Raw genomic sequence first — 102,416 nt, 5'->3', positions numbered from 1 at the left:
TGTAATTAGAACTTTTCATTTACAATGATTGCCTGGTACCCTTGATTTTATAAATACGGTTTCTTTGCAAACAGAATCAAGGTAAATTTAGGACTCTTGTGAACCATATGCTAGGTGAGAACCCTTACAAATACGAGGGTCATCCGGAAAGTAGTACCCGTTCGTGCCGCATGAAGTGCTGACGACGCGAGTAGCCGCTGGACGAGGTCAGATAGCTTCAGTGGCTTGTCTGCCTTCTCTGAGCCAAGTTGCGTGACGCTAGCATTGCCTGTGTTGTTTCTGTGATTGTTTACAATGTTTAAAAAAATTGAGAACGCCGCCAGTTGTGAAGTGAGGGCAGTGATTAAATTCCTCAATGCAAGAAACGTTCGCCCATGTGATATTCATCGCCAATTAAAGGAGGTGTATGGAGACAATGTAATGGACGAGTCGTCTGTTCGGCGGTGGTGTCGCAACTTCAACATGGGGAGGGGGAACACACACGACGATGAGCGTTCGGAGAGACCGTCTGTCATTACAGACCAACTGGTGAGCTCAGTTGACGAATTCGTGAGGAACGATCGGCGCGTCACAATTGATGACATCTGTGAGCATTTTCCCAATGTTTCTCGAACAATTGTTCATGAAATTGTTAAACACCATCTGCATTATGCAAAAATTTGTGCAAGATGGGTCCCTCGCGTATCTCAATGAGCTGGCGGCGAAGGACTATGCAGCAGGAATACAGAAACTTGTCACACGCTATGACAAATGCCTTAATTTGCTTGGAGATTATGTTGAGAAGTAGTTTAAAGTATCCTCTTTCAAATAAAATTTTTTATGTTTGTTAATATTTACTTTTGTGTCTTTATTTCACGAACGGGTACTACTTTCCGGATGACCCTCTTATATACCAGGATATAATATAAAAAAGGTACATCAGACACCATTTATTAATCCAAATCATTTAGCACAAACCTTTCTTAAAGATTACTTTCCTACTATAAATTAATTTTATTTTTATTGAAAAACCATTGAGAGTTACACTCTAAAAAAATTTCTAAGTCAAAGGCACCATATACATTTAATAAAAATGAGCTCCCTAAGGTTCAAATTTATTTCCATTAGTTTTTCACTTTTCAGTAGAAAAATTGAAGAATTTCTTCATGTTGAACCTTTAGTGTCCAACATTATGTATTTACTAGGCATCTTGATAAAATCAGTTGGATGAAATAAATTATATATATTTTATTATTGGTCACTCGAGACATGCAAATATATGGTAATTTATTCATATTTATTGCTATGAATACATTAACATAATTTGTTAGCCTCAGTGACACTGGACGTAGGTACTTCATCATTGGCCAATCTATTTATTATGGTTTTAATGCCACACATATGGGTTGTCTTCTAAAGTATGCATTTCATTAATTTTTATTTGATTATTGAAATGTTTTTAATGTACAAAATTGACCCTTAGTGCATTTAGAAACATATTATCAATTTTAATATTACAGTACATGATATGGATTTCAGAAAACATTCAATTTCTAATAATGATTCCTTCTTAATATTTATGGGATAATTTTGAGTATAAAGTAAATAAATAATTATATACATAATTACTCAAATAGGTTTCCCAGTGTACAATTTATTGCAATTCTTTAAAAAGTGATAATTTATACTGATTTGGTTTGCTATAGCAATTACAGAAAAAAATTCTAGGTAATGTTCCACAAGAATGATTGCTGTAATATGGAATCATTCCACAAAATTAAGCCTTTTTCCATCAATTATAGACTAATTGTCACTTATGCATAATTTTTTCATCAAATTACTATTTACATTACACATACAAGGTAAATCTAACAGTTCAATGATGGAAACAAGTAACTAGTTCATTAAACAGTAAAATTTTATTTTCAAGATTGTTGAGCCAGATACTTATGGAGATCAACCAAACAAAAATAACACATGCTACCCATTAACATATCCAATTTTATCCCTAGATGTGCTCCTGTTATATCCCAAAATAAAGTGGTCCTGTTTAAAAATTAGTACAGAAAACTTTAACGGACAATTACTTTTGCTCTGTTGGTATAGGAAGAAGTTATCATGATTACACGAATGTAAAAGTGTGAAGGATTTAACAGCACATACTGCTTCATATCCTTTCCTTAGGTATTCAAAGCTTTTCATACAAGAGTCCCTGATGGCAACATTGATTTATAGTTATGAATATATTAAGAAATAAAATAAATTATAGATGTATACTCATAGGCTTTTATTGCTTGCTGGACTGAATAATGTAGGACCCTCTGAGGGCATCAGCCAGTCAGCAGATGGGAATATCTATAATACAATGCGGATATGCAGGTGTAATGGCACAAATCATGTATAAATTGATCTCACTGGATAAAAGTATACACACAATACATTATTATACATTTTATGAAAATAATACATTATATACAAATTGCATGGTTATTTCAACTACAACAGGTAGAGCAATTACTTCACGCATTATAAATTTGCCATAAACATAATAACACAGAGTAAGAGCAAATCATTACAATAAAACTGCCTGCTTCATTTAAGACATTCATTAGCAACAAAAAATCTTTTTTGACTCCCAAGAACAATGTAACAGGCAGAAGAGACTAGCAATTTTTACAGAAACACTTTAATTTATACAAAACAACAACTCCTGTCAGCATTTAAAAAAAAAGATTGAATATCATCATCATGTGCTGCACCCCACACATTTTACCAATCTCAAATATTTGAAGAAAAAAAAACATTACCATTCCGAAAAAACCCAGTTTTTCCACATGTTTGCATTGGGAACAAATTAGGCCTTGAATGAAAATGTTTTAATGCAATAAAGCCCAATATTAGGGCTGAGAGGAACCCGATATCTTACAAGCAACAGCAGTTGATCAGTCTATTACTTTTTAATTATTCATTCAATATTAACTATTATACACTAGGTTATACATGACAATTTTTTTTCATTCCCTGAATGGGAATAAGGATATTTGGTACCATTGGAAGGAAAGTGGATGACAGCATTCTAAACAATAGACACATCTGCCCCGAGCAAACATCTTCCAAAGTTGAAAGCCGAAAAGTGTTGAAAGCCATTCAAAAGGCCACAAAAGAAGATTTTTTTTTAAAAAACACTCGAGAATTTTGTGCCATGCCAATAGCAATCACATTTTCATATTAAGGGAAAAATATGATTAGGGAATGTTTTGACCTCTCCCTTAATAGGTGCAAATTCATGAAATGCACAGCCTACCTTACTCCCACTTTCATATAAAGATACTGACAAAAATGCCTTAAATACCACAGTTAAATCCCCCGAGTAGTTTGGATATCTTGCCCCAAATGTATCTCGCACCAATGCCATTCAGACACAAAATAAAGAACAATTAAGGCATCAGTTATCACTAGTAAAGCTCATAGAAATATAAAATGCCACTCGCTGTAAAGCATTATAACAAACATAGAAATTCACAGGCATAAAAGTCTGTCCCACATAATATGTGGATCATATAATTTCATGACACACAGGTGCACTCAATCGTTGGCAATGTTCACAATTTAAAGATTTTTAACATGCATAACAACTTGAAGTCCTTGATCAGGAGTGAATGTCTCTCAGTACATGAAAGTGATGCTCACTTAATGCACAGAGGAGTAATATCAAACAAAGAATATGAGTATCTTTCAATTAAAAAAATTCTAAGCTAAGAGGTAATCTGCACTGGTAACATAATGACAAAAGAATATCTACAATTACATCAGGAACTACTGCAGATATGCACATATTATATTATTCTGAATTTATGTCAGGCTAATATTGCAACAAAAATATATAGTTATTTTTTATATATTAATAAACAAATCAATAACCATGCACATCTATGATCTTCATGTGATATTCCAAAACATAAATCTCAACAAATACATTATAAGGGCTTAGCAGTTGCTAAAATACAACATGAAATTTAAATTGAAATTTTCACTAAAAATTAACAAAGTGTAACATTAATCAACATGCTAGTTAACCTTCTGTGAATATAAAATGTCAAAATGGCCACAAATTATGCGAATCATGGAGCCAACAGGATTATATAGATCTGTCGAAATAACTGAGCTGGAAAAGATATGCAAAAAATGTTGTATTTAAAAATAATATTTCCCTGAAATTCATGACAGTATATTTTACAATAACTTTAGAAAAAAATTAGTTTCTCTTGACAAAATAACTTTCATATTTAGAGCTCTTGAGGTACCTTCAGAAATGTTTAGAAAACCTCTTTGTATTACCACAGTTCTACATCATCTTTCTGTGAAACTCTGGTATAACTCACAAAAAACAACTTCAATGATACAGTTTCCCACAATTATGATTGACCTACACAAAACATTGGTGTACTGTAAATGAAGTCATCATTACTCATTTCAACTGCATTTGAAATAAAGCCGTAAATAATCTGCCCAATGATCTGCATGAAACGTGCTTCAAAAAAAGACCTCATCCAAAACAGCCATTCAAATATTCACATACATCCATGTCATATAGGCCTGTTTTCCTCATTTAACCACAGCCATTCAAGCACATTCACATACATAACCTTTCAAACCTATGTACATTAACAAGCAGTATTATTTTCTACCAGCCTTAACTAATCGGCTTGATAGTATCTTTACACCAATATAGTCATTGATTACATCAACTGGCTGGAATTTCACTCTTATATTGACTATTTACATCACACAGCAGAGTTTTTTAAGATCTGAATCAAATTCTTCATCCAGGTCTCGAAAATCTGGTACCTTTCCCTCAATATTAGGCATATACCTTTGTTGACAAAGACCTTTCCGTTCATAGAACAGCATGTACGCTGAGCTTGTATCAATTTGGGTCTCGGTCACTTCCTGAAAAATATTAAATTAAAAACCCAAACACAATTAAAATTAATTTAATTTGAAAGTTCAGGATGTTCTTTAAAAAATTTACACGTATAAAATATGCACCACTTGCACCAACAAGTAATGCAAAAACATTTTCCAAAGTGACATGCTCACAGCAATAGGAAGAAAACCACAAATTAAAAATTTAGATGTGCATATATTTAACAAATATGTATACTTAAATTACACCAGACTAGCATAAGTCCTTGACAGTTTTGTCTCAATAGAGAATACAAAATTAAATGGAGATGATAAATTTTATTTTGAATACAAAATTCCATTACAAGAACAGAATTTGAATGATAGTGTTTCACACTCCAGGTGAGCAAAAAAATGCACTTAGCAATCATATTTCTTTCAGCATTAAGTTTTATCTGACTCTATCAATTAATTGAAACCTAATCATTCCCTATTTAGCTACCACAACCATATTGTTACTCTGTATGCCACAGGTCATCCAGGGAGCATCAGTGCCCTGGAAAGATGCATCAGCAGGGAAACCTCATTATAAGTACCAAAAATAAAATTGTCCATTTGAAGTGAATTTAAATTTTGTTGTTCATCACCATAATAAGAGTTATAAACAGCGAAGTATGAAAAATATGCATCGCATATTAACGGTTCTTCTGATGCTTCTGTTAAATGAGGGGTTTTCCTAATCAACCAAACTGAGAAACGCATACCAAACTGTCATGTTATTGCCATGAAAGTAACTTTTGTAATTTTCCATGATACGCTCAAACAGATGTAAGAGTGTTCCGTAGATCATTTACTTTGACTTACACCCCACCCAACTACTGATATGCCAATACTTGGCTAAGTGATTTAATCAGTTCAACAACCAAAGCCTCTTCTCACCGAAAATTTTTTTCGAAAGAAATCATTAATTGAGATTACGAAACAGAGCAACAAAAACACAATAGTTTTAATACGGAAAGAAGTAAAGTACTAAGTAGAAATTTCACATTTCTAATAAATTATGAAATTTCTACTTTGTATTTTATTTATTTACAAATTTAAACTTCTACAGTTACCTTCATTTCAAATTAAGAGCTCTACCTGTTCATATTTAACCAGTAAACAAAGTGTCATGATTTGAATTAGCTAATACTCATTGAAAAACATCAATTGTTACTCTAAATTAATCAAAAATAAAAATAAACCCAAAGAATGTGCATTAAAAATAAAATATATGCATAAGGTAAGACGTAAGTCATTAAGCTTTCAATGAATTTTTACTTTTAAGCTTTTTCATATTTAATTATTTATGATTATTTAAAAATATGAAATAAAGCTATTTAGCAATAGCTCCAATTAAAATGTTTAGGCTAACAGCTAAGAGGAGATATTCCTAATTATTTAAAAACATCGTGCATGAGAGAAAATGAAGTAATCCAAGATGAGATCCCCAGAGTCAGCATGAAATAAAATGGTAATATGGACTGAATTGAATTCATGGCTTGTTTTACAAAATAACATCCTTGATATATGATATTGACAAATCGATGATGACTTTCCATGACTTGCTGAAGCATAGAAATATTATAAAATTAGTGAGTCTCACAGAACCATTGAAGAAATCTAGTCTGGTTTCTCTACTTGGTTGCTATAGTTATAACAAAAAACTGCTGGAAATTTTCAAATGTTAAGCAAGCTGGGTAAATTCACGCTGAGGGGAAATGATCTAATTTATAGATGGGGACATTGTTACTTGATAGAACTGGGAATGCCATTCAATTTTCCTAATTATTGACATGATTGATTTGATCAAAATATAACCATTAACAAGAAATTCATTCATATTAGTTCATATCTAACATGCAACATAAAGGATAATTTTACTTTCTTATATAAGTGCACAAAATTTCACTAGAAATTGGCATAGTCTTCTTCTGAAGTATATATGCATCAGAGGGTTATACATTTACAATGTACATGATGCAGCAATACGTTATTCACTTTACTGTTTCAAATAACAATTAAACATGCTTGACATGCATGCCCAATGATGTACAAAATGGCATAAGAATTAATTCCGTAGAACTTGGGTCATAAAAATAGTGAAATCTCAAATTTATATTTGAAGGGCTCAGTGAAAGCATAAAGGGTATTTTGATGCTCACACATTTATGAATTACATCTCTCATTAATATAATAAAATAACAAGGATAATCATCATTGTTTAGTCGAGAATATACAATAAATAATTCAGTTATTTCAATAAAATATTTGTTCTAAACATGCCCTACTTTATCATAATGTTACAAGGATAACACAGTAGTTAGCATAATTATTATAATATATATTACTTACTTTGCAACTGCTATCATTGTAACAGTACCATTTTCCATTTGGGTTGCAGGCATATGAAACATAATGTCCACCACCTAATTTGCCTGAGTGACACTGTAAAAAAAAATTTAATCTAAAATGACTAAATATCATTCATTATAATCATGCACTTGAATTTAGTTTACATCAACTGTTACTGTTATTAGGAACTAATAATATTATATTTTAACTTCTGGATAATGACGTCAGGTGGAGGTTGACTGCATTAGGCTCAAGGGATTTAAATATTCTTTTTATTGGCTTCATGCACATGAAATTAAAGCAGAGTTATCATTACTAAAAGCTAATGTAATATACTTATTGTGTCATTGTTAAACAATTTATAACCCTGAAAGATAATTTATAACATACAACCATATTAAAGTCATATTGTGAAACTTGACTCATCATGGCTTAGGTAATTTTAAGTGTTTGTGATAAAATTTTCACAAACTAAAGATACACACACTTCTGAGGATGTTTAATTAGTTACCTAACTAAGGATTATATTCTTTACATTAAAACTTAAAAATACTGAGGAAATTATTATAGGAAATGAAAAATTGCATTTTCTATGACAATAATTGTTGTCTGTATTGATTTGTTCATGTCAAACTTAATATTATTTTCTGTAAATGATACGACTAATACATTACAGCATGCATACTCTCAAATTTGGGCATAGTTTGTCCTTGAAGCATTGATGAAATGGTTGATTTCGTCATTTGAACTATAAAATAATTATAATTCCAGGATTCATATTTACGTACTTAAGTTCATGCCTCAATCTTGTCCACTGACAATGACTGAATAATACCCTTTTAAGCGTAATCATTATTGAGACCTCCATTAACATCACTTTTTACATAATTGAGAAAGAATGTGGCATTTGGTATGCCTTGTGAAGTCAGAGCATTTTAAATATTCAATTGTTCCCGGCTAATCAGAGCATTTTATTTTGTGGACGGGCTGAATGCCTTCACCACCCCTGAGTGTCCCCAATGCCCTTCCTCACAGATCACGGGAGCATGCTGTCAAAGAGTGGCCATGTGTCCATGCTGTAGAAATTATATCAGGGTAGCCGTTTATTTTCTATATTCCAATTTCTGAATTTATCCTGATTTTCACAGCAGAAATGGTATTATTTTCCTGATACTTTTCATGAATAATACTGCCCCGCATCCAAATTATATTTAAATGTAGCCCAATCAATATTTAATTATACCTTTTGCTGAAAACATGGTACTGATTGTACAGCATTCATTATGGGTATTAAAACATCAGCAAAAATAAATTCATCCTATAGTTCTGGCTAGGTTAGATCTATTTTACCAAACATGTTTAATGGTTAAGATGATTCCAGAAGGATGTGACTTTTCTTGGCCGACACTGCCAATTATAGGAGGAGATAATTTTCCATAAAACCCCTCATTCAGAATAAATTTACAAGACATGACCTCTTCAAAATGCAGCGTATATTTCCTTATCTCATTTCACCGAGAGGGGTTATTCTCAATAAGATGTCTTAAGAGTCATAGGAAAATAAAATTCAATTTCTTGCCACTGTAATCCACGTTGCTATGATGCCAAAAAGCTGATGCTTACATAATAATAAATCTTCTTCATAAAAATAATCTCTGGATAGTTTGATCATCTTACTATGCCATAATACAAATTATACCCTTGTGCTCAAAAGTTAAAAAAAAATTTTTGTCCCATTTTTCTTATTCTGGCTCACTGTGCTTTGGTGAAGACAAAATGTCTCCCTCCCATAATCTGACAACTGTCATAAGATTTCTTATGTCAGTTGTGGTTATGGAAAGCATGGTGCCAGGCAAGCTGCATTAGTACTGAGACTTAGTTGAATAAGATTTTACACCATATCTCACATGGGAAAGTTTGTCCACACTTGCTTTTGCTCAAAAGCTAAAAATGAAAACCTATCACAACATTCAGCTTACTTTGATCCCCCACTGAATTTCCAATAAATAAATGCATTTTTGTTTCAGTATATCCCAAAGATTATAAAATAGAAATGCACTGTATTATGCTTTTTGAATATAATTACCACTATTCACACTTGGATAATAAAAAAGTATGTCTATATCTTTTTTTGCTACAAGCCACAATTATTTAAAATTTAAAAAAATCATATAAGTGTCAAGTAGTATCATGTTCATACCTAATTGTTGCACAATATTCTTTAAGGTTGGTACTATATGAAAAGGATAAATATTTTCAATAAGCTTAAAAATAACTTTTTTCAAAGGTTTCTGTGGTCTGGATTACCAGTCTGCGTGCTTCTTGGGTTTTCACCGCATTTGTTGACTTGGCCTGAGAACTGCTCTGACTGACTGATATCCACTACATAGCACATTGAAAAGAGACATCTGGCAACCGACCAAACAGAAGCTAGCAATGAGACAATGCAGTCAATATAAAGGTGCTGAGAATCGCAGCCATCGACCTTCAACCTGAAGATGCCAGCTGGAATGCTGACGAAACTGTTGTCAGTTCAAGTCAACAAACACAGTGAAAACCCAAGAAGCATGCAGAAATCATCTTAAAAATAACTTTTTCATGGCCCTTTAAAAATATCCTTGACTTTCTGTTCGATTCCCTGATTTTTTCAATTCATGATGATTTTCCTGACCTTTCCCGTATTTCCCCGTCACTGGTCACCCTGGAAACATTATCTAGTCACTAAAAAGCTAACACCACACACCTAAGGAAGTTTCACAATCATGGTGATTCTTGTAATTATACAGTTCCCTTGGAACCATAACTACCCTAAGAAACATTTTAATGATAGAATAAAAAAACCTCAAACAGCCAAATCTTTTCTCTGAAGAAGTACTTACTAAATATTTTCATGTTTGCAAATTCGACAAAATGATATTCATATATTACTTACCACAACAGCATAGAGGTTGTACTTTAGCTCAAATGGCTCAACACCTGGGAGAAGACTGTGCTGGTGGAAATCCTGCAGGGTGCCATCACCTACAGGGTGTGTTGCCAATGAAGTGGACCCTATCCTCCCTCTTGTCCCTCCCGCAAGACCGAGGCACCTCCCGAGGTCACCATTAGGTAACCGTTCAAGAACATCCACACCTTCTTCCTCCACATCCGGCTCACTACACTCCAAACCCTCATCCTCAACAGCCTCACCAATCAGTTCAACAGTGTCACTTAGCCTATCTCGGAACCTAGATGTCATGTCCCTGAGATCGTCAAATCCCAAACCATTGACTTTACCACTGATCCTACTGAAGGACGACCTAGACCGTATTACATTAGGGACACACTCTTGGTCCTCTACAGGAGAAGCAACACATGGGGATGAGGAAGAGGATGAAGAGTCCATGTCATTACGAGCCACTGCTTCAGACTTGGCCTTGTGAAGCTTCTGCTTTAACTCCTTCAAGCCCCTAAGCTCTAGGTACCGAATCACTGTCTGTCGAGGCACAGAAGCCAGATAAGCTGTTGGATCAAAGTTGGAGAAGGGGAAATTGACTACCTTCTGGGACTTAATCCACTTTCCATTTACAAACTGGAATCTTTTCAGGTGCACAATCTGAAATGAGAAAATAACTCTTGTTCAGGAGAGTACTTCTCTTCCCACATTGGCCTAAGATATTCTAAAAATGGATGGGAAAATTTTCAAAAAAAATGATTGCGATATAAATAAAAATTAGAATTAAAAAAATAATCAAAGTTTGATGGCAATCCAAAATACTGGTCGATTGCATACTGTTTTTCACATCTCATAATATAAGCTCTTCAACTACATTAAATAATTTTCCCTTCAAGCCTTAACAAAACTCTGAATAAAAAATGACACTACACATCATAATCTCCACGGTACAGTAATATTTATATTACAGAAGTTTTATCATTATTTTACAATAATCCTTGATTCAGAAACGCATATTCAAGGAATTTGCTAATGATTTAACTGGTTACCAATTCAAAGAACAAATGCAGAAATTGCAGCACTTTGTAAATTCAAAGTATGCAACTTCATTTAATGCAAACATTTTGGCAAAAATATATGCTAACAAATACTGATTACAATATGATATCACACATCTTGTAATTACCATGACTTCATGTTAAAGAGTTTCTCACAATTTTTTTCCACTGCTGAAATCAAAGGCAAATTTTTTGAGAGGGAAATGAAATAGAATTTTGAAGTACATCACTGAATGATATTTTTCTCACTGATGCTAAAAAAAATCTTTAATTTATCCAAAAATGGTTTTTTGAGCTGGTACCATGAATGTATGACTTGATGGGTTAACTTCACCATTAATTAAATAAGACAAACACATAAATCTTGGAAAGGTAAATGGTTGGAACGGGAACCTGCAAACAGTGTTAACCTACCCATTATGGAAGGGTACTATATATGGTTAAAAATTCAACATCCCATAAAAATAATAATTGGTCATATATTCTGCACTTCACAGCCTCAATGATTACCAAGTATGAAGGACAGAATACCACAGAAGAATTGAACATAGCTGCCAATTAAATGTATATCCAGGATGTAGAGAGTCATTACAGTCTGATCACAACATTTCAATAGGTATCACAATTTTTAAGGGATAAAAAAGCAAAAATATATAACACTTAAATTCTTACCAATATTGGAGGTAGCCTCCAAATCTGCAATGTTTTGCTAGCAAGCTGGTGGGTTCGGCACTGGGAGCAATAATATTTCTCATCCTCGCCAAGGTGTTCCTCTTTGGTAAATGCTTCTAAACAGAAATCAAGGTCGATAGGCTCCGACTGCTGTTGACGAGTCCTTGGCACACTTGAGTGCTCCATATACTCCTATAAGCAATACGTTGTATATTTAGCTTCCTCACAATGTCTTCACCTTAGAGTAATTTATACACCAAACAAAACTATAGCAAACATGACAAAAAAGGCCACAATGACTCCATCTATAACATTTCTATGAGTGATATGAATCATGCTGAGAAAAATATATTTCAACCAAAGGTTTTGCTACAGTAATGATGACCTTAAAGAAGTCTTATAAGGTAGTGAAAATAATAACATACTTTTATCAACACTGATTGGCATGCCCCTGTATAACAAGTAGCGCCAGAATTAAAATGACATATTGGGAAAGGAAGAATGAAACTAAAGAATTTAATTAATTGATGAAATGATTCATTACAATTCATTGAAAGTTACCCCAAAATTTAAAATTACAGGACTGTTAACAGCCAAAACTGGCAGGCATTTTTATTCTAATCAATTTATCATCACTGCAGAACAAAGAGAAGAAATTTGTATCATTTGTTCATGGAGGAAATAACATTTTTCAGATCTTCAACAAACTCAAGAGAGGCTCAAACCAGCAGCAAGGTATTTCATTACCCGCAGAAAGGTATCTGCAATCGAGATGCAACAAAACTGTGAAAAATGAAGCTAGACGAAGTCCTTGCACACAAATGACCACAAAAATTTCTAACCTTCTCAAGTGAGGTTTGATAGCGAAGATGAAGAGCTGTTGGATCCCAATCAATAGCCAAGTAATTGGTGCCGAAGTCAAGTATAGCATCAGAACACTGAATGCGGCAACCTCGGCAAAACCGATACCATGGACAAAGAGCACACAGCATCCCATTCTGTTGGACTGTTTTCAGCACAAATGGGAATTCATATCCCAGGCTGTCATCACTAATAAGGAAAAGATGTCAGGTGATTATAAGATATCTTGCAATATCATTTCCATAAACTCAATGGCTTAATTGACTCTTGAAATTTAAAATCTTAACTCAAAAACAGCACAGAATTTAGCCTTAATAATACACTTCAAAGACTTCTTATGACAGGATGAAAAAATTTTATCATTGAAAAATATGCTTAACCACTAATATTACAATCAAACATAACAGATACATAAAAGTTAGCATTGTTAGTACAAAGACATTATCCAGTAAAAGTAAAAAAAATTGATTCTTCTTTGATTTAATTTATACTTGAGATTGACACTAACTCTACCAAAGATATTTTACTGACCGTATTGTTACACGCTTAACTTTGTGGAAACTTTCCATATTGGAGAGAAATGGCAATTAACAATGAATATTTCCACTATAGTATTTTAATTCACATAATCCACGGTGTGTTGAAACCCAGGTCATAGTAGTAGTAGTAGTATTAAGGGAGGCGACCGACAGCTGAGGTCATTTGCGCCAAAGGGGATGGACAGGAAAGGATGAAGGGTGGAAAGAAACCCGGCATCGGCATTAGCCTACTCTTTATGAAAGGCACCAAGGGGTCCACAGCTTAACGTCCCATCCGACAGACAGAGTACTCACTCAAAGTGCCCTCCACAAAGCACCTCAAGTAGGGATCGAGATACTACTGAAAAATATTCAACACCGCTGGGATTTGAACCCGGGCTCTCAGGGTGGGAGAAGCCCCCGCACCATCTCGATCCCCACCCAGGTCGGGTAAATACAAATACTATCATGGAAGTTACAATTGCTAATTATCATTTCTCTCCAATATTTTACTAATTAGGAAATTGGAAGGCATTAAAAAATACTATGATTACTATCTATGAAACTAACTCCAACGACAAAAGAAACTCCTTTTTAGTGGTGCTAATGACTATCAAAACTTTTTGAGATCTTTTAAATAGATGACATAAGGCAATGATTACATCCTACAGTCAATACTCTGCATTGATGTATAATTTTGAAGGGGATACCTTATTTCAGCCATCCCCAAACAGCTATCATTTTCATATATTTGTAGAAATCCTATATTCAAAGATCAGAAATTTTATTTTGTAACTTATCAATTATTGCTGATACTTGGGAGTATAAGACACTATACTTTGGTTGCAAATTTTCAAACTCCCGAATATTGATGTTTTCAAAAACTAATGCTATGTGCGAATAATGTTAAAGAATATCATAATTTTTTTCAAACACACCACACTTATATTACAACATAATTAACTGGGTTTTAATGACAAATTTAAATTTCAGGAACTTGATGAAACTATCCCATGGGAAAAAATGGGATATAGGTCACGTATTACGGGATATGGGTCATTGAAAATGATGTGAAGTCATGAAATTACATGAAAAATTGTTATTAATACTTTTCTGGTTGATATCCTAATATCTATGCCATAAACTACCCACATAAATGGCTACACTACCCTGAATTTCATGGGAATGAGCTAATAATTGAGTATTTCACCCTCTTGAAATGAAATGAAATAATTTACTTTGTAATTTATTTCCTTTTTTGTATTTATTATTTAATTTATTTTATTTACTTTGTACTTTAATTTCATTTCAATATGTTATGCAAATTCCATAAAGTTACGCCTGAGACAACAAAAAAAAACATATTTTACCCTCAATGTTACTAAGAGAATTTAATATAGGATTCTTTTAGTGATTGATACCTATTGCTATCTTAAGATTCCACTGTAAAATATAAGATTTAGAAAATAATTTAAAAACTTAACTGAATAATTATAGCTTCTCATAGCATTTATTTTCCTAAATGGATAAATTTAATGAATAATATGAAAGTATTTAGAATAAATGAAACCACATTCATACTACCTTGATCAAAAATTTCCCGGAATTTATTCAGAAAATTAAAAATACAAGTTTATTCATCTAAATCTATATTGTCCCCTTCAAAGTAATCCCCATCGACTGCAACACACTTATGCCAGCGCTTGATCCAATCCTCGAAACATTTTTTATATTCGGTTTTCGGTATGTCCATCAGTGCTTCCTGCGATTTTTCCATTACTTCCTCTCGGCTGCTAAAACGCGTTCCCCGTAATGGTTTTTTAACTCGATTGAACAGAAAGAAGTCACAGGGAGCCAAATCAGGTGAATTCGGTGGCTGTTGGATGGTATTTGTTGCATTTTTCGTCAAAAAATTACGAATAATGATAGCACTGTGCGACGGTGCGTTATCATGGTGCAAAATCCACGAGTTTTCTGCCCACATTTCTGGTCTCTTTCGGCGAATTGCTTCACGCAAACGTCTCATAACGCCCAAATAATACTCTTTGTTTACTGTCTGGCCTTCTGGCAAAAATTCATGATGCACTACACCGTTGTAATCCATGAAAACCATCAGCATTGCCTTCTTTTTTGACTGAAAACGACGTGGTTTTTTTGGTCTCGGCTCATTTGGTGAACGCCATTCACTTGCCTGATGTCTGGATTGCGTGTCGTACTCATAAACCCACGTCTCGTCTCCAGTAATGATCCTTTTGATGAATGTGGGATCGGATTCAGCCTCGCAAATCATGTCTTTTGCGACGTCAACACGGTCTCTTTTTTGCATGAAATTGAGGTCTTTTGGAACCAACTTTGCTGCTACACGACGGAAACCCAAATCATTAACCACAATGTCTTGGGCGGATCCATAGGCAATGTTCAAGTCCTCCGCTATTTCTCTGATGGTTAATTTGCGGTTATTGACCAACATTTCTTTTACTTTATCAATTTTTTCACCGACTTTCGATGTCGATGGTCTGCCACTGCGTTCATCATCTTCGATTGACTCACGACCACTTCTGAACCGCTCGTGCCACTGGTAAACGACCGTTTTTTTTAGAGAATCGTTGCCGAAACACTTTTCCAACATTTCCAACGTCCGTGCGCCACTAAATCCGTTTTTTACGCAAAATTTAATACAAGTTCGTTGTTGCAAATTTAAATCCATTTCTGCAATTGTAAAAAATCGCCAACACACACAGAGATAGATGTACTCTTGGCTACGTAACTTTTGCAAATGTCAAGTTATGACACTAAGATTTAAAGGGAATATCAACAACAGATGTACCAATTTAACAAAAAAAACAGAACTCAAATCGGAACGATGGGAGCGCCACACGGTGGTTATTCCGGGAACTTTTTGATCAAGGTAGTATATATTCATTTTAAGCCATAATGTCAAGTTATATGATGTGCAATATATATAAAAGTTAAACCTTTATATTTGATGATAGTCTAAAGAACAGGCTTTACAGAAAGAACACTATTTACCAATCCTGAGCATGATTAGGGGCACCAGATGCTTCTGATGGTGGTAGTGGAGAGACGAGCCTTGCAACTTGAAGCCAAACAGCCTGATACAAATCTTGATGGGTGGTCATTTCCCCACATGGTACAATTAATGGGAGTCCAAACAGACTTGGCTTTGTTTTTTGTGAGGACAGAAAGTACACCTCTTGCCGAATCTGAAAAAATGAGGATTGAAAATAAAATTATTAAAACAGGTTAGTGCATGTAACAATAAAAAAATGTCTGATACACCGTGAAGAAAGCTTAGGTCGTAGATTCATTAATTTTCACTTCATGACCTCAGGAGACAACAGAGAATACCCTTGAAAATCTGCTGAAAAAAATGGATGAATGATTGATTAATAAATATCCAGACATTTGACCAGATATATGCAAAGCTTGCTTGGTAAAGGTACTTATCACAAAATCAATTGATAGTACTATCATAGTCACTGAGAGGAGAGCAATTACTTTCATTGAATAACATTTATTGAATTATTTTTATACAAAAGCCTAAAGCTATCACAAATCTGTTCAAGGAGTAAACGTTAAATCCCTACTGTGCATCACTACCCTTGAGTCTAGTTATAGAATCTTAAATTTTATTTAAAAAATCAACAACAATTAATACTCTAGGTGCAAAAACATAAATATTTACTACTATGCAGTTCTATGCAAAATTATATTTGAGTTTTACTTTCTTTTAAGGATTCAATCCAAAAAGTTTAAATTCGCTTGCATAGATGACTCCAAAAATTATGAATTAATTTAAGCAAGTACAGAAGTCATCCATAACTCTTTATTTGTGGACCCAAACACACCCACTTAATCACACAAATATTTTTGAAACATATATCTTGATCAAAGAGACTTTCCAATAAATGGAGGGGGGTGTATTTTTCTCCAAGATCAATAATATAAAAACACACTGTCAAGCAATCTTCAGCCAGCTTTCTGCCCTTACCCTGTTCTGTCTTCAGTACTTAGGATTTAGATGGCAAATTATGAAAAAATTCTTTTAATGTCTACTGAATATACATTGCCATGGAAAAAGCTAAATTAAGTAAAAGTATGGTCATTAATTCCCAATAAAGATATGTGAAATGCATTAGATTCCTTTCAAGTGTAAATTATTTCTTTGTGCATCAAGTGAAGGCTGTATAAACACCATGAAATAATCACCCATATGTTCTGCTGAAAAGTTAAGACATTTTTGCTGCACAAGTGATTTTCAAAATATTCTTCCCCACCAATTAACCCTTCACCTTGGGCCATCCTCCTGTGACATCCCTTGGTTACTCTAATAAAGCATGAACAATTTTTTTTAAAGAAAAAAAATTTCACCCAAAAAATAATCTTACCTCACAACCCTTATGAAGTGAAAAATAAATTGTTCTCACAACATTTCACATTCTGTTTTGATTCACTCGGGGAAAGGTGTGTGCTAAAATCATTGAATGGGGTAAATGACAAATGGAGAGAGGTTAACTGATGTAAAATGCCAAGTCATAGCGTTCTCTCACTCATTCTGGCCCAGGAAGGGTTTTGAAGGGAATACTTTTTCAGTGGAAAACATTGCGCATTAAGTCTATGTCACAAATAAGTACGACCATAATTTTGGTCAACTTTTAACTACAATTATCTCTCATTTTGATTGCCATTTGCAGAGAAAGCGAGAGAATAGAGAGAGGGAGCAACAGAGTGTACATCAAAGTAATACACATAGCTAAAATTCAAATGTAACACAGTCATATTCAGCTAGCCCTTGACTCAAAAAATTTTAATTTATGGAAATGAACAGGATTAATTATGCATACCAATAAGGGAGAGAATGCATTCAGGACGTGCATTGGTTGATTCTCTCTAAAGATGAAACTTAAAATATGTTCACCCAGCAGATCAGGGCAAATCTTTGATTTGGTCGACGACTACTTGGCTTGAAGATAATTTTTAGGAACTAAATATGTTTTAAATATAAGTAAAGTCTGTGATAACTACTGAATCCAGCAATACTTGGTGTTAAAAATTAAATTATGTGAAGCAGGTATTTACCATCTTACGATGCAAGGCAATGATGAAACCCTGACCACTCTCTGCCCCAGGTAAAACACCACCAGGGAGTGTGTTTCCGATTCCACCGATGACGCTAGCATCTGAGGGGCTGCTTCCCAGGCTACTTCCCAGAGCAGTTGTGCTTCCGCTAATGCTACTCGAGTTACTCCCACTGCGCTGCTGAGGGAAATGACTGGTAGCAGCCGCAGTGGATGAAGAGGCAGAAGATGTAGTCGAGGATGCTGATGAGCAGGTTGCAGATCCTACTCCAGATGATGACTCAGGTGAGTCAATAGGCAACGCTGGTGATGACTGATTATCCATGAGGGTCAGCATGGAGAGAATATTATGAAATTTTCCCTCAATATTTTGCAACATATATTCAATGGAAAGATAATATATTTCCAATGATAACTTTGGAATCAATGAATATTACAGGATCATATTAATTAAATATATTATCAATAAATTTATATGAACTAAAAGATACATATTAATGTATTTACACTACATTTTTTTTAAAACTAAGGTGCTGGTTAGGTAAATTTTTAATATATTCTTATCTGGATGTGATTAGTAGAAAAAGTCATACTATATATACTAAGTCTATTATGTGCCTATTTCAAATTTGAAGTGAATCGTTCAGAATGACAAAGTTTAGCATAATACTTTAAGAAGCATACTAATCATTTCGTTTATAAAAATAACCTCTCTTCTAATAGAAAATGTTGGTGGAAAATAACTTGGAAAGGAGCGGCATAAATCACTTATACAATTTTGAAAAAGGTGAATCTATGACCAATTACTAATTCCAACCAATTTCCCCTGTATACTACTTGAAGTTTAATGATATTTGTGCCTCCTTTTCCTGACACCTAATGTTAATTAATGTAAAATTGGGAATCACGCATAATTTAAAACTGAAAATCAAAATGTACAGAAACATAAAATGCCACCAAAATTGGACGTTACCCTATTGTGCTGCAGACATTACCAAATACAATGAGTGACCTGATGTACCAAAATACCATCAATTGGCTACGAACTCCCATATTAGGTAGTAAGTAAATTCCCAAGAATAGAAACATAAAACAGGAAAAAAAGAGAATTTTATATGCTAGGGAAACCAAATGAGCATTTGTCAAAACTTTTGACAAACATTTGTCAAAAATATTCACTAAGGCTCTGAGGACAAACACATATACCTTTTATATTAATTAGTTCTAGAGTATTGGCAGACAATGTGCCACAAAAATCGAAACTTGAAATTGAAAAAGAATAAATGATATATAATAAACAAGGGTGAAAACACTTAATCCGATTTATTACCAATAGCTAATGAAAGGCTTGAGCTATAGTCATTTATCTTAAGAATGGATGCAGCACATTTATGAATACATTATCAACATTAACCCAATATCTCAAGGAGAACTTTAAAAATAGAGATCAAAATTTAGGAATTTTTACGGGGTATTTTTATACAGGAATTCAAAACTTCTGTTAATAAAAGGTTGATTTTTTGAGCTTATTGTCAATATGATTTCAATTATAGGCAAATATTAACAGTAAAAATATTGATGAATAAACATTTCAACTGCAATGTCTTCAAATTTAGTTCACCAACTATGGCAAGACAGCTCCCTTTTACCTGGAACAGATTTGCACTTTGAGCTCTGCTTGAGTGGAAATGGTACTCTTATTGCACCATTTATTCATCAATTTCTCAATCATTTTCCTAACCATTAAATCAGAACCCACAAATATCTTCATTTTACTGAATAACTATATATTTTAAATATAAAATCTGAAATATTCAATTTTTCATATATCTGACAAACATTTTTCTAGGACATTAATTATTCAAGGAACATGATAGTCCAGGGATAGAGACTGGACTACTGACCAGAGGGCTCAAGTTCAATTCCCATGTCTCTCAGGGCACCCTCAGCTTAATCCGGGCTGTGTGATTTTTTGGGTTTCAGAACTTCCTGGGAAACTCTTGATGGCACAGGGAAAGAATCTGGCCCCCCTACCTTGAGGTGTTAATTTTACCTGCCATTGGGCTAAATATTTGGTGAACTCAACCATCGCCTATCAAACCAACCTTTGGATTGATAACAGTGCTTATGCTTTTTTATGTTATTTTAATATATGTAGCTACAATTTCAGAGCTACTTAGTCAATATGGAATAAGGCTGAAAAATATGAGTTACAGTCATATCAATTAGGGTCCCTTAGTGTGTCAAACTATTTCATCAAGATGGTTCTACTTTCTACAGGCATTGTGAATTTTTATTTAATGATGGGTAACTTTTACAAAACACATAAAAAGTCACATTGGCATCATTATCAGGTGATACAAAAGAAACAGCAACTCTTTTATATACTTTACAAGGATGGGAGGCGAAAATAGGGCGGAAGAGGGGATGAAACTAAAGAGAGAGTAGTGGGTCCACTACATACTGCAGCAAGGATGGGAGCAAACAGTGGGATACAAGTTATCATTCCAATTTATCGATTCTTTTATCAATGCGACAGATGACATTCCCTAATAGTAGTATTGAGCCCCTTTTTTTCTTTATCGTAGGGGTCTGATCACTAGAATAAATTTGGTAAACTGCAATTTAGTTTCTCATTTAGCCATGAGTGAATGTATTTAACTAGGTTGATAACCATTGCTATGTCGATGAGATGGATCTCCTGAGCAAAGGGTTAAAGAATACTTTACATTTTCCTTTTTCTCCTCTTGATATAGAACATTTGGCAGTTGACTGAGATGTTGGCTTCAAACAAAACGAGTTCCTATCTAAATCATTTGGTGGCTTATGAATTTAGGGACATATATCCTCTAGTAAATGACCCACCTTGCATAGATCCCATTACAGTGCCTAAGAAAATCAATTCTATCACGAGGCAAATTAAATCTGAGGGGCTCACTTTTCAAAAAGCAGACTAAAGGAACTGCATAGTCATTAGAAACCATAAGGATGATCTACATAAGTGCCAAGATTTCATTAATTACACTGATGTGATGGCCTTATTCAAATACCCAAGCACCAGATTACAGTATGCCAAAAAAGATGCACTCTGCATCTCTGAAAACTTACTCTCCTCCAACTATTTTTTGTTACCATTGCAGTTACTTCAGCCTAACCTAATGACGATGCTAATGCATTGCAACCTGGGTCAAGTGACTTTTTACTTGTGCTTTATAAAGTTACCTATCATTAAATTGAAATGGATAACCCCAAAATTTTGAAGGAGTGAGTTTTATCTACAGAGAATTTTAACTCATAATTTGTTTGATAAGTAAGCTTGACCAAATTGAGCCTTTGCTAGAGTGGTAAATAACTAATTCCTTGTAAAAGATTGAATGGGTGTTAGCAATAGGAAATTAATACAATGCTGGTAAGGTGCAACAAAAATTATGTACCCTAACAGAGTGAAGCTCTTTAACTTTTAAGTATTCCTTTTTATTTTACAACCACTGCTCATTAGGATAACTATGGTCATATCATTTAGCATGGGTCATAATACACGTAGAGTAAAATTCTAAATCATAATTAAGGTCTTTGACTTGAAAAAGTATCATTTGTTTCAAAATTGTCCCAAAGACATTGCATGCCATTAAGCACTTAGGTAATGAAAAGTTAAGTGCATATATTAAGAAGGCCTTGCATTTCTGCTTTTCATCTAACTAAAAACTTTCCTGTACCCCAAACACATAACTTCTATGTGCTAAAAAAAAAGCCAACAAAGAAATAATATCAAGTATATAACAGGAAAGCCTCTGTGCAGACACTCTCACTAGCTAACACAGCCACAAAAAGGGCAAGAAATACTTTCCATAAATTTCATCCAACAGTGATATCAATAGATACCTCTAAATAAGGATCACTTTCAATAATGGCTGCAGCCAGTCAGTTGTCACCTTCATTTCCCCCCAATAGATCCCATTACTGATCAGTCAGAGGGTAATGGGATCAATGAGGTATGAAGGGCTGTTAGCTTATTAATTTAAAAATTAACAGTCAGGGAGATCCCTATAATGGAGCTACAGCTCATGAACCAGTAAGTGGACTTGTGGATGACTGAAGTAATTCTCAAATCTAAATAAGATGTCCTCAAATTATTTTGCCAATTTTATGCGTTTGTAAAGAATGATAAAAATATTCACAGCCTTAAAATATTGAGGGAAAGAAAAATAAATTCAGAATTGTAGCCTCTAGAGGCAGCGGAGGCAGGAGATAAGGTTACAATACCCCACAGAAGAGGGATGAACACTGAAAACTGATTAGGATGTCAAGTGCCAAGTCTCCTCTCAAAGCAATTTCCAGGCACCACCCAAAATGCTTCCATGAGTTTTCAATGACTGTGCCAGTGATTTTTTTACCTAGGGTTCTCCTATATCTCTCCAGATGGTATGGCGTGAAACATAAAGAGAGCATTGCAATGAACTTTGTCTGAAGCTTGATGCCTACTCTTCTATAATGCCTGACAATGAATTGTAAAATGCATTTCCCCTCGAGAGAAAAACTTGTTGGGCAGATTCCAGACAGCAAAATAAATGCAGCACACCCAGTGTTTGCAGTAGATTTGTTTTTAAACTACTCAAATGGCAGAATCATTATTGCAATATGAACTTATTCTACAAAAATCTATAACACTTAAATGAAACTTCTCAAACCTAAATCAGATCCCTACCACTTAATAACTTGCAGTGAAATATATGTAAAAATTTACAAAATAGTAGAAGAACTTAGCCTGATATGACCACGATTGACAAATAAGCTTTTTATGGGCTTATAATTCCTTTACATTTTTATGACAACGATTTTTATTTGCCCATGCTTTAGGTTTAATTTTTGACAACTTTCTTCTTTTACAGGCACATTGCAATTGAGATAGACTTTACAACCGCCATTTTTCATGGAAAAAACATGGACGGAGGAAAATGTACTTCATTATCAAAATAGGGGGAGTTATGTTGGATTCGGAGAAATAAAGGACACTCATACAAAAATTGGCATAGAAAACAAGCTGTTATACATAAGTTTGGTGTCAATGGATGGTTCCCTTATATGAAAATGCAAAAATTTTCAAAAATTTCATCATTTTCAAACCCAAAACCAGTTTTCATTTAAATCTATTATCATTATCACACTGCCCAATCATGGGAAGCCTATCTTTTAATGGGTAGGTCCTGAAATGTCCTTGAAAATGACTTAGCCATGCCATGGACTTCTGAGTAATTCCTCCCAGCCTCAGCCTTGTCCTAAATTACATATTTCCTTCTTCAATTCTTTATACTTTTTGCCCTCATTCACGCATACCTTATAATGCCTTACCTCTACAATCATCAACCCTCCTCACCTAACAATCTCCCTTCTATCTACCTTCTATTCTTTTAATAGATTCCAAGATCTCCTCTGTTCCCTTTTTGTCCCTTCCTCTCATTTCCACAATGTAAAACTTCCATCAGTTATTCTCTCTATTCGATTTATATACTCCAAATTTCTCCTCAAACATGTGAACGGGTCTTTCCAATGGGTTAATCTAACTAAGATAAAAGCTGAAGTGACAGAAGTGAAGTGACAGTAACATATTAGTGGCATGGATACGTGTAGAGTCTTCAATGTCACAGTACATTCTCCACATAAACTTCTTGTGTGTAAGCCCACTTGGAAACTAATTTTAATACAAAAGCAAAAATGGTCAGTTGGTTGAATTTTAGCGGCAGAATCAAGAGATTTAGTGATGGCTTCAGAAATTTCAAGATAAAAATTAGTTTCCAAAATGCCAACCTTAATATGAACTAAACCTCAGAGAAATTACAATGGAAGTTCAGTCACTGGAACCAGAATACTCCAGAGGTGTACAGCAAAATACTCCAGGGTGGAAGACAGATAATGCCACATTACCATTTATCCTCCAACACAACATATTCATCTCTCTCCATAAAATGTGAATGCTCCGAATGAAAAATATGAGGAGGGTATTTCTAACAAGGAAAGGACATAAAAAATGCACCAGATTGGCTTCACTCGTCTCACCTAGTGCTATATCTGGACACCTAACTACTCCATCATATCAATTCACATTTTATTTTGGGTTTTGGGTTAAAGAGAATGAACCATGCTAGATGAGCGTTGTCCACTTGGAAGCAGTGATATAGAATTTTTATAGATTGAAATAATGTATGCTCTGAATAAAAGCAACACAAAAGAAGACAAAGCATTTCAAATCTGTTAGAAAACATGGCTTTGGGGCCTCTGAAGAACACAAACTCAATGATACAGACTATACTTTCTTTTTAGACATCAATTGATGAGTTTACTTGAGATATCAAAGATATAATCCCCATAACAAGCCCCACACCAGAAAGCCAAACCAAACAATTTCCACAAAATAAGATAAATGTAATTTTTGTCGTTTTCTTTTTGCATGATTCATGACCACAAGGAAAGCTGGAAGAAGCACAAAACAATTGCCCTTCTGCGGAGTTGTTAGTTCCTCTTTCTTTCATAGCCATTCTAAAAACCTCTGGCAGATTACCCTCAAGGGATTTTCATTATACAGTGAATTACAGATATCACACTGCCACAATAAACTAGCAAAACATTTGCAAGATTATTATGGCATTATTTTATTATGAATTACTGCTCGAGTATTCCATTCCAACTTTTCATTTTTTCTCATAAACTGAAACACTGTTTGGCAACCAAGATGGTTCAATGTACCAAGATGCGTCATATTTATAAATAAAAATGTTGTTTAATCACCACAGTTGTTTCTTAATATATTCATAAAATATATGATTTTACTATATTGTGAATGGAATGCTTTAGATACTGCAATAGGATTTTAAACATTAAAAAATTAATTGAAGTTTGTCTAAGCTTTGATCAACAAATAATGAAAATGCTAAAATGTAAACACAGGATAGATACAACAAGTCTTAGAGAATAGTGTAATGAGTTTTACTTACTTTAGGAATGTACAATTAAAAGATGAAACAAACATAAAAATAAGATTGTATGAATTACCAAATTCCGAATTTATGTACAGCCAAATATTAAAGAGTAGCATCTAGTGAGTGACCCACCATTAGTCAAGTTCTTAGAAAGCTTTTCCCCACTAATAATAAGACCTTCACCTCCCACTACATTGAAGTCTAATTACACATGAATTACAAGTGATTTCAAAATATGTAAGTTTACAGCTGTTATATTTACTCAAGAAGAGAATCTAAGGGAGCAATATGAAATGGAGCATGATAACAAAGACCACAGGCCAGACCACAAAACAGAGCGTCCAAACCAAGTTTCAAAAGGATTTTTTCACCAGAATATGAGTAAAATAATCTACAAACTGGTACTACTTGCACTACACTTACACAATATATTAAGCATAATTGTAAAAATATACATTAAAGTAATTGCAAACATATTAGTGATTATTATGAAATGTTAATAAACAAACCAAACTATTAAAAAAAACACTTAAATGTGAGAAAATAAACAACCCAAACACATTGAAACCAAATAAAGGTTTATTGAAGTAAAGCAAGTGATATGAAAATACATGTGCTACTCCATTCATGTGAGTGCAGCATAATTGAAGAAGTTGCTACACACTACTATCAATTACCTAAACCAGCAGCAAAGTGGACTTATGACTTACTTGTGCCAAATGGTATAGTAACACATTAAACTCAGAATAATTGCACATAATAATTTAGATAAGTAGTTTCCACCATTTACAGGGGTTTAGGTTGGCTAGTGATTTCACATTAATGATAGATGTGGAAAATGTGAATAAAGAGAAAGCTCATCACAATTACAAGTAGTGCCCAGTCAAACACTAACTTATGACAGGCTAACCTGAATTTTCTGAATGAGTTTCAAACCCATCTTCATTTACCAACCATTCTGAAGCAGAATGAGATAAGCGTACATACATATATTGAAACCTAGCTTCCGATTCATTTTTTTTCTACTCTTATTTTAAGTTCCCCAAATACCGGAGTAACAAGATCAATCTTTTTCCATTCAATGCAGGTCATAGTTTACCTGGCTAGATGGCTAATGAAAATAATTATGGTTATGACTTAACATAATAAATAGACTGCTAGAAGTGCCTCATTTACAGTTACTGCATTTTACTAAGTGTAGTCTTTCTTTTCATAACAGTGTAATAAAGAAAGCTGTTGGTGGACGAAGAGGTGTCAATTATGGAATGCTGAGAAAGGAAAATGTTTTATTTCATTGAATGTACGGTACACTGTTTAGAAGACTAGTAAACTGAGAAGTAAAACATGAGTGAATTGAAACAAGAAACAATGGAATTTGGTCGATGCCTCCCTAATAAAAATATGGATTTAGCAAATGTAACTCTATAATTTGGTATATACCCATATTATCATTGTAATTTGAATACATGCTATCAATAAACACAAACTAAGTGGGTATATAAAGATTGTAGCACACAACAACAGTGTTCTGCATTCAAAGAGATCTGAATATTGAAGATGCTTTTTTTTCTCTTTAGACTAAACAAACTTCAATGTGAATTAATTATTTTAATACTGTAGCACAAAGTATATCGACCAGTGCTGCAGAGCATAGAAGCTGTCTGAAGTGCATAGAAGCTGTGGAACAATCATGACAACAATTCAAATTCATTTCAAAAATAAATCCAGCTTTTAGGTTCATGAAACTTAGCAGTTCTGTGCAGGCCTTTGATTAAATCTCCAAATAGAACATAAAATAATGTAATGTGAAAAGAATTTGCGTTTTACCTTTACAGAACTTTGTACTCGCATATTGTAACAGAGTAAATCAAAATACAGGCGTTCCTTTTTAACAATGAGTACCATGAGATTAAAAATATGTGAGTGTGACTAGGCACTAATACTTGAAAATATCAACTTATGCTTTAAAGTTTTTCGGCAAAAAATTTTGTTCTTACTGGGACTGTTATACAAAGTGATATAAGAAAAAATATATCTATCTACAAAAGGTTAAGTTTATATAATGTCTCGTTGCTATTTGCATTATCTATCTTCATATACTGTAAAAACTCATGTAACTCCTGCATCATATCATTATTCATTGAATTGGATTCATTAAAATTCATCATTTACCATTCATCAGTCATTAAATTAAGGAAAAGGAAAATACTTTAGCATTGGCGCGTTTGTTACATTTTGATGAAAGCTAACATATTCATTTAAGCATAGGGGTAACAGGCTATGAATTTACTCCTTCATACTGATTGATATTCTTTTAAAAAGATTGAAAGATAAAAAAGCACATCAAGCAGAAGCTAAGAATGAGATTCATTTACCTCTTAATTCTATATAACTGATAATTTTTTCACTTTTAGTGCTTGGTAAATTCTATTCACTTCATCTATTAAATATTGACTGATGAATCGAGAAATCACATTGTGCCAGTCCTGTCCAGTTTTAAATTACCCAATGATATAGAATTAATGCGTGATTTTGGAATCAAACAAATTGTGATTCAGGCAAAATGGCACATTCTAACCAATTGCTATTGAGGGGGTCTTTTATCAGCAACTCATGCCATACCTCACTCGGATAAGACTAGCATTTTACATAAAAAATTAAATATAACGGCATGAAAACTATAATTTACTTTCTTGAGAAAGAGAGTGAAAAATACGTACACATGTGAAACAGATTTCGGATGCAAAAAATATTTTATAAGCATATTTTGATGCTTCATAAATTTCTTAATGGCCAAAATTATTACGTAATAAAATCTATAATCACTACGGATGATAATATGCAAACAAATGCAATAAATGTAATTAAATAAGTCCTCCAAATGAAAAACTTAAAAAAAAACCTTTTTAAAGAGAGGTATGAATTTTCTTCTAATAGAACAGTCAGCTTCTACTTGATATGCTTTTTTTACCTTTCAATCTATTTAAAACAATATAAATCAACATTAAAAAGCATTCATTTGCTAAACTCATGTCAGCCAACAGCTATGGTGTTTTTCCAGATGATTTCAAAATCATTACTCCCACCAGAAAACAAAACAACTTTTTTATATAGTGATTAAAATCTGCCATAATATCCAATTTACTTTAAAAATTAATTAATAAAACAATATAAATAAGAGAGATGTAAAAATATAGCAACAACAAAAACATGGAAAAAAGATGAAATAAAAATCACTTTATCATCTTGGAGAAGTAGGGAAATTTTTACATAAATTTGGGATTTAAAAATGTAACATATGGTTCTTGATGCCTCAACGACTGATCAAAATCATAAAAAATTCATAAAATTCAAGGGTCAAGTAAATTCTGGGTAGGTAAATTTGCAGTTACCCTATATTTATTTTCAGAAATAGCCACGGTCCTGGGAGTACACTATGCCACAAATGAAAAACGACAAGAGAAAGATGATACTCGCTGGATGTGAACAGAGATGCGTATTCTCCCCAATAACCTCATGCTACATCCCTTGGCCCAAGAGGCAAAATAATAGGGTGCCAGAAGAAGACTCACTGCATTCAACAGATTCAGGCAAGATGTAGTGGAAGATCATCATTATGAGAAAAAAAATTACACTTTTCCACGAGTTTATTAGTAATGTACTATGAGTTTCGGTTCAAAGTTCACTCATCTTCACTCTGTGAACTGAAATGCATAGTACGTTACTAATAAACTTGTGGAAAAGTGCAAATTTGTTTCCTCATAAGACTCATTTCCCCTGGTAACTACCAAAAAGGATAGAGATATAGATGAATTCATAGCTGACGGCACTAGCACAGTAGGCCTATTTTGGAAGGAATATCCTAAGATATTACAATAGGGGAAGGGGAAGATGGGGTATTCAAATCCCATCCAGGAAAGGGAATTTTTCCATACTTTTCATTCAAATGGGGGAAACTGACAGCAAGGAGCAAGTGTAACGGATAAGAACCAATCAAGTAAGAAGTGAATGGCCTCATGCCCCAGTGAGATATTCAAGGATGCCTAGTTGGTACACCTGCCAGTCACTTCTCCTTGTCCCCTATATCCCTCCTTTCTATCTTACACCCACTTTCTCCATTTCCATAAATATCAGCATGTCTCAATCATTGAAGCCATCTATCACTGAGAGACCTGAATTTGTGTAAGGTGTGCAACATTGTTCTCGGCAGAGAATTTATAGGAAAAAACCTGTGAGTGATACCTGGTTTTATATGGCATTAAGAATCAATTACTTAAATTAAAATAAGTTAATGGAACGTGAAAAGCTGTCATGCAACTGTTGAGTGCCTTTTGAGGTATGCTGACCATCAAAAACAATTAGCTACCTTCAATGATGCTATTTGTGTTTATTGGTGACCAATCAAATGACTACCAGGAATAAAATATTCCAAACAAAATATTTTTCAAACCTAATAATGTTTTTTATTACAAAACATCATTTTTCATAAGGATTTTTATTTTTTTCAATACAACTATTTTATGGACTAAAATACATGCCATTAAGAACAAATCAAGATGAACCCTCAATGTGAATGCAGTATAATTTCAGTGAGATAAGTGGGGATTTTTATTAAAAAAGGAGCCAGAAATTTCCTTTCTACTCTAAATTGTATTGCTAAGAGAAAATACTAATCAACCAAAGACATTTTTTATATTTTTAAAAGAATTTTTCTATTTTTGGTTATTACTCAAGATCACCCTGTCCATGTTTTCATTGATATTTGTCCCAAAATCCCATTAGGAGTTTCACAAAAAATTGTGTATTTTTACAAAATTTACAAAATAAAACCATAAGCATTACTCTAATCCCTCACTATTAAGTATGGGTGCCCCCAGTTAAAAAAATATCACAGCACCCAAATTAACATCACATTTTATCCCACAACAAGGAACTATCACCACACTAACTACAACTAATTCATGAACTATAATTATTAGGCCTGCACCTCAGAAAATAACAAAGTGAATTTAGATTTTTATGTAATCCATGCTATTCTAACTACAGAAGTACTTTACCTTAAAGCACAAGATTGCAGGCATGCAGAAACTGTGGTGCCATCTTACCTCAGGAGTAACACCATCAGATAATAGGGACTGGTCAATCTCCTGAACTCTTATGATTCCCTGTCCAGCATTCACAGCAGGTGCACCTGCAGTGAATGGCAAGTACTATTGCAATGTGTACACAGTCACGAGATAAAGATTAGCATTTAAATCAAAAATATAATACAAGTAGAGAAATAATCAAGGCATAATAATGTTTTTGTTTTATCCTATTGAAAGACTCATGTAGGACTGATTTCAACTCTCCTTAATTACTCTTCACTGAACTTGGGCATACTTTAAAGTGCTACACTAATTTTATAAAGGATAATACATTTTAAAGTAAAATACAATAAGTTCACAACAAGATATAGGTTCTCTATAAGTAACAATTCATTTGAAAATTTCCACCTGATAACTGTAACATTGAAACAAGAAGATACACACAGGGGTTTTTCAGTGACAAAATATAAAAAAAAAGAAAATTGAACAAGTACTAGGCTTTGTAAATCAAGATATAATGTTGTTAGGAGAAATTTACAGAAGGTAAGTAAGTGCATTTATTCAAGTGAGTATATTGAGAGGCAATGTAATGCTGAAGGTGGTGCTATGGGAGGAATAATGGGTAATTGAGGTAAGGGGAGGAAAGTAATAGACACATTGAATGAAATGAAGGTAGGTAGGAATAATGTGGAATTGAAAAATAATTTATTGTAGTGTAGGTTTAATGGTGGTTAGTGCAATATTAGGAGAAGCTTCAAAGTTTAACAGAGATTAGCCCCTGTGTCCATCAACAGAGCTACCTCAACCATTGGATTATGTGGGTTGTTCAATAAGTCTTTAGGAAAAAATAGAAAAGCAAATTATCTTGGGTAGATTTTTTTTATTCTTCAACATAATCTCCTTTAGCATGATGCACTTTTCCCAGCGTTTCTCAAACTTTTTTAAGCCACCCAAAATCGTGTTTTGGAAAGTCCTAAAAATAGGCATCTATGTCGGCAATGACTTCGTAGTTTGATATGAATCATTAACTGCTAACACATTTTTCTATGCTTGGAATGAAAATAAATAGGTTTCCAAATCTTGTTAGTAGGGTGGATGTTGTAATAATTCTAACTGCTCAATAATTTTTGGCATTGAAATCATGCAGGAGTGCACCCATGCATAGTCTTGATGGAAGAGAATTTCAATCTTTGCCAAACAAGTCTGGTTTTTCTTAATTTCCTCACTCAACCACTTCAATAATAATGAATAATACTCTCCATACATTGTTTGTCCTTTTGACAAGTAATCGATGCAGATGATTTGGCGGGCATCCCAAAGAACAGTAGCCATCACTTTATCGGCCGATTTCATTGTCTTCACCATGTTCAGAGGCGTATCATTTTTAGAAACCCGCTGTTTTGACTGTTCCTTTGTCTCCGAGTGTAGTAGTGTATCCATGTTTTGTCCACAGTTATGTATTGATGCAGAAACTCATCAGGATTGTGATGGAAAAGTGCTAAATCAACTTCCGAATAGCACTATTGCATTTATTCTCTACTGAGAACAAACACAGCACCAATCTTGCCAAGATTTTGTTCTCTCACAATTTTCCATGCAAAATTGAAAACAGTGTACCTTGTAATATGCCTGTGGCCTTAAATATTTCACAAACTTTGATTCAATGATCATTCAAAAAATGATCACACAATGTTCATTTGTGGACGTACGGCCCAGTTTAAACTAATTTACCGAACTGTAAACAGTTGCAAACGCAGGAGCTGATGTGCCATGAGCTTCATCCAAATTGGTTTTGATTTATTTTAGTATTAAGCCTTTTATACAGATGAATTTAATGATTGTACTAACCTCATTTATTTCCAATTTTCTAAATAAACAAAATTTTGTCGACATAATCAACTATGAAAATGAAATCACTTAATGGATATAGCTGAAACTAGAACGGCGGTCCAGCAAGAGATAAGGCTTACTAAAAGCAAACCTTTCCTGATACTATGAGGTGCCATCTCTTAGATTTTCCAAGGAATTATTGAATGACCCATGTACCATTAATAATAATAAACTGAAGTATAAAAATGAAAACTAAAGGATTACTTAGCACAAAATGTGCTTATCAAAAATACAGAAAGTATAAAATTATGCATTTCTCCTTCCTTCATGGTTGGTGGAACTTAATACAATACATAATTTGCTTTTTTATTTCGACCATTTAACATACCTAGTCTTCACTACCAATTAATGTAAAACAATGGGAATTTCATGCCAATCCTAACTACGTTGAGTTCTACCATGAAAAAGATTTTTACACTTTGAAATTGTTGCATTGTAATGAGGATCTTCAGGTTTAGGGTCCATAAAAAATTTTAAAATTGGACATAATTGGATATAATTTTTCAACTCTTTCCTATGAAAATGGCAAGCCAGTCTTTACATGAACATACCAAATTACTTGGGCTGGCACAAGATAGGTCAAGTTTATGAGAGACACAATCAATACCACAAGTGTTTTCATAGAGAGTGTAAAACAATGTTATGGATAAATTTAAGCATTACCTTGCTGCGACTGCTTCAACCGCTCATCATGCTCAGCTTGAAGCTGTGAATTCAACATATGACCTCCATTCTCCTGTTTAGAATTACAGAGTGATTCCATGACATCACTGCCAGAATTACTTCCAATGCTCTGTGGTTGAGCGACAGAGTTCATGCCCGTGGAACCCACCAGCTGTAAGTTGCGTGGCTGCACCGACCTCTGGATCTGGGTAAAAGTTTGAGCTTCTCTTGCTTGCGTGCGGTCCTCTTCAATTTGGCTCAGAGAGAGAGGCTGCTGCAGCTGAAGTGAGTTTAGTGCATGCAGAGGCAAAGAATTGGTTTGCGATGACTGTGACCCTGTACAATGAGGAAGTTCATAGGCATATAATGAACCTCCAACAAAAGTTTTGATCTTCTGGTCATCAGGTGGGGAACTCTGGAAATGTAAGCATGAAAGACATAAATTAGTCAGTTAAAATAATAAATATCACCATTCAAAGACTAAAATATGTTTACAATAAGTTGATGCCATTTTTTGGATAATATAAACAATTGCAATATAAACTTGCAATAAAAATTATATAGATCATGTAAGCAACCCTCAATTTATCTTCAGAGCAAAATTTATCACAAATTAATTACTCTCAGCCAAAGAAAATCTTTGGTAGAAAATGTATCCTTCTATGTACCTAGATAACTGATCCCTTTAAATAAATTTCTGCTTTATAAAAGGGACTAATTTTCTGTTCTTCAAATAATTTAAGACCAGTCAACAACAGATCATGAATTTACGGAGAATATTCCAGGATTATGGTGACCTTTTGAAGTGGGCCCTTCCTTAGCAAATAAAGCTGACCACCTCTTTTTAACAACTTTACCAAAGAAGACAATTAATGAAAAAAGAAGGAATTACATTGGTTTACCTATAGTTTTCATAAACAAAACACAAATTGGTTACAATCATACATATTAATGCATCTTGCTCTTGATAAAATGACATTTCACAAAGATGTACTTTCCATAAGGACAAATAAGATTTACTTCACCATTCATTTAATATGCACACAAGCCTTATAAAAAAACAAAACATTGAAAATAACACATACTTTAATCTGAGCACCAGCAACCTCAGCTAACTTCTGCCTGTGAGCTGGTATTCCGCATAATGGACTCAGGTGTTCTTTGATAGAGCTGTATTTTTCATCCATGTTTAACCTCAAACCATACATTATAGGCATTGAACCATCTAGCCTAACAACTGGAAAAAAGTGTAAGGAAAACATAATATTCAATTCCATTAGGATTCTCGCTAATATTTTCTATGTGCTGATTACATTAGGGTGACTATAAAATCCCCTATTTCAAAGTCAAGGATTTTTTTAGAGAAAAATTTAATTGTACACACTTTTGCCCAACAACCATCTTACTTGTCAATTTATTTAAACACCTCAGAGAAAAAAAATACCAGCTACTACTGTGTTTCAATATAATTCAACTAGGCAGGGATAATTTATCAATAAGCAATAACTGTTCAGGAAAAACCATTGTCCAGGAAATGCACATCACACGTTGTATAATAATCATGATTAAGCAAAAATACAAAGGATATCCAAATTTTCACCAATCGATCTACCTAACTATGTGATTCCTTGCAAACTTCTGCCCTTAGTATAGGAAAGCTGGCTGAAATATCTTGTGTAATTCCTTGGTGAATATTATCAGGGATTCAGTTAATAGCCATTAATGTTTAGAAACAAATAAGTACAATTTTTACTTGGAATACAAAGTATGCTAACCTAGTGAAAAAAAAGATTTAATTTTGCATTTTCAAACAAGTAGTGACAGTGCAGTGTCCAAGAATTTGAGCACTTTACCTCCTCTTTGATGCATACAGGCATTGTATGGTTTTAGCTCATGTATTTTTTCTACACAGTCCCCCCCTCACTTAGATATCTCTAGGTTTCATTAATTAATTTTTATTTTATCTCTTAAATCTAGGACCAATTTTATCCAAATACATTTTCAAGCTAATTGGATTTTAACTGAATACATTAGAGTTCAACCATCATCATGTTCTAAAATTTACTTAAATTAAAATATTGCTAAGTTTCTATAATGATTGAGCATAGATTGAAACAAGCAATGATTTTTTCAGCTTGAGAAGTGTAAATAAACACAGTAATTACAGATGAAAGAAAAACATACAGCCTTCGTAATAACGTCATTATCATAATGCCTATTCAAGCATTCAAGTAGTGCAGCCAGTGGGAAAACCATATTTGTTCTCCAATCAAATAATGGTATGATACCCGATGCTTTTCTCTTTTCTGCGCTATCAGCTCCTCCATCTCATGAGTCATCCTGTGCAATCTATCCTTTTCTGCCTCTCCTCCTATGAACTAAAGCATCTCTTCCTCTCTCTTTCATTGGTACTCATCATTTCACTAGGGCAACCTCTTTCATTTTCTAGTGCTTACTGTTAAGGCTAACCACTCTTATTTTCATTTATCCACCATTACGAATTTATTTCAATTCCCTCAAATAATGCAGCATTGTATTAGAGCGTGGAAATGCTTTGTACCATCAAAGAGATAGTGGAAATATGGCATTACATGTCTTTGTTCTGATAATATTGCTTTAGGGTAACAGAAATACAGATTTTGTTCACACATTTGATAGAAATCTAAAAATGTACTCATGTTTTCCAGGACATACAATAAAAACAAAATCATAAAAGTGACATGTTATTCAAAAATATGGCTTATTCAAAGGTATTTCAGCAAAATAATAAATAAATTATGAAAAATCCTTAAGTATAGACTATCACATGAAGTATATAAAGGAATCCATATTCTTTTTCTGACCCAAACTTAGGTTGCACCTTAATATAAGAATAAAAAGGTATTCTCTTTTTAGGAGATGCTGAATAAAATGCTTTTAATGCCTACCAAGATGTTTTATAAATATGAAATTATAAAATCATTTGATAATTCAAAAATAAGCAACATTACACAGTTGTTCAGGAGACAAATAATTCCTTCCACATAACCTATTAAAATATAGAGTTTTCGATTATGACAACCTAATTTATTTTTAAAGACATGAGAAAAACAAAAATGTATCTCACAGTTTTTCAATGACAACATTTGAAACTCCTACTGTGTGTGGTGCCTTTCCTAAACACCAAAATATTAATGCCTGGTAACTTGCAGAATAATTGGAAACAAAACCTATTACAAATTAAAGTAATGAAAGTTCTTTGAAATAAAAATATTTTCTCAAGTATGAGCGATGGTAGCAAATAAATATCTTCAAAGCATGATTTTTTAAATGGTGAAAATTCCACATAATTAACCTGATAAAAAAATTAAACCCCAAGAAACTAAAATTTTAAAAATTGGTGGCACAACAACCCCATTAAATGAATAATTAATAACACATTTTATAATTTCCCAGACAGTTTTGATTAAAACTTATAGGCCAAATTCAATGTTCTGCTCAACTCAAGTTAATGACACAGGCATGGCAGAAAGAGAGTAAGGAATAAGAGCAGTATTCAATTTGTATTGGTTCTCGTATTACAGCTGCACCAACATTATGTTGACTAGCTACGAAACCACAGAAGGTGAGACCTAGTATAACTTTAATAGATGCAACGTTTAAATTTGTAAGAAGTTTTTAGGAATTTACCTTTGCCAACTAACCATTACATATAAGTTTATGGGACTTTCTCTTTAGATGAAAATCAAAACTTTCAAGAATGTAATGCAGGCCTGGGTAATCTGGACTCCCAAATAATTGAGGCAAACTCTGGTGTGGTAATGCAGGTGGTTTATAAAGGTGTTGTGAGAGGCAAAACTACTATACCCCGCCAAAAAATGCTTTACTTGCAATTTTGTATGAATGTGGTTGAAATTAATTATAATACTTCAATAATGCATCAATATTCTAGGAGTACATATGAAATTATGAATCAACTGTCCCTATATGCAGCATAAATCATACATTCATTTAAATACAGCATGCTTTGCAAACATTTCATTTGAAATAAATAGTTAATTCTCTCCATAAAATTTCACAATCCTTAATCTACGTACATAATTAATTAAAATAGGATCTTCTGACAGAAACACTGAAAGAACCTTTGACTATAGTACCTGAGAAGGATGGTAGTAAAAGAAAACATGTAACTATGAGCATTAGGCAATGTGAAATTTTTGGAGAAATTAAGATGCCACATCATTGGCATTTGCTGAGAGTTTTGTATACCTTGACACTTTATCTGATCGGAAAAAAAGGCTAGGTTTAATCTGTATGCTCTTAGGTTTGAATTAAGTTCACAGAAAATAGACAGAAAATTATGAGGATACTGAAAGATGAGAGATAGGAAGTTGCCCTCAAGGGAAATGTGATCATGTGGGTACAAACGTGTGGCATTGACAAAACACTTGTCAAATACTTTAAAGCAAAGAATCTCACTGCAAGTAGTGGTTGGTTATGATGTTTTGACAAAGTTTGAGACAAAGATCTTTGTAATGGAAGTATAAAATGTCTTTCCAGAGATGGCATTGAACCTCATTTACAGAAAAATTGCCAGCACTAATGGCAGAATATTATTTACAGTGATCTCAAATATAAATGCAGATTAAATGGGGCAGTACTGAAGAGCTTTGACTGAATAATGCAAGCTTTACTAAACATATCTTAGTTCCTTCTATCTAGGTTCCTAGAAAAAGAATTGGTACAGAAAGTATGTCTACACTTCTTTGTGTTTATGCTAACCATAACCACAATGTGAAGATGTTAGCAAGGCAAAATATCAAAAACCTGGAAGTCTGAGGAGGATCGAGTACCTCTAAGTAGCCTAAAAAATTTTGGCAAATGTGGGGTATACCAGAGTTATGACATCACACTAGTTCCCCAATCATTTAATCACAAAAATGCAAAAAGAAAATCTCATTGTAATCTTCACCTGTCCACATCTTGTTTACTCCATTAACTATGTGGGTCATTCAATAACTCCTCAGAAAATCCAAGAGATGCCGCTTGTAGTATCAGAAAAGGTTAGCTTTTAGCAAGCCTCATCTCTCACTAGAATGCTCTTCAACTTTCAGCTATATCTATTAAGTGATTTCATTTTCATAGTCTATTGAAGTAACAAACTTCTGCTTATTTAGAAAAATGGATAAAAATGAGGTCAGTACCAGAAAAGGTTTGCTTTTAGCAAGCCTCATCTCTCACTAGAATGCTCTTCAACTTTCAGCTATATCTATTAAGTGATTTCATTTTCATAGTCTATTGAAGTAACAAACTTCTGCTTATTTAGAAAAATGGATAAAAATGAGGTCAGTACAATGATTTAACACATCTGTTTAAAAATCTGAATGCCAAAAGAAATTGAAGCTGATTTGGATGAAGTTGATGAGACAAGTGCTCCTGTGTTTGCTACAGTTTATAATGGGTAACGTGATTCAGTTTAAACATGGCCGTACATCAACTAATGATGAATATCATTTGGGATGTCCAGTGGAAGTGACTTCCCCAGAAATGAAAGACAAAATCCACCACATGAAAAAATGGTTCAGTGGAAAACAATCCACTGCGAATTAAGACGCCATCACCAACACAGATGCCTATATACAAAGCGAACGGTAACTACGGCCGTATAAATATAATGGGAAGAGTTCACCCCAGCCGTACTCTCTCAGCGTGATTATTTTGCCTTTATTATTATACGTGTGACTGACGGGCCACTGGCGCAGAGGGAACCTCTCCTAAGCCCTGATTGAAGGTGAGTGCCTGTGACTAGCAAGGATCAATGCTATATAGTACATCCGAGCTAGAGAGCGCGTGATCATTTTTCGTTTATTACATTTCTTAATTTTATTTCAATAAGTGTGATTGGTGGGCCCCTGACGCAGAGGGAAACCTCTCGTAAGCCCTGATAGAGTGAGAGTGTAAGCGACTAGCAAGGATCACTGCTGCATAGTACATCCAAGCTAGAGAATGCGTGATTAATTTTCACTTTTTTAGTATTCAAAAAATTAATTTTTTTTTTTTACTACGTGCGTTTGAGTGCTTGAGACTAGCATAGATCAATGCTGTATAGTATATCCAAGCTAGATAGTATGTGATTTATTTGCAGTCCTCCATTTCATTGTTCTAACCGTTTGCGGTATTTAAATATTTCAATTATTTTCAGTTTTCTGCTATATTTATTGTTAGTCTTATTTTCAGTTAATTATTTAATTTTATAATTTTTATCGATTTACTGTTTCTATTTTCTCCAATATCCCCCACCCATCCTTTGCCCATTTATAAGAGTACGGCTGGGGTGAACTCTTCCCATTACAGATGCCTATTTTGAGGACTTCCAAAATCCTACCTTATGGATGGCTTATAAAAGTTGGAGAAACTATGAGAAAGAGTGTATTGAACCAAAAGCCTTAATTATGTTAGAAAATAAAAATATCTGCCAATAATAATTTGTTTTTCTACATTTTCCTACGAATGTATTGAACAATCACATATATCCATCCATAGAAATATGAGTATCATGCACAGAAGTCTGCTAGTTTCACAAAAAAGTAGTGGAATTCAATAGCAATTCACCAAGTCAAGTTACTACACCAAAACAAATTAGCTGTAAGATTTGTTAATATTTTATGAACATCAACAAATTATAGTATGAGTAGGTACATTTCAGTGGCGCATAGTAACATTCAGGCATGCTAGAGTATATCAGCAACAGTGCACTGTATCATTATGACTCAAATTGCAAAATAAAACTAGCCCATTTTTTCTGAACTTAAGCTCTCATATATTCAAATAAAATTCTGATCAATTTGTAAGCTTAATGCATGACGATAGATAAAATATTTGAATAATACTATTTCCTACACAACACAACTGTTTTGTTCAAAGTTCTTAATGAATTATGAACAAATTTGTTTCAGGGGAAAATCAGTGACATATTAAGGTTTATTTCATATTTAAATAGATTGCTTTTAAACTAGGGGGTCTAATGGTTCATAGCAGGTAATTAGTATTCGTTGGCGATCAAATATGCAAAGTATAGCAAGAGAAAAAATTCCATGGGGTAGGGTGTGTCAAATTATGGTATCATATATGAATACAAAAAAAACGAAAGTATTACTATAATTTTTATTTAATTTGGGATAACCCATTAGATAACTCCATTTCCACCCTTGAGAATAAAATAAAACCAGATTGACATGTTCAACACGTAAAGAGTAAATTTCCTATGGAATTATGTCTTTGTGGTCTATGCAAAATGACTATCCAGAATATATTGAATGGATAAAAAAAAGATGATGCAGTGTAGGCAAATTTTAGTCTTTAATCATAATAATTATGGTGCAAAATTCCAACATTCCTATTTTAAAACTATTTTACCTCTCGAAAGAATCAAGACTTATGCAAACTGATGCACCTACATTTTGCAAGCTTTTGTAAGCAATCAAAATTACTTGTACATTCTCTGCTACTGAGAAGGTGGACAAAATTAAAAGCATATTCTTCTCAGCTATAGGACTAATTTCTAATATAAAAAAACACAAACATACCTATAACTTCCACGTGGATGTAACTCTCCATGGGTAATGGAAGAGAGAGGTAGTTGAATGGGTCAAACCTCACACTTTCATGACTACATACTTTACAAGTAACCTTAGACTTAAGTTGACCATGGAATAAGTCGACAATAATAGATTTATTCCTTAGTACATGATTTTCCCAGGCCTGCCAAGAGTAACAAAAATAATGTTAGTATTAGAGATAAAAGCATCACTCTTAAAAGGAAAAATTATTATTCATCAGGCCACAAAAATCCTTTCACAATTAAAGTCATTACATGGGTGAAAATATTTTCAAGGTATCATAAGCATTACTTCTTGAGCCACTACAACGTCTGGACGTCCTCCACTGTCCTTCAACTCAAGATAAGGTTTGTCATGAACTCTGTTAAGGTCCTCATGCAGTCCATCAAGTAAAAATGCTAGCAGTTCCTGAGAATCATGCTGCTGGAATCCATTAAACCTAGGAGCATATTTCCCAATAGTCCACTGAAAAAAAACCAAAGCTCTAAGACACATACAATTTGACTTATCAACATTGACATGGTAAGCCAAATTCTATTGTGAAATGTAAATGTGATAATTACATGATCAAGCTCATTGTGTAAACCAAGAGATACAAAAACTATTCCCCCTTGCAAAAGTTACTAAAAGATAAATCAAAGCAAATACTACCTTGATTCCCAGAGCGTATAAATGTTCACCAAAATTTCATCTTTCACATTTCACAAACCCTTGTCTCCAAACAATTTACTGTTTTGAGACAGAAGGGATATTTGCCTCCGTATACTGAGAAATTCATGAATTAAAACTGCATAAATTTGAATTAACCACTGGACTGAGCAAGACAGGAACTACCTATCACATTAGATTGCAGCAGAGATTTCAAGCATTTCTAATTTCACCTGGGATAATACATGAAACAAGGTTCAAGGGAGGGGGTCTAGCATTTTGCTACAGCTCGGCCCCAAGGAAAAATGGAGATGAAAACAAACAGTCTTTTTGCATAGTGTCACAACAGCTACCCATGAGGAGCCAAAACGTTGACCAACCATTTGCACTAAACAACCTCAAAGTCATTTAAACACTTCTCTTGATATTACAAATTCTAGCCATAAGTCCAAAGAAAATCTGATTTATCATTTTAAGTTTATCATCGGTTTTCACAAATACTGCCATTTTGAAAATGCTTAGTTAGTTTTTATCACAATTACTGTATTGACTGTATCATTGAAACTCACCCTCAGCTTTAATGGAGCAATTGTTTTCGCTGTACCACTCCAAATATCTCTTATTAAATCACCATACCTCTTTGCTATGTGCCCCTTCATGCCCAAAGGATTGGTCCTAATGAAAGAAAATAAATAATGATGAGACATCAAGAAAAACAACCAGTTCTACAATGGGATAAGAGAACACCAAAATCATTAAAATTAAAACCTACCTGTTCAATTCATAAAGATGCATATTTTCAGTAAAATACTGGGTTAGAGCTCTCGTGTTACTAACACACTGCAGTGCTGCATTCATAAAGCAAGTGTTCCCTAAATTATTAAGACCAGTAGCACCTTTTTCTGCAGGAGCTACAAATAGGAATCAGAACAGTTTGTCAAGGATTAAGAACTTATGCAAAATTACAAAAGTAAGAAATTGAACATAGTCAACAATTTAAAGCTGTTCCTCTTTTGTTAAGACAATAAATTCTTACCTTGTTTGCGCTTATCCTGTAGATTGGTAGCCAGAGATCCCATTTCTTCTGGCCATGTTAGATCTTTATTTCGAACCTCAATCAAAAGTTGATCCTCATCTTGGATGCCTAGTTCCTCCAATGTAGCTTCTTCTTCTTCAATTAGCAACATGTTGTTCTGCAATTCACAGGAAATAAAAATAAGATTAAAAACAAATATTAGCACCATAAGCTTGAAGGTAACTTAAGTCATGGAAAAAGGGTAACATCCAAGGTCCAAAGAGAGAAACCTTGTAAATGACTGACTATCTGGGGCACTAGTTAATCAATGGTTATCTCTAGCATGTCACAAAAATGCAAACAATCTATAAGGACATAGGAATGCTGGAAATTTTCATGGAAACGAAAAATTTGAAAAGTAAACAATCAGCATCAATGAGACTATTTTTACTTTTGACAGCAAACTATTTTGGACAAATACAGACTGCATTTACTACTACAGCTAAGACTATTTCATAACTCCTTAAGAATGACTGAAACATATCTCTATATATCACATTTTAATTTTTCTTTCTGATTTCAATATGAGCTTATTTTATTTTTAGCTCACTATAGGAGATCGACATGCAATTTGTGAATATTTTTTTATCATTTGAAATATTTCTACCAAGAATATTTTCATTGTTAAATACTTCATCCTTCCATTTATTGTCAGTAAGAAACTATGTGTGTCACACTATATCAACATGTTTACTGTAATATATCATGAAAGATCAACATGCTACCAATTGTTTGTATGATGAAATCTAATTATCGGCTATAAGTGAATTTTCTTTAACTCAAAAATTTCATAACTCATATCGTCTCTCAAACACTAAGTCACTTTGATCTACCATATTGAAGTTCAAATGTACCTAATGTCAGTATTGCTTTGAACAATGCTATGCAAAATGCATTTCTCAGCATGGAAAGTGCCAAATCACTTCATTAATTTTACAAAAAAGATATATTAGGCATCAATTGCTATCAAACATAGTTCAGTTTGCCAGTCACTTATTTACTTGTATTCCACTGCACCATCCTCTTAAAATTATTTATTCCAATTTTCAATATGCAAAAAAACTGTTTACTAGTTCAAGAAACATCGAATTTTACTTGCCTCATCTTTAAACAGCCATAATCTCATATCTTCTGGACGAATTTTTAGTCTGGAGCACAGGAAGTCATACACCTGTTTTATTGTGGACATGCAACTGAAAGCTGCAACATATGCCAAATACCGTTTTGGAGGTGTGGGCAAACCGGAGACATAAGCATACCCAGTTGTACCTATAATGTTGGAAATAATAAAGCAATTTTTAGCTGAGGAGATAATGTTATATATTTTCTACTATTAAAACAATAGAAGGTAACTTTGCAATTTTATATTTCCATTATAACTTTGCAAAATTTAATTCCTAGGTATATATAGAATGATATAAAAACAAATATCTCAATTTAAGGCACAGTCAACTCTTGAAAATCAGGGGAGATGATAAGAAGAGGGTGCAAAAATAATGAGAAAACATGGACAATCCAAATTTTCAATTAATTTTTTTTCGCATCAGAATTGATAAAATTATTATTATTTATTGTCTAATCTTTTATCCTTATATCCTATATTCCAGGTGTAGTTGAGTTTTCTTCCTTCTATTTGGATATCTATTCTTCACAGCTGGTCCAAATACTCACTGCATCTCCAAAGCTGCTTTCACTCATTGAAAGATATAAGTTTAAGTTTCAAGTCTAAGTTTGAAGGAGCACCGGAGATATATAAGGTCAGGATATTGTGAGAAAACAGAAAAAAGCCTCAATGGGACCACCTCTCTTTAAATGACACACAGCTGCTCAGTAGATGTAATAGCTATTGGGACTACCTAATGAAGGAGGTGATAGAAATCCATATGGAAGATAGAAAATTCAATCAGCCAACTGTGAAAACTGGTGCTCCACAAAATAAAAACAAAAGGAAAAAGAGCAAGAGAATTGGCAATGAATAATCAGAGAACACCTGGCACCAGCAAGGGCTGACAGTTCTTGACCTAGTCCTCTACATTCAGCGGGTGATGGCAGAATCAGCCATTACATCACATCACCCGATTAGCTAGCCTGAAGGAAGATGCACAAATACTTCACTAACAACTTAAAATTGTTTCTCCTTATTTTTTGACAATGAGAGCTGATAACAAGAGTGCTAATAATTGACAGTGTATTCTAAGGGTGAAAGGCACTAGACTAACTAAAGAGGCTGTAGACATGGCAAAAATCATATATTTCTGTAGTTAATCAATAAAAATATTCTTACTGAGAGCAGCAGCTCCATATCCTCCAACCATTCCAGACCATGCTGTTTGGGTGGCACGACCTTGGCTCTGCAATATAGTCTGTTGCTGTTGTTGCTGCTGATTTTGTGAGGCATGTTGCACTTGATGTCGTAACAAACGAACATTTAGTGGGTATAATTCTAAGTCCACTTGCTCACTATTCTTCCTCAGGATTACCTGTATAAATATTTTGAAAAATGTTTAACCACTTGGAAAGTTATTCAGGAGTACTTCAGTAAGAAGAAGAATAAAATTTCCATTAGGCGTCAATCAGCCTGTCAACCAACCTGTCTTGGGAGAGCAGGAGACCCATCATACCACTGATGAAGTGCTTTCCACAAGGAATCTGGAACCAGTTCAAAGTCTCGAGATCTCACCAGTATTGTATTCCTCTTCAATTTTCCTCCTTCTCCAGTCAATGTAATAACCTGAATTTAAAATCAAAAGCATTTAACTGGAATTATTACTCCATAAACAAATAAGGGAGCATTTATTCTCAATATTGATGCTGCCCACTAGTAAAATATGTTTTTCCATTACTATCTAGTAGTTTTATCTACCTGTTGTGAAAACAGAATAGATCGTGTTATTGCCTCGTTAAAAAATGCACACTCCTTTATGCATGGGCGATTACTCATTACTTTATTTTTAAACTGATAACATCTAATACATCCACTTTGGTTTATTGTTACTACTTTTGTGATTAGTTCTCACTGGCATCACCCTTCAAATATGCAACGATTTACATCTATATTTTTATACGTCATATATCACTTAGATCCGATAGAAATTCCACAACATGATACTCCACAGTGCCCTTAGAAGTATACTACAACAAATACTAGAAGTAATGTATTCATCTTGCAAAAGTTTTGTGTGGATGAGCCATTAAGACACTTTGGAGTGTGAGGGAAAAATCAGCTACGAGACAAAAGTAAGGACAAGGTATGTAATTACCTTGTAGGTGGGGCTCACAACAAGCACGCTGTTGTCAATGGGGCCTGGGCGAGGTGGGGGATAAGCTGGTGCGCCATAGGAACTACCAAGACCACCAAGTGCAACAGCAGAAGATGAAGATGACAGGCTATGGGTAGTTACAATTTTTCTAACAGGTCTAGGTGAATGGGTAGGGCTGGATGTTCCACTTGGAGGCCTGAAAAGCATGTGAAAATATACAAATAATCAATAAAACCTTAACTATTCATACCATGGCTATGTAGGCCATTGATCGAAATTTAAAGAATTTCATATTACTGCAGCAAAAAGATGGTATAAGTCATCACCACCTTTATGACTTCCTTTCAACAAAAAAGTAACTGAATAGTTATATAATTCACATCTTTGCTTGTATCATATGCTGAAAAGACATCAAGTTCTTTATGATCCATTGTGGCTCATAGTAAATTAAAAGTCCCCAATTATAAACAAAATTGGAAGAAGTTCCCACACAATTATTTTAACCTTGCATTGCTGCTACTCCTATGATGAACAAGCACTTGAAAACTACCATGGCTTCCTTACCTCATACTCATAAAATGCTATGTGCCTTTGCACTGGAATGGCCAAAAGGAATGCATTAAACAGAGAAATGGGTGAGACTTAGCCCAAGGTAACATGACTACTTCTAAACATGATTTGCTACTGTCTCTCAGAAACTAGGGTCTGTTCAAAAAGTATCGAGACTTTCATGTTTTTTCAATAATTATTTATTCATTCATGAATATCTATTTCATCCCCTTCAAATTAATCCCCATTAGATATTATACACCTGTGCCAGTGTTTTTTCCAATCCTCAAAGCACTTCAAAAATCCTTATTTGTGATCTTGTTCAGCTCCTCCTTCCATGCAGTCTTTATCTCGTCAATTGTAGCATAGCGTCGTCCTTTCATGGGCCTCTTTAGTTATGGGAACAAGAAAAAGTCACCGGGGGCCAGATCTGGGGAATACGGTGGCTGCGGCATTATTGGACTGAACTTGGCGTGCTTTTTTCGGTCTTGGCTCATGTTGCAGCTTCCATTGGGATGATTGAGCTTTAATTTCCATGTCATAACCATAAACCCATGATTCGACACCAGTTAGGACCCTGTAGAGCAAATTTGGGCTGTTGCAGACAGAGTCCCAACACCTCATTAGCAATGTTAATGCATTGCTGTTTTTGCTCGAAATTGAGCAATTTTGGTATGAATTTCACAGTGACCTGTGTCATGCCTAAATCATTGGTAAAAATTGAATGGCATGAGCCAACCAATATGTTTAGATCCTCAGTAACTTCTCTAACGATGACTCGACAATTGGCCAATACTATTTTCTTCACTTCATCAATGTTTTCATCCGTTGTTGACGTGCTCGGGCGTCTGTCATGCTCTTCATCATTGACATCTTCTCGGCCCTCTAAGAACATTTTGTACCACCAATTAGCGTTGCTTTGGTCCAAGGTAGCTTCTGCATATGCCACAGTCAACATTCAGAATGCGTCCGTGCACTTAATTTCGTTTTTCACACAAAATTTGATACAGATTCTTTGATCAATTTTTTGGAACAGGCAAAAATCGAAAACAAGCCAAAACACGTTTAAGCAAAACAGCTATCAACAATTAACTGAACATTCCAAATGGCCAAACTTTTCGGCATAGTGAGAGACATAAGTATCAACATAAAGCCACAAAAAAATCGAAAATCAAATATACTTGACCCGCAAAAATTCTAAATTCGCGATACTTAATGAACAGACCTTGTATATTTCATTAAGATAATTTGTGTAAGCTGAGTATGATGGGATTATGATATGATTGGAAAATTTGGGATGAATCAATATTATTACTGCTTTTATGAATCAATAGGGACTTAAATGATCAAGAAAACTGAAGAGTTTATCCATTGCTGATCATAACTGAAATATTCAATGGTGAAATCCTCAGTAGATGTCCCTTGGTAGCACGTTTTCCTTGTTAGCACATGTATCCCTTCAGGTCCTGGACACAACTCTTGTAAATATTCTGGTTAAGACATTTTGGTTCCCTCTTTTGTACATTCAAATGCAGTCAAAAATTAAAATTTGTGCATGTATGAGCAGTCAAACCCCTAAGGCAAAATCAATGAAAAACAAAACATACATAAAATGATAATTGCTTACTAAAAAGGATCGGAGTCAATTCAGATGATATTTTATCTGAGTAAGGAGTTTTACCTGGTGAGGAGTTTACATTGGTGCAAAGAAAATAGTCTGAAACTGAATAATGAGAAGTCCTAGGCCATTAATTCCACAGAATAAATGCATTCCTTATTGCCTATTCCACTTCCTAAGATGGCAGCAAAAAGTGTTACACTTCAAACAACCACTGACTAAAAACCACCTTTATCACAAGAAGATATAGCAGCTAATTGGTCAAGTGCTGATTAAAAATGTTCAGCCATTTAAGTTAACTGAAAGTTAAAGCAAGTGCAATCGTTTTCTTCTGTTGTTTATGCTGGTTGAATATCAAAATCACTTATGCCACAAGAATTTTTAATTGTTAAGTTCTTGCCTCTCAAATACCCTACATTTATAAAGAGGATATCAGAATATTATAGTCTCTGCTCAACTCGACTATATTGAGACAATAATTCTAGAACAGCATGAAATTTCCATTATTTCCCATTATTCATACTATGGCCTTCAGTAACTTTCTCAAATATATCCTTTGGCTAATGGACATCTAAGTCTAAGTCTTGGAATGAGGCCCTCTTCACTCATTAATGAAGGTAAGTTGAAACTAAGTTGAATTGTAAATATCTCTCAGCTCATTTTTCCATGGCAGTATTTCCACAAATGCTATGCATACATAAAAATGATATTTTATTCAAACAATGACAACTGATAAGCCCCAGTAACAGTACTTTTTTTATATCTCGAGGGAATGTATATTCGAAAACAATTACTCCTCATTTGTTCCATTGGTTTGCATTCTATTGCCAATGGCCTGTCAATTGTGATAATGGTGTTGAAATGGTAGATGACATGGCAGGTGAAAACAATTCAACCTACAGAATTAATCATTGCTCTTTGCTTGACAGTTACAGCATGGCCAAAATCAAATTGATGGTAGCCCTAACTGATGCAGGATAAGCAGTAAAAAGGCAACCACTGAAGATTCTCTCAAAATGGGTTGCCTGTTCAAATGTTACGGTTTAAGTTTTAATGACTGAATATAAATTATATCTAACCTGGAACAGTCCTGGGCAAGTAAGGTGAGGGAACTGGAGCTGGCCTTCTTTGGGCTTGCAGTCCTTTGAAGGTAAAACCTTGAACCGGCTGATGAAGTTGATGATGATGGTGAGAAATCACCAACAGGCAGATCTCCTGGAGGCAAAGAATCGCCAAATCCAGAATCTGCTGTCTCCACTGGTGTGCCATTCCGTAATTTGGATGAACGATTTATCCCAACACCTCTCTTTAGACTACCTGAATTGCTTCCTGAAGGGCTTCCTCCATAACCACTACCCAAACTAGTCTGGCTCTCACTTCCATGAACCCCAGGAGAATTCTGAAATTCAGACCAAATCATGGCATGATAAGAGGCAGAGAAATCACAGTTATACATCTAATGTCTGAAATTTCAGTTACCTTTGTATCCATCAAATCATAAGTCACCTCCTTAGCACTAACATGCCAGGGTCCATTGCATTAATGGATGTCCATTTTCAACATTTCTGCTAGTTCTACTTGTATCACATCACCAATATTTCCTGAGACTTTTAATAAAGTTATTTTGACATTTTCGTAGAGCATTAGAAGTAAATCCATATGAACTCAAAGACAAATGGACTTTAACTTAAAAACACCTATTTCAATTGGGTGGGCCAGCCTTTTTCAGGTTTTTACCACTGCATCGTTTAAAGGTGACCATTTTGAGATTATTTTTATACCAGAATTAATTCATTTTATCCAACTCTATAATACAAAATATACAATGCAACATGCAAAAATAGTTTGCTTTACTATATGATATTGAAAATTGGGCCGGAGGGTGACATTTAGCACTATAAGTTTATATAATTTCATGCGTAGCTATTTTAATGACTTAAATCTGAATTAAAGTCCTGAGAGTACATCTAAATATTCACCCAGAAAAATATAATTCAAGGACACAAGATCCACACACCATTGCAACATTGAAAGTACAACTCATCTAAAACCTTTAATATGCCACCTCACAGGTTTAAGAATGTCAATACCACAAAATTCACTCCCAGTTACAGCTGTTATTAGGGGAGTCCCATCAACACTATCATGATAAAAATTAGATTTGATAACTTTTTGTGAGAAAGTAAAGATTTGTATCAATATTTTTAGGAAATATAACATTGTGGAACCAAAGTCCTATGGGATTAGCCCAGGCCTAGATGCAATCTATTTAGGATGTATCCTGAAGAGGAATTTAACTCCTGGACAGGGGAGGAGTGGATGCCAACATAGAGTTCCATCAAATTAAGCAAACAAATTACCAAATATTTATAGTCTTAAAAAGGTTGATTCACACACTGTTATTGCTGTAACATTCAGTAAAAACAGACTTACAAAGGATTTAAAAAAACATTCCATTGATTAAATACCCCTACAAGGCTATTTGTGGTCATCAGTTTTCAGGCTGCTGAGAGTAAAATGAATTGAATACAGACACACAGTGTTTAAGTCTTGAAGAGTACCACGGAGTTTCAAATATTTCCACTGCTTTCAGCTCGCTCATTTATTAGTAAATGAAAATGAATGAGCAGCAGATGAAATACACCCAGTGAAGGCAGATTCTGCATTTTTTCCAGCTATATTAATTTCTTATTACAAGAGATATGTAAAATAATATTTAATTTATTCTGAAATGTAAATGTGAAATAAATTGTAAAATGTAAATGCGAAATAATTTGTGAAAATGTAAAATAATAATAAATAATTTTTTGCAAATTCAAATAAACCAATTTCATGATGAAACAAAAACATTTGCATTTCATTTCTTCATATTTCTTTCATCACTTGTTATCAAACAAAAATATTTACTCAATCATGTTTGCATTGAAGAAAATGATTCTATGAGCACAACTTGAATGCAATTGTGGCGACAACCACCATGAATCAGCTGTAACTTGTGCACTCAAACAATAACTAAATTTAATGCACATGTAATTTGTGTCTAATTAGTCATTTCCATTTCAACCACTTTGGCTCGTTTTATTCCAAAATTACATTACCAACAGGATTATCCAATGATAAACTGTAAAATTATTCCATCCTCTTAAACATTGAATATTAACTTTCCAAAATTTCCTGCAGAGTAATCTGCATACCTTAATTAATCAGCAAATTCTACCTTTACTTAATGCACTTCATCTGCTGCTGGACATTTCATGACCTCTAGTAATAACATCCCCTTTGTGTCAATAAAAGTTCAAACTGTGCAATTCACTTTTGATATGAGTTTCATTAATTATGCTACATACACTTCAATTTAACGATCATCGCATAAAAACTGAGGGCCAAAAATTGGTCATTAGACATACTTTGTTGAATGCTTCTTTTAACTTTGGGGGAAAACAAAATCTTCATAAATTTCTAGTTCTGTTTAAATTCCTCTTCAGCATGCAATCTAAATGGTTTGCATCTAACACTCAGCCAACACTTAATACTTTTGTTGTCATATCCCATAAATATCTCTTCCTCCCTGATAATGACTAATAATATTCATGAATATATTGTTAATACATTATTCCATGCATGATATTAGGCACAAACACTATCAGTCATTTTTACTCAGAAATTCAGCAAAGAAGTACATTTACACACCCTACTTTAACTTTTTTTATTTTTTTTCTCTCTCTCGTGATGCTTCTTCTCATGCTCCCTGCACCCCTAGGATCTCCATTAACTCTTGGCTTATCGTTAAGTTACCAAGGGGCCACACCACAAGAACTTGAACCCACAAGATTTGGGTAAGAAGGCGAGTATATTACCCACCCAAATAGCCAGTAAAGGAATTAGTTCCAGTAAATGAGTTCAATTAATCATTTTGTATAAGATACAACAATAAACTAATTCACTATTAAATTAATAATAACAAAGCTTTACACATTCTCAATGGTTAATAGCAGGAATAATACTAAGAACAGACAAAATTTCAAAACAATTTCACCATAATCACTTTTGTATTAAAAAGCCAAGTTTTAATTTTTTTCTCAAATGCCAATGAATAATGAATTATTCCCATAATATAGAAATGAAACTCCTCATGCTTTTCTTTTCTGCTCAAAACCCAGATAATGCACAATCTGCGAACATTTTTTCTACAATGAGGATAAACGACTAAATTATGGCTTAAGTTATCTAACATGCTCCATTAAGAAAAATATATTTTTCCTTAAATCTTACCGAGTAGTTGACATAATCATTCCAAGCACGCCACCAGTTAATGGATATAAGGTACCAAAATTGACCAATTTGAAAACCTCTCCTCTCTTCCCGTTCCAACCACCCTCGAACAATTTCAGCCTCCTCCTCCCTGCTTACTGGCCGCAGTCCCAAAACAATATGGCACACCTGAATATTGGTGAAAACAAAAGCATACATGAGAAAATGAAATTTAAAAAATGAAAATGCAGAATTAAGATATTTCCATTATAATCTGAAAGCAAAATTGTTCAATTTAATGACATATTCCTTTTTCATACCATTTGCTTTATATTGATATGATGGATTTGAATGGTATAATTATGAACATGCATTACTGTGTTTCTTTAAAGGTTAAGATACATCTGAAATGAAGTTTTACAATTTTGTATGATGAGCACCATAGTCATTTTGTGGACAAATAAAAAAATGTTAACTGAAACTACTAACTGGTTTGGATATAATAGGGCATATTTCTGATCCCAACATTTTAATGGTCATCATGGAAGGTTTGACTTTAGGATGCTGACAGCACTAAATACAGATGTTACATCAGTTCATAACTTATCATTGAATTGCTTTGCGTTCGAATGTAACTAATTTGTGAGTAAATGCATTTTTGTCCCCAAGGATCCCTGGTGATGCATGCTTATTGTATATACTTGAGAATATTACCATTTTATTTATTGTGATCAAAATAATGAGGCTTCACTATTTATTTGCAAATGACTAATTTATAAAATATGCATTTAAAGCTTCACCACACAAAAAATTATTTTTGGGAGAAAAGAAGACTTCATCACCAGGAATCTATACAGGCTCAAGATAGCTATGAGGCCCTGGGCGCGTGGTATCGATACAAATTCATGATAACTACAAAGTTCTGGGGGTACATTATACATAAGATGTGCGTTATCGATGGGAAAATATGGTAATTAGTATTTTGAATTAATTTTCACATGGGAGGTTTCTTCTAACCTGAAATAGCAGATTGAGAAAATCCAATGGTAAAGAATTGCCAACAGTCCACATCAGGTACTCTTCTTGAGTTAATCCCTCCTGCGATGATGACTGTGAACTTTGACGAATTTCAGCAATCACTGCATCAACATCTATCCAAATCAAGAAAATAAATTTGAAATCACTTGGTAAAATCAAACAATACATTTTGTATTCACACCACCAATCTTTTTACATGGTTGAATGACCACAAAAGGGCAATGTTTGTGTTGTTATGACCTGTTAAGGAAGTTTTTTTCAATTTGTTCATGAACTGCATTCCTTCGTAGAGCAGTCAGTTACATGAGGTCAAAAAGAACACACAAAATCCTCATCAAGTTACCCTACATAAGTTAGAAGCACGGCACTTAAGTAGCCAACCATTGTATTAGTTTGTAGGCCATTTTTGCATCCCCCAATAATAAAACACACTTAATACATATTAAATTTTCACCTCTTATTCTGGAGTTGCCTTTTTACACGGGACAAGAGTACACCATGGTTATTTCATCAAGTGTTGAAAATGTATTGAGTAAGCAAAAATTACTTAAGAGTGACATGATGAATTAATCATTGAAGCATCATTGCATCTACATTAGAAACATACCCAGGCTGCCATAAGGATCTGCTGCAAGTTCTTGAGATGTTCTATTTTCACGGCGCACAAACAGGAGGACATTTGCCATGTGTCTTAGCTCACATTCATTTAAAATACCATCTCTGTCTCCATCAAAAACTTTAAAACAAACTGAAAATGAAAGGAAATAATGGAAATTATTAATGACAAGAATAGCTGGCATGGTGAAAATATAAGGTTTGATAAAAAAAATATCAGAATGATTTTATTCTGTGCAAACCATTCAACGGATCAAAACGAGACACAGTGCACACCATCTAGCGACACATCTGACGACTAAAACGAGAGGTGTTGCATTTGTTTATGTTGAGTCGTTATGCAGCAGCAGCAGCTGTAGATGTCTTCACCTGTTCGTTGCAGTGTGCAACGGCAGCAAGGAAGGCACTAGAGGAACAGTCTCACATGGCACTGATCATGACAGAGTTTTTCGCCAGAACCAGAATTTCCGTGATCCTGCAGCCACTCTACTCTCCAGACATGGCTCCATTTGACATTTTTTTGTTTCCCAAGTAAAAATCAACCTTGAAAGGGTGCCAATTCGACTCTATCGTGGACATTAAAACTAATTGTACAGTGGACCTGAAGAGGATCCCTAAGGCGGCTTATGAGGCAGGGTTTGAGAGCTGGAAGAAACATTGGCAAAGGTGTGTCGTCAGCCAAGGCATGAACGTTGAGGGCAACAAGTTTGATTAAGCTGTATCCATCGAAATAAACAAGTTATACAATCAGTTTTGCTTTGCAAGGGCTTCGTGAGATGGCAATCGCTAAAGCCTGCATTTCCCGCTGCCGGGCACGATACACAGCAGATTGGGCTAAGTCCCATAGTTGCCGGTACTGATTTTCTCTTTACTGTCCATCAATAGTCTTAGGAATACTAATTAAGGTGGTTTCCCATAGCCTTCATCAATAGTGTTCTTAACGTGACACCATCACTCAATGGCCACCTCACTGGGGTCAGCTGCCTTTGTAGCCACTGCACTGAGGAACAGATGCTGCGAGGACTACCTTCTGTTTGGCTCCAAACCTTTGACCTATGGGCGACCCTACCAGGAATAATTATCATTGCTCCTGCCAGCATAGCTCCAGGGGTTTGGCCATCAGCCTCATAAAAATTAAATGCACGAATTTATCAGTGCAATAATTCTTTTAACTAATATGCTATCATGCTGCCAGGAATTACAATATGATACTTGGAAAATTTTAAGAAAATACTTTTTATAAGAATAAAATTGAATGAGCAACCTAAAAAATCTTAAATATTTTAGTTAAATAATAGATGCAATAAAGTTTAAACTTTTGTGATGCTTACATTTTTGACGTTCAGTGAGCGGCCCTCTGCATGCAGCAGATATGCCACACGCCATTTCTTTGAAGTCGATATGTCCATCTCTATTCTCATCAAATGCATGAAACACTCCTTGGCACACTGAAATAGGCACTGGTGGGCAAACTAATGGTATTAATGTCTCCAGATCCAGTTTTCCTGTCCTTGACTGTCCTTTTAAATGCCAATATTGCTTTTCCAATTCGATGATATCAATCTCCTCCACTGGAAAAGATATTATTTAGAAATCCCATTGTTAAATCATTTACAAAACCTTCCTATACCAAAGAAATAATTGCAAGAGCAATTTTTTCCAGGGGAAGGGAATGGCAAAGAGAAGTGGGTAAAGAGAAAATTGATCAAAAAATCATTCTGATCACCTAATTTTTAGTGCAATTTTCATTAGTAACTCAATGGATACATCAAAATTGTTTAAGCTATTAATTTTGTGCCAAAATCAAGGGTTCTCCACATTTTATTAAAAAAGGGCTACTCCAAATTGAGGCCATTACACAGCAACTTTACCTATGATTGATTTTTCATTCGAATAGTGCCGACAATTCTCTTTCCTTCCCTGATAGAATTACGGGCTATGAAAACTGATTCATTTAAATCCCATTCATAACTGTAAGGGTGGTAACAAAAAATGTGCAAAAATTAAAGCTACTTAAACTTTAAGAATAAACCATTTTTATTATTCAACATAGTGTTGTATTAGGCTTAAACATTTCATACAATGCTGCTCCAGTTTGCTGATAACTTCCAAAAAAGCAAACAATTTTCCAACTCCACCAAATGGGTTTTTTATCTTCGATCACCTCCTTGTTTGAATAAAATCTCCTCCTGGTTGGCCATTTATCTATGTTGGAATGTTGGAAAACAGGCAGTATTCCAAAGGGTGACCAAACTTGAGAGTAAAGGAATAGATAAATGATACAATCCAGAATCCATCAATTTTAACACCACAGAGGCAGAGGAAAGAGCTGGAGTTATAGGAAAGGACTTCTTTGTGGGCCAATCGTGATTTTTTTTCTCACAGCTCAGTTTTCTAACAGTTTACTATGCACCTGTAATAGTTTGAACCTTTTACAAATATTGAATGAAGATAACTTAATGCAAATTCCAAAAAAAGTTACCATAACCTTCCGAGCTGAAGGAACAGACTTTTCATTTTTTGGTGTAGGATCCCTGTTGATAACCCATTGCTTGGATTGTTCCTTAGTTTCAATCATGGTATAAACAGTGGTGTATTTTTCATCCACAGAGATGCAATGATGCCTAAAAACCTGCAGATTTCATTGAAATAGCTGCAAATCAGTCTTCGAGCATGTCACATGATTTAATTTGTGATAAACTGAGAGCAATTGTGGCACCCATCATGCGGATAGTCCAAATGTTGACATAAAACATTTTTTATCCCTTCCCCTGGGCTGCCTACAGCAATAGCAATTCATGCATCTTTACTCTCCCATGATTCATCACCATATCATAGAGTTTATCCATGTTTTATGGAGTAGTGACCACCATAGGTCCACCAGATCATTCAGTATCACTTGTGCTCATATGGCCACTGAGAAATATTTTGAAACCACTAATGAATCATTCTAATCAAAGTCTGGATTCATTATTATGTTCATCAAGTTTCTCTTTTGTCTCCTGGGGTAATTTAGCTTTGATAAAATGTTTGGTCAGCGGACAAAATTCTTCTCCTTCCATTTTTTTTGGAAATCACTTGACTTATTCAAGTCAAACAAAACTAACACAGAGTAATACAGCAACTTGACAAGAATTTGTTGTGGGATTCTGAATTTGTTGTGTGATTCTTTAAGAGATGCTATTAACTGAAAACAACTTTGATACACACCACTCATACCATCTCTCTGGCTTTTCACAGGCTATTAAAGCTACCCCTCATACAAGCAAACTAATGGCAGGACATCTGAACTAAAAAAATCCTTGGTTTGAGTCCAAGTCTCTTCAATAATAATTGATGAAAATTTTATCCAGAAATAATTTCAAATTCATGATATATTGTAATATTCGTCAATTTTAACTGAAGCAATATGGCGAATACAAAGTTTTCTTAAACTTATAATTTTTGGCTTAAGAAAACTTTATATCTTAAACATGCAAAACCATAAAAGCTTCGTGGCACTTACAGTGGGTGACTCCAGCCAAAGTCTGGTAAAATGTAGGAGTTTCTGTATCATTGGACAGAGTTACGGTGCAAGGTTCGGATAAAAGCCACCTAGTAAGGGATGTGGCATCTGGATTTGCCTGCAGCCAATCACGAAACTCTTCAAATGGTATTTTTTCATGCTGGAATGAAAAATATTCATCAATACAATAGCAATCCAAAAATATCAGCTATAAATCCATAGTGATGCCTATTATTTGGTAAATTCCTAATGTTAAAAAGGAAAAATGCAACAGTTACCATATCCTAGTTTATAATAACAACTGTTAAATGATAGCATTATTAAAAATCCAATTAATCTACCTAAATCATTCATCAGTTACTTTATGTGGTTGTATTGAACATTATAATGAAGAAATATGGCCAACTGCTTTGCATAATATAATATTAAGCATTAAATATTACAAAACTATAAGGAGTTTTTATTGGCTGAATGCTAATGATATATCCCTAACAATTTAACAACATAAATGAAAATTAGATGTGAGTAATCAGGAAATACATAACACTGATAATCAGTTTAATGATTCTGGATGATAAATTCCATTTATATTACTTTCATTATTTCTCTTTAATGCCATTTTACCACTTTTTCAGTAGTCCAAAACTTTTAATGCCAGTTTTTCAGTCCTAATTACACTAGAAAAGCATTCCCACAAAACATATTTCCATTAAAAGGTCCTTCAATTCCACATTAGTATTTATCAATCAAAAAAAGCTTCAACCTAGTACATTTTCCATGGAATGCTTTCTTTGTCTAGTCTATTCTGCTCACTAGCTATCATGAGTATTAGTATTTAGGAGAGGCGACTGACAGCTTAGGTCATTTGCCATAGGGATGGACAGGAAAGGATGAAGGATGGAGAGAAACCTGGTTTCAGCATTAGCCTACTCTTTACGAAAGGTGCAAAGGGGTCCGCAGCTTAACATCCCATCCGACGGCCGCGTACTCACTCAAAGTGCCCTCCACAAAGCACCTCAAGTAGGGATCGAGATACCTCAGAAAAATATTTAACACCACCGGGATTTGAACCCAGGCCCTTTGGGTGAGAAGCCAGTATGTTAGCCCCCACACCATCTCGATCCCCTAGCTATCATGATCCAGGTTCCTAGGTATCAACATTTCTTGACTCGCTCCTAATTTTCCCTTTCCAGTTTCACTTTAAAATGTCTTTTTCCAATAACTATGAACAATAACAAATTTAAAGAAAACTCCTATAGCTGTAAAAAGTTAGCACCACTTGCCCCACAGTGAAAACTAAATTTGTTGTGATGGTTTGGGGGAAAAATAAATTCCAGGACAGTGACCAACTACAACCTCTGAACCAGAATACCCTTCTTCAATAGTTTGCGGGAATGTTACTTCCTTGCCGGTGGCCAACTACAGACACAAACACTGAAACCTAATTGGGATACTTCACTGGGTTAAAGTGACTCCGTTAAGGATATCTGGGGTTATGAACACATATGGGGATCGAGATGGTGCAGTGGTTATCGTACTCACTTCCCACCCAGAGGGCCCAGGTTCAAATCTCAAATTCAAATAATTCAAATATTTTTCAGTGGTGTCTCGATCCCTACTTGAGGTGCTTTGTGGAGGGTACTTTGAGTGAGTATGCTGTCCATCGGATGGGACATTATACTGCGGACCCCTTCGCGCCTTTCGTTAAGAGTAGGCTAATGCCAGCGCCAGGTGTCTCTCCACCCTTTCCTGTCCATCCCTAATGGCGCAAATGACCTTAGTAGTCGGTCGCCTCACCTAAAATACTATGAATACATACACACTATCCATGACTGTTTACGGGAATAAATTCCATGCCAGGGACAACCACAGAGCAGGCACACTCACGAGCTCTCAGGAAAACCCTGACTCATACATTCAAAGAGGGTCTCACTACTGGGAGAATATTACTCAAAGAGAGCAACATCAAGAGATATCAACAAACAGGGAAAGACGAGGGTGTGCATAGGATACGTGAATTTTCGTCACAAAGTGGCCCTTCTCAGCGAACTGAAGGAAAATAGGTACTTACAACAGAAAGTTGTACATGAATCAGGAAACAGACAAACTCAATATATACACCAAGCTGAAGAGGGGGGTTGGGAAAGGCAAAAATTGGAGGAACCAATGCGGATGATAAAGGAGGAGGGGTAAGTGAAGGGAAGTGAGACGATTTTAAGATGGGAACTTTCAAAATATGACAAAGATATTCTATTGTTTCAGGCTTCACTTCGTGGAAGTAATTAATATCCATTACTAAAAAAAAAAGAAAGACTCATACTTTTCCACAGATTTTATTATACGGTACAACGCGTTTCACCGACTTGCGGCATCATCAGGTACAAATTTGCAAAACAGACAGAGCAAGCATATATACCCTCAGGACAGAGTGGGGGCGGGGAGGGTTGGAAGGATTTGAGAGGGGTGGGGGCTCGCAGGTGCGTTGATGGATTGTTTTGACCATTTCCAGGCTAATTTCTCGGAGAGGAGTGGGGAGGGGTATGGGAATAATGCTTTGTAATGAGCAATTATTCCCATACCCCTCCCCACTCCTCTCCGAGAAATTAGCCTGGAAATGGTCAAAACAATCCATCAACGCACCCGCTAGCCCCCACCCCTCTCAAATCCTTCCAACCCTCCCCGCCCCCACTCTGTCCTGAGGGTATATATGCTTGCTCTGTCTGTTTTGCAAATTTGTACCTGATGATGCCGCAAGTCGGTGAAACGCATTGTACCGTATAATAAAATCTGTGGAAAAGTACGAGTCTTCCTTTCTTTTTTAGTAATGGATATGACAAAGAATTTGAAATACTTATTTTAGGATAGAAAATAGGGATGAGTAAGGAATAGGTCCACTGTTGCCATTAATAATGTTCATTTTAAATTTTTGGTGTATAAGTATGCAAGTTTCAATTTTCCAGAACACATAACAATAGGGGCTATAAAATGAGCCTTACTAAGCATGAGCTTTACTTATAAAATGAGCCTTACTAATGAGCATTTACATAAGTTTGTACAAATTCTAAGTATTAGTTAAATTAGAAATATTTTCATGAGAGATCTGAAAAATTATTCACTATGGATAATGTCTTCCATTTTCATATTCCAAGGTAGTCATTTGATGAAGAATCATTATGACTGAACAGAAAGCATCACATTATTATTGGATAAGATATCCCTGGTTACGAGCCAATGGAAATACAAGAATTACATGCATTTAGTTTTGATGAATTCTCCTAAGGATCTCCACCCTGTTAAATCCTACATAGTTACTGACATTTTGAGGTATCACTTGTTCAATGCCTTTCAGGCTGAATGGTGATGGATTAGTTATCCTTAGAAGTATTGGCAAGGAAAGGGAAGGTTTATCATGTGCTTTAGCCAGAAAAAAGAAGCAATAAAAAGTAAACTTGGGGGAGAGAATTTATTATCTAATATTTTTAGGAAGAGAAGTGAATTTTGGCAAGTACCAATTATCACTGAAAATTTTTCAAGGGCCACAACAAAGATCATATGCATTTTTTTTAACAAGAAAGAAGTTCTGAAAAACTGGGAAGGAAAAAAGCATTCTAAAATGAAATTAATAAGTCAATCAAAGGTAGGATAAGAAAAATGATTTTGCCCACAAATGGTTTAACTATTTGCTTGCAAGCCATTAACAGTGAAAGGGTACATGCTACTATAGACAAGTTCATCAAGAGGCAAAAGAAAACTTTGCGACCAAAAATGAGTAGCTTGAATGTTTTGGGATATGCCAAGGCATGTCAGTTTAAATGCATGCTGAGAAGGTGGTGATATAAATGAAAAGGAAATTGATGATTAGGAAGTGTTCGGACTTAGTACTGGGTGAACTCTACCATCACCTACCAAACCGACCTTCGGGTTGATTACTGTGTTTATGGTTTGTTTATTACCAAATCTATTGAAGAAATTTCAACCTGATATGATTCAACCATCCCTAATTTTTACACATACTGATATAAAAACAAAACTAACCTGAATTCGAAAGTTTTCAGGACCCGACAAATAATTCAAATGGTCAAGGTCTACTTTTATAAGTCATAAATACAAACTCGGATCCCTTGAGGTCTGAATACATGTGAACTTTAATGATCAAGAAAAATCTTACCCTGATATCCTTAAACATCCGATAATAAAGTCACATGAATAAGAAATATTATACTAAAAAAGTAATCATAAGTTACTGAATGGATAATTTAAAAGATTTAATCTTTAAATGCATATTTATTCAATAAATGATTCTTTTACAAGAGTAGTATTGGAAAAAGAGCCCTTTGTTCCTATGCTAAGGAATGCAATCTGATTATGCTTTCATAATTAGTCATTAGAGTCAATGCTACATAAACACTACCGAAGGAAAATGGAACAAAGTGAAGCAGGAAAAATAAATTAGGTTTTAAGAATTTCAACAAGGAACACAATGGAAGCAAGAAGTACAATGAGTGTAGAAGGAGATTCACAAAAATAACAAAATTGATGGAAAATTCATAACATTATAAAATTAGATAAGATCCAATTAACTTAAAAACAAGTGTCCATCTAAAAGTTTCATAATGAGGGGCACCAACACAATATATATTACTACCTACATAGATAATATATTGGTATCTAATGCATAAGGACACTTTCCATTTTACTTTAAAAACTGCCGAGTTTTCAGCAATAATAAATATTATAAAAGGGTTAAGTAAGCAATCATTTCAACTATCCTCACAGAATTTACGTACAGTTATCCACTCAATTCCCTAGTAACCTCATCTCTTAACACCTTAATTTATATTTACTTTATTGCCTGCCATCAATTGTTGCACCAAATAAAGGTGACATAACTAATTCATACTTGAAATGAATATCTCAACCACAGAACATTAAACAAGTGTATAAACCCAGATTTGGGTAAAGTTCATGTCAATAGTGTTCCAGAAAAAAAAATCCTAGGTTTAAAAATTTTTCTTTCCATCACATGGATCTATGGCAGAGTGATTTACTTGGCCTTAGTGGTTTCAGGGTCATATAATGAATGTTTATCTAAATCTGGCATGTTTTTAGGGCAAGAAAGCAGAAAAATCATAAATAATTACTGTGATATAATCTGCATGAATACATTGGTGAAGACATGTCATAGATGCATCTTAGGTCATTGCATAACAATGTTTTTCGGTCAGAAATAACCTTCAAACTGTCAAAAAAATTACTTTTCCTCAAACGCTGGAATTAAATTAAGTGGTGAATAAACATATCATTAAGTGACAAGGACATCATGAACCATTTGAAGAACTGCAATCTCAACGACTCAATGTAATATTCCTAAGCATACGAATTCTTACCTCCGAAAACAATTGTAGGACACATTCTGGTATGTAGCCACCTTCACATGCATGGACCAGTCTGAGCATTTCATCTTTAACCACAAAACTACCATTTTCGTTGGAGTAAAGGCAAAACAAAACTGGAATAGGAAAAAATATTTTGTGTCGGTCTACAAATGATTGTCACAGATACAAACACATGAAAGTCTCAATTTGCTACTTACATTTTACTTTTTCTTCCTCTTTACCTCTAGTGAGTAACACTAACCCACATAAAAGATCCTTTAAAGTAATTCCTTTTTGGGTGCCTCCACAAGCAGTGTAAATGTACTAAAAGGAAATGAAACAATAGTAATACACAACATTCAATACTAGCACAATCATGACAAAAGAAATATTTATACAAAAAATTCAACATTTCGTGAGTTATAAGAAATAAGTAGTATTCTTACTTCGGCCACTGTTGATGGCACTCCTTCCCCAATTACATCTTTGACAAATGAATGTTTGGTAATAGAACCATTGAGCGTGGATACCCTTTTAAATGCTTCCTTTAAGCGTTTAAGTTCCGCTTCTGACACTATAACGAAGAAAAACAGAAAATAAACATTCAAATTTAATGCAGTTAAAACTTACGTAACGGTATAAATGTACAGGGAAAGTATCAGTAAATAAGAAAGCAATAGAGACGTAGATATGACATGTACATACACACAATACCTAACGTTATTTCATTACAATGACATTTTGAGCGATAGTAATGATCAATAACTGTTAAAGTGCGCATATATACATGATTGAATGACACTAGAAAGAAAACAAATGGCAGGCCACGGAAATGATGTTTTGCTTCCAAAAGTATAATCATGAAACTATAGAAAGAAAATAAATACTTTGGAGAGTAAAGGGGTTTCAGCAGTGCAAAATTAAATGAATGAAACTGTGATGGAAAATAAGGTATCGTAGCAGACGGATCTTGCATTTACTTAAGGTTTTTTCACTTGCCTCGTTTAACTGCTTCTTCATAGGTCATACAGCAAGGTTTAGAGTCTTTAGCCCCCATTTTGCTTAGTTTTGTTTCACGTCACTTTCATCCTATAATACATAGCTACATTTACCGTGAGAGGTAAGTCATACAATCATGTATTGAATGTCCACCATCTTGGATACTCTGAGGGCAATCGACGCATAATTTATGAGCTTAATTAATTGAACACCGGAACAAATACATTTTCTTTCAATTATATATCCTTGAAGACTTTTGAGTGTTCTTTGTATGTTCCAAATGTCTTTACTTTGTTTGAATAAACATACTCCATAAAATAAACAGTATATTCCATTTTATTTTAGCGTTTTTCATTTGTTCATTGGAGTTGTCCTTCAGATTATGTGTACGGCAGTAGGAATTAATGATTTTTCATGTTTTCCACTTTAAAGAGTTACATGGGTATCCACAAAAGTCACTAATATATGCTAAACAGGCAAATATAAGCGCTCAATAGGAAAACCACCCGATAAAACAATCAAATGTGCTGTTGCCAATTCTTATCCATGTAATCTAACATTTCTTTTGGAATCTATTTGAATTTGCTTTGAAGTCTGCGACAGCCTAGTTTAACCTCAACAACTGATTTATACTCCTAGACCATTAAATGGTTCAAACTGGCAACATGTCATCATTTGACATCGCATTGCTGTTAAAATAATTAGATAATGAAATGCTGTCAAAATTGTCAACCACGCTTGTTTTCAATTTGATTTGTGCGGTGTTGGCATAAAACATTTTAATAAATATAAATCTGTTCGCATTCCCTCCTGTGGTTGTATTGTGAATAATTTTCATTCTTAGTTCCAAGTGTGTCCACGGTGGTGAGGTTAACATTTTTATTAGTTCAGAGGACGGGAACTGAAGGAGTAATTTGCGCTACGCGTTAGTCGTGGCGGGAAGTGTTGTGTGTGGGGCTTTTTTATAACACGAAATGGAGACTAAAATGGTATGTTAAATACTGGAATTATCCGCCTAATTTCGAATACGCTAAATTTAAGCGCGAATGAATTTCTTCTTGATATTTGATGATGACCAATTTTTATCAACTATATTGAATACATTAGTAACTCGCTGTCGTACTCTTTAAAATTATTTTGCGTCCCTTTTGATATTATATTTTGTTTTAGAATGAATATGTTATTTCCTTGAAAAAATTAATCTAATTATCGTATTCCTTTTCAGAACGGTCAGGGTGATAAGAATGATGTAGCAACCCACGACACAAGTGCCGAACTTGAAATACATTTTGAGCCCATAATAACGTTGCCTGAAGTCGTGGTGTGCACTCTTGAGGAGAACGAGGATGAATTAATCAAATTGTAATTTAAATTGATCAGCGTGGTGATTCATCTGAAAAAGTAGAGTTAATTAAATAATCCAACGTTACTTGTTCTATGTGTTTTGCAGGAGGGCTAAGCTTTTTAGGTATGATACCAGCGAGACTCCACCAGAATGGAAAGAGCGAGGGACTGGAGAAGTGAAGCTTCTTCATAATAAAGAAAAGAACACCGTGAGGGTAGTGATGAGACGAGACAAAACGTTAAAGATTTGTGCAAATCACTTCGGTAATAAATCATTTCTAATAATTTTACTGCACATCTAGTTGAAGTTGCTTTTAGAATTGGCTTTGTGTTTTTATTTTGTAGTGACTCCGTGGATGGAACTAAAGCCAAACTGTGGCAGCGACCGTGCCTGGGTGTGGAGTGTTTCAGGTGACTTAACTGATGATACACCACGCAATGAGTTGCTGGCCATTAGATTTGCAAATGCGGAAAGTATGTATTTGTTTGTACTTCGGCAGTTTCTGAGAATAACCAAGTTATCGTATTTTAATTGTATACTTATATATTCCCTTCAGATGCCATGAAGTGGAAAGAAGCATTTGAAGAGGCCAAGGCTATTGCGTCGAATAGTAAAGAAAATGGTAAGATATTCCTATTTAATTATTTAGCATAATTCGGCTAGTAAACTCAACATTCCCCAGATGTTTATTGTGCTTTAGCTTGGAAATAGCGGCTCTGTAACATCATTATTACTGAAAAGCATTGAAGGCTCACTCATGTCGCAATCATACCATACGTGCACAAAACCTCAGACAGAATTATTTTTACTCACATTAAACAGTTGTCATGCATCAAAATCCATTGTTGCCTGGCTTAAATGTTGACTAAACGTTGATAATGTAGTTTGCAATGGGACCTAATTTATCATTTAAAAACTCCGGCATTTCAAAAGTATAAGTTAGTTAATAGTCATCAAGGTTAGTTTTGAAAATCAGTTTTAAATAATTGTCACCAAACATTGGCAGGATTTAACTATGATTGTCCTTGTCTTTGGTTAAAATTTGGTGCATAACAACTCGGTCTGTGTAAAAGTTAGTTTTTCCCCTTCTTTAGGACTCCATGAAAATATTTGTAAAACCTGTTATTTCTCGTTTAATATAATGTTTGAATTCCTTCAAAATTAACAAAATACTGTATGATAGATTATTTGTGTATGAATCACTACTTTTTGACTGAAATGAATAAGATTCGCGCTTTTGCAAAAATGTGCAAAAATAAATATTTGTTTTTAGGGTGCATAAATCAAACAATCGAAAAATTAGTTAAGAACTGAATTCATAACAATGACATAGCTTATATCACAATCTGAATGTGTGGAATACAGATTTGTATTATCGTATTTACAGGTGTGATAACAGTTAAGTTATTGCTATAATAGCCATTGTTTTGTGTTCTGCTGTATCTTGAGTTAACACACTTAAAATATTGTAAGTCCAAGAAGAGATGGAGAATTAGTTATTAAAAGTTATTACATAATTTTTAAAGGCAAATAAAAATGCATCTAGGTGCATAGACAATGGAGAGTTATGGTTAAGGCCATAGTTTGCTTTTTGGTGTATTTAAGAAGGCAGTCCCTTCGTAAGGAAATTGTTAATTCTAGACCACATTAATTACTTTGAAGGTTTGTTTGTTAGGTGAGAGTAGACTCATCTAATCCTCATTAGCAAAACTTTGCGTTCTATTGTCAGGAGTTTTGGGGTAAGCAATTCAAGTTGTATGAATGGGTGCTCATAGAATACATGAAATTTCTTTAACAATGTTCAAAGTGCAATTCCTATCTTATGAGCTTTTGTCTTTACTACTTCCATACCTGAGGTATTGCATAAGCCTTGTAAAAAGAACTTTTTTGTTCTGTATTTTTTTGCCATTCAAATTGCTTACAATCAACTCTGTCAAATCACAATCATTACAAGGAGAGAAAGGTGGCATTATCTTTTTCTTTGTTTTGTTTTTGAAACCAACGATAGTGAATGTAAGTATGGCAATAACCTCAAAATAGTTAGTATCTTCGCTCACATTCTGATACTTGGGATTGCAGCTGGTACAAAACCACTCAATATCATTAGCAACTAATACTTAAAATATGCTCTTTCATTTTGAAGCAATTTTCATGGAAGCAGGTTGCAATGGCTTTATGTAATAAAGGCAGAATTAAAATTTGTTTTTTTCTCTGACAGCAGTTAATCTAATCTACCTCCCTTCTTCTGATTTATGCTTGCTATTTTCAAGTAATTCAAGAAATATTTGCATTCTTCCAATAATACCACATTTTTTTGAAGTTAGGATTGCATTATTTATGATAAATCATGTGAGGGACCAAAATCTGCTAGCTTTTTGATCAAAATACAGTGATCATCTTTGTTTAAAAAGTTTGTGTACATGTACCTGATTATCGTCATTTTGTATTTCATAAACTGCCTCAATCAAATTCCTGAGATTTGAGAATTTAGGCTATCCTGATCTGAATCCATATTCAGCTATCTGATCAACACTGTGGTAATTTTCAACTTGAGAGTAAATAATTTATTGAACAATTATTTCAAATAGTTTGGAAAAGACTAAGACAAGACAGCTGTTTTTCTATTAGTAATTATATTATCTATATTCCCCCTTTGTGTATCAGACAGGTTTGAGCTATATTGCACCTACCGGGGAAAGTGTTTTTAAGATGGATTAAATAAATTGCGCAAGGGTGGTACAAATATATTTCAACAAGTTTTGAGTTATTAATTGCTCAGGAATGCCGTCATCACATAGTCTTTTAGAGACCAGTTGTTTTTTTGCCTTTTTAATATCAGATTCTAAAACTGTAATTACATCTAATCAAATATACTCAATAGATTCCGGCAATATATAGTGAAAGTTCGTCATTACAAGGAAAACAAATCTGCCCTTTTCCTTAGATTTAAATAAAGCTAAATCTGTGGTAAAGTGCAAATTCGTTTTTGTAATAATATATCTAATCGGCTGAAATTCTCATAAGCAATTGTGTACATTAGATTGTGTATCTTATAATGATTGAAGATAACTCTTAAAGTTATTTACTATGTCTGGTAAATGAGTCAGTGTAATTTCATTATACTTCATTAAATCTGATATCACCATTCTTAGGTTTCTAGTTTTTTCATATATCCAAATGATAATAGAATTAAAACTTTTCTCTAACCTTAGATATAGTTTTCGTTATAATTTTGTTTTCTTTGGTAGAGATGTTTACTAAATGATAACGATAATTGTGGAGCCGTTCATGTTTTGAAATTTCTTGTCTTTTCTTACTTTATTAATGATATGGAATCTACTGAGTACTATGATAGATAATTGGTTTTTGTGATATAAGGTATACATTCACTCATTACGGCCTTTATGTAACAGTAAAATAATTTGGTTGCATATTGAACTTCTGTAATTGTTTTCAGTAATCCCTAGTCTTTTCTCAAAAGACTTTTATACTAATTAAATAATCGCCTCACATAAGATTATAAGAATTGGAATTATAATATATTTTGTTTGGAGGATAATACTTATTTTAGTAAAATGACTTGACTATTAAAAATTTAGATGGATGGTGTCAATCCTTGGGTATAATTGCATCATAATCACTATTTGTGAAGATATTACAATTTATTCAACATTAGTTAAGACTAAATTTAGTTGTTCCCTGTTGAAATTACCTTGTCGTTTGCTTTGCTCTGCTTAGGTCTTAATTCTGCTACTTAATATTACTTAATTCGTCAAATGTTTTGACATTAAATTTTGGTATTTTGAAGTTGCCAATAATTAAAATGCCCTCAAAAAGTAAGTTAAAATAATTTCATCATAATATTGGTGATACGCACCCAGTCTAGAGTTGGGAAGGGGATATCATTTCTGTATATAAATCCATCACCTTAGGATATATTTTTGAAATAACTCTCTGTCCATCTCCATTTGTTATTTTCTCTTGGGTACGAATGTAGTTTTGACTACTGCTATAACTCTTTCCTTGTGTTTTTCCCTAGTTAATAACTTTGATCTTTCCTGAACATGGTAAATTATTTTCACAAAATAATTCCGCTAATTTCTCATGAGACTTGCAGTATTGCATTGCTTAATCTGTATAGATTTTCAGAATGCATCTAACTTACTTCGTAAGCCTTTGATATTTTGGTAGTTCAACATAATAAGGATATTATTGCATGCCATGAAAGTTCTCATAGCCATTAAGAGGACTTCATTAAAAAACAGTTACAACTTTGATAAATAGGATAACCTCATCTATCAAAACTGTAAATAATGCTATGAAATGTCTGCCAAGGTTTTGTTGACAAATGCACGTCATTGTCTTTTCTTAATACATGCATCCATATGTGTTTGAAAGCCTAATTTTCTCTAAACAATTCTGAAGACAAAACCCATGTTAGAAATTAATCTCATCAAAAATTTCCCTTTCACCCAAACCCCAATGTCGTGTATTGAAATTGCTTTCTTTTAGAAGACATTAATAATCAATTCTCCTTAACTTTGAGACACAGAGGAATTCAGTTTGTTCTGACTTTGTTATAAGTTTCACGTTATTTCCTGGTTTTTAATTGTCATTATCTTCAATGCAGTGACAAATGTGTGAATTTGAAACTATTAGTTGTAATGGCCATTCTAAATGTTTCATTGTCCTATTTTTTTTGCAATCCTTATAAATGGATTGTTACTGGGATGATCTGGTGCTTGCCATTGAAGGCCAGAGGAACTTACCTGGTACTATTGCAATTATCTGTTCATACTTCAAACCTCCATTGATCATGATTACCATTTCAGTAGAGGGGCCAGTTTCTATTATTCTACCCGCAACCTTAAATATATTTTACCAACAAGATGTAAATTTATTCAATCTCGCCTAGATTTAATACTACTTTGTTTCCTCATCTTCTTCCCAAATAAAATTATCCTTGGCTTAGCTGCAAACAATGTCTCATTTCTCATAAAAATTCTAGTATTATGTGGGTGTTGATAAGGTATTCATGATTCTTTCGCCTAGACTCTCAGGAAGGATAAACCACATATTTGACCTATCCATTAGTGCAATGAAAACTCTAAATTAATGTTCCCCTGTATTTTTGCTCGTTTTCTCCATTATAGATATTTTAAGGGTCTCAAGAAAATGTACACTCATTATTTCATTCACTCTACTGTATTTTCAAGTGAATATAGAAAACTATGAGTACAGAAAATGTCAAGAGAAAGGTTCTTTATATATTGATTCTAGTAATCACCCTATATCACATATTTCCGTGAATAACCATGCTAACTTATTTAATTGTATTAAAATACAAAACAACACAATTACATTATGGATCACTACCGATAAATATATTAATTTTACTAAAGAAAGTGATTTCTTTTCTTATAATTTCAAACTTAGGAGTTAATGATGGAAAAGTTTGCGCTTGCTCCTAATGATGCTAGTTCAATTATATCTTAATTATGACCTCCATCCTATTACAGAACACAGCACCATTCTTTCAAAAGTTCCTTTTTCGTCTGGATCCACAATATTCATATACTGCAAATTTTGGAAGAGCCAGATAAAGATATACTATTTTCAATTCTTTGTTGGAGTAGTGTGTGGCTATATATGTGGATACAATTTTCTTGGCGTGGTTTAGTAAGTGTTCAAATAGGGGAATATCGAAAAGATGGATTAATTCATTTTTCATCAAATTTTATTTCTCAAAGTGCTATTATTTTGTTAATGACTGTGGTGCACATCTACATGATAAAAGATAAAAACCCTCTTGAAATATTTCTAATTGAAATGTAATAGTTTGTCTAATGCTTCATTTTGTTTAAACCATAAATTCCCTTTGTCCTTTGCGAATTCCCCTGACCTTTTTGCCCCAATAGCCTTTCTAGGTGGCTCCATTGAATATTAATCTCTTTTTTCAGTTACAGGAGTAGTGAAAGTGGTTGATTTAAATTTTCTCATCTCCAACCTTTTAGGGAGACTATAATTTTGAAGTGTGCTTGTATTGCGGGTTACATTAGATGTGTGGTTGGTAGGGGCAAAGGAAAATATAAAGGAGAAATGTTTGTCCCTGTTATAAAGTTGTGAATTGGAGTACTTAAACAAGAAGTGTGGAGCCACTAGAACATCATAAATAAAGTAGGACATAAATGTGTAAGGTTATGAGGGTTGCCAGAAGAGGAAAGCTGTGGAAAATGTTAAAATGGGAGGGCAAACACTAGAGCAGATAGAAGTGTACCTATCTTGCACCAAGCTGGTCTCATTGGTAGAGATATAAAAAGAATTGTGTTAGGCAAGGAAGCTGCTATACTAAAGGCCTACATTGCAGGCTTTTCAGATGTGGGCATGGAGGATGATGGAAATTTTATTATGGACAGATAGGAAATCAAACAAAGAAGTTCTAGGAGGGTGGGAGAGAAGAGAACATTGTTAGGAGAACTTAAAAAGAGACAGGATTGATACCTGGTAGTTTGATTGGTGATAGAAAGCTAAAGACTTAGATAAAGGGGGAGGATATTAGGCAAGCAAGGTAGAGGTAAGAAAAGGATAGGGATGTTGGGTGGAATGACAGGAAATATAATGTATATAGAATTAAGCAACAGGTTATTGTGCAAGCAAGAAATGTAGGATTGCATAGCTGCTGTCAATCCAAAAGCTACCTTAATCAATGGACTCCTAAGTAGTAATAATGAATGTGTATGGTCAATTAAGTACATTTTGAGGTTTGTTTGAATTTCATTATATCAATCTGATGTCCAGGTTTATACACTCTTTGAATAACAGTCAAATGGTAAATTTGATATCTCTTTGACTTCAAATGTTCCTCGATATCAGTTGATGATATTTAATAACTATGAATTTTGGAATTCTCTCTTTTTAGTGTTTGTTTTTGCTGTGCTCATGTGAATGAATATTTCAAGACTGCCTGGTCTTCAAAACCAGTGTACTGTTTCTGTTTTATGGTATAAATATTGAAATCTATGTAACTGCTTTATCTTCTTAGATAATGAGAAAACTGACCAGGATGGTGAACATACAGAAACTGAAAGTGAATCTGATGAAAGTGAAGATGAAGCACCTTCTCAAGCACATGAAGAAACAATATTGAAGGACCTAGAGAAGCTGGACATTGGGAGTGAGACTACAGAGGGAAGCCTCAAGGAAAGTACTCCTGAAGCAAAGAATGTGGAAGCAGCCGAAAGTAAAAATGTTATTGAAATTGCAGAGTCAAAATCGGAAGAGCCCAAAGAAAACTCAGAGAAAAAGGTGGATTCATAGCAATGGGGAGAGGGGAAGTTGTATTGCCAAGCAACTCTTGAAATGTAAATAGAAAAGATCTCATTTCAAGCCATGAGTAACAACTTTTTAAGGCATGGGAATAAGTTCCAGGGTTATTTAAAAGGTAAAATATTGATGAAACTTCTATTTTGAAAAATAAATGCCCTCATTCTAATTTTACTTGACTCAACTTTCTAAATATAAAATATACTGAATCCGTAAGTTTTTTCAAATCTCAAGTGTCTGTGCATATCACTTTCTATGTAACTAAATCTTCATAAACTGGAAACACTATCTATACCAAACATACATACATTATTAGATTTCAATATGCTTTATATGCTGTAAAAATCAAAGATATATTTTTGTTATGTCTATTTCACCTAAAATCATAGATAAATGCTAAGGTATGCTGATATACAAAAACAATTTTTATGAGATATATATGATTTGAAAATAGCAATTATGTCTGGGAAGTGTTTCAAAGTAAAGCATTTTATATGAAACCTAAAATTAGTTTTTATTTGTCTCCTTGCATACCAACTTTGGTCTATGAATGGTTCACACAATCCCAGTTAAGTTGGATATTTTTCCCAATCAATAGTATTTCTCTATCAGCCAAAGAGACTTCTCACTAGTTTCCTGCTCATTCAATCTCCCTTTGGAGGTTGCTAATGGAGCATCTACCAATGGAACCTCAAAAGATATATAGTGGGTCAGAATCTTTCCTAGGAGAAAATGGGTTGGGGCTTATAATTCAAACGTTATGAATTTTGCAGGCCTATGCAGTAAATTTGTTTTTTAGAACTTGATGCCACAATATCAATCAACCCTAATATCATGCGAAGTAACATGGTTTTTTTGCCAAAAACTCCGTACCTCAAACTTATTCAATGTTCTTAGTACCATAAGACGATTAAAGGCCAATTTAACTTAAAAACTGGTTTGCCGTGTTTTATTATGTGGATTATATTTAATTAGGAACCGACATGGAACATGGACATTGAAATATTATTCGAATTGGCAGTTAATTTTACAGAAACTATACAAATTTTCTGCCGGAAAATAATTTTTAACAATTTAAAATCAAATTATGTAATAACCCAGTCACACAATATTCCATTTGCCGGAAATCATACGCTGGATAGCCATGGTTTCCTATTAATGTAAAATTTTTACAGACTGAAACACTACCCTAGGTAAATGCTGAAATGGAATTACATCCTGGGTCGCAGAAGGACATACGAGGAAAAATCGTTATATTCGTTCAGTATATATTTAGTTTCTGCCATTTTATCACTCCACAATTTGAATCACTTTCACAATTCATCGCGACGAAAACTCTGCAAGATATTAATTCTGTTCTGCATTTCTTCTTTCTTTTCTTTGTTCACTTTACCTTTAATTATGCCTTCTACCCTCTTTATTTCCCCATCCACGAATCCTTTACCCTTTTCAAGGACTTTCCTTATTAGTTTAACATAAGTTTCTGCTGCCTTTTGTTCACTTCTTCCTTTCGCTTTATCCCAGAGATCTTCAGCGTCGCGCAATAATTTCCGTTGAGCTTTTTCATCGGTCTCAGATAAAAAATTTGTTACCAGTCGATCAAAATTTTCAAGGCATCCTGGAAGACCGATGTACAGACCTGATGTAGATCGAATAAATTTTTTTATGTTATCCGCTGTAAACTCTTCAGACGTATCCGGGGAATATGTGTACGGGTCCTTTTTCCCTTCGACGAATAATTTTATAACAGGAAAATCTTCCTTGGAAACTTTATACCTTTCGGCTAAATCGGAATTCTCCTGATCTCCGTAGTCTTTAACGCCAACCTCTCCCACTAGTAGGTCAGGAATGGTAAATGCCGCTTCTGATACTTTAGCATATTCGTCGTGCTTCGGTCCGTACGGATATGCTACATCAAATTTAATAACTGATGCCTTGAATTTAGAAATCACCTGAAAGAACAGAAATTTCCCATTATCATAAGCTATTTATTCTCTAGTTAGTAAATTGTTACCCAGAGGTTAAACCATCTACCTTGTCAAAAGTGTAGCTGTCGAGGGGAATGCAGCCTTTACAGTTAATCGCTTCTGATATTGATAATAAACCCAGAAAAAGGAATGCAATATAAAGCAGCGACGTCATATTCGAACCACCTAAGGAGAAGATAATTCACGGTGACACGTAAGTATTAATTTGCATTGTAGTAATGGAAAATTCCTAAAGCACAGTTTCTTGGCTATAAATAAATGTCAATTTACATATAAATGAACTAACTGCAGATTTAAAATGTTAGATAGGACTTATCACTCAGTAAACGTTTGGTATAGAAGCTGTACCGGGTACCCCAAAATAAAGGAATGTTATGAAACCGTAATGTTCACGAGTAATGTCACTTAAACAATTCAATACGGCATTTACAAACCGACCAATGACCTCACTGCTGGCATCACAGGAGTGACGTGACGTTTCTCAATTGGTTATAATTTTCAATTGAAAATCGTAATGCGACTTGAACAGATGGTGAATTACGTATTTATTTGGCTGATGGTGGTAACTTAAATACATGTAGCGAGGAATGGCAACTTCTTTGGAAGACTCTCCCATGGACATGGGTTCTTCTGCATCTCCTAGTAAAAGACGTCCTATGTGCCTGATATTTTTAGGGATGGCAGGATCAGGAAAGACATCTTTAGTATCAAGAATAACCACGCATTTGTACGAAACCAGTAAAAAACCTTATGTTTTAAACTTAGACCCGGCTTGTAGACAAGTTCCATATCCTGCTAATATAGGTAGGTTATTGTTGAAAATGGGAAGGTTGTGATTTGTTATAATGTGTGAGTAATTGAATATTTTTTAAGATATTAGGGATACTGTCAACTACAAGGAAGTGATGAAAAAGTACAAACTTGGACCAAATGGAGCCATCGTAACTTCTCTCAACTTATTTTCATCCAAATTCGATCAGGTATATGTGTGCAAGTAAAATTTGAAGTTAATGTTCTGAAATCAAAACCCATATCTAAAGCAAAATTTTAACTTCAGGTGATAAATCTGTTGGAGAAACGTGCCGAAGAACATGATTATATTTTATTGGATACACCTGGACAAATAGAAGTTTTCACATGGTCAGCGTCTGGGAGTATAATTACCGAGTGTTTGGCATCGGTTTTTCCTACAGCCATTGTTTATGTCATGGATACTGTCCGAAGTGTTAGTCCTCCAACGTTTATGTCTAACATGCTTTATGCATGTTCAATTCTCTACAAATCAAAGTTGCCGTTTATTGTGGCAATGAATAAGGTATAATGCGATGGTTTTTCCTTTTTTGTATAAGACATATGCATTTCATCGTTGTGGTAAACAAATAAAATGAAAGGAGATTTTGGTTGTGTTGGGCTATTTTCCCAACAATTATTTTTCATGGCACTAGTAAATATTTACCTTTTGTTAGGTGGATATCGTGGACAATGGGTATGCAGTTGAATGGATGCAAGACTTCGAAGCATTTCAAGATGCTCTGGAGCACGAGACATCATACATTTCTAATTTGACACGCTCTATGTCACTGGCATTGGATGAATTCTACAAGGGTTTGCATGCGGTTGGGATGTCAGCAGTCGAGGGGAAAGGGGTAGAGGAATTTTTTAAACTAGCTGAAAAGGCCTATGAAGAGTATGAAAGGTGAGTTGTCTTATTGAATTGTGGAATTAATAAATGTAAGGAGTATTCAAAGTAGCCGGGGATATGTAGAAGCAGATGGAGAATGTGAAAAGGTTCCATGCTAAAATAATGTGAATTTATGTTTTATTGCAATAAAAATTTCGACTAATCCCAAGAGACCTGGGAAAGGCATATGGTGATGAGCTCTTTGGTTACTTGTCAAACTAATTTTGATTGGTTTATGTGTTTGATGTATAATTAGCAGGTCTTATGCCTAATGATCATACCAACCATAACCAATCGGGGGGGATCCAAATAAGCATTGCTGAACACAAAATACATTTTGGGGTAGCCATACTTTTTCACCTGTCATGGGGATACTATACCATATTTGCAACTACAATATCAATATGCCTTGATTTTGGGTTTAGCAGGAAAAAGTTTTATTGAAAATTAAATGGAAAATATTGCTTTTCATTTAATCTCAATTTATTGCGGGACAAAGATTTCTTATTTAAAAATAAGATAATTGTAAATGAGAAAGTTTTGTAATGGTAAGCTTTGACATGAAGAAATGATACAATTATCAATGTAGAAAAATGTTTTCAACTATAGTGTTGATGGCTCAACATATGTGCTATAAAAATGCAACAGTAAACATTAATGTTTATAAATTAATTATAAATATCAAGTAATCAACAAACTTATTCAAGAATACAGCAATTTTAAAATTGCAATATTATAATTTAACCAAATTTTTTTAACTTAAAGTTGAAAACTGGTTCAGAATTAAATAGAATACAAAGAAAAACCCTATGAACCACAGTTTGTGAAGGCATAATACAATTCATAGAAATGGTGGAAATCTCAGGAGACAGGAAGTTTAATGGTTGGATTAAATATATTGAGAATGGATGAAAGGTTTTGCAATTATATTTGTGATGTTGAGGAATTGATCCATTGCCCTGCCCTTTTTAGCAGGGCAAACATATACAGTGACAAATAAGAACAATAGACTGCCTATCACAAAGATTCAAGGGCTTATTTTTACTCTGTATCTACAATTTACAGGATTCTTGGTCTTCCTCTTCATCTCTGACTGTCAAAAATAATTTCCTGCATACTAATGTGGTGACTAGCTAGGTATTATTTAGTTGTAGATACTTCTACCTACTGAGTAAATTGTTTACATTTTTATGAACTCTGTAATTTGTTTCAATGTAAAAATTCCTGAATGAAAATCATTCGCCTTGATGGGGATTTTTACACTCTGGAATTGTTGCATTGTAATGCACACTTAGCGGATGACTCAGTTTAAAGTTACTATTTTGGCATCTCCCACAGTTTCTTGGAATATTTAATGTGTCACTATTTTGAAACAAAGCGATTTATTATTGCCTTTCAGTCCCTGTGGGAGAATTAAGTTGGGAAATTTTTATTTGCCAGGAAATGGAATTGTTTTCTTGCAATTCATTGCAAATGCATTTTTAGACTTATTGTATATGTATTGATAGTTTCATATTATTCCATTTATTTTGACAATCAAAACTTGCAACCCCTCAGTAAATCCACTTTGATTTGAATTTACCCTTACAGCCATCATTGTTCACAAAGATACATGATTTTTAAAATGAAAAAAACTTGTTTTTATGATATAATATTAGTGTAAAATAATTTATTGGTAATATTTTAAACGATTGTTTATTGCTTACAGTAATTCCTAGCCATATGCTTTACCTATTCTCGACATTTGGTATAATTTTCAAATTTACGTGTTTGTACAGTGACTACAGGGTTGAGTGGGAAAGAATGAAAACGGAGAAAAAATCTCAAGAGAAAGATCAAACTGAAGCTCAACTAAAGGAATTGGAAAGAGACCTTGGTGGAGGAAAGGGAAAAGGTTTGTCGCTAATCAGTACTGCTCCAGCTGGTCAAGATCTTGCGGATGTTTATTTGAACCCTGCTGGAAGTAGTGATGAAGAAGAAGAAATGCCAGTTTCAAATGATCCTGAAGATGGTAAGTGCATGTATTGAAGTGCTCATGGACCTGCATTTACTTTGTTTGAATTTATAGGAAAATAAATCTTTGACAAATTTCAATTCAAGGTAGTTATAATATAAGTAATACGAGGTAGTTATAATTACCTACAAATAAGAAAAAAAACAGTACAAAATTAATTAAGAAAATGCAGAAATAGCATTATAACTTCCATTGCCATTTTGTATATAAGATTGTTGTAAAAAATATATTTGAAAAACCAAGGTCCATTGAAACAAAACGTCGTACTAAATGGTATCAATTAGATGAATCATGGCTGATTGCATTCTAAATTTCGACATTGATGATGGAAAGGAGATTATATTTTGTGATAATTGGTCATAGTCTCATTATTTTAAATCATGATGAATTAAAAGAAAATTTTTGAGCAAATAAAGAATATTAAATTTATTAACGTTTTTTGTTACTTTTGACTTGTGTGAAGGGCAGTAAATTTTGTGTATAGCAAACTGTGCAAAACATTTGACCTGAATTTGTTAGGTATTTATTTAATAGAAAATATCTCATTTAGGTTTCACTTAAAGTGTTTCATTCAGTCACAGCAGTGTGGAGAGATGCCTAAAGAATGCATATTGTTTACCTGTAGCATCTGTATCAACAGGGCATGGTTACATTGTGATTGTCTCATTCTTTATTGCATTTCCTTGTTTAAAAGTATGCAGTAATACTAATAAGTTAGTTAGCATTTTGAATGATATACTGTGCTCATTTTTGTGTGAGGATATTGTTATTGCTTGGTGAACTGACAGAAAAATTGGTTTGATCATTTGGAATATCCTATCTATTCTTTTTTCTTTATTCCTCCTACCCATATTCCACATATTTTTGTGTACAGTTAGCAGCAACCCAGATTTCTTCCTCTGTGGCTATCCAATCATATTTCCTCTTCGATTTGGCTAACTACAGCTACATAGTAATAAACTATATCAAATTAATACCTTAAACATACGCAGAGTAATCACCTCGCAGTTGTGTCTTTATTGAGGATGGGTGACTGTTAAAAGTAAGTGAGCTGGAAGGGCAGTTTGTGTATTACAAAATAAAGTCATTAATGTTGTGCTAGGAATGAAAACTGTAATATTTTTGTCGTATGATTTTTTGGTGCCTCATTCAGTAGAAACGCGTTTATTCATGGGAGGCAAATTAGACTAGTATGAAATATGGGATTTTAAGGTTGTAAGAATTGAGTTATTTATGATGATTTAAATGTATTTTAAGGCAAACATAGCTCTATATAATAAATTAGAAATGGCTAATAAAGGTATACATGAATGATCAGGTAAGATTCCTCCCAAACTCTCTCACAGGTATGCTGATATCATAAGAATGTGTAGTTCTGGTCACCACATTTCTGTAACATTTGTTTTTCACCATCCATATTCAACTGTCATTCTTTTGCTCCATTCATATTGCACTAGTACAATAATTATTTATGGTATGTCTTTCATGTTCTGGATCATCTTTCTCTTCATCTGCCCTCTAAATCTGCCCACTTCAATTCAAAAGCCTATTGAATTGACTGGCCAGTTTCAATTGACATTGATGTAAAGATTCAAAGGCCTAAATAAATGTATTTTTCTATGGATAAAATATTTTTAACATTGCTCTTAATCTTCATTACTTCATGCAATATAGAGATTGCTGCTGATAAGATGAAAATTATATTCTTTGGAAAATTATCTCATTCTTCTTCCAGGGTGCCAAACAACTTATACCAATGAAAGTGAGAATGGATAATGGTTCACATTTTTAGAAAGAGATGAGATGATTTACCAAATATTTCCTTGTTTTCCTTCCTTTGGTCATTTAAATAGTCATTAGTGGTATGCAATATGGTCTAGGTTAAGTTTATACATTAATCAAAGCATTGTACTGTTTTATCTTATCTTGAATTAATTATCAATTTTAAATCTAGATCTTAACACAGTTGTTTAAATGGAAGAAGGAAGTACTCAGAGATAAAGAGGAGCTTGATGTAGAGTAGGTTGCTAGATTGTGTTTTGTAAAGAGTCACAAAATATTTATTTGGTTGTCATGTCCATCCAAAACCTACCTTAACTGGTTGATTACATAAAAAAATGCATTTTTAACATGGTAACACCCTACAATACAAAAAATTCTATCCAACCTTTTTTCTCTTTCCATAAACTGCATGCCCAACATTCTTTTCACTCTCACAATCTTCAACATTCTATTCCAACTCAATATGCACAACACCCAATTTTCCTACCATCTTTGAATTTTTCCCTGCAGCCCTCATTCTCCCCTTGCCATGCATGCACTTTTATTTTTCTTTTGGTTCATTTGGCTCGAATAGTTTTGCAGGTAAATTGTTCCATTCAACAATTGTTTTATTGAGAAATGAAAATTTTTTTAATGTGTTCTTTGTGCCTGGCATTTCTTTGAATTTGTGATCATTCCTCGCTATAAAATTTGGATTTCCCACCTCTTTCCTTAGTTCTGCCCAAGCTTTCTCACCCTTCAGAATGCAGAAAATTCCACTTAGTCTGCTTATTTTTCCTCTACTTTGTAAAGGTTCCCAGCCCAGCAGTTTTCATATTTCAGTCACACTCTCCATCCTCCTATGCTTCCCCAGTGCATATCTGGCAGCCATCTGTGGACCTTCTCCAGTTTTGTAATTTGCCATTCTTCGTGCGGTTCCCATACAATTGATGAGTACTAAAACTGGTCTTACGGGGTGGGGGGGTCTTATGGCTCTTTCTTAGTTGCTCCAATGCTATTGAGGTTTCTCATCACCAAATGCAGAGTTTTGAAAGCTTTCGTAACAAGCATTATATCTGTTAACCCAAATGCTACCATGAGTGCCTCTGACAAATTTTCCCATAAGTACCACCATTGCTACAAGCCACTATTTTTCAATGACAATAAAGTTAAATAATTGATTCTCTCATATTTTTGTTTTATTCTTTTTTCATACTTCTGTATTATACATGATTTAACTTATAAAATTTTCAGAAAAATATTATGAATAATGTTTTCAGAAATATTTCATAAATACTGCATTTCTCAATACGATAGCCTGGCAATTTTTGTACCAAATTAGCAGTTACACTCAGTTGGTTAAATTTGAGGTATTCCGTGTAGTAACACAAAATTTGCCTGTGAAATCTAAGGAGCTAAATTCTAAAACTAGCTTGTTAAATTAATTGTGGGCATCTCAGTTGATCTCTGAAACTATGAGTTTATTAACCCTTTTGGATTTGGTATGTTAAATAGATTTGGTGTTAGATGTTAGGATTTTTGTTTGTTTTGGTACAAGATTTCATCTCATTAAGCAAATTTTTCCCAATTGGAACATGTTCCTGAATTGATGAAGTCGTCGACTTTTTTTTAAGGATACAGTTTGTTACAAGAGTTCTATGTGACATAGCTACAATTTTTTTGCTTTTTAATGTCTTTGGAATTTTTTTTTTTTTTAACGGGTGTGGTAGGAGTAGAGACATCCTAACCAACCCTTCCTTGTTTATTCAAGTGGCAACATACATAGTTATACAACACTGCTATATGTTAATTGAGGGGATACCTGCTCACGCTTAAATTCCCCTTTTGTCTTCAATCGCCAAAGTTATCCGATATGAGATTTTTAAACAGTTATTGACATAAACTCTCAACTTTCCAATAGGTACATAATGATACATTTGAAATTACACACTTAACCATTCACAGAATACGCAGAACATTAGAATTTAGGCACTTCGAGTACAATAATAGTTTGTATCGGGAATGTATGGTATATTTTGATTTTTTGCCTAGTTGTAGAGCATGTTAAATAGGAAAATTTACACTGACAATAAAATGTGTTAGATGTGTCTGCTTACATTACTTAATTACCACTTATGTGACAAAACCAAATAGGAGTTTACCATTGGTATTTAAGCAGAATAATACTATTTCGCCCAATTTAATTTTCTTCACCACCATGTTATGCCATATTTCTAGTCTTGTTCTTTCATATTGGATACATTCTTCAATTCTGTGTTTGGCGGTGCCCTCTGTTAAGCATATATCACATAGGTTAGTTCTCGATTTCCCCATTTGGTGAAGGTAATTTGAAAAATTTCCATGGCCTGATAGCATTTGGGTACATTTGCGTGAAAGGTTGATTTTTAGTTTTAATCTATTGCAAATAACAGGGAAAATGTCCTTTGTGTATGAGCCTTGATCACTGTTATCCCAATCAGATTGCCACTGAATGATGGATTCTTACCTCAGTCTCTTATTTAAGACGTTTTTCCTTATGTATTGATTTTCATCAAGTTCAAGATTGAAGTGTTTAGCCCTTTGTCCAGATTGTAATTTGACTACAGCATTTCTTTCCAAGATGTCGTATTTTAAGGGTCGTAGCCCGCAAATTATACACAATGCATCAGTGCTGACCGTTGAGTAGCCCCCATATATTGATAACAGGCAGGGCCTTTGAGCTTCTAATGGAGGCATTTGGCCTTCAAATGGCAGACTCAACCACTCGTGTTGAACTTGCGCCATACTTATTTATAAAAAAACATTCAAAAACTGCTGGGGTAAATTGCATGAAACTGTGGGAAAGGTCGCAACAGTAAGTTTTTCATGGGGTAATCTGCTAATATGCATTACAATGCAATGATTGCAGCATAAAAATCATTCGCCTTAAAAAATCCTAGTCCCTCCCAAAAGGCAAATGAATTTTACTTTCTGAAATTGTTACATTGAACTGCTTGGTTTTAAATTATTGGTAATTGTGGAATTAATTACATTGAGTCCAGGGCTTGTCAATATCCTTAATATTGAAAGATGCATTTCTTATGTTTATTCAATCCCCCAAAGTTTCAGACCCAGTTCCTGCTAAGTTTGTGCACCAACCATTGGAAATCATTGCTTTATGCATGAAAGAAATGAAATTGTTAAAATATCGTGAAACCTAATGCAATGTATGGTTAAATTAATAACATTTTTATGAAAAACTTGTATGGTACATAGTGATTTTTCTCTTCACAGATCCAGATGAACTGAAAGAAAAGGATTCATTCCAGAACTTTTTGGAAACCCAGAAGAAAAAACAGAGAGATCGACTAGCTGCTGCTGTTAAAGATGCCAAAGGTAGCAGTGATGGGTAGTTAGATTTTTAATATAATTTTTTTTATGTGGAAACTTAGTGTAATGACACTGGACATGTACCTAAATTTTTTCATTAAAACAACTTATTTATAAAAATACTTTATTTATACATTATTCATCCTCTTCAGGAGGATCAAAATCCCTTATCTGCACATCTGCATCTTCACCAAATTGTATAACATTATTGATGGAAAGCACCAAATCGCCAATGTTCTCCTCATCCCTCAAATCCAATGGATAAAATCTAACCAAACTATAGTCCTCAATCAATGCCCCCAATGCTTCGGTAAGAGCTTGATACTTCTTGTGCCATCTTGAGTTATTAGCCACATCAGAGAGTAAGTTTCGGGCATCAGGCTCTATGAATCTGAAAAAAAAAATTATTTGTGGTAGATGAATGGAATGAATATTAACAGAATTATCCACTTATTTTAAAACCATATATTAATTTATATCGTTTTCACTCAAGAGAGACTATACACTTTAATTGCTAGACACAAAATAAGTTAATGCTTAAAATAAAATAGTATCACTAGGAACCATAACCTTCCTGGCAGTTTAGAACCTAAAATACTGGCGGCATCAATATAATGAAAGGTATTCAGCCTTGTCAACAATTCATTGTCATGAAATGCTAAATAAGCTGAAGTCAAATCAGGAAAATGAGGAAAAATATATTGAATATTGCAATGAGAGGGCAATAGACAAAAGGAGTTAATGCTCTCAAATAAAATAGTATTACTAGGAATCATAAACATCCTGGTGGTTTAGAAGCTGAAATACTGGTGGCATAGAAATAATGAATGGTATTTTGCCTCACCAACATTTGATAGTCATAAAATGCTGAATAAGCTGAACTCAAAGGATATATTGAAGATGTAAATGAGAGGGATGCTTATGAAAGGAATGATTTTTAAATTCCCTGAAATTCCATGAAAAAATGTATGCAGAAACTGTGGCATAGGGAGAATGAAAAGTGATGCAGAGAATTGAGAAGAGAAAGGTTGTTAGAGAGAGGAATTAAAAGCAATTAAAGCTAAAGGGGGAGCTGTTACATGTGCACCGGAAATAAGCTGCTTTGGGAATGCAAAGGGCATAGGAATGAATGAGATAAAGAATAAGAGTGATGATTTTTCCCAGAAAGAATGCAATATTATAGACTAATGGAGGGATCATTTCTAATTCATAAGATAGTGGCGTGGATCATGAAAAAGAGATGGATGCATTAGGTAGCAAAAATAATTCCAGGGAATTTGATACAGGTAAGAGGAAATGAGGCTTGAATAGATGTAAGAATTTTGAAAAGTGGAGAAGCCTTCATGAAATGTTTAAGTGTAGAGGACGCAACTTCATGACAATGCAAATATGTAACATTGTGGCAAGTTTTGAGAGAGTATAATGTAGAGTGCATGGGCAGTTATCTTGTACCAGCTAAACTTGAAAATAATGAGAAGATAGAATGTTTTTAACTAAAAAATTGCATGAAACAATGCATAATGTCAACATGGAATTCAGTTTTTCAAATACATCAATGTGTGAGATAAGGGAGGTTTAAGGAATGGAGTTGTAAATGTTCTTTCCCCAAGTATTGCTGGCAGAAAATCCACAAGGGGTCCTGAATAGCTTCAAGGAAAGAACAGAAACAATAATGTCATTTTGATAAGGAGAATGAAAGTAATTATTGCATAGTGAGCATTAATGGAGAAATATAATAACAAATGGATGATTATATACAAAACAGCAAAATGGATGTGATAGATGAAGAGATCACAAGCCATTTGAATACTGATACAAATGTTGTTTCTAGTACATAAACACATACATAATGGCCGCAGACAGCAAAAATGACAGTATTCTCTTCACAGTATCGTACGGAAGCCAAACTTGAGTTTGCTAGGATAAGCACGACTGTCTACTAAATACAGTGTATATAGGGCACTTGATGAGTGCCTGTGGTGAAAATTGGTTAGAGCAAGGAAGAAGAGAGGTTTCAATGAACATGCATCCGGTTCCCGCAAATTAGACAAATAGGCATGAGGAAAGTGTGCTTCGCTATTTAGATCATATAAAGAAAAATGATGATAGACTATTCAAAAACGGACATACAAGGTAGGGTAAATGTTTTGATAAGGTGGGGTACACCTGGAAAGCCATGGGTGAATTTGGTCAAAGAGACTATCGCGTAGAGGAATTATAGTAGTTTCTGGGACAGAAAAACATGTATAAATGTGAATGGTGAAATAAGTAAGCAAGAACAGGGCAGAATAGAGGAAAGTCAAGAGAGAGTATGTATATACGTTTTCTTTCCTAAAAAAGAAATGTATGACCGCGCCCAATCCGAAATGGAACGATAAGAGGGGTTTCCACGCCTCTATGATGTACGCACGCGAAGTTCTGCATTAATTTTATTTGCATGCAACCTTCGTTCTACGTTTTTAGCGCGAGTTCCTTTACGGAATCGCCTCTTCCAATCCACCATTAACAGCAGACACAAGCTAAAATGTTACTAACCGCTCCAGTTGCTTTTTTGCAGACTTTCCCAAGAGATCAACTTTGCTGAGAACATTCACATGCGGGATGACAAGATTCACCATAACACTTAAGGCTGTCATGGTGCCAGCCAAAAATTTTGCCCCGTCAATCATAAACTGAGAGTCCATTAAAAACACCCCACAAACTCGAAAGTTCCAATTTTGTAGGACTTCAACCAAATCTTTCATGACGGTCATGTGCGAATAAAGTTCTATTTGTCCTGGGCAATCAAATAAAATATAATCATCATCGTCCTCTCCAAGCTGTTCTTCAAGCCAATCTCTGTTTTCTAGAAGGTACCTGTAAAAATGTATCGATAATGTAATGAATAAGTTGCATTTTAGCCATTTTCCTCGAACAGACATTGGCGTGTTTTATTGCCAACATTTGGTGCATGATTACTTCACCAAAGGAATGGCTTTATGATAATGTGAGATTTACTTACTCCATACAAAACACAAGACCGCCGTTCGGGCCAAACTTTAGGTCATCGTCTTCCATAGCATCATCTAGATGAATAAGTTCTCTAATATCTACTAATGGTTCATATTCAAAATGCTCAGCTGCAGGATCGAGGTTGACAACTTTTGCGCTCTGCCTTTCAGCTTCAAAATGCCTCAATATATGATAGCAGTAGGTGGACTAAAAGGAAAGTATTACAACATCCTAATTAAGCATTGATTAGTGAATGGAGAACTGAAATAAAGCTTATCCGATGAACAAAATGTAAACTGGTCGCACCATTTAATAAAAACACTTCACAGTATATTTCAAAATCTGAGCCCGAAGGGACTTTGCGGCCAAGGAATAAAAGCAATTTAAAACAAGTCAAAGTTCTTCATTTAATTAGTAGTTAAATCTTAGTGCGGTTGCGTCAATATTAGTTGCACTAAATAAATGTAGGCAATTGATATGCCTCAAAAATACCAATTAAAGCTATATTTTTGCAATGGTACCTTTCCCGATCCTGCAGGTCCGATAACAAGCTGAGCGTAACGCATTTTCTGTTCTGTTTTGACGAAAAAAGGTCATTTACAACATCTCCGTTTAACATGCACACTGAGGCGTGCCGTCTGAAATAATAATTCAGATTACGATAACTCAGCGCTTTGCAACATGCCTTTGTTATCTATCGAAAGCACGAATGCGATACGTCAAATTTGTTTTAGAATTGACAATCACCAATGTTTAAATGATTTAGTCCGTTGCATTGTATCAAGTTTTGTCGTTTTTGCCCATTTGTTACTAGAGAGATTGAACGTAATGTGCATATGTTCATTGCATGAGTTTTATGTCAGGTTCATAGATAATTTGGTGGACAACTTCGTCTGCAGTCGTTAAATCGATTTTCAATTGTTTTGAAGTGAGCTAGATAGGAAAGCCAGGAAAAACACTCCGTTATCGTCTTCTTTTACTTCTTGATTAACGATAGTTTTGAAATAAATTACGGACACTAACTGAATACGATGCCGGTATGTATGAAAATCTGCTTTTTCAAAAGATTTTTTAATCGCTTAAACGTGAGTTCGCTATCAGAGGCCGACGTTTGCATTCAAGGAAATATTCCTCGCACCTTACTTACGTAGGCGATACGGTTTAAGCAGACCCGAATTGTTACACATTGTAAACTACTGCTGTCCCTTCACGTAAAGTATTATTGTTACAGTTATCTGTTCATCCAGCATATGACTCATGCCTTGTTTCTAGGCGTATCATTCTACCCTTCTCGACCACTCCCAAGCTGTGGGAAACATGGCTCTCCTTCCTGTTAAGACCCAGTTTCGTGGCCCAGCTCCTCCGTTTTCCGCAGACATGGATATTATAGATGAAGCGCTTTACTTTTTCAAAGCTAACGTCTTTTTCAGAACCTATGAAATAAAGGTAGTTAATTATATTGTGATGTGTGATGAATGTAAAATGACAATTGATATTATATGTTCTTTCCTTCATTCTCATGATTTAAATTTTATTGCAGAGTGAATCAGATAGAGTGCTTATTTACATTACGTTGTATATTACTGAGTGCCTGAAACGCTTGCAGAAGTGTAGCAATAAAAATCAGGGTCTAAATGAAATGTACACCTTGGCAATTTCGAAATTCGACATACCAGGAGAGCCAGGTTTTCCTCTTAACTCGGTCTACGCAAAGCCTTCTACTCCGGTGGAAGCAGGTATGTATTAAATTTGAAAATTATTGGGGTAGATGCTAACTTGATATTGCTAAATGTGAATTGAAGCAATTTGAAAATCGTTTCCTGGGAGTTTTTTGTTGTGCCTCAGAAGTTTGTGTGACTCTACATTAACCGATAAATAAAAAGTTAAACAATCTGGTCTCATTTTGAAAAAAAGTAATTTGTTCATTGTAAAATTTGCATCGTTTGGAGGTTCCTTTTCAATGCATTTGAACATTTCCAAACTTGTCACATTACCATCTCCCTCTTAAGTTAATTCTCTTCGTCGTAACACCATCCAAAATGCTTGTTTTCTTCCTCTTCTGTGCCTATCAACTCTCCCTTACTGGAAATCATTCCACAATATATAACCATTTTTTCCTTGAGGAAGCCCATATCGCAGAAGCCAGATTCTTACGCTGGTGTTTAACTTCCCTTCATCTGCTCGAGTTATCTACGAAAACGGTATTAATAAATTCTCCGAAATTACTAAGTATATGCACTATAGTGGTATTTGGCCCATATATTCACTATCTATACGAAGGAATACAAGGGGTAGTAGTAGTAGTTTTGAGGGGAGGCGACCGACAGCTAAGGTCATTTGCGCCATAGGGGATGGACAGGAAAGGATGAAGGGTGGAGAGAAACCCGGCGTCGGCATTAGCCTACTCTTTACGAAAGGCGCCAAGGGGTCCGCAGCTTAACGTCCCATCCGACGGACGCCGTACTCACTCAAAGTGCCCTCCACACCCTCACTCAAAGTGCCCTCCCACAAGCACCTCAAGTAGGGATCGAGATACCTCTGAAAAATATTCAACACCGCCGGGATTTGAACCCGCGCCCTCAGGGTGGGAAGCCAGTACGTTAGCCCCCGCACCATCTCGATCCCAATACAAGGGTACAGTGAATTTGTATTGAAGGTGAAACAACTGAATTTCAGTGCTTGTGAAATTTTTCAAATATTTAAAAACAGCAATTAATGTAAGAGTGTAAATTAAAGCAATGTGTCCGTAAATATCATTAACATTTCTGAAAAATGCCTAGCAAACAGTGGTTCCATATCCTTTTCGTTTTACATATTTGTGAAGAATTAAGTTACCTTTATAGGCTGTGTTTCTGAGAGGGAAGTGGGCATATTAATAATAATAATACATTTTATTTGTCCAGAGACCAAGTAGCTACAAATGTTACACTTGATATAAGACACGTCAGGGGAAAGTGACAAAATTCATTTGTGGATACAAGACATGTCAGGCATTATCAAGAAATTCAGCAATTGAATAAAACATGTTCAATTTCAAGAACCTAAGTAGATTAACTTTAAATGCAGCCACACTTTTATGGGCCTTAATCTCAGCTGGGAGTTTATTATAAAGTTGAAGGCCCATAAAATTTAGACCAGCACCTGCATTTTTTGTACACACATATAAAACGTGCAGCTGCTCATTCTGCCTTGTAGAATATTTGTGGATATCACAATTTTTCACATATTCTGATAGATTTCTTTTTGTATGTACTACTGCATGAAAAATATAAATACATGGCACTGGCAATACATCCAATTTTTTAAACAGGGGATGGCAAGGGGCATTGTGTTTTGCAAAACTCATTAGCCGAATGGCTCTTTTTTGGACCCTGAAAATAGCCAAGGCCTTAGATGATGAACCTCAGTAGAGGATTTTATAGGCTATGTGAGAATAAAATTCACCATAGTATAATGCACAGAGAACAGCCACTGAAACTGTGGATCTAATGGACCTTATTAAAAAGCAGGCCGAGCTTAACTTACTGGTTAAAGTACTTAATGTGTTCATCCCAAGAAATTTGAGAATTGATGTGGAAACCCAAAAATTTGGTAATTTGTACCTGTGGGATCACCTTCCCATCAACTTCAATAGAAAGTACTTTGCTTGCTTTATTTTTATTTGCAAAATATATTTGGTGAGACTTCTCTATATTCAAATCTAGGAAATTATTACGACACCAAGAGAGTAAGGTGTGGCTAACCTGTTTACACTTAACTATCAATTCATCAAAAGTAGGCGATACAAGAATAATGTTGGTGTCATCAGCATATAACAAGGGGGTAGCACCGTTTATATGTTGAAAACTATCAACAAGTCATTTATATAAGAAATAAACAAGACAGGCCCAAGAACAGAGCCTTGAGGAACACCTCGATTAAGGACCTTACTTGGGGAAACAAAAGATGTACCATTTTTAGAAACGACCACATGTTGTATTCTATTAAATAGGTAGGATTTAATCCAAGCATTAGGTATGCCTCGAATACCCATCCTTTGGAGTTTCTTGAGAAGTAATTGGTGGTCAACACAATCAAAAGCTTTTGAGAAATCAAAAACATTGCAGCGACTTCCATTTTTTTATCTAGAGCGTTTAATTCCTGGGTTATTAACTGATAGTTGGCAGAAGATGTAGATTTATGCTCCCTAAAACCATGCTGAGATGGTGAAAGGAGATTGGAAACCTCTAATGGTGCCCTAATGGTGTTTATACTTTGACAAATTCCAAAGAAACTGCGGGAGATGCCGCAACAGTAACTTTAAACGGAGTCATCCGCTAATGTGCATTTCAATGCAACAATTTCAGAGTGTAAAAATCATTCGCCTTGACTGGGACTTGAACCCAGATCCCTCAATATAAAAGCCCCAAAATTTCAGAGTTTAAGAGGACGCCTCGGTAGCTTAAGTGGCTAAAGCACTCGACCGGATATTGAGGGATTTGGGTTTGAGTCCCAGTCAAGGCGAATGATTTTTATAGTCTGAAATTGTTGCATTGAAATGCACATTAGTGGATGACTCCATTAAAAGTTACTGTTGCGGCATCTCCTGCAGTTTCTTTGGAATTTCTCTAGGTAAGATATTAACCTAATATAGAATGCCTTCTCAAATATTTTGCTGAATTGGTTCAGCAGAGAAATTGGACAGTAGGAGTTAATGTCATGTCTATCGCCTTTGTTTTTATAAAGTGGAATGACTTTTGACACCTTCAGAGGAGATGGAAACACTCTTAGTCGGAAAGATTCATTCAAGAGAAAATGAAGAGGCTGCATGATGAAGTCAATAGATTGCTTAATAATGTAACTGGGAATTCCATCAAAACCAGAGCTTCGTTTTGTGCCCAGATTCTTCATTATATTTTTTAGTTCAGATTTTGTGAGGGGATAAAGAAATAGGGACTTTGAGTGGGTAGCAGCAATGGCTTCTAAATTAGGAGAGTTGCTCTGCTTAGCAATAGAAGGTTGAAAGTGATCAGCAAAGTTACAGGCAAGTTTGGAAAAGTCTAGGTATTATTACTCCTGATGAATCCTTAATCTGGATTTGAGACTGCTTCCTGGGTTTGTTTCTGGAGGTATTAATAATTTTCCAGATTTATTATCAGAGTTAATGATCCTATGGTCATTATAACAACGTTTAGCTGACTGTAGCATTTGACGGTAATGCTTTTTCCTTTTTGCATATTCAGTCTTAAGTTCGCAATTAGTTTTACTAGAAATAGCCAGCTGTTTAAGATGTTGAGCCATGAAACGTATTTCATTACTTATCCAAGGTTTACACTTAGGAGACTTGGTTATTATCTTGTACTGAACAGGAAATGATACGTTAAAGTAGTGCAGAAATTTAGCGTAAAAATTATCAAAGCTTTCATCAAAATAGGCAGTGTTGTACACATTGTGCCACTCCTCAAGCCACAAGAGATTAAAAAAATGATGAATGTTAGAGCTATTGAAAGATCGAGTGGGATAAACCTCCAAAGGAATGTTAGCATTCATTAGAAAATTAGAAACAATTGGGTAATGGTCAGAAAGATGTGTCCTAGTAGTTACTTCGTTACCATCAAAATTAGAAATGAAAACATCAAGTGAGGTAGAAGAATGTGTAGTTATGCGAGTGGGTTCCTTATTATGTACACTAAGTTATAAGATTGAAGAATATTCAAGAATTCAGTTTTATCAGTTGTGTTAGCCAGCATGTCAATGTTAAGATCACCAGTAATAATTATCATACCATTGGGATTCCTAGCAATAATAACTTCTAAAAGACTGACTAATTTATCTAAAAACAAAGGTAAGTTTCCCATGGGTGACCCTTATAAAGAACAAAGGGTCACAGAAAATTTGTTATCACAGAAGTGGACAATAGTCACACTGGATTCGAACACCTGTTCAACATTGAGACAATTATATGGAAAGGTTACATGGCTAAAGGGTAAGTTCACAGAAACAAGAATTAGGACTCCACCATTTTTGAGTGTGGAGCGACAGAAAGCATCGGCCACAACATAGCCAGACAACTGGAAAGAAGCAAGTTCATTAGCCGTGAACCAATGCTCATTAATGCAAATTACATCAGGCTCGTGATGAGAGATAAGCACTTCCATGTCAAGTTGTTTGTTCCACAGACACTGAATGTTAACATGAAGGACATACAAACTTCGTGCTAACTCACTTGTAATTTTGGGCGAAGTTCAGGGAAAAAAAAGTTTCCCCAATAAACATATTCAGGCCAGAAACCAGGCGTGAGTAGTTTAGCACCCAGATCATCCCTTACGGTAATGCGAAACGAGGCATACTCCCCTTGTGTAACCACAAGTTGTTCAATATCAGGAGTAACATTTGCGGAATCGGGCAATTCGTCTTTAATATACTGAAGTACACTTTCCTTCGTGGTATTTCTGGGAAGGTTCCAGATATGCACATGAGAGAGTTTGGGAATGCCCTTAAGCAAGGACTCTTTGATAGAGGTGCCCATGCTCGGTGCTGGGCGATGTTTACATTTAGCTTTCATGATAGTGAAAGCGTCGTTGCTAGCTGAAGCTGGATTCACATTATCATGATCACCACACAATTCATCACGTAAATCACCGCCATATTATTGCTGTCAGTTGAACATCTAGTGTTAGCAGTGATATCATTCAAAATGGACGTTATTCGAAAATAACTTTTTCTAGGAACACATTCTTGTGTACTTCAAGAAGCTATTTAGCTGTCAATTTTTCATATAAGTGATATCAGCTGGTGATCACTCTAGAGCTGCGCCAATCGTTTGTACCTCATATACCCCAAAACTAGCTTTTTTTATTCCTGCAGACTATTAATATGGTTTTTTAAAGGGCACAAACTTTTGTAAAATTACTCAATGTTCATAAAAGTTCAATTTTAATATCATGAAATAGTCATTAAATTTGTTAAATGATAAAAATAATTAAAGCATGTTTGATTGTAGCTTAGTTATTTGTCTGGCATTAGCTGCTAATTGCTTGAAATTTCTTTGCTGACCACCAAAATTTTCTCACAGACTAGTGGTTGGTGAATAATTAATAATAGTAATTTATATGTCCAAGGAGGGGACTATACCAAAGAGAAATTGTATGTTTGGTATAGGAGACATCAAATGGGACAATGTTAGCAACCAGAAAGAATTAATTTTCATCAATCACTTTTGACCATGAACCGGAACAAAATGCAAGATTAGAGATGTGGTCAGCTTAGTGGCATAATCGGAAGTGAGTACATGGATTTGACTATCTTCAATGATCCATGTTTTTACTTCCTAATACCCAATTAAAATAAGTCCAGCCTGATTTATTTTACTAATAAAAACCAAGTTTCCACTGCAATCTCAGTAGATGCAGCAGGTGTAAGCATTCCCCAAAAGTCCAGTACCCAATGCCGGGGAGTTTTCCTGCATAGAAACATGTCTTGGGAGGAACACATTTTCAAATTATGTAGAAAGTTAAGTTCCCTTTGTTTCCTCACTAGAAATATTAGATAGTCTGTACACTTAAAGGTTCTTTTATCCATTTACTATGGTGAATTTTATTTTCATGTTACTTTTAGTATCCTCTTCCCATGTGGGCATAATCTTCAAAATCCAAAAGATGATTATACAAATTACGAGCAATGCTCCTTGTGATGCACCTTGTAAACCTATCTTCAAAAGACTTGGTTTATTAGTGGTGGTTCACATATATATATTCACCGTCATCTTGCATGCATCAGGTAATATTTCTCAGTGTAAGTCCAACCACAATTACCATAGTCGCTGCACAAGGAACTGCACCAGCCATTTTTCAGAACACACAACACTGCTCATGGTCCCAAAGCAATGGGCTTAAGGTTATTCAATAAACTTCCCCACCAAATTTGAAACAAAAGTGAAAAAGCTGCTCAACCTATTAAAAAATATTATGTTCTACTCCGTAAATGAATACTTGGAATTGTCACTACGCATTGATTCCGGCTTAACCAAATAATATTTAAATATAGATGAATATGCAAAAAAATCTCTGGACAAATAAATGCATTATTATCATTAGAATATAATATCTCATGTGTGGTTATTTTTACTTTGCTTTAAGAAATTATAATATGCACATCATAAATTCCTCTTAAGGTCTTAAATTTGCTTGGAACCTCGTTAAAAATGCTACACAGCCCTCAAAATTTCAGATGTTGTGTACAGATGATGTTTTTCATGTTAATGCTTTTGTCACCTATCTACAGAATGGAAATTTTCTCAATTTCAAATCTGGAAAAGCACCAACTGGGACCTAATGCACTATTGCAGGGTATAACTCATAGGGCTTAAGGAGTATTTCTTCAGCCTGAAGATGACCAAGAAAGCAGCATTATTAAAAAACTAAGGGAGGAATTACTAGGCTGGATATGATGAAATGCCATGCTCTCTGCTGAAAGGCATTCATAGTTCTTCAATGATCCATGTTTTTACACATTTAGCCAATGAATCTCTATCTTTAGGCATTTTCCCGAATGTATTAAAGGTAGCTTAATTCTTCCCATAGTTCAAAGGAGATGACTCAAAACATAAATAATTATAGGCCTATTTCCAACCTATCTGTTTTTTTCCAAGATACTGTAACAAGTTATGTTCAATAAATCGTTATGCTTTTTAAGTAAATTCAATATTGTCTCTGATTCCCTATTTGGCTTCCTGAAAAATAAATCAGCTGAAACTGCAATATATGAATTCATTCGTGATATCCTCCTTGAACTAGACAAAGGGAATAATGTTATTGGTGTTTTTTAAGACGTTTGACTCAGTTGACCATGCAATATTACTGAGGAAAGTCAAGGAAAGTGGATTTGAAAATCATTTGCAATGTTTATTCCCTTGATAGTAGAGAGAGAGGTATCCCCCAAGGATCTCTTGTGGGTCCCCTACTTTTCCTTCTATACATAAGCATCCTTCCTCATTATGTTGTAAATGGCTCATGGTATATGTATGCAGTGACACAACTCTCACCTACCCCCCTCCAAGAACTTAAATCATGCCTTTGTGCAGAGAAACATTGATGTATGAGTAAATGGTGAGAAGATAATTTGGTGTTCATGAAAAATGGTGAAACAATATTTATCCAATTTCATCCCCTCAATAGGAAAGTTATAGCCTCCCTGCTGTTTAGGATAAATGGATCCTCTCTTAAGTGTTCTACTTTAATTCAATGCAACAATTTCAGAGTGTAAAAATCAGTCGCCTTGACCGGGATCCCAGTCCAGGCGAACGATTTTTACCCTCTGTATGTACTGTAACAATCTTCTTATGGATGCATGTTCATGAAAATCTATCCCGGGAAACTTATGTTGATAAAATAAGCCTGATATGATGAAATAAGTTGCCATAGGATGTTACTACCTGTGAAAAATTCAGACCCTGGTTGATGGTGTTATGGCTCTCTCAATTTATCATGCTTTATTCATAGTTGGCTGAAATATGGAATTACAATGTGGGGGCACTGATATCATTCTCTGCACCTCTTTAGGCTGCAAAAATGGGCAGTGAGAATCCTAGGTTAAAGTTCCAAGGGCAAGTAGTTGTGAACCTTACTTCAAAATTTTAACTAATCCTTTTATATATTTATTCTATGCTATTATTATTGTGCAGCAAAACAAAGCCATGTTCAATTTGATAACCAGTACTGATGCACATATGCACAGCCCAAGAATTTCTAATGACTTTCGGAAAACTATCCAAAACTCAGTTATGTTTGCTAAGGACCCTTGTCATGCTGGTGTGAAATTCCTGAAATCATTATATGCATAGAAAACTAAGGGAAATGAAATTTTTTTGTCATTTCTCAAATTAATCAGTTCCTGTGCGAACATCAATGCTATGCAGTAGATGAATTCATGTCTCTCTCTCCACAGATAAATGATTGTATTCTTATATACACTGTTTCTACTCCTGTTCACTGTTTTTTTATTTGTGATGGTACAATTTAATTCAAACTCTAATTGCAATGTATTGTGTTTCTGCAATATCTGCTATCAATGTAATGTGTTCCATACATGTATCAAACGTCTTTTAGGAACCAATAAACTTCATCATCATTATTAATGATGTGTAGAAAAAAACTTAGGATAATTTTGCGAGGTCTTAATTTTCTCTTCTTTGCATAATAATATTTAAACGATATTGAAGTTCTACAAAAAATAAATCTGTTAACTTTTACCTGAAAAACATCATAAAATTGTTCCTTAAGGTTCCCCTTGACCTTAAGGAAACTGGAGAGAAAGTTTCATAACTCCCTCTTGGGGGTATATGTATGCCTACAGTGCTACAATGAACATGCAACAGAGCGTACCGAATTTCAAATCCTGTTTTATATCCAAAACTGTGTATTAAATGATCTTTCATAGACTTAATGTCTGAATCCACATTCTCATGAATGTTAACTCTTTAAAGGGTATGGATATTTCCTTTGCATATTTTTTTTAATTAGAACTAAATAACTGAAGGATTTGTCTGTGTAGAACTTAATGGAGCGTGTTGTAATCAAAGGTTAATTTGAAATTTTCAGATCTAATGCGTGCATATCTTCAACAAGTGAGACAGGAGACAGGGGTACGAGTTTGTGAGAAAGTTTTCAGCTCTGAGGATGGCAAACCATCAAAGTGGTGGCTGTGTTTTGCCAGAAAGAAGTTCATGGATAAGAGTCTTTCAGGGCCTGGTCAGTAATGAAAATAACTCTATGCCAGCTTATTCAAGCTGACTGAAGTAATTTATGATTAGCCTCAGGAGCAAATCAATTGAATCAGTATAATAAAACAATAACATTGGATGTATGTTGGATTTTTGTTGAAGTTTGGGGGTTGAAATGCATTTATAATCATTATGTTAATGAGTGTAGCCAGAATATTAATGAGTTAAACAATATTATGACTATGAACACCAAATGAGCCCATCTACTTCTCTCTTTTAGCAACATTTGTGGATTTATCATTTGTGTGTTATATATAAGTTGCAATAGCTAATCAAGTGAACAGTATTTGTTGACCTGTTTCCAAAAACAGATTTATAACAGAAACTGTGTTTCTAAAAAGTCAGGAGTGTTATTAATTTATGGTAACAATATGTCCTTTTTAAGCCTTGTAAATTCTGAAACTGATTGTTGAATTTTTTGTAAATTGGTAAGTAAAATTGTATGTTTTGTGATGAATGTGAAAATAAAAAATAATTTTTCTACTAAAAAGTTCTTAAATAATCATTTAGAGATGACCAGCTAATGCACAATGTGACAAAAGAACTTCATAAACAAATTATAGTGATTTATGAGAATTATATTATTAAATCGTTGATTATTCAAAGGAAACTACTTTATAGCTTCTTGAATATCCTGAATAATGACCACAGTTATCAGCCCAAAGCTAATTGATAGGTCTCACCTTGTATACAGAGTGGCTAATCATTCAAGAATATCTTGCAAAAGCCAAGAATTATTCAATTTCTGGAAGAATCCAGGGATTATTGGGAAAATAGTTTAATATTTTGTTTTAATTGAATATGCAGTCTGCTGATGATGTAGTAAGTGCAACAATGGTTACTTCCCCCCATTGCACAATATGCAAATTTGAAAGTTTTGTATTTAAGACTAATTAAATTCTAAATGTTCTGGAAGAAAATCAAGGAAGAGATGGAATGTTTGTCGGTAACAGGAATCTCAAAAATAAATTGCCACCCTGGCACTTAGCTGAAGTTCTTAGTCATTTAGAATTGCATATATCAGGGTAGGGAAGTCTTCTTGTGATGCCTTTGGTTTCCCAGGAAGATCTTGTATCTCAAAAATCATAACACCTTGGTGATGCTGGGGATTTCAATACTCCCCAAGAATCAAACTCTCCAGTCAGTAGCCCAATGCTCTACCATTACGAAAAACAGCTACAATCACTCCCTGAATTATTATGTACCCTTAATGTAAAAAAATCCTATGCACCTTCTCCACACTGATGCAAAATTGTCTTCAAGAAAGAAAGAGAGTACTCCTCAAAAGATTAAGAATCATTTCAGTAGGAAAATGAGATTTTTCCTTTGGTTCCTTATTTCAGGTAATTGAAAATGAGAAATGTATGCAGTTTAACTTCCATGCTACCTCTGGCCAAAAGTACTTTGGAGTGAATGAGTTTACTTTGAAACACTGAGATGTCTGGTACAAGGCTTCCTTGGCATTCCACTGATAATTTTGACGAGATTCCAGAGGGTCTTCATATTTTTAGTCTTTTCTTGCCGTCAGTGGACTTCCATTTCTGGAATCATTTTCAGGTTAAAGAGGCTTTTCAACTCTTTTAGGAAAGAAAAAAATTGTCTTCAAGAAAAGACCTTGTAGTACATAGGAAAGCCTCTACAAAATATGTATGAAAACCATGCACTCTGGAAACCAAGGAAACTCCTCAGATTTACAAATTCCACAAAGAAATACGGATTACTTGATTTTTATAATTTTTGCAACCTCTATTTGATATTTCCAAATGCCAGCTTTGTCTTGGAACAATGCTAGGATAAATATGAAAAATGATGAACTATTGTAGGTATCCTACACCCATTAGCCTTTAAACCGAAAACCAATTTTCTTTTGCCACTCACTAAAAACCCATTCAAAAACATGATTTTTATCCTAAAAAACTTGCTCATTTTGAGAATTATAATTCTAATCTTGAAAGCCATAGCTATTCTACCTTTTTTTGGCACAAAGAACACAATAACATTCTCTAGTTTCAACAGCCAACCGAAGGAGAAGAGCATCTGTTTATCTGGATGTAAGTACTGCATTTTTACCTCAAAATGACACAAGAAGGATGCTTGGGAAAAATGAGGAAGTAACCTAAATACTAATGCATGCAGCTTTTCTATATGCTTCTTTGAGAGACTTTCCCCATTGTTAGCTGTTATTTTTGATTCAATGTCAGTTCCAAGCATCAAACTCAGTCAAATACCCATTTACCAACTTCCTCCTTTCCAAAACTTGGTTGTAACCCATCTTCATGCACCAAATTACCAACTAACCAAACTACTTAAAACATTCCATCTTCACACATTATGATCTTGTAATGGCCTGAAGTTTATCTATGGAACCATTCCTGTGTACTCAAATATTTTCTTTTCTCAACAATATCCAGGGCTCAATGAGAAAGTAGGCTACTGGCTGCTCTTTAAAAAGGTTAAGCAAATTATTTGAAAGTGTAGTCAAAAGCATGAAATACAACAGCATTACTGAAAGTGGAAGAGGGAACTGTTATTGTCATTGTAGTCTTCTAGTAGGTTTTTGATGGACACACTGACTAGCTACTACTACACATCTTAGTCCCATCTAATGTGGCACCCTGAACTACAATAAATCTTAGTTCATTTCCATATACTTTCTGCCTCTCTTTTCATTTTATCCAATGTTCTTATTCTTTTCCTACCCTAACCTCACCTGCCTAACATTCTTCCCTCTATCAATTTTCAACATTTTGTTGCCAATCAAGATGTTCTGCATTGACTTTTCCAGCATCCTTTAAATTTTTCCAAACAGCCCTCTTTCCTTCTCCGCCATGCTTAGCATTTTCTCATTTGTTTTCCTCTCCATCCATTTTGCATGTTTTATCATTCTAAACAAACTTGTCTCAAATAGATGCCTATCCTTTTGCATCAATGACCATAGTACTCAAACTTGGCCCCTAATGAAAGTTTTTGTTTATCTTTCCTATACAACCTTACTCACTGTCCTTATCATCAACTCCCTCCTATTTGCAAAAGCTCTAGTGTCCTACACTGCTCTTCTATTATATCTCCTAATATTTTACCATCTTTGTCCAAAGTACCTCCTGGGTTGGTGAACGGGTCAACCTGTCCTGTGTTTTCCAATTTTTATTTTTATTCCTATTTCTCAAGAACATTATGTTTTTTTATCTACATTGATTCTCATCCCCTTCCTATCACCTTAGTTTTGTAATATGCTCAGCAATGATTGTAACCCTTTGGCTGACTGGCTAACTAAAGCTTGATCATCTACAAATCTGATTTTATGAATTAATCACCCCTCCTTTCTATCCAACCACCAGCTCTTCCACCATTTCCTCCTGAGTATATGTTGAAGAGAAATAAATGATGGTGGACTGCCCTATCATACCCCCAGCCTTACACTACCCTACTCTCCTTATCTCTCCATCCACCATGGTGCCTGTGCAGTCTGAGACATGCACATGTTCCAAATAAGTCAACCATCCCTCCAGTCAGCTACTATCTAAAAACGTGAAACATTAACAACATACTGAGGTAGTTCAAATTCAATCTGTACCAAATCCTTTCCATGTTAATATCTGTGGTTCAGTCTGAACTGAACTGCTTTTGTAGATGTAATGCAGTTTCATCCAAGATGTAACTGAACTAGTCTTGTCAGGTTGAAATAGTTTTTTTTCATTTTGGTTACGTTTAGGTAAAATATCACATCGATGCTTTTCTTTTCTCAGTTTCCCTTGTCCCAATCCTCATCCTCTCACCCTATAATGAATTTAGAATAGCATTTAGTGGGGTGTTTTGGAAGGAGTGTGTTTATGAATAAAGGCATTAATAGAGGTAGCAGATACTACTCGTAGAGAGGGAAAGGTAGGAATCTGTGACAGATGGAAAAATATCAATGTTCTGGGTGGGGTTGAACCCAGGCTGGGAAAGAGCTAATAGCTGTGCCTCAAAAGGGAACTATGGGTCATGTGGGTATTGAGAATGACTAAGCAGCCATAAAAATATATTCAGGTGTATCAAAAGGTATTGCTTTAGGGAATGGTGAACACCAGAAGGTGGGAAACAACCGGGGAAAGGAGATTCACCTAGATAAGTGTCACCCCACTTAGTTGAGTACAAGCAGGTGTACTTTAGGGGAATGATGGTAGATAGCATAGGATTCACAGTTTTCAGCTTGTGAAAGGAATTCATTATAAAAAAGAGGTTTCTGCACATTTCTACAAAATTAAAGTTTCAATAAATGGCATGCCTTTCAATTCACTGTCATGTTTGAGTACAAGCCATACATTTCGACTCGCATAGTCATCTTCTTGTTTGTCAAAAGTTTTTATTTTTTTTTTGAGAAGTTCTAAAACCTCATTAGATAGAATAGGAGTTAATTTCTTCATGGGGAAAGAATGAGATGCCATTAAGGGCATGGGAAATGTCGTACATTTTTGCAAAAAGGTAAGTGGAATCATCATTTTTTAAGTACCTCACCTAACAGGATGTCTTGTGTAATACAGTTAGTTCCACAGATAATAGCCAATTGTCACATTCCTGATGATACAGGTTTCCCTATGGGACTACAGTAAAACATTTGGACAATCCATTGGGTAGTTTTCCCAGAAATGGAAGTGGATGCAGTTTAAAAGTTTAAATTCTAAGCTGATGTGAAGGAGGAGAGAACGGTTTGGCAAGTGTGCTAGGGAGTATGTATGGGGAGGGATAGGCAGTAGTCAAAGACAGTCAAACATGTAAAGGTGTGGATGGAGGAAGGAATGCTGGGGAAGAGCAACTCTTGGTCAGCATAATAAATGAAGATGGGAGATGTGTGATTGGAGGGGTGTACTCATTGACCCTATCAGTGAGAGTGTAGGTGGGGGCTTTTAGTTTCTGAGAAGCAAAAAACCTGGAAGGTCGTTGGGCAAGGCCCAAATGACAAACCCTGCCCTTTGTTGAGACCATGTAGGTATCTATAATGACATCAGTTATCACTGAGGTATGTTAAGATTTATATTTTTGTGGATTCAAATATAAGGGGCAGTCAAATGAAAACTGAACACCCACCATAACATGCAGTTCATGCAAAGGTAGCAATGCTGTTGTTACATATCGATACTGCCACTGCTGTGGTAGGAGACTGCATTGTGACAACTCACAGGTGCACACAGTTGTTGGGTTATGCCATTGTTGGTACAAATCCTGGTCTCTTGTGTTGGTCATTAGGTTTTCATTTGACTGCCCCTCATATATTTACTCTGAAAACAAATTCTAATCTATACTGCTTCTATTGCTCATGAATTGCAATCAAAAATCAAAACATTATTTTTTGTTTCTCTAACAACTTTCTTGAAACCATATTAGTTATGCATTTATTATGAATCTCATTTCATTACTTATAGAAAGTTCCACAAACCCTACCTGTATACCAAATCATCTTGGGAGCACTTCACCAAATGAATTTCAGTGTTTTCACAACCCTGTCCCTATCTTCTGCAATAAACTTATTAATGTTGCCCAATTTACTCGGTTGAATGTCTCAAAATCCATCAAGTAAAAAATAGATCCTGGTTTTATTTATATTTCTTTCTGTCTTATCATTGGTCATTACTGCCGTGG

General features: G+C 34.5%; 6 protein-coding genes across 9 annotated transcripts; 3 read left to right on the top strand and 3 right to left on the bottom strand.

The window, feature by feature from the left end:
* Window positions 1–2,251: 2,251 nt before the first annotated feature.
* On the bottom strand, window positions 2,252–63,741 carry Usp32 (Ubiquitin specific protease 32). Of its 2 annotated transcripts, none has more exons than XM_071592924.1 (29): window positions 63,567–63,741; window positions 63,014–63,141; window positions 62,786–62,891; window positions 62,580–62,701; window positions 57,193–57,352; window positions 55,019–55,258; window positions 53,680–53,820; window positions 53,052–53,185; window positions 52,056–52,223; window positions 48,863–49,182; window positions 45,617–45,812; window positions 44,947–45,087; window positions 44,641–44,836; window positions 43,456–43,625; window positions 42,318–42,474; window positions 42,054–42,192; window positions 41,851–41,956; window positions 40,925–41,098; window positions 40,601–40,775; window positions 34,121–34,272; window positions 33,036–33,450; window positions 30,453–30,586; window positions 18,423–18,734; window positions 16,353–16,546; window positions 12,786–12,993; window positions 11,944–12,135; window positions 10,211–10,873; window positions 7,279–7,371; window positions 2,252–4,929 (listed from the first exon to the last, which is right to left on the bottom strand). In XM_071592924.1, exons 1-29 carry the CDS (start codon window positions 63,622–63,624, stop codon window positions 4,759–4,761), a joined length of 5,565 nt encoding a protein of 1,854 aa, XP_071449025.1. In that variant the 5' UTR covers window positions 63,625–63,741; the 3' UTR covers window positions 2,252–4,758. The 2 variants fall into 2 exon arrangements, with proteins under 2 accessions (XP_071449025.1, XP_071449026.1); XM_071592925.1 differs by having other exon boundaries at window positions 30,501–30,586.
* A 594-nt stretch (window positions 63,742–64,335) lies between these two features.
* On the top strand, window positions 64,336–72,734 carry LOC139693562 (ran-specific GTPase-activating protein-like). The gene is made up of 6 exons (XM_071591768.1): window positions 64,336–64,555; window positions 64,792–64,928; window positions 65,017–65,174; window positions 65,256–65,384; window positions 65,468–65,533; window positions 71,954–72,734. Exons 1-6 carry the CDS (start codon window positions 64,541–64,543, stop codon window positions 72,226–72,228), a joined length of 780 nt encoding a protein of 259 aa, XP_071447869.1. The 5' UTR covers window positions 64,336–64,540; the 3' UTR covers window positions 72,229–72,734.
* A 435-nt stretch (window positions 72,735–73,169) lies between these two features.
* wbl (endoplasmic reticulum protein 29-like protein wbl) lies at window positions 73,170–74,684 on the bottom strand. Of its 2 annotated transcripts, none has more exons than XM_071591770.1 (3): window positions 74,493–74,684; window positions 74,269–74,387; window positions 73,170–74,186 (listed from the first exon to the last, which is right to left on the bottom strand). In XM_071591770.1, the coding sequence occupies exons 2-3, from the start codon at window positions 74,374–74,376 to the stop codon at window positions 73,548–73,550; spliced, it is 747 nt and encodes a 248-aa protein (XP_071447871.1). In that variant the 5' UTR covers window positions 74,377–74,387; window positions 74,493–74,684; the 3' UTR covers window positions 73,170–73,547. The 2 variants fall into 2 exon arrangements, with proteins under 2 accessions (XP_071447871.1, XP_071447870.1); XM_071591769.1 differs by having other exon boundaries at window positions 74,509–74,683.
* Window positions 74,685–74,754: 70 nt separating this feature from the next.
* On the top strand, window positions 74,755–83,170 carry LOC139694025 (GPN-loop GTPase 1). Of its 2 annotated transcripts, none has more exons than XM_071592416.1 (6): window positions 74,755–75,026; window positions 75,096–75,202; window positions 75,280–75,537; window positions 75,689–75,918; window positions 77,682–77,914; window positions 82,952–83,170. In XM_071592416.1, exons 1-6 carry the CDS (start codon window positions 74,810–74,812, stop codon window positions 83,068–83,070), a joined length of 1,164 nt encoding a protein of 387 aa, XP_071448517.1. In that variant the 5' UTR covers window positions 74,755–74,809; the 3' UTR covers window positions 83,071–83,170. The 2 variants fall into 2 exon arrangements, with proteins under 2 accessions (XP_071448517.1, XP_071448518.1); XM_071592417.1 differs by having other exon boundaries at window positions 74,956–75,026; window positions 75,103–75,202.
* LOC139694026 (GPN-loop GTPase 3) lies at window positions 83,155–86,680 on the bottom strand. Its single transcript, XM_071592418.1, has 4 exons — window positions 86,560–86,680; window positions 86,049–86,245; window positions 85,583–85,903; window positions 83,155–83,438 (listed from the first exon to the last, which is right to left on the bottom strand). The coding sequence occupies exons 1-4, from the start codon at window positions 86,602–86,604 to the stop codon at window positions 83,183–83,185; spliced, it is 819 nt and encodes a 272-aa protein (XP_071448519.1). The 5' UTR covers window positions 86,605–86,680; the 3' UTR covers window positions 83,155–83,182.
* Window positions 86,681–86,793: 113 nt separating this feature from the next.
* On the top strand, window positions 86,794–97,270 carry LOC139693814 (actin-related protein 2/3 complex subunit 3-like). The gene is made up of 4 exons (XM_071592103.1): window positions 86,794–87,075; window positions 87,311–87,484; window positions 87,579–87,774; window positions 96,616–97,270. The coding sequence occupies exons 1-4, from the start codon at window positions 87,070–87,072 to the stop codon at window positions 96,771–96,773; spliced, it is 534 nt and encodes a 177-aa protein (XP_071448204.1). The 5' UTR covers window positions 86,794–87,069; the 3' UTR covers window positions 96,774–97,270.
* The last annotated feature ends 5,146 nt before the right edge of the window (window positions 97,271–102,416 follow it).

Source organism: Hetaerina americana, unplaced genomic scaffold, assembly GCF_022747635.1.
Source record: "Hetaerina americana unplaced genomic scaffold, ioHetAmer1.1.p SCAF_5, whole genome shotgun sequence".
NCBI classification, from domain to species: Eukaryota; Metazoa; Arthropoda; class Insecta; order Odonata; family Calopterygidae; genus Hetaerina; species Hetaerina americana.
The sequence above is the reverse complement of the archived record's forward strand: the minus strand, read 5'-3'. Positions and strand labels throughout refer to the sequence as shown.

What these genes read in the sequence shown, in the direction of transcription:
- Usp32 (XM_071592924.1), bottom strand. Translation starts at nt 63,624, where the DNA reads ATGGGGGCTAAAGACTCTAAACCTTGCTGTATGACCTATGAAGAAGCA. An exon ending in TATGGCTGTTTAAAGATGAG is followed by an intron (nt 42,475 to 43,455) that starts GCAAGTAAAATT and finishes TGTGAATTGCAG; the next exon opens with AACAACATGTTGCTAATTGA. An exon ending in GGAGGCTACCTCCAATATTG is followed by an intron (nt 10,874 to 11,943) that starts GTAAGAATTTAA and finishes TTCTCATTTCAG; the next exon opens with ATTGTGCACCTGAAAAGATT.
- LOC139693562 (XM_071591768.1), top strand. An exon ending in TAGATTTGCAAATGCGGAAA is followed by an intron (nt 65,385 to 65,467) that starts GTATGTATTTGT and finishes TATTCCCTTCAG; the next exon opens with ATGCCATGAAGTGGAAAGAA. An exon ending in GTCGAATAGTAAAGAAAATG is followed by an intron (nt 65,534 to 71,953) that starts GTAAGATATTCC and finishes TTATCTTCTTAG; the next exon opens with ATAATGAGAAAACTGACCAG.
- wbl (XM_071591770.1), bottom strand. Translation starts at nt 74,376, where the DNA reads ATGACGTCGCTGCTTTATATTGCATTCCTTTTTCTGGGTTTATTATCA. An exon ending in ACAGCTACACTTTTGACAAG is followed by an intron (nt 74,187 to 74,268) that starts GTAGATGGTTTA and finishes CTGTTCTTTCAG; the next exon opens with GTGATTTCTAAATTCAAGGC.
- LOC139694025 (XM_071592416.1), top strand. Translation starts at nt 74,810, where the DNA reads ATGGCAACTTCTTTGGAAGACTCTCCCATGGACATGGGTTCTTCTGCA. An exon ending in TTTCATCCAAATTCGATCAG is followed by an intron (nt 75,203 to 75,279) that starts GTATATGTGTGC and finishes TTTTAACTTCAG; the next exon opens with GTGATAAATCTGTTGGAGAA. An exon ending in TTATTGTGGCAATGAATAAG is followed by an intron (nt 75,538 to 75,688) that starts GTATAATGCGAT and finishes ACCTTTTGTTAG; the next exon opens with GTGGATATCGTGGACAATGG.
- LOC139694026 (XM_071592418.1), bottom strand. Translation starts at nt 86,604, where the DNA reads ATGCGTTACGCTCAGCTTGTTATCGGACCTGCAGGATCGGGAAAG. An exon ending in GACCTGCAGGATCGGGAAAG is followed by an intron (nt 86,246 to 86,559) that starts GTACCATTGCAA and finishes CTTTCCTTTTAG; the next exon opens with TCCACCTACTGCTATCATAT. An exon ending in GGTCTTGTGTTTTGTATGGA is followed by an intron (nt 85,904 to 86,048) that starts GTAAGTAAATCT and finishes ACATTTTTACAG; the next exon opens with GTACCTTCTAGAAAACAGAG.
- LOC139693814 (XM_071592103.1), top strand. An exon ending in TCAGAACCTATGAAATAAAG is followed by an intron (nt 87,485 to 87,578) that starts GTAGTTAATTAT and finishes ATTTTATTGCAG; the next exon opens with AGTGAATCAGATAGAGTGCT. An exon ending in TTCTACTCCGGTGGAAGCAG is followed by an intron (nt 87,775 to 96,615) that starts GTATGTATTAAA and finishes TGAAATTTTCAG; the next exon opens with ATCTAATGCGTGCATATCTT.